Source organism: Amphiura filiformis, chromosome 10 (genome assembly GCF_039555335.1).
Source record: "Amphiura filiformis chromosome 10, Afil_fr2py, whole genome shotgun sequence".
Taxonomy (NCBI): Eukaryota; Metazoa; Echinodermata; class Ophiuroidea; order Amphilepidida; family Amphiuridae; genus Amphiura; species Amphiura filiformis.
Window position 1 is genome coordinate 27,505,361 of NC_092637.1, and position 144,179 is coordinate 27,649,539.

General features: G+C 38.4%; 4 protein-coding genes across 4 annotated transcripts in view; 2 read left to right on the forward strand and 2 right to left on the reverse strand.

Moving 5' to 3' along the window:
- Window positions 1–260, reverse strand: part of LOC140161777 (integrin beta-6-like) — an 11,158-nt gene extending 10,898 nt beyond the window's left edge. Inside the window, exon 1 of the mRNA XM_072185075.1 lies at window positions 1–260. This exon is cut by the window's left edge and continues 534 nt beyond it. The gene's annotated coding sequence lies outside the window, so the exon portion shown is untranslated.
- A 38,363-nt stretch (window positions 261–38,623) lies between these two features.
- LOC140162701 (V(D)J recombination-activating protein 1-like) lies at window positions 38,624–49,080 on the reverse strand. The gene is made up of 2 exons (XM_072185973.1): window positions 48,904–49,080; window positions 38,624–43,254 (listed from the first exon to the last, which is right to left on the reverse strand). Exon 2 carries the CDS (start codon window positions 42,521–42,523, stop codon window positions 40,244–40,246), a length of 2,280 nt encoding a protein of 759 aa, XP_072042074.1. The 5' UTR covers window positions 42,524–43,254; window positions 48,904–49,080; the 3' UTR covers window positions 38,624–40,243.
- A 15,699-nt stretch (window positions 49,081–64,779) lies between these two features.
- On the forward strand, window positions 64,780–104,631 carry LOC140162170 (polyubiquitin-like). Its single transcript, XM_072185441.1, has 3 exons — window positions 64,780–64,968; window positions 102,926–103,255; window positions 104,469–104,631. Exons 1-2 carry the CDS (start codon window positions 64,849–64,851, stop codon window positions 103,238–103,240), a joined length of 435 nt encoding a protein of 144 aa, XP_072041542.1. The 5' UTR covers window positions 64,780–64,848; the 3' UTR covers window positions 103,241–103,255; window positions 104,469–104,631.
- Window positions 104,632–133,016: 28,385 nt separating this feature from the next.
- The window catches only part of LOC140161778 (integrin beta-1-B-like), a 30,768-nt gene continuing 19,605 nt past the window's right edge, over window positions 133,017–144,179 (forward strand). The window contains exons 1-4 of the mRNA XM_072185077.1: window positions 133,017–133,920; window positions 137,325–137,404; window positions 141,314–141,406; window positions 143,414–143,501. Coding sequence (XP_072041178.1) covers window positions 133,851–133,920; window positions 137,325–137,404; window positions 141,314–141,406; window positions 143,414–143,501 — 331 coding nt within the window. The 5' untranslated portion in view covers window positions 133,017–133,850. The remainder of the gene's footprint in view (window positions 133,921–137,324; window positions 137,405–141,313; window positions 141,407–143,413; window positions 143,502–144,179) is intronic.

The window sequence follows — 144,179 nt, forward strand, 5'->3', positions numbered from 1 at the left end:
TTGATGAGCAGAAGTACAATAATTCACTGTCATAAACATAATCCAGAAGAAAAAATTTAATTTGATGCCTCCGTATTGCGTATACCCCTTTCCACTTGTAATAATAACAATGCATTTAACTATATGCCACCATACCACGTATACGCCCGTATTTAGAAGATAACTCCTAGTATTTCAAGCCTTAGGGCAACAAACGTCATGGTGATACCAATAATATATGTCTTTCAAAAAATTCCGATGTAAGAGGTGGTATACCTACAGTCGCGTGGGTGACTGCAATATATTTATAAACTTAACCCCAACGAGATCGTGCAATGAACACAGCAACACATCGGTTGGTGGTGTATTAAATTTCATTTTTGTTTATAAATCTGCCGTTAAATTATGAATATTGGGTTAAAGGTTAGAAAAGCTAACTATGCACATGCCGTCGCACAGTGTATTGTAAATCAAATGCCTAAACATTTTTGAAGCTAGAACATGAACAGCGCCACTTTAGATTAGAGAGGAATCGTTATGTTAATTTTATAGACTCAACCAAAACTCAATTAGCAGTGTTGGTTTATATAAAAATGAAGTGTAGGGCACATGTAAATCTGTAGGACAAGCAAATAATCAAAGTTCAAACAAACCTATACATACTCTGTTGAATTTGTTCAAGTCTACACAACAACAATGTCACGTGTCGACGCTATTCATCCAATCATGTTCACATGCTAATCGCCGCCATAATTGATACTATCCTGATTATTGGAGTAACGACTCTCTGAACTCTAGTCTCCCTGATTATTGTTTATACTAAAGGGACCTTTGACCAGTTAGGATCGGCTCAGACATTGATATCAGTACTTATAATTGATAGAAACACAGAAATGTTGAGATAAGTGTTGAGTGTGAGTAAATATTATTAGTGTGATATGGCATGGCTGGAATTTGAAATTATTACTAAATGTTATGAATATGAAACCCGGGTATGAAACAAAAAATTTATGACCGAATTTATGCTTCCGCGAACAAGTTGTAATTACCCAAAGTTAGTTTTACAAGATAAGTAGGATATGAATTGTGAAAACAAATATTACACAGTTTACTTTTGAAACAATGCTTGTGTGCGTGTAATATTGTAGGGAGAGCCAATTCAAATATTCAATTAATAATAATCTATGCAATAAGTACAGCCTGTCTAAAAAAAATTGTGCAAGTGAAAAGCGCCCTCTATGGCAATTATAAAATACAGTTGTGACATGATGCTTACATCAACGTAAAGGGCGTAGTCTTAGCTTTCAAATGCCGTTTGTTCTGTTCAATTTGCTTGTTTTAATCTAGAGATATGTTTAGTTAACAACGAAAGGGTACAATCACAACCATGCCACTTTAATATTTGAGAAAAATATCAAATAATGCACTAATATACTATATTTCAAAGCATCCGCCCTCAAATTGCACACTTTTTTTGCTATTTAACTTGATACTTTTTAATGATTTTAAAGCATATTTTTATATGGACTACAGTAAAGTCCTCGTTTCTATACATCGCATAGACCTATATTAGCACGATATATAACATCATAGTTGTTTGGCATTTGCGGAGTAAATACAAAACCCAATAAAACAAAAACAAGCCAAAAATTAATAAAATAAATAAAAACAACAAAACTAAATTGCATTTCACCTCATAAAAATAGCGCACTAATATACTTTGATAATTTCGTACTCCAGTAAACTTCAGTATTAAATTAATTACACGAAACATAATTATCTCGTTAAAAATACCTATTAGTGCATTTTAATATATAATTCATATACGGTTATTAAATTTTGATATTGAACCCGCATTACTTTATATATGGGTATATATATTGGTATATTAAGGGATCTGGAATGAGCGTTTTGAGCGTTTCGACAGAATTTTTTGTGGGACATGAGAGCACATCAGGCATATCGATTTGCATTCTGAATACGAAGAATGTCTTTCTGATATCAAATATTTTTCACTTTTTGAAATTCACGATAAAATACAAATTTTATGACAAATTATTAAAATTTGACATTTTTGACATTGTTGATATATAAAGGACTCGAAGTAAATTTTTATAAATCTGGTATGTAGCTGGGAGGAAAAGCCGACGATCAATTGAAAATGTTGACCTTTCATATTGAAGATATGGATTTTTTTCCCAAAAAGACCTAATTTCTTTTGGTGTTTTGGGAAAAAATCTTCAATACGAAAGGTCAACATTTTCAATTGATCCTCGGCTTTTCATCCCACCTACATACACCTTAAGTATAAATCATTAGATTTATAAAGTTTACTTCGAGTACTGTTAAATATCAAAAATATCAATTTTTAATGATTTGCCATAAAATGTGTATTACATTGCGAATTTCAAACAATCAAAATTATTTGATATCAGAAGGACATTCTTCGTATTCAGAATGCAATTCGATATGTCTGATGTGCTCTAATGTCCCACAATAAATACTGTCCAAACGTTCATACCCCACCCCTTAATATAAGCACATAGTATTTGGAAACCACGTTTGTCTTTTGCTCAACATCATTACTTGAAACGAGCTGGGTGTGATCCGTTCTTGTACTCAAAGGATATCGGTACTACAGCATACTATATACTTATCATGAAGATGATCTGTTTCCTGAGTGGTACGTAGTAGAGTCAAGAAATAGTAGCATTTTTCGTAGAGTATTTCATGACCCTAGCATCCTTTTTCTTATGACATTTTCAGTAGATATCTACGATAAAGGCTTATTCCAAAAATTTCAGTTGATTCCGAGTTTCCATTTGCGAGTTACGTATGATTATGTGTATTAAACTGCCCCATAGGCCTCACTGCATAGCACTTGGCTTTTTTTACCAAATGTGTCTGAGACAGACTTTTTTGGAAATACTGACATTTACAGTCTCTTCAATGAAACATCGTGTGTTCATTAATTAATTTAACCAATGGACCAAAAGTTCAATCTCTAATGCTGGAGCCAAATACTATTTATTTCATTGGTAATGTCTTAAATGGTTCAAAAACATCTCTGTGGATGGCCGTTATCAAGACTCAACTTATTATATACAAGCGGCAAGGGAAGGACAACACCACATTCAAGGACTTTGCAACAAATCTTGCAGCATGTGTGGAACAGGCCAGCTTGATCAACAGCAGACATGGTAGAGAAGAACTCTTGTCAACAGTATGAGAAAGAGATGATTGAAAGCTATCGCACATAAAGGAGGGCCTAACCATTATTCTCTCGCTGGGTCAGATGGCGCAGGATTGGTCTTCACACGAGTACGCCGTCTACTTCTATCAAAAGCCAAACGTGTTGCACCATACATTCCGTGTGATGAAACGTTCTTCACATCATTAGTCCAAGATGTTGATGGACGTCCCCTTCCACGATGGCCTTCCACGGCTCCATGGATAATCTGCTTCTCAACTCCACCATCCTTTCTTACAATGCATGTGGCCAACGGTTTCAAGACATCAAAGTTTGAATTTTATTGACACAATCTTCAATTTCGGAAAAGGCTTGTTTTACTCCATGTTAAGTTGCTGGACAAATAAAAATGTACACTCGTGTCCCATCAACGTTTTATATCCATGTTTTATATGCAGCTTCAGATTAAACTGGCAAACAAACTCCTAAAGCGGCAAAATAATAGACAAATAATAAGGAGATACCAAGCACCGACCCTTGTGGAACGCTATTATATTAACTTTCAGATTTACTTAAACTTTATTGCTTTGAATGTTAATATAAACTTTTGTACAAACTTACTATACATTGAAGTGATGATAACTTTGCTTTTGAGAATTCAAAATTTTGATTTGAAGCGGCTCGGGTGTGATTCTGTGTATTATTGCATTCAAAAGTTGTTGGTCACACTGCTCTAACACTTTTCAAGAAGGTATAGGTCACGTTTTTGGCTCTTTGTGGTATTAGCAGGTAGAAATAGCAAAATAGCACCATGATAATAATAATTAAAGATACAATCATGCCAGGTGCAGACCTTTCTAGTAAATACAGTATTCTCCTCTGAAGCACCTTAATTCAAACCTTGCACTTATTTGTTGAACTATTAAACTTGATGATCATTTTCTTTCGCAGCGATCATACAAGCATATGCTGACATGTGTGTAATGCAAAGAAAACTGGACTCTGGCATCTTAAAATGGGCTCTTGGTTTCAAGCAACGTTGTTACTGCACATCGGTTATTGCTCCAATTATACGTTCAGTAAATTTGGATAAAAGTATGTATTGCACTGACAAGCCCGAACCTCAATGGTGGTTTGTAGAGAGTGTCGACGCTTTAACAAAGAAAGAAAATTAGACACCGGCACAACTAGACATACTTTTGGATAGGGCAGCATTTTGTGGTAAGCCAAAAAGCGTTTTGTTAAAAATCATCATCAGATCATCTTCATTATCATCAAGATCATGGTCATCATAGTCGCCATCATCGTCATCGTCATCATCATCATCATCATCATCATCATCATCATCATCATCATCATCATCATTTATTTATTTATTTATCTATGTATATCATTTGCCCGAAGCCCGACAAAGCCAATAGTGCACAGGTGCTACTAAATTCAAGGGATGCCGGGGATATGGATCATCATCATCATCATCATCATCATCATCATCATCATCATCATCATCATCATCATCATCATCATCATCATCATCATCATCATCATCATCATCATCATCATCATCATCATCATCATCATCATCATCATCATCATCATCGTTCGTCATCATCATCATCGTTATCATCATCACTACCACCGTCATTTTCAATATCATCATCACAATCAGTCCTAATTCGCAGGTTTGGACGAATGTGCATCTCTACCTTGTTTGAATGGAGGAACCTGTCATGACAGATTTGGTGGCTACGTCTGTCGTTGCGCTCCAGGATTTAATGGCGATCTGTGTCAGAATGGTATGTGTGAACATAAATTATTGAAGTTTCGTCAGACCGATAATCTGCAATGGATACATTCATAAACACGCTGTTATCAAACAAGTATCGCGTATATCTTTATTAAGAAATATATTAATGATCCTTAGATTTATCTCACTCTGCAATGTTGATCCGGTTAATGTCTAATATCTTGAAGTTAATTTTAATCCAAAGTAACGAAGCTTTAATATATCGAGGCTTCGATTAAAAGACGTACTGGTGTTATTTGATAATCGCTTTATGAAACATACACATACGACTATATTGATAATGTGACGTTTGATACAACGCTTATGAAAGTGAGTAATGCATTGAATGTGTAAGCGCGTGTACTTTCTTCATAAAATGTGCAACCACACATCTGCCGTCAGGATATCTGACTTGGCCCAATATTGATTTTGTGATGTACTGCTTAATACGTACATAATCATTTATATAGGACGATTTAAACATTTTCCTTACCTTAAATCACATATTTCAGACATCGACGAGTGTGTTTCAAACCCTTGCTTAACCAATCAAGTGTGCTGTAATAATATTAATAATTATAATTGTATCTGCATACTCGGATTTGATGGACCCACGTGTGAAGAAATTGGTAAGTATTTTATTTTGTAAAGGATACCATGAATCTTATTTTTAATTGGAAGACATATTTTAAACTTATACTCGCACGTCGTTTAATAAAAAGAAAAAAATCGGTCGCAATCCGGGGCGTAGTCAGCGGGTCGGGGGACACCAGCACCCGTCAGTACACGACATACAATATTTTGACTGAGAAAAACAGTTTGTTTATGCAGGTGCCCAATTTCGTTTAATATTAACAACATAGAGCAATAAATATATGAGAATATCTTGCCAAGTTACACGTCACTGATGATATCAAAGGGGCCCTTGTGTTCGTGATACCCTCGGGTCTATCGGCGGCTATAATGGCATATGACTCACTCAAATTTTGTTGTTTGCTTGTTTTTCAAAATAGATATAGAATATTATACTCAGGCAAATGGTGCCGACTATCGGGGCCACATAGCTACCACCGAGGGTGGATATACATGCCAGAAATGGACATCACAGTCCCCTCATGGGCATGACTATACAGTCAACAAATATCCCAATCACGGACTTGGAGACCACAATTACTGCCGAAACCCGGATGGGAACTCGGAACCACGGCCATGGTGTTTTACCACGGACAGTAATGTGCGCTGGAAGTATTGTAATATTGTTCAGCGGCAGCTATCATGTACATGATGTATTGGTATGTGCGTTTATGCCAATAGTTGTACAGTTGACAGAAACGTCTAGTTCATGAGTTGAGACTACTTCTACTTAATATCGAACACAGAGAGAAAGGGTCATAAAAACACAGAAAAAGGACGCAATAAAGAAATTATTGACCGATTAACAGTGGCGTGTGCAAATAGAAATCTTCTGAAAAACACACTTAGACAAGGGAATTGAGAAAAGTAGTAGGGTAGAATTCCAGAACCACTTCCTGGTCACGAGGTCAAAAATAACTCGAAGTCAAAGTTCACGGGGTCACTTCTGGTTTACGTATTCATGAGGAGGGCGTGACTAACTATATAGTAATCTAAATATTAATCAGGAGGGCGTGGTTTATAAACATTATGTATATTAATGAGGTGGACGTGACTCATTTTAAAAACACCTTGAATAATACGAAATTTTATCTTCTTTTCAGCATGGATTCCGATCAAATTACTCGTGCGATTTACAACTTCTCATAACAGTGGAAGATCTCCAGAAATCTTGAACATATGTCTTACAGACAGACGTTCTCAATTTAGATTTCTAGAAAGCCTTCGATAAGGTGCTTCATCAACAATTAATATAAAAATTGCATTTCAATGGTGTCCATGGTAAGATCTGGGACTGGATAACGCAGTGGTTAACATCAGTGACACATCGTGTTGTTGTAAAATCAGGCGTGCAGTTAAAATCGGGCGCGGGCGTGCCTCAAAGAACAGTCCTATGAGCTATTTTATATCACTGACATCTCTGATAATGTTAGCACCACACACAGACTATTTGATGACTGTGTACTGTGTACTGTGTATTGAGTCATAAAGTCAAACATCGAGACAGAACATCTGCAAAAAGATCTAAAGTCTTTCACTTACTGGGCTGCCACTTATGTCCTTAAACACGGCTAAATGCAACATTCTCTGCGTGACTACTACGTGAAAAATAACTTTCTGGACAGCATCAGACATCATCCATACCTTGGTATCGAATTAAGCCACAAATTATCCTTAGTATCGAATTAACCCAACATATTACTCTAAAAGCTAACAGCGCCCTCTGGCTGTCGAAATTTATTTAGATACCCACCTTCAATCAAACATCAATGCAGTTTGCAGCAAGACCAATTCTCGAGTACGCGAGTGTAGTTCGGGATCCTCACACTGCAGCGGATATTAATCAAATAAAGGTGGTGCAAAGAAGGGCAGCACGGGGGCACAATTACCAACTTGTTAAACTGGACATCACTCCAATATTTTTGTATACGGTGATGTTCGTTGACCCAGTCCGTCGTAGTGTGAGAGAGCACAACAACGGATTAACTAAAATACAATCCGTTTCTTGTACGTAGGGGCGTTCTGTGACAGGCGCAAAACTTGCCGACGGACTTCACGAACATGACCTTACACGAAACGAATTTGGCGGATGATAGCAGGACATAAAAAGAACATAAACTGAACATTGGCGAACAACCACGGATTTACTAAAATACCATACGGCTGATCCGGGAAGTATGACAGGCGCATTATCTGTTATATTGTATTGACGTATATGGCTGTTCCGTGTCTCACGAACAAAGCTCACTAGATAAGGCATCTGACTTTGGTACACGAGAGAGTGAGTGTGAATCGTTTCTTTTCCATTTGAACCTTTCCCCCATGTTCTTTTTTCTCAACTTTTAATGTACTTTTAATGTAACTTTTAATGTACTTCATATGATTTCATTTAATTTTTTTTTTCTCCAATCCTTTTTACGAACTAAATAATACATCTTCTATCACGGGAGTAATATACAACGGAATTATCAAAATGTCTTATTGCAATTAGCATGTTTTTATTTACTACAATAATTGCAGTCTCATCAATAAATAAATAGATGAGTAATACTTATTCTATGATTGAATCCCATTCCCAATTTAGTACACATGTTTGTATGGACCCAAAATTTATACAAATAAGTGGCTCAAAAAATACAGACCTTATTTTGGCCATTTTGGGGCTAAAAATACAAACAAAATGTTTGGTAAAAATACGTTTTGATGTTAATGTATTTACTTTAATAACCCTTTCATTTGAAACAGGCTTAAAGTTGATATTTTCCTAGTGGAACATGGCCGTTTTAAGGAGTGAAAATAAAATAAAATAAAAGAGACTTTTTCAGATTTTGAAACAATGGTTCCGTATTCGTGACTAACGATGAATACACATCATAAGCTAAGATGTTTGTGCAGTATGAGATGAATTTTACATATCTATGAAGTGTTAGCCATCATAGGCTTAATCACCTTGAAACTCACTTGCTCTGTCAAAGTACAAACAGTTTGAAATGGACAATCGGTCGTTCAAGTTATGAGCATTAGGATTGGTTTTTGGTTATCCTGCCTAAGCTCTTGACTGACGTCATTACCGATATATTTGTCTGTACTCTTTGTTAGAAACTTAAAACTTATAAAAAACTGTTTCGGTTTTTATTTACCTAGCTGGGGGGGGTTTACACCCCCCCAGCTAGGTACTGTAATGCTCTCCGATTCTTCTTTCTCTTCTTCTGGCAACAAACTTCGAAATGCTTCTCCTCCTACATGTTACACCCTACAATTACGTAACTTGCACATATGTACCGCCTATATCCAGTGCCCATATGGTGCAAACAGAATTGGGATCAAAGGTCATTAAAGGGGCATTTTCGGTATAAACCAAATATCTTCAAAATGCTTCTTCTGCCACATATTACATAGCACAATGACGTCACTTACACATGTGCATCGGCTTTACCCAGTGCCCATACCTTGCACACAGAATTGGGGTCAAAGGTCATTAAGGGGTAAAATCTTACAATTGCATTATCTGGACATCTGTAAGGAGTATGGGGCTCAAACTCGATACAATAAATCTCATGACCAGGGAACATTTTGCAGGGGTCAGGTCAAAGGTCATGCACAGGACAAATTTTAGAGACGCATTTCCCGGACATCTGTAAGGGGTACGGGGCTCAAACTTGGTGACAACAAACTTAATGATCAGGGGAACATGTTGGAACGCTTTGCAGGGATCAGGTCAAAGGTTATCTGGGGTCAAATCTTTATAACTTCATTTTCTGGATATCTGCAAGGGGTATGGGGCTCAAACTCAGTGACAACAAATCTCATGACCAGGGGAACATTTTGCAGGGGTCAGGTCAAAGGTCATGTAGAGGTCAAATTTTCTAAATGCATTTTCTGGACATCTGTTAGGGGTACGGGGCTCAAACTCCACAACAACAAACTTACTGACCTGGGGAACATTTTGGAACACTGTGCAAGGGTCATGTCAAAGGACATCAAATCGTAGAATTTCATTTTCTGGATATCTGTAAGAGGTACGGGGCTCAAACATGGTGACAACACACTTCAAGACCAGGGGAACATTATGGAACATCATGCATAGGTCAGGTCAAAGGTCATCTGGGGTCAAATCTTAGAATTGAATTTTTTGGACATCTGTTAGGAGTACGGGACTCAAACTCGGTGAAAACAAACCCCATGACCAGGGGAGCATTTTTGGAACATTTTGTAGGGGTCAGATACCTCCACAACACCAACATGCCACAGCTAGGTTTGTGGTCTATGACCACCATTTGCCACTAGTTCTTCTTCTTCTTCTTCTGGCAACAAACTTCAAAATGCTTCTCCTCCAACATATTACACCTACAATTACGTAACTTGCACATATGTACCGCCTATATCCAGTGCCCATATGGTGCAAACAGAATTGGGATCAAAGGTCATTAAAGGGGCATTTTCGGTATATAACCAAATATCTTCAAAATGCTTCTTCTGCCACATATTACATAGCACAATGACGTCACTTACACATGTGCATCGGCTTTACCCAGTGCCCATACCTTGCACACAGAATTGGGGTCAAAGGTCATTAAGGGGTAAAATCTTACAATTGCATTATCTGGACATCTGTAAGGAGTATGGGGCTCAAACTCGATACAATAAATCTCATGACCAGGGGAACATTTTGCGGGGGTCAGGTCAAAGGTCATGCAGAGGTCAAATTTTAGAAACGCATTTCCTGGACATCTGTAAGGGGTACGGGGCTCAAACTTGGTGACAACAAACTTAATGATCAGGGGAACATGTTGGAACACTTTGCAGGGGTCAGGTCAAAGGTTATCTGGGGTCAAATCTTTATAACTTCATTTTCTGGATATCTGCAAGGGGTATGGGGCTCAAACTCAGTGACAACAAATCTCATGACCAGGGGAACATTTTGCAGGGGTCAGGTCAAAGGTCATGTAGAGGTCAAATTTTCTAAATGCATTTTCTGGACATTCTGTTAGGGGTACGGGGCTCAAACTCCACAACAACAAACTTACTGACCTGGGGAACATTTTGGAACACTGTGCAAGGGTCATGTCAAAGGTCATCTGGGGTCAAATCGTAGAATTTCATTTTCTGGATATCTGTAAGAGGTACGGGGCTCAAACATGGTGACAACAAACCTCAAGACCAGGTGAACATTATGGAATATCATGCATAGGTCAGGTCAAAGGTCATCTGGGGTCAAATCTTAGAATTGAATTTTTTGGACATCTGTTAGGAGTACGGGACTCAAACTCTGTGAAAACAAACCCCATGACCAGGGGAGCATTTTTGGAACATTTTGTAGGGGTCAGATACCTCCACAACACCAACATGCCCCAGCTAAGTTTGTGGTCTATGACCACCATTTGCCACTAGTTCTGTTTGTTACATAATTGGTTTGAAGTTACCTTAGTCAAAGTATACGTAGGAAATGTTTAAATCTCGCAGTGCAATATTCACGAGGAGAGAAATCGAACAAGTCACTCTACATTTGAAAGCGTGGTGTAGATGTTCAAATAATCCTTGGATATGTTCCTATCATCCAAATACAGCTACATTTATGAGGTTAACATGGTTAAGGGCGAACATACCTGTCGTATGTATATTCTGTTTGCATGTTTAGGCGCCTCCAAGAGTTCTTTGTTCTCAAGATTTCTGCCCATAACATTCACCAGGCTTAATTGTTATATAATCAAGGTTAGGCGACAACACCATTACTTTGACAATCCTTGTTGCGTTAATACCAGGAAATAATATGATAATATTTCTGGGGGAATTGTTTACCATTTTGTGTGAACCCTTCACTAATATCTCCACGCAGTATACGCTGGCGAAGTTACGTAATAATCGGATTAACTACCATAGCAATAGGTGAAAACAACTTTTGATTATATCGCGCTCCACTACTTCGTCCACACGGTACCTCTGCATTGAACCGTATCATGCTGATCTCTCGCACCTGTAAGATTAGTATCTTTGAAAGGAGCGGCATTGTATTAAATCTATGATTGCAGACATACACAGGTGATGAGTACAACCTGCTTGTAGTGAAGCGCGATATAATCAAAATTGTTTTCACCTATTGCTATGGTAGTTAATCCGATTAGTTACGTAACTTCGCCAGCGTATTGAATGGCATGATCATCAGTTCTGTTCTGCCTGGATATGTATTGTACATGCAAACCCAAGCGTTAACTAGTACCTATTGATCATATTTTAATTAAAATTATGAACGGAAACTAATAACTTCATTAAGATGATTTAATTTGTTTATTCTCCTTGGGTAGACATCAGTGAACTAAAGGCATCAGATTTGAGTTGGGTGTACTTTTTTAATGAAGCGTATTATTTTGAGGTTAACATCACTTAAGGGGTACCATAGCGACATTTTAGGTTAGCCCCTTTCGAAAAGTAAACCTGACCTACACCAACTATCACGTGTGAGAAATGCAATGTTATATTATATATATATGATATTTGTTATCTATGCCCGTGCAACGGGGCATAGATATTTATCTATGCCCGTGCAACGGAGCATAGATATTCTATTTGTTGTGTTTAGTCTTCTCCTTCGTCTTCGCCTTCTTCTCCCTAAGATCACTTCTTTGCACTCCTCTAGCTCAAGAACGAAAATAGCCTCGGGGCCCATACTTGGTATAATGATGGCCCATGACCCCTAAAAATTTCCTAGGGTACCCCGACCCCAGAGGTCAAAGGTCATGGGCTACAGGGGGCAATATGTGTAAAATTTCAAACAGCTCTAGCTCAAGAATTATAGCGCCCTCAGGGTTCATACCTAGTATAATGATGACCCATGACCCCTAAATGTAACCTATGGTAGCTACGACCCCAGAGGTCAAAGGTCATATGCTACAGGGAACAATATGTGTAAACTTTTAAAACAGCTTTAGCTCAAGAACTATAGCGCTCTCGGGGTTCATACTTGGTACAACGATGGCCCATGACCCTTAGATATTTTCTGCAGTAACATAGACCCCAGAGGTCAAAGGTCATGGGCTACAGGGGGCAATATGTGTAAAATTTCAAACAGCTCTAGCTCAGGAACTACAGCGCCCTCAGGGTTCATACTTGGTACAATGATGACCCATGACCTTAGATGTATTCTATGTTAGCCGCATCCCCAGAGGTCAAAGTCTAAAGGCTTTATCTCCTTCTTCTTCTCACGCTTCTTTGCACTCCTCTAGCTCAAGAACCAAAGTAGCCTCGGGGCCCATACTTGGTACAATGATGACCCAGGACCCCTAGAAATTTCCTATGGTACCCTAAACCCCAGAGGTCAAAGGTCATGGGCTAAAGGAGGCAAAATGTGTAAAATTTTAAACATCTCTAGCTCAAGAACTATAGCGCCCTCAGGGTTCATACTTAGTATAGTGATGGCCCATGACCCCTAGAAGTAACTTATGGTAGCCTCGACTCCAGAGGTCAAAGGTCACAGGCTACAGGGGGCAATATGTGTAAATGTTTAAAACCACTTTAGCTCAAGAACTATAGCGCCCTCAGGGTTCTTGCTTGGTACAATGATGACCCATGACCCTTAGATATTTCCTGCAGTAACATCGACCCCAGAGGTCAAAGGTCATGGGCTACAGTGAGCAATATGTGTAAAATTGCAAACAGCTCTAGCTCAAGAACTACAGCGCCCTCAGGGTTCATAATTGGTACAATGATGACCCATGACCCTTGATGTATTCTATATTAGCAGCATCCCCAGAAGTCAAAGTCTAAAGGCTTTAAAAAGCAAAATAGGTACGACCTATTAACACAGTGTAGCGCAATAGGTAGTATTTTGTTAGCTCCCCGTGTTTGCAATGATAAAGGTCTGAATCGTACGTCAAGGAAACTAATCACTTGACAAAAACTCCCTTAAAAGGGAATGTGTAGGCATTTTGAATTTTGATTTTGGACCACCTCAAAGGTTGTCATGATGGGACAAGGGATGTGGTTGGTTAAGGGGTGGGGTATTAGAGAGAGAGTGTGGTCCAGTCTGGTGGTATTTTAGAGAGAGTGAGGGTCTGATGGGGGTATAAGAGAGAGTGAAGGCTTGGTAGGGTATTAGAGAGAGTCTGGGCCAGTTTGCTGGCGTTTTAGAGAGAGTGAGTGTATAGTGGAGTATAAGAGAGAGTGAAGGCTTGGTGGGGTATTATAGAGAGTATGGGTCAGCCTAGTGGTGTTTTAGAGCGAGTGATTGTCTGGTGGAGTATAAGAGAGAGTGAGGGTCTGGAGGGGTATTAGAGAAAGTGTGGGCCAGTCTGGTGGTGTTTTAGAGAGAGTGGTGGTCTGGTGGAGTATAAGAGAGTGTGAGGCTTTGATAGGGTATTAGAGAGAGTGTGATCCAGTCTGGTGGTCTTTTAGAGAGAGAGAGTGATAGTCTGATGTGGGATAAAAGAGAGTGAAGGCTTGGTAGGGTATTAGAGAGAGTGTGAGCCAGTCTGGTGTTATGAGCATTACATGTATATCAAATGAAAGCTTAAAACAAGGGCATTCACATGGTGCTCACCAAGTTTTCGTTTGTGAATAGGGGAAGGGGGTTAGGTGTGGTCACGGGCATAGATATTCGTGTTTGCTCAAACACAACTGTGGTTTCTAGTTCTCCTCCTTCTTCTTCTCACGCTTCCTTTGCACTCCTCTAGCTCAAGAACTAAAGTAGCCTCGGGGCCCATACTTGGCATAATGATGGCCCATGACCCCTAGAAATTTCCTAGAGTAGCCCCGACCCCAGAGGTCAAAGGTCATGAGCTACAGGGGGCAATATGTGTAATTTGTCTCCCATCCACTCAGGAGGCCATGACCAACGAATTGTTCAATGTGTATGAGGGCAGCAGTTGTCTCCCATCCACTCAGCAGGCCATGACCAACGAAATGTTCAATGTGTGTGAGGGCAGCAGTGGTCTCCCATCCACTCAGGAGGCCACGATCGACCAACGAAATGTTCAATGTTCATGCAATGCAAATTGGGTATTAGAGAGAGTGTGGGCCAGTCTAGTGTTATGAGCATTACATGTATATCAAATGAAAGTTTAAAACAAGGGGTTTCACATGGTGCTCACCAAGTTTTCGTTTGTGAATAGGGGAAGGGGGTTAGGTGTGGTCATCACGGGCATAGATATTCGTGTTTGGTCAAACACAACTGTGGTTTCTAGTTCTCCTCCTTCTTCTTAAGACCACTTATTTGCACTCCTCTAGCTCAAGAACTAAAGTAGCCTCGGGGCCCATACTTGGTATAATGATGGCCCATGACCCCTAAAAATTTCCTAGGGTATCCCCGATCCCAGAGGTCAAGGTCATGGGCTACAGGGGGCAATATGTGTAAAATTTCAAACAGTTCTAACTCAAGAACTATAGCGCCCTCAGGGTTCATACTTGGTATAATGATGATCCATGACCCCTGAATGTAACCTATGGTAGCAACGACCCCAGAGGTCAAAGGTCATAGGCTACAGGGAGCAATATGTGTAAACTTTTAAAACAGCCTTAGCTCAAGAACTATAGCGCCCTCAGGGTTCATACTTGGTACAACGATGACCCATGACCCTTAGATATTTTCTGCAGTAACATCGACCCCAGAAGTCAAAGGTCATGGGCTACAGGGGCAATATGTGGGCCAGTCCAGTGTTATGAACATTACATGTATATCAGATGAAAGCTTAAAACAGTGTTTTCACATGGTGCTCACCAAGTTTTCGTTTGTGAATAGGGAAAGGGGGTGAGGTGTGGTCACGGGCATAGATATTCGTGTTTGGTAAAACACATTACTGTGGCATCTAGTTCTCCTTCTCCTTAAGACCACTTTTTGCACTCCTCTAACTCAAGAACTAAAGTAGCCTCGGGGCCCATACTTGGTATAATGATGGCTCATGACCCCTAAAAATGTCCTGGGGTAATCTCGACCCCAGAGGTCAAAGGTCATGGGCTACAAAGGGCAATATGTGTAAAATTTGAAGCATCTCTAGCTCAAGAACTATAGCGCCCTCAGGGTTCATACTTAGTATAATGATGGCCCATGACCCCTAGAAGTAACGTATGGTAGCCACGACCCTAGAGGTCAAAGGTCACAGGCTACAGGGAGCAATATGTGTAAATTTTTAAAACCACTTTAGCTCAAGAACTATAGCGCCCTCAGGGTTCTTGCTTGGTACAATGATGACCCATGACCCTTAAATATGTACTGCAGTAACATCGACCCCAGAGGTCAAAGGTCATGGGCTACAGTGAGCAATATGTGTAAAATTTCAAACAGCTCTAGCTCAAAAACTACAGCGCCCTCAGGGTTCATAATTGGTACAATGATGACCAATGACCCTTGATGTATTCTATATTAGCAGCATCCCCAGAGGTCAAAGTCTAAAGGCTTTAAAAAGCAAAATAGGTACGACCTATTAACACAGTGTAGCGCAATAGGTAGTATTTTGTTAGCTCCCTGTGTTTGCAATGATAAAGGTCTGAATCGTACGTCAAGGAAACTAATCACTTGACAAAAACTCCCTTAAAAGGGAATGTGTAGTCATTTTGATTTTTGATTTTGGACCACCTCAAAAGGTTGTCATGATGGGACAAGGGGTGTGGTTGGTTAAGGGGTGGAATATTAGAGAGAGTGTGGTCCAGTCTGGTGGTGATTTAGAGAGAGTGAGGGTCTGATGGGGTATAAGAGAGAGAGTGAAGGCTTGGTAGGGTATTAGAGAGAGTGCGTGCCAGTCTGGTGTTGTTTTAGAGCGAGTGAATGTCTGGTGGAGTATAAGAGAGAGTGAGGGTCTGGTGGGGTATTAGAGAGAGTATGATCCAGTCTGGTGGTGTTTTAGAGAGAGTGTGTGTATAGTTGAGTATAAGAGAGAGTGAAGGCTTGGTGGGGTATTAGAGAGAGTATGGGTCAGTCTGGTGATGTTTTAGAGAGAGTGATGGTCTGATGGGGGTATAAAAGAGAGTGAAGGCTCGGTAGGGTATTAGAGAGCGTGTGGGCCAGTCCAGTGTTATGAGCATTACATGTATATCAAATGAAAGCTTAAAACAAGTGCTTTCACATGGTGCTCACCAAGTTTTCGTTTGTGAATAGGAGAAGGGGGTTATGTGTGGTCACAGGCATAGATATTCGTGTTTGGTAAAACACATTGCTGTGGCATCTAGTTTGCTTTTTACTCTTGTGTTGTTGTTGGGTGGGGTTTTTTTTTTTTTTTTTGGGGGGCTCTTTGTTTGTTTGTTTTTTTGTTTTTTATATATATATTATTTTCCGTATGGTGTTAGTACCAGCGAGTTTTTACGATTTACTGTTACACTTTGATTTGGTTCTCAATTTTACTGTTTTCTATCGGTGTACTCACCATAAGAGTCATTTTTGACAGTGGCATGACCAAATTTATCTCTCATAAGTCTTTCTAAGTCACATCTATGACCCCATCATCACTGCAAGTACTGCGCCCTGCGAAATTCGTCGGGGAAGGTGTTGGGACATAGTTCGACACTCTGAAGAAGAATGTCGACCATGACGTTCGAAACTGTCAGGTTAGTGAATAAATTTACTTGAAAGATGAACTTTATATACTAATAAATGGGTCCTACACTGTAAACAAACCAAAATATCATTTCCATATTCTGTAATGTGTCACTTGTGTGATGGCAAACATAGGTTTATGGGCTCTTACCAGATCTAAAAGTTCGTAAACAAAATCACATGCACTGACCCATGGCATTTCTCACACATTATATATAGTTGGTGTAGGTCATGTTTAATTTTAAACAGGGGCTAACATGTAGAAGGCCACTATGCGACCCCTTAAGGTTATTGCATTGATGATTAATACATATTTAACGCACACTTATTTCAAAAGCCATATTTGATTTTGTGAATCCAGGATGATAGTAGAGAGATTGCGAAGAGGCGTTCACTGCAAACGCCATACGGGTTACGGATTTCCGCATTTTGCGGTAGAACGTCATAGTCCCGTTCACATCCAAACTAGCCTCCTACACAGCCAGTTTGTGTCGGCCCTAACGCTCGTCGTTCCTAGTATGTTCGTGATAGCCGCATAGAGTCTGAACCAAGACTACGTGTAAACGCAATTGCAATCATGATGGCGCTATGCTGAGACAAATAATCTAAAGGTAATAGGAAGCACCCATTGATTCACCTTGGGTGCATCCAACCAGAGAAGATTATCTTCTTTCATCGAACTACTTTCCGCGGTATTGGTATGCAAATACGACTGGCTGTATCTATAATGCTCTAAGCATTCAGTCCAGATTAGCGATATTTGAGTTTTGCGGGCTATTGGAAAATGAGTATAGGCCTATGTTCACACGTGTATGCTATTTGTCTAAATAATCAAAACAGAGTTTGGTGTTGGATGCCTAGGAAGTCTTGGTGTATATTATTCGAATAACAAGAAACAAACTCCATTATCATATAAATAATACCCTGTTTACTTTCTAAAGCAAAATGAAAATAGATAATCTAATATGCCTACAACCTTGGCGAAAAAGGTTGCCACACCTGAGCGTTAATTGGCCAACATCCTTCCCCGCTCCCCTATTGCAATGTTGATTTGGACAAAATCGTCATCATTTCTACATTACAGTCTCCCAACATTGGAAAATGGGGGTGGGGAAGGGCAAGTGTAATCTGAATGTGCATTTGCAACTAATATACAAAATAATACGGAACTATCACATATTTAGCTTCGATTGCGTGCTTTTAACACCAGAACGTGCTGGTGTGGCAACGAATTTCCGCCAGAGTTGTCTCTAATAACATGTAAAAAAATCATCTGAAATTACGTTTTCGTTCATATCTTTAGAACGGAATGCCGGATTCATGTGCAATTTTCACAAAGTCTTAGCCTTCATTTGAATTTGGATTTGGAAGATACCTTCTCTTAAATAACAGTATTGCAAACCACCAGCATACATAACTCGATGTAGAGAGTCTTTCCTATTCAGAGGAAATATTACAATTACACACCTTATTGCCTTTTAACAATAACCAATGAAACTAGCACATATCAGAGAAGATGTAAGAAAAGGAGGGAGGACAGAATTATATCCTTGAGATAATCCCGTAGTAATCCTGTTGTACCTATTCATAGTCCTTTATTCTCAAGTGGTGGGTTAACCAACAATTAACAATGAGAGGACATTCCTGAACCTCGTTCAGTTGGGGACAGTGTCATCGCCCCGATATCTTCATGGCAGAAAATGCCACGGTAGGTTGAATCCACAGCCACGCATGGCCATTGTGTTCCCACCTGTTTAATAGTTTATAAACGCATTTTAGGCTGAAGGACATCCGACTAAGGCTAATGACATTAGCCTGTGACTGACCTCTGTACGGTCAGCGAGCATACATACGCCATTGTCATCTGCTTAGACTGCCTCTACGATAGTCTCCTACACAGCCAGTTTGTGTCAGTCGGTCTGACACTCGTCGATCCTGTATGTTCGTGATAGCCACATACAGTCTGGCCCGAGACTACCTCCACGAGGGGCTACGCTGCGCTATTTAAAATCTGAATTTTGGTCACTTTTTCAGCTCAAGACGCACGCTAGTTTCTCACGACGATAATATCTGTTGAACATATATGTTCAAGTGCAAGGAACCAGATCTGTTTTCTTTATACGAAATCATTTACGGGAGATATTCATCATTTTCTACACCGGTATCCAAAGATTTATCGTCTGAATATCAATCGTGCATAGCACATTTACGTGTATCGATCCCGTGTATTCATTTCAGTGTCTCTGGTTGTATAATGTAATTATTAACCGGGCGATGTCGGTGTGTTGGGGATGATTTGAAGTGACCGCCAATTATGACCATTTGATATTTAATACCAGCAATGTGGAAAAAAAGAAATAATGTAGTGACAAAATAATATACCCTTTTACGGAAGGAGCAAAGTTTAACAAGTTATAACTCCGCTTCTGCAGTACGAATGTCAGCGGCGAATGTCAGGTTATTATTTCCCAGTCTTTAAAAAAATGCAGGCAGAGGTGGGAATCGATCTCGGTACCTCCCGGTTAAAAAGCACTGTGCAAGACCACTAAGCCAACTAAATATCTGTTGTGAGATGCTTGACATTAATCTTTGATTAAATTAGTAATAAAAGAAGTATATAGATTCTTATTTAGCGGTCAAATTGGATAAAAAGGGAAATATTTGTCCCTGCTCTAAAGAAAATATAGGTTAGAACATTATCAAATAAATTTAAATTAAAAATTGAGATTTTATATTTCTTTCTTTCGCGAGTCGGCATTGTGACAGACAAACACTGTATAAGCTAAAAACTCGACCCTCATCAATAGATGCTGGTATAGCTCAATGGTAGAGCATCAGACTGTTAATGTCAATATCGTTGGTTCGAGTCCTCCTGCCAGCAATGGTTATATTTATTTATTTATTTATTTATTTATTTATTTATTTATTTATTTATTTATTTATTTATTTATTTATTTATTTATTTATTTAAACACTGTATAAGCTAAAAACTCGACCCTCATCAATAGATGCTGGTATAGCTGAATGGTAGAGCATCAGACTGCTAATGTCAATATCGTTGGTTCGAGTCCTCCTGCCAGCAATGGTTATATTTATGATTTTAATGCTACGCTACAATTTGTTCAATTTTTTTCATTTATTTATTTATTTATTTATCTATGTATTTATTTATGTATTTATGTATTTATTTATTTATTTATTTACTTATTTATTTATTTATTTTTGTTTATTTATGTAAATAATTTGATATATTTGAAAGAGGTATTTGAGCAATTGAAATTTTGATTTTATAACTATGGGGTCATTTTGAACCCCCACCCCTCCCAAATTGCCAAACGCACAACACCTATGAGTTTGCATCATACATGTCATCATCATTAAAAAAAACATTCTATGTATACCTGACGCCGGCAACTAGACTACTATACAAAAAAATAGTATCACATCTTTCCTGCTCAATCAATATAATACTTGCAAATAGATCATAGTAATCTAATCCTGTAATATAGACCTGTTATATCACCTGTAATGGTTTGTTATGGTAGGGATTAGTGTCCGATCTCTGTAATGTATTGTAAATGAAGCATATTGATATGCAGGAAGAATCGATCAGGGGAAAGATAAACACTATTCAAAATATCAATAGACAAGAAGAAAGGGATGTAGAGATTTGTAATTGAGTCATGCATGATTTAACAGAAGGTTCTTTCCAAATCCCAAACGTAATGTGTTTATGTACTCTGTACTAAATATAATTATTTTCATGTAATTTATACATGGCTTGGTCTATGTGTCCTATTATTTATAAAGATGCCAAAATAATGCAAAATATGTGAAAAACATCAATCGCCATTACATGCTGTCTACTGAAGATAGTACACGCAAAATTTTAAAACTATTTTAATGATGACGAAATAGCGTGAAGTCTAAGTATTAGACCTAATAATAATAATAGCAAGGATCAGAAGAGGAAAATTATAATCATAGAAAAGTCATCAGAGGGATTCGAAACTGTGTTTTAAAATACAACAATGTAGAACATGTATATTTAGTATGCCGTGTTGTTTGCATACAGTTTGCCGCCCAATTGTGCCACCATATTGCAACTTTGCCAATAACCGCTATATAGATTCTATGGTAATTAGCAAACAAAAGCCATCAGTTTAAGAGGCCTCGTTAATTGATCTTATCACTATGGACCACAAGAGTCTCATCCCAATGGCATTGTCCAATAACCTCAATTACATAATCATAGTGCAAAATTTGACCTCAAGTTGCAGAGTATGAGTTTGTGTACCCAAATTTTCAAAGGATGAATGTACAAATGTATTAGGGTTTAAGAACTGTTCCCATGATAGATGAGCATGTTGTGGATCCTAGTGTATGGTCAAATGTCACCGTCTATCGGGTTCTAAGGCACACGGTAAACTGGTTGAACGCATACAAAGGTCAGGATTTATTTGGTGTTTTTATAAGTCTTAATTTTGTATTTTAAACAAAGAATATACGCTCACCATTTTATCCCGTGCATATCAGAAAACAATAATAAAATAAAATCCAAGCAAATTGTGGTTTTATTTCTGAGCTGGGCATAATTTTAGCAAAACAATTGCGAAGTCAATCTAGCAAGAGTGAAATTAGAAACTTTTCACAAATTCATGCCTATATGGTGGCGCCTCCGTAGAGGGCGCCCCCAAAAGGCACACATTAGAAGTGGGTGTACAGTTCGTTATCACCCACTGACTTTAGGTGCTTCATTTAAATCGATTGCACATCAGAATTAAGGCTGCCATGTCCACATGTATTTAGTACTGTATAATTGTAATACTAGCTACGTTTTTAGGTACGTATACAGGTAACATATAATAAGTACTGGTGTAGGCCTATATAAAATTTGTTTCACAAATTGACATTTTATTTTATTTTAAGAAGGAGATTGGCATGTACAGGGTGTCTCAATAAAAATAGGCCCTGTGGATTACGGGACGTAACTTAGAATGTCGGCAATAAAATCAATTTCTTTTTGTAAATTCAAGAACCATGACGTTTTGTCTTTAATATGGTGCACAAATTATCCAAATCTGTTCATGCGTCACTGAGATAATTGGGATTGTACAAATAGATAGACCGTTCCAATGGGGCAATACACATAATGTGCTGCATTGTAGTTTAGAATGGACAAAAGAAATGAAGTGAACTCAGTCTTGCTGAGTACGAGTTGAAAACATCAACCAATCAATCAATCTCTCAAACACCTTTCTCTTTGGGTTAAAAATATGTGAAAATATACATTTCTCAAGCAACAAACGGGCCATGGGGTCAGTTAAGTTTCATAATGTACACATGCGTGACCAGGAAAAAAGTTCTTTTTTCAGAGAATGAATCGCGCGAATTGCGATTCGCTAGTTGATGCGTTTACACAGCTTTGCGTGGTTTAAGAGTCATTTATTGATTCCGCTAATTCGCAAAGCTGATTTGCACCAAGACCATCACTCAAAAACATTATAGATACAGGGTGTCCCAGAATGATTTGTACCGTGTTTGCAAAAATAACTAAAAATAGAAGACGGGCAGTGTATCTATTTTGATACCAGCATTATAATGTTGGACATGTCTCCTACTTATTCTGTTAATTTCAGCACGCTACCTTTATTTGTTTTGGCGTGGCATGCAATAATGTAAAATCGATGAAAAACGACTCGAATACCTTTGAAAAATGGCACGATACGATTAAATGAAGAACAGTAAGAACGTGGGGTGCATGTGGCACAGCATTTCGACGACAACTACTGTTGGGGTTGCGCCTTAAAGCTTGCCGGACAGCTGCAATGTTCACTCTAGTTCTTACAGCATTACGAGCCTCTGAAGCTTCACTCTGCCAATTCCTGACAGTTCCGTGCTCGTCAAACTTCTTTACGTTATACACTATCGTCTAATGAATCTTCTTTACGTCTCAACATAGCTGCCGGTTTGCCAGTAAGTTTTTTGAAAGAAATCCACGCTGCTGTACAGTAAATTGAGGAGCCGTCTTTTCTGTACCACAACCAGTTCGATCTCTGCAAGCATTTCAAATGACATGGACCTCACACCACAATAACTATAAAACTACCGCCAAAGAGAGAATGGGAGAATGATTGCTTCGTAACGTCATAAATAATAGATAGATATCGGCTATTTAGTGGAAATATGAACTGGGCACTACTAAAATACCTGCATAACCTTTTCCAAATAACTTTGTGCTGAACGGTTAGTAATGTTACAGATTTTCAAAATAGGTTGCGTTGTCAAAACTTAGAATTCACCATTTTTACGCAATCTTATATAACTTCTACTAGAAACTTCCAATTTTTAAAATCTAAAAAATCTGAGAAAGCTAAATATATGTAGAACTTAAAAAGCAAAACAATATGACCATTCAACATGCCCTTCATACCTAAAAAATTCCATCTTTCCCGGTACAGATCATTCTGGGACACCCTGTATTTGAAAATGATAAAGAAATCATTTAAAGGGTGTATTCGTTTGAAATCCTGTATTGGTGTTACCTTTCAGATAAAAAAAAACCCTGCTTATTTGTTGTTAAAATGTGCTCAATTCCTGTATGGATGTTTTTGCTCAAAAGGGTAAATCTTGTTTAGGTTATGTTTTGAAAATCACTAATCGCGCATCAACTAGCATTTTTTGGGCCACTAAACACCATTCGTGAGATTCATTCTTGGGAAAGTATCAAAACACAAAAAATACAAAACAAATCTTATGTTCCTAGTAACATAAGACTACATTCTTTCAGATGCAAAAGACTAGAAATTCATATCTGGTGACACCTAAAGTTATTAGGGGTCACAATTTGCCGACTTTAAGTGCCATTTGTGGCTGAACCACTTTAGGGGTGGCCTAAAATTCTGTAGGGTCTAGAAATTTCTCTTTTTTTAATTGCTCATAGACATTGGCATATGGTTAATCCATTCTGAACATAATTAGGACCTATAAGTGCACTGTGACATTATCATGGGTCCTTCAAAATCAAGATAATTTGATTGAACAGTACGAAGTGCTGATTTTGACCCCCTCTGAAATCCCAACGAAATTCCGAAATCAATCTTTTTTGGCATTAGGCATTTCAGACACAGCCAGTGAGTGACCACATTCAAAAAGAGGATCACAACTGATTCAATTAAGAAGAAAGTGCCCCTCAAAGAGAGCACTTTGTCATTTGGACCCTTAAATTCACAATTTTGGTCGAGGTCGCCAAACTTTGATTGCCCGCCATTCGCAAACGAAATGGAATTTGAATTTTTTCTTGTGACCTCACCTAGGGATCCATGAAAGGTACCCCTGAGCCAAAGGAGAGCAAAATCCAAGAGGGTGGGTGTACACTCAATCTGTTTCGACATGGACTGACCCTATAGGCAGCCATTCGATGATGTCAATGCCATTATGCGTTACGTAATTAAAACGCCCAGTCAGATGTACTTCATACCTACCAAGCACAAGTCACCCAATTTCGAAAATTGGACGTTGATTGTACACTCTCATGAATATTGATTGGCAACATTTTCCAATATATCAGCACTCAAATCGGACACAATAGAACAATAGACCTTGCAGCGCGTTGGGGGCGATCAAAGAGCTTTTAATAGAAATAGAGTCGCAATAGATTATATAATCTTTTGTTTGTTTGATGCCGATTAGAAGTTGCGACAGGCTATTCATAAAAGTGGTACCATTGTTTCGAAGAAAGGGGTTCCGCCATTAAATTGGTCACTAATCCGGCATCATATTAACGCTCTACACAACAGGCGAGTATCAATAAGTGACCACGCTACAGTCATGTGTAAGGGCAGTCATGTGTAAAGTGGTACCATTGTAGTCATGTATCCCAAATGTGTGCTTGTGTGGGTGTGAAGACTATAAGGAGGCTTTAGCTGTCGATGCCATCATCTTTATCACCCACCTGACGATAGGCGTTTCATTTAAATAAATTGAATGCTCTTGGTGATCGATAACACATTAGAATGTATGAAGGCTGCCATGTCCAGTCCATATATCTGTATTACACTATAATGGTAATCGCTATACGTATACATGTAAGTATAAGTATAGGCCTATGAAGGTTGTTTTAAGAAATTTCCATTTAATCTTATTTTAAGAAGGAGATTGGTATAGAAATAGTGGCGTACCCAAAGAGGGGAGGGGTTGGGGAGGGCAGATTCCCATCTGTGAGAAGTCTTGGGAGGGGAGGAGGGAGGAAGAGGGGAGGAGGGGATATGGAGAATGAGAGAGGGCTGGAGGAAGGGAGAATTAAAAAATATAATAAAGACAAGTAGATAAATAGAAATATAAGGAAAATGATGGGAATGAGAGAGGGAGGGTGAGAGGGACAATGAGAGCGAGGGAGTGATAAAGTGTAGGTCTAGGAAAGAATATGTACAGAGAAGGGAAAAGAAAGGAATGATGAATACATTTAATAATAATTATTAGGCCTATATAATAACTAAACACATAACAGCACTGGGCAGCCATTCGACGATGTCAATGCTTTTATTCGTTACGTAATTAAAACGCCCAGTCAGATGTATTTCACACCTACCAAACACAACTCACCCAATTTCGCAAACTGGACGTTGAATGTACACTCTCATGAATATTGATTGGCAACATTTTCCAATATGTCAGCGCTCTAATCGGAAACAATAGAACATTAGACCCTTCAGAGTCCGATTTGAGCGCTGACATATTGGAAAATGTTGCCAATCAATATTCATGAGAGTGTACATTCAACGTCCAATTTTCGAAATTGGGTGACTTGTGCTTGGCAGGTGTAAAATACATCTGACTGGGCGTTTTAAATACGTAACGCATAAAGGTATTGGCATCATCGAATGGCTGCCTATAGTGCTGTTAGTGTTAGGCCTATGTGTGTGTGTGTGGGGGGGTGTGGGCGGTGGGGAGTGGGGGCTGTGTTTAGTTTCTATAATAATTATTATAAGGCCTACATTTATTTGTCATTCATCACTCCCTCTTCTTCCCTTCCCTTCTCCATCCCCTCTTACGTTTTGTCCCCTCTCATTCCTATCATTTTCCTTACCTTTCTATTTATTTACGTCTATTTATTTATTTCTCTTTATTTCTTCCTCTTTCTCTCTTCCTCCAGTCCCCTCTCATTCTTCATATCCCCTCCTTCAACCTCATCCCCTCCCAAGACCTCTCACAGAAGAGCTGCCCCCCTTCAGTACGCCACTGATTATGACATTCTCCTTCTTAAAATAAAATAAAATCTCAATTTGTAAAACAACTTTTATATAGGCCTATACCGGTATAATTATTATATGTTACATGTATACGTAGCTCCCGGGACGTAGCTATTTAATACCATTCTAGACATGGCAGCCATGATGTGTAATCATTCAGCAGGCGCATTCAATTTATTTAAATGAAGCACCTAATGTCAGTGGGGTGACAACGAACTATGCATTAGCGGCTAATGGGTGCCTTTTGTGCTTACGGCTACTCAATCACACCCTTGGGTTTATGTATAACAATAGGTACTTTTCATTCCATTAAGCGCTTTACGCGACTTGCATTTGATCACTTATTGACAGTAGCCTCCTAGGTAAAGCGTTAATACACTGTCGGGTCAGCTTACCGATTTAATGGTGGAAGCCCTTTGTCCCAAACAAAAGGTACCTTTCGATGAATAGCTTGTCAGATTTCAAATCGGCACAAGGTTTCAATGCGTTACGTAATCTATTTCCTCTCCATCTTATAATAGCTCCATGGCGATGACACTGTGCAGGGGTAACCTAGTCCATACAGGACCAACGCAATATTTAGCACCATAATCAACGCCGTCAGGCGTTGGTCCTACAAATCCGTCCGCTACCCCAGCAGTGCACCTCATTATAATAAACAGTGACCAAAACCAAACCAGTCGATAAGTTACGTCATGAATCCAAATATGGAAAATAGCCCCGCCCATCATTCGGGCCATCATTCAACCGCATCTATTACATAACTGGGACTCTCAAGTCATCTCAAGTACTTGGTATCCCAATCGATTGATTTTGATAATGCAATCAAAGCAATACAAACTTTTGAGGTCGCTTACCAGTGCATGAAAATAGTAGATATCTACTATTTCCATGACCAGTGTAAATCGGGCTGGTATGAATTAAATGAAAGTTTTTTGTTGCTATATCAGTGCAGAGATAATGTAGGCCTAATCAGTGTTAACAAAAAGTCATTTGTATGATTCTAGGTTTGTTTTCTTTTTTATTTAATGTCACATTTGTCGATAGGCCTAACCGTGATACCATTAAAAAGCTAAAAGAACATCAATTCTACACACCGTTTATTTGGAACTGAACTTTGATTTATTAAAGTCATAATGTACGATCTTATAATATGAATTTGGTTAATTTTTTCAAACCTGATTTTATGGCATATTTGTAATGTATACACATGTCACAACTTGCATCTAAATGGAATCAGCCAAATTTGTTGTGTTTGTAGGTAAACAGAGCAAAGTTCGACATAAAGTCATAATTCAAGATTTATGACTTTATGTCCTCTTATGTTTACCTCGTTATTTCAGTTCAAAATGGACAGAAGCCATTCTCGATAATTAGGGCCTATTACTGGTATTATTTTAGCATTTTGAATATATAATGACAAATTTAAAATTGGAAGAAATCGTACATTAAGCCTTTTTAAAACACCTAACTGGAACAGAGTGAGTCAAATAAAATAAAAGGCGATGCAACTCGCAAGTAGGCCTACTGTTGAATGTGTTGATATTTCAAATGCATGTGAAAAAAAAAGGAACGGTCACAGTATATTTCTTTAATCCCAAAGGCATGAAAGGGCCTGTGATTACTATTTGAATTTAGGGTTTTGATTTAAACTATTTTAATATCAAATCTTTAAAAAACAACATGGTCTTCTCGTTTTAACCGAGGGCATGGGCAAGACAAAATTTTAAAAAGTGCACTGCTTTCATCGTTTTTCAATTTTTGGCAGCCGTCTGTTTGTATGAGGCGAGGTCCAAAAGAGGAACACTGCAAAATCTAAATGTTTATAGGCCTAATTTGCCATATTTGGTAGAGATACAGTACTTTAATACGGCCTCTGAGTAAACACTGCCCCCCCCCCTACATATGTTAAACTTTTAGATCCACTTTTTTTATAGACTCAAAACTTTTTGGATCCCTTTTTTTGTATACACCAAAATATTTTGTACCCACACACCAAAATCACTAAAAACACCCGTTTTAGACCTACTTATGAATTCCAAGGGGTCATAGGTCAAAAACCATAGGTCGCAGAAAAATGTTATGATTGACGTTTTTGATCCAAACATCCATCTTAGTAAACTGATACACTTTGCAAGATTATGTCAATTTTCAAAAAATTTCCCATATAAAAATTTGTTCTTTTGGTCAAAACTGAACAAAAATCACCAAAAAATGCCATTTTTATACCCATAAATTAAATGTATTGAATTAAGCGATGGTCTTTTTTGCTTTATTCCAGGGTCCTAAAATAATGGAGACAATTTGAACATCATTAAATGAAGAGTTTAGTTCCAAAGGACATTAAGTCCAACGACTGTTTTGTGGGATGTTTTATTTGAAAATATTGAGTAGCAGTAACCTTGCCACTCTAATAACATTGGCGTAGTAGAATATATAGTTATAACAATTTTGGCAAATAATTGCAAATCTCTTTAACTTCCCACGTGCGAAGAAGAAAAAGGCATCTAGTGCAATGGCAGCCATTTTAAAACCTTGGATTTGACAATTTTAGGGGACAAATCTATTATTGAAAGAGAATAAGCCATTATGTGCAAACATATCCATTCCAATCGTTAAATGTCACTTAAACTTTAGAATGTAAAAATATTCCAGCAAAATGTTACACAAGGCAGCTATTGAACTAATGCCTTTTGGAAACAAACTCTTGAAATATTGTGTTAGTAAAGAAAGTGAATAGGCCTACTTCACTTTAATAGGAATTGACTATACAAATCAAGTAAATGACTATGGCGATGTCGACATTTTAAAGAAAATTAACACAAATTGGCGCTGACTGGAAAATAAAGCTCTTCCCATATCCTGTCGGAAAACCATGTCCATGTAAAAACTTGTAACTCCATTCGTCTGTTGGCGGGTAACTTCTTGAATTCCTAGTTTATTCGAAGCATGCAAAATAGCGGCGTCATCCATTTTATATTATTGTAAAACAAATAATAATAACTGAGGCCTAATGATAAAATGAAACGATGGCACCCCTCCCTCCCAAAAAACACACCTGTATAATGTGCGCAACCTACAAAGTGAAGAACTTGAAAAAAGAACATTTCAGCCCGAATCACGGGTCAAATAATCGCCAAGTATCTTCTTAACCATTGATTTATATGGGACAGGAATAGAGGTTATCCATGTTCTATAAGCTGTATGTCCTATCAACGACTGCTATACATTGTTTAGGACATTCTAAAGAAGTACCTGCATGTGCAACCATGACTGTTTCAAAATAGCCCGCCAAAGTCATGCAGGTAACTCCGAGGTCGTGCATTGAATTAGTTTGAATGAGGAATACTACGGGAACCAGTGCCTTTTGTTAGAAGTCACACATGAGTGAAGTGGATAACCTCTATTATCAAAAGTCCGGGGAAAATCTTCAATAGTTGCCCAATTGCCTACCACCTCGCCGGTTTAGTAACCCTGTGAAGAGGTAAAATCAGATCAATGCTCATTCACGTGGATGATGAACATTGATCGCGATTGAAAAGGACATAGATAAATTGAATGAATGAATGAATGAATGAATGAATGAATGAATGAATGAATTATATTATTACGCAATAGTGGCGTTAGAGCGTGTTTATAGTGAGCCAGATTATGCGGTACTTAGCTGGACTGCCACGCAGTCTATATTTGTTTATTTTTTACTAACCATTGCAAATCTAGACTACGCGGTAGTTGAGCTAAATAACGGAAAGATTGTCTCACTATAAACACGCTCTTAGATCCAAAGCTGGAAGCTAGTAGTTGGCAGGTGGAAGGCAAGTCTAATCTGATTGGCTAAATATCGTCAGTAGCTGTCAGTAGGCGTGGTTAGTCAGTTTGACATTTCCCTTGACTTTCCAAGGGAGGATATGTCCTTTTCAATCGCGATCGATGTTCATCAAACAATTTTGGCAAATAATTGCAAATCTCTTTAACTTCCCACGTGCGAAGAAGAAAAAGGCATCTAGTGCAATGGCAGCCATTTTAAAACCTTGGATTTGACAATTTTAGGGGACAAATCTATTATTGAAAGAGAATAAGCCATTATGTGCAAACATATCCATTCCAATCGTTAAATGTCACTTAAACTTTAGAATGTAAAAATATTCCAGCAAAATGTTACACAAGGCAGCTATTGAACTAATGCCTTTTGGAAACAAACTCTTGAAATATTGTGTTAGTAAAGAAAGTGAATAGGCCTACTTCACTTTAATAGGAATTGGACTATACAAATCAAGTAAATGACTATGGCGATGTCGACATTTTAAAGAAAATTAACACAAATTGGCGCTGACTGGAAAATAAAGCTCTTCCCATATCCTGTCGGAAAACCATGTCCATGTAAAAAACTTGTAACTCCATTCGTCTGTTGGCGGGTAACTTCTTGAATTCCTAGTTTATTCGAAGCATGCAAAATAGCGGCGTCATCCATTTTTATATTATTGTAAAACAAATAATAATAACTGAGGCCTAATGATAAAATGAAACGATGGCACCCCTCCCTCCCAAAAAAACACACCTGTATAATGTGCGCAACCTACAAAGTGAAGAACTTGAAAAAAGAACATTTCAGCCCGAATCACGGGTCAAATAATCGCCAAGTATCTTCTTAACCATTGATTTATATGGGACAGGAATAGAGGTTATCCATGTTCTATAAGCTGTATGTCCTATCAACGACTGCTATACATTGTTTAGGACATTCTAAAGAAGTACCTGCATGTGCAACCATGACTGTTTCAAAATAGCCCGCCAAAGTCATGCAGGTAACTCCGAGGTCGTGCATTGAATTAGTTTGAATGAGGAATACTACGGGAACCAGTGCCTTTTGTTAGAAGTCACACATGAGTGAAGTGGATAACCTCTATTATCAAAAGTCCGGGGAAAATCTTCAATAGTTGCCCAATTGCCTACCACCTCGCCGGTTTAGTAACCCTGTGAAGAGGTAAAATCAGATCAATGCTCATTCACGTGGATGATGAACATTGATCGCGATTGAAAAGGACATAGATAAATTGAATGAATGAATGAATGAATGAATGAATGAATGAATGAATGAATTATATTATTACGCAATAGTGGCGTTAGAGCGTGTTTATAGTGAGCCAGATTATGCGGTACTTAGCTGGACTGCCACGCAGTCTATATTTGTTTATTTTTTACTAACCATTGCAAATCTAGACTACGCGGTAGTTGAGCTAAATAACGGAAAGATTGTCTCACTATAAACACGCTCTTAGATCCAAAGCTGGAAGCTAGTAGTTGGCAGGTGGAAGGCAAGTCTAATCTGATTGGCTAAATATCGTCAGTAGCTGTCAGTAGGCGTGGTTAGTCAGTTTGACATTTCCCTTGACTTTCCAAGGGAGGATATGTCGGATCTATTCGCTACTTGCACGGTTCCGCCATTATGCACTATGTGCGGGAGAGCCTCGAACTGGCAGCATACATGAATGGGAATTGAACTAGTCATAACGTTCTGTGTAAGGTTACATAATTCTTCCTTTCATGTATGCTGCCAGTTCGAGGCTCTCCCCACATAGTGCATAATGGCGGAACCGTGCAATCTATGAATATGACCAACGCCTGACGGCGTTGATTATATAGTACTAAATATTGCGTTGGTCCTGTATGGACTAGGGTAACCTTGTCAATCAAATACTTCTTTTATTGTATCCAATATTTAATCCCATATGTTGATCGATGTGTATCGAAAATAGGATGAAGATCGTGGAATTAAATAGTGATGATTATCCGCATTAAGCTAGCCATGGTGGTGTCAAATACTTTACGATTCAGCAGCATGGTGTCATGACTTCACCGATTCTTTACTTGGTTGATTACGATTAGCATTTAAAAAGAAATAATGATAATTATAAGACTATAAAAAATTAATGGGTAGGATTTTGTCTTCAATTAAGAAATTGTAATTATTTCTTTTATCATTATAGGCCTAATTAACTATATCAATTTGTACTGTGACAATTATAATTATCCTCATGAACCGTGAGCATGTGTTATGATTGTTAAGGGATCTGGAATGAGCGTTTTGAGCGTTTCGACAGTATTTTTTGTGGGACATGATAGCACATCAGACATATCGAATTGCATTCTGATTACGAAGAATGTCTTTCTGATATCAAATAATTTTCATTTTTTGAAATTCACGATAAAATACAAGTTTTATGACAAATTATTAAATTTTGATATTTTTCATATTTTTGATATATAACAGTCCTCGAAGTAAATTCTATAAATCTAATGATATATTCTTAAAGTGTATGTAGCTGGAAGGAGAAGCAGACGATCAATTGAAAATTTTGACCTTTCATATTGAAGATATGGATTTTTTTTCCCAAAAGACCTAATTTTTTTTTGTGTTTTGGGGAAAAGATCCATATCTTCAATACGGAAGGTCAAAATTATTAATTGATCGTCGGCTTTTCATCCCACCTACATACACTTTAAGTATAAATCATCAGATTTATAAAGTTTACTTCGAGTACTGTGAAATATCAAAAATATCAATTTTACAGTATTACATTGCGAATTTCAAAAAATCAAAATTATTTGATATCACAAGGACATTCTTCGTATTCAGAATGCAATTCGATTATGTCTGATGTGCTCTAATGTCCCACAATCAATACTGTCCAAACGTTCATACCCCATCCCTTAAGCAAAGAGATCATTATGATTTCTTATAATTTCAGTATGTTTTAAAACAATCGGGCACCGGTTAATTAATAGCCACTTGACCGAAAACATATTGAACATGTGTTTTATTAGGAATCAAACATATTTTATGCATGGTAATTTGAATTAAGTTAATGATTAGTTCATTTTTCTATTTCTTTTTCTCTTTTCCTTATGTGTTTTTCTTCTTATTATTATTGTTATATTATCTAGGCCAATTTGGTATTTATTTATTTATTTATTTATTTACTTCTTTCTTTCTTTCTTTCTTTCTTTCTTTCTTTCTTTCTTTCTTTCTTTCTTTCTTTCTTTCTTTCTTTCTTTTTCTTTCTTTCTTTCTTTCTTTCTTTCTTTCTTTCTTTCTTTCTTTCTTTCTTTCTTTCTTTCTTTCTTTCTTTCTTTCTTTCTTTCTTTCTTTCTTTATTATAATCACTATCACTATAATTATTATTAGGACTATTATTATTTATCATTATTATTATTATTATATCAATAAGCCTATACTAATAATAATTAGTAGTAGTAGTAGTAATAGTAATAGTAGTAGTAGTAGGCCTAGTAGTAGTAGTAGTAGTAGTAGTAGTAGTAGTAGTAGTAGTAGTAGTAGAAGAAGAAGTAGAAGAAGAAGAAGAAGAAGAAGAAGAAGAAGAAGAAGAAGAAGAAGAAGAAGAAGAAGAAGAAGAAGAAGAAGAAGAAGAAGAAGAAGAAGAAGAAGAAGAAGAAGAAGAAGAAGAAGAAGAAGAAGAAGAAGAAGAAGAAGAAGAAGAAGAAGAAGAAGAAGAAGAAGAAGAAGAAGAAGAAGAAGAAGAAGAAGAAGAAGAAGAAGAAGAAGAAGAAGAAGAAGAAGAAGAAGAAGAAGAAGAAGAAGAAGAAGAAGAAGAAGAAGAAGAAGAAGAAGAAGAAGAAGAAGAAGAAGAAGAATTATGTTGTGATGACATTATGAATGTTTCGTTACCTAGGTAACCCAGCAAAATAGGTCAAGGTCGATACTGGTAAGCCTCAATGGTACTTGACCTATTTTGCTGCGTTACCTAGATTACAAAAATCCTAGATGGTGCAATCTTATCCTTATTTTAATTGTGTATACAAACGATCAATTTGACACCTCTTTTGGCCAAAACGGAGCACTTTGATGTTTTTGGCTCCCATAAAGCCAAAAAGTTCGATGACCTTTTCCCGTTCAATTGCTATCATGCAGTTTTGTGTAGCCCATGATATCAACTATCTCTGGTAGCAGTGTAGCTTCCCCCACCCCATCTGAAGGGCCAGACTCATACACTAAATGAGTGTGTCACAGTGTAACTTGATCGTACGGTATCCGTAAAGAATTCGCCATCTTAATTGTCAATCCCACATTGCATTGCGCTATAGGCTCGTACAAAAGAGTGTCGCTCATAAATACAATAAAAGCCGGCTAAAATACTTCTTTCGCACCAAAATGTTAACAAAAATATAATACACGTAGTTAAATATTTTTTGGTCCGAGTAATATATAGTTTGTATTGTTTAAAAAGTGTTAGTTTATTCACATTTTCATGTCGATTAACGGCTGAAATCCACGCCAGACGGGATGCACCGGCCGGTCGATCGTCATGTAAACAAACCATCAGCTGATTTCTGTCAACACGCACGTACTTTAAAACATTGTGATGACGAACATTTTTGGTAACTCAGTTCTTTCAAAAATTTACACAGCTAGTCAGGACGAATATTTTCCTTCACCTCTCGGCGTATCGTGGATTAAAGGAGTTGATCAAATTTTGTTCTTTGGTGGTTCAAATTTCAAGGAAGACTTTCCATTGCTGTACAAAGCCAATGCTGCGAATGGTAAACGTTTCACATTTACAACATCGTGCCGATTGAAAACTAAAATTCCAAGGGAGAGCGTCGGTCAAGCTGCCTGTTTTCGAGAGGGACATTTGTATACGTTTGGTGGCAGACATTGGAAACGGCCAGATCAACCTGCAACGGACGATTTTTATATAGGGAAATTCACAGGGAATTACTTTTCCTGGGACTTTGCCAATCAAGTTGGATGTACACCATCACCTCGATTCGGCCACAGCTTTACTTCATGCCAGAACACTGCATTTGTGTATGGTGGGCTTGACGTGGAAGCTTACACGTTTCGCCATGTGAACACTAACATTTTTAAGTACAGCCATAATTCATGGACAACATTTCCAACCAATTTACCACCTCTGGCCTACCATTCGAGTACACACATCGGACAAAATACATCTATTATTATTGGTGGACTACATCTTCAAGGAAATCGTATGATACGACCGGGCCAAATATTTGAAATTCAATTTTGTGGGCAAGGTTTTCCTCGCATTAAAGCCTTCACCTCAGATCTCTATGTGTCAGGGCACACTACACTTGAACTAGGAGACCATTTGTATGTTTTTGGGGGGTATGAGGCCTCGACACCCGACGGTGAAGTTCAGGCATCGAACAAAATATTTCGTTTGCATATCCCATCACTTCGAGAAGGACGCATTCAAATTGAAAAGGAAACTGTACCCGTAACATTTCAATCGAGTCATGTTGTTAAAACTGGACTTCGCGAGACTCTGATATTTAATATGCATAACAGATCTGTATGGAGATTTAATGCGGTAGAACAATTTGAAGCGGACAATGACATGGAAGATACTGAAGAGGATGAGGAAGAAGAGGGGCAAGACATCGAGGTGGCTAATACCATTGGCATTTCGGTCGTTGATAGTACCAGTAACGCAAATGAAGACGTAAACTTTGACTCCGGGTTACAGCTGGAATTGACTGGAAATGATTCGGAATCATCATCAGAGTCTGAAAGCGAAGACGATGAAGAGGAGCCACTGTTTTGCAATGCAGATGATTGTACTTTGAACAATTTGACTATTATTGAACAAAACAAACTGAAATGGTTGCAGTGCAATTCATGTGCAGATTGGTTTCACAAACGGTGTATACAAAACAACATGTGCTCAATATGTATGTCATAGATAAACACTAAATTACTAATTAGTTCTTGATGTGAACTCGATTGCTGAAAACCATTTGTCATGTTGGCTTTATTAAATGATCACGTCGTTTTTTGAATTTTTTTATTGTATTCCAAATTTTCACTTTCGTAATAATTAAAAGGAATAAATTGATCGGTCGATGCAGGTCATTTGCCAAATGAAAGTTTTACAACTCCAAAAAAAGGCATGTTGTTTATACATTGTATGTAAGTGCTGAGCATTTTCATCTATTCCTTCAACATAAATTATGCTGCTAAAACCAATCAAGGAGAAATTTGTGAGGTGCAGATACAATGATAGTCAAAATAAAAATGACAAAAACTCTGTATTTATTTTTCTTGCTCCATTCAAATTTAATTTATTAATTCAATTTCACTGTGAAACATTGAAATGTGAAAAACAGTGGCATGATTGACTGCAATTATAAATAATAAACATAATTTTTCACCAGGTTCGCTGTCGCAAATAATAAAGGAGACAACAGACAAGTAGAAACAAACAGTGATCCCGTCTGCGAATCGAACCCAAGACATCAGATTTACGAGAAATGTGCTGAGGTTCTGTGTTTGATTCCCCGGCGGTATCACTTTGTCTACTTGTCTCCTTTATTATTTGCGACAGCGAACCTGGTAACATTGAACTCGTGCTACATTAATAATCTGATTTACATGAATAAAATAACAACTCATTAAAGATAAGAATTGTACATGTGAATCTGGCAATCATAACATTATGCCTTATAATTTCATGTTATAAAAATAATTATCAAGCAATATATCATATGCTTTTATTCAAAACAAACTCATATTGACCATAAAAACAAATGAAAACAGCCGGTTCTCAACGCGCGATATTCAAAATTACCGCACCGAAATCGTCTAGTGCAATCTCAATTGTCATCAGCCTTCATTGTATTACTGGGACATCATTGCACTAGACAATTTCAGCATCCAGGACTTTGGAGAATTACTTTTTGCATGTTGAGAGACATTATAAGATAATGTGAGTTGTGCTTGATAGTTATTTTTTATTTAAGTTTATCTCAAAGCTTGCGCGCAAATTTGACAAATCACACGGTTTGAAAAAAAAAAAGAAATGCGGAAATTTGTTTATTAAATTTTTTTTTTATTCTTTTCCGGAAAAATTCGGCGATAATCAAAATACCAAGTCGCGAATAAAAAAAAAACGCATTTGTTTTCAAACCACTCGTGAGCTTTGAGACAAACCTTTTTTGGCGTAAGATGCATGCATATTAAAACATCAGAATAATTCAATTTTGACACAGAACCAGCTGTGAAACACTAAGAAATGTCAAATTGCATGGAAGCGATGACACACAAGAATGCCACTGTTTGCCACACTTATATATACAAAAGGCAATCATTGTTTGATTAAAAAAAAGGTTTTCAGTTTTGTTTTAAAAACGTCAATTGATGAGGCAAGCCTGACATGCTGATGTAAGTTGTTCCGTTTATAGGCCGTTTCAATTCACATCGGCTCTCACTGAATTGTTTTGTATTAATCAAATCAGATTTTTCACTTACATTTGAATATTTTATCATGCACTAATTAAATTGGGCTATTCCAACTGAAATTCATGCACCCCCTATGGACGACTTACATGTAACCTTAATCTTCCACACAGGGAGTGTAGATTTTAAATGGAGTCAACTATTCAGGTAGCTCCATTTAAAATTCACACTCCATGTGCAAGAGATTAAGATCATGTCTTCCATAGGGGTGTATATGGATTTCAACTGGAATAGCACATGCCCATTATCTTATTCTTCTTTGTACAAATTAATAAACATAAATATAGCCTTGTACATTGTTCAGAAACTGTGAATCTGTAAATAAATTGTTGACATAACAAATGTACATGAATATTCAATGTCCTTCATTGTGCTCAATTCATTGTCTCTAACAAAAAGTTATTTATTTTTTCGCCTTTGGAGTGGCCATGGACCTAGAGCTAAATGCTAGGATCATTCATGGTTGATTAAAAAAAAATTGTAGGCGTATGTGTTTTGAATAAATTTGTACTCACGTCATACTCTGTCTCTATTAATGGTTTTAAAATGCATACAAATTCAATGCATTTATAAAAACACATAGGCCTACAATTTTTTTTTTAATCAACCATGAATGATCCTAGCATTTAGTCCAGGGACACTCCCAAGCCGAAAAAAAAAATAAAAAAAAAAAAAATAAATAAATAATAATAATTTTTTGAAATTCGAGTAAAGTCCCACTCCCAATTTTGAAAAATGTTCACCCAAAAACGGGGTGGGACTATACTTGAGTCAGTACGGTATTTGAAGAATTTCAAGGTTTTTTTTCTAAGGCGACGAAAAAAGAAAACCCTGCTCTACGGGCCCGACCGACCCAGATTTTGCACAAATTGGAAAAAAAAAATTTCCTGTGCAAGTGAATGCGCCACATTTTTTTTTTTTTTTGAAATTTTCCCAAAACGCATAAAATATTTATAGATTTTGGTAATTTTTTGGTCATTTCAAAAAGAAAAAAAAGCCCGACCAAACCCTTCTTTTAAAGGTCTGTCCGCCCATAGAACTGCTGGGTTTTTTTATTGCCTTTATATTCAAATGGCTTTTTTTTTACAACACTAAGACTTTGCTCAAGTCTATACACTCAACTGTCAACACCACAAGTAAAATGCATATCCACACAAAGTAGACTTTGCTCAAATCTCTTTGGCTTGTTTTTGGCAATTAGCATCAAACAGTCATAAAGTTAATAGACTTTTGATAAGTCCAAGCACTCAATGCTAAACAACATGCATTAGTAATGCACATACTAAAATTGGTCTTGGCACAAGTCTCTTAACATGCTTAAGACTCAATTTTTCTTGCAATTTGTAATGACAGCCATTAAATTAACAGATTTTGCTCAAGTCCATACACTGACTATGAATACAAAACACATATAATTTTATACATTGTAAATGTACAGTATAATGCTTCTGAGAATTTTTTTTTTTTTAAATTTTTTTTTTCAGCTTTGGAGTGTCCCTGGACCTAGAGCTAAATGCTATCATTCATGGTTGATTAAAAAAAAATTGTAGGCCTATGTGTTTTGAATAAATTTGTACTCATGTCATACTCTATTAATGATTTCAAAATGCATACTTAATTCAATGCATTTATTCAAAACACATAGGCCTACATTTTTTTTAATCAACCATGAATGATCCTAGCATTTAGTCCAGGGACACTCCCAAGCCGAAAAAATAAATAACTAAAAAAAAAATGATAATAATTTCTTGAAATTCGAGTATAGTCCCACCCCCAATTTTGAAAAATGTTCACCCAAAAACGGGGTGGGACTACATGTATACTCGAGTCAGTACGGTATTTGAAGAATTTTCAAGGTTTTTTCCCTAAGGCTACAAAAAAGAAAACCCTGCTCTACGGGCCTGACCGACCCAGATTTTGAACAACCCCTGTACAAGTGAATGCCGGCCAAAATTTCAAATTTTGTATTTTGTATTTTCCCAAAACGCAAGATATTTACAGATTTTGGTAATTTTTTGGTCTGTCCTGCCCATAGAACTGCATGGTTTTTTTTATTGCCTTTATATTCAAATGGCATTTTTTCTTACAACATTAAAACTTTGCTCAAGTCTATACACTCAACGCCACAAGTAAAATGCATATCCACACGAAGTAGACTTTGCTCACATCTCTTGGGCTTGTTTTGACAATTAGCATCATATCAAACAGTCATAAGTTAACAGACTTTGATAAGTCCAAGTACTCAATGCTAAACAACATGCATTACTAGTAATGCACATACTAAAATTGGTCTTGGCACAAGTCTCTTAACATGCTTAAGACTCAATTTTTCTTGCAATTTGTAATGACAGCCATTAAATTAACAGATTTTGCTCAAGTCCATATATATACACTGACTATGAATACAAAACACATATAATTTTATACATTGTACATGTATAATGCTTCTGAGACTTAGTCTCATCTCAAATCTTGTGAGATTAATTGTTTCAATAATAAAAACACCATGTATAATCGTACAGTACAAGTATGATAGTCCAACATGCAAGTATAAATATTATTGATACATGTAATTTTGCATAAAATGACCATGATGACCTTCAAACTATCATGGGAGTCGACTGGGACAAGTTGTACGTTTGTGACCAGTCTCAGCACAAAATGAACATTTCTGATGTATTGATGTCCTGTCCGCAAGTTCATGGATTGATTTCACTGTATATAACCAATGAAATTTTAATATATCTTTGAGTTCAAAGTCACTCTGTTGTCTTGCATTCATTTTACGGAAAAGTCTGAACAGTTTGTTTCCATGCTCATTTGGTTCGCTTGAAAAGGCACCCACTGAGCCATACTTTTCAATAAGTTCTGGCACATGAGCAAGTGTTTTGTGCAGATAGTTTGGCATGTTTTGCTTTGTGTATGAAAAGAACATCTTCAAAGTGACTATGAACTTGCTTGCATTTTCATCATACTTCTTGAGGAGGTCAGGACATGATTCAGTAGGTTTTGTTGCCTTCCAGACAGGCTTCAAAAGATTATAATCATCCACCAGTTGTTGAACATATTCACGGCGATTCTCCGGGATCAATGGCAAAATGATAGCCATAGCTTTGTCAGTTAAGAGAAGTCTTGAGTAGTTCCCTGGCTGCATTAGATATTTTTGAAGCCCCATTCCTGTTCGCAAGTTATCATTTAGAATTTCTTCTGCTTGTTTTAACGCTTCCTTTTCCCTTTTTTCATTACTTCCATATGTCCACTTCCTTTCGTTTACCTTTGCAATTTCTCTCACAAACAGTTTTTTAAACCATAGGGCATTGTTGATCTCACAATGCAGTGCATCTATGTGCGACGTCATATTAATAAAACTATCTGTTGTAACCCCCTTGGATTCTTCCAACAGTTTATTATAGGACAAGCCGCTGTCATTTGTTAATTTCCTGTCCAGATTTTCCTCATTGCGATAAGAGTTCCTTGATATTCTGTGACCAAAAGGTGTTTCATAAGCATCATGACGTCTTGTTTCGCACATAGTACACAAAAATGTAGATGATGGTCCGGCGAGTCCTGCTACTTTACGTTCTAGCTTTTCATCAAACATTGTGCTAAACATGTTGAATTTAAAGTCCCAACTAGACCCAAAAGTGTTGTGCAAGTGCAGAGTGCTGTGTTCTAGGTGATGTCTCTCCATGAATAAGGTGCCAGTTAAAGATGTAAACGTGTAGTAGTCATTTTCATCTGCTAAAGCTATCAGAAGTGGTCTGCAATTCAATTGCGAGTTTGGCCGTGTCTCCTCAAAAACTGTTTCCTGCTCTCCATTCTGATTGATGGTGTAAATCTTCAAAACACAAAAACTGTATCGCAAGGCTTTGTCGGGAAGTTTGTTTGCGGACATGTACATTTTTCGTGACACATCACCCATACCATCTCCTCCATCTTTCACCACTACCTGAAGAGTGCCTGTAAATGTTGCAGGGTCTTTTCCAAGAGCTCGTAGTCCATTTGCAATCTGGGGTTCAAGATCGGATAAAGATGTTGCCAATGCTTTGTCGTAGTGGTACCGCTCAGCTTTAACATGTGGAAGCCCTAACTCGGGGAAATTCTGTGGCATGTACTGGAATCCTCCAACAGATTCTCCATCCATGGATGGGCAATGATGTTGCAATGGCGGGGTGACTGTAAATCTGACATTCGGACATCCAGGAAGAAATGCTTTTTCTGCATTTTTCATACTGGCATAGGGTTCAAACACTCTCTTGTCAGCTGCTGCATTAGTGACCTGTTGAACTTTACGATAACGCTTTACCGACATAAATGCAGTAACCCTAATTGCAAGACACTTAGTGCTGTTGAGGGAACTTTCACCAGTGAGCAGCGATTTAATAGTGCTGTATTCTGTCCACTTTTTAGTGCTCCTTAGGTGATTTAGAATCAGCGCATAATAAACAGTTTTTAAGTCTTCACCATAGTGTTGAGCATGTTGCTTTATTCCATTTTTTAAGGTTCTCAGTCTAGCATTTTGTGCTGGCTGTTCTAAATTAAGCACTGGTTTTGGAGGTCTACCCCTTTTTGACGATGATGATGGTGATGATGATGGTGATGATGAGTCTGATGACACACTGTTGTCTAGGGAGCTTTCACCGTCATCTGTTATGTGGTCATTGAGGGACGTCCGTTTGCATGTTGAAATATGACTTTCAAAATTTCTGACAGTCACCATTTCCTCACAATTGTCATTAATACACCTCATAGGCAAGTCGAGTACCAGCTCACAAAATGCCGCATCACACTGTTTAATGTCCCGTGAGACACAGTATCGCTTCAAGCATGTGCCACAGCAGCTGAACCCATGAAACCCAGAGATGTATACACTTTTGGCAAAAAACATGCTTGCAGCTTGTTACATATGGTGTATCCAAAATCCCTTTACATATACCACATTGAAGGTTCTTGTGCAATGGGCTTTGCAAACATAGTTCAGTGCTAAACAGACTGCACAGGTCAAATTTGTCATTGTCATTAACTTCAAGAGATAGGATCCTTTTCTTGTTCATTGTAGGAAGATCATCTTCTCGCTTACGTTTCCTGGCATTGGCAAATAAAATGTGGGCAGGCGTGTGTGCATAACTATGATCATTGGTGTACTGATGATGGCAAGGTGTCTTGGCAGGTGGTGGACAATTAGTCGTATCCTGTAATATTGTTCTCTGCGACTTTTTAGGCAGACGCTTACCCGCCTTCTTCGCACCTGAAGCAAAGCGTGCACAGAATGTGCATGATTCAGGTCCATGCGGCTCCCACTCATATGATCGTGCTGCGGGCTTGTAGACTCTCTTTCTCTCCTGTGCTGTGCACCACTTCGAAATTATAAGATAACATCTATGACAGAACTGTTTTGGATGGATGTCAGGATCATCATGTTCTACAAATATGTTGAAGACATGCTGTAATAGTTCACAAAATGGAGCCTCTGATTTTTTGTCCTTTCCAGTACAACTGTAGCTTTTTCCTGCCTTTTTTATTTTGCTGTACACGATACCACATACACGGCAACACTTGCCAAGGTGACTTCGGTGGTCGTCAAATGCTTGCATGGTGTAGGTGGGTGGAGTAGTCAGCCTATAAAAATGTAAGAATATCAAAATAAATAATTAGAAAACTATTGAATTGCAAAATGAGGTATAAGGCGATGAAAAAACAACCCGCCCAGTTTTGAGAGGCCGACCGACCTAGATTCTGTGTTTCGGGAGAATTTTTTTTTATTTGTTAAAAAATCATGGAAATTCAGACATTTTTGGCTGAAATTTATTGATTTTGACTGGAAAGTTTTTGGAAAAAAAAATTTCAAAATAATTTTTGCAAATTTTTTGAAAATGTTTTGAAAAATCAAAAATTTTGCCTGATTTTTCCAAGATAATTTTACATACATAGTCGATTCAATCATTTAAGGGGGTATTACACCCGTGGCCAATTTTGTGCCTATTATTGCATTTTTCTCAAAAATTATAGCGCATTGTGACAAGTAAGATAAACTTTGTATATTATACTGGCAAGGACATCGAATATTGATCAAATATTGGTTTTCCCTCAACTCCAAAACTGTTGTCTGTGCTGAAATAAAATTTCCAGTGCAGTAGTTGGTAGTCTTTGCCCCTATAATATACATCTTACTTGCCACCAATGTGCTATAGGCCTAATTTTTGAGAAAAATGGAAAAATAGGCACAAAATTGGACAGGGGTGTTGTACCCCCTTAAGCTTTCGGGAAAAGTCATATCCCACCCCCTAGTTTTCAACAACAAAAAAACTGTATTAAAAAAAAAAAGATACAAATTCAATGCATTTTGAAATCGTTAATAGAGTATGCCATTCATGCATTAGGGGTCGGTTAGGCCAAAAAATAAAAAATTGTTTGTTTGTCCATAGAGGCTTATGAAACAGTTGGGTCGGTAGGTCAGATTTTTTTTTTTTTACAGATATTGCACTTGAAACTGACAATTTGAAGACTGGTAAATACGGTCGGTCGGACATGGACAAACAAATAATTTCTTTTTTGGCCTTATAGAGGGGTAAAAAAGGGTGATGTTTCAGATTCCTTAGGGCTCAAGCTTATTTGATGCAGGGTGATCTTCTGAGCATTTTGACACCTTTTTACTGAAATCGGCCAAAAAATGAGAAGGTGCCGTAAAAACTTATAGGACAGGGGGTCTGAGGGGGTCTGAGAAATGTCATTTTGCATCAAAAATGTTATTCTATGCCTTGTTCTATTGATATTGGTGTTGTTTTATATGTTATTGGTGCCAGAGAATCCATTTTTGAAAGTTGCATAAGATTCAGGGCATCCGTATTCTTGGAAACTACCGTTTTATGTCAAAATTAGGGTATGAGGGCGCCCTCATACCCTAATTTTGACATAAAACGGTAGTTTCCAAGAACATGGATGCTCCAAATCTTGTACAAATTTCAAAAATGGATTCTGTGGCACCAATAACATATAAAACAACATCAATATCAAGAGAATAAGGCATAGAATGACATTTTGATGCAAAATTACATTTTTCAGACCCCCTCAGACCCCCCCGTCCAATAAGTTTTTGGCCAGCACCTTCTCATTTTTTGGCCGATTTCAGCAAAAAAGTGTCAAAATGCTCAGGAGATCATCCTGCATCAAATAAGCCTGAGCCCTAAGGAATCTGACACATCATGGTTGTATAACCCAATACTACTTGCATATTAAAATCACAAACATTTTTTTGAAATAAATAACTTGAAAAAAAACAACTGTAATTTACTAATTTTTCTAAAACTTGGGGTGGGACTTAACTCGAGGGTGGGACTATACTCGCGTCCGGTACTGACCGACCAGCCGGCCATATTGAGTCCGTTCCCTAAAACAAAACAAAATGCATGTTACGTCTGCCGAATTCAGAAACTTCATACAGTTTTGAGTCAAAGTCCAAGAAATATGCCGAATTCAGCAGGCATGCCGTATGGTAATTTTTTGCCTGGGTACCCGCCCCAATTGTTGGGGCGGTAATCTGGTATCCCAAATTTTTTTTTTTTTTACAAAAGTCAACCATTGCCATATAATGAGTGATCCGATTTATTAATTTTTTTCTATTTCCTACCCCGGTAATGTAATCTCGGGCGGGTACCCACAAGTCTGCCCGAAATTCCCTACCTTAACCAGAACAATTGTTACCAATATTCATTTATTTCTTGGAAAAGAAAAATATGAAGAAAAAAATATTCAAATTACCACCCGATGCATTTTTCGTGTGGGTAATCGGGTACGATTGCAACAGAAATTTTGTTTGAACTTTTTTCTTGGTTTTGGAGTGTCCCACCAATGATTTTTGATGATTTCAAAATGCATTGAATTTGTATCCATCTTGTAATCATTGGTAGAGTATGACATGAACACTAATTATCACTTTGCATATTGACGCCAGTATAGTCCCACCCGCTTTTTGGTTGAACATTTTTCAAAATTGGGGGGATGGGACTATACTCGAATTTAGAAAAAAATGCATTGAATTTGTTTTGAAATCATTAATAGAGTATGACATGAGTACAAATTTATTCAAAACACATAGGCCTACAATATTTTTTTTTTTTTTTTTTTTTTTGATCAACCATGAATGATCCTAGTTAGGTCTAGGTCCAGGGACACTCCAAAGCCGAAAAAATAACTAAAAAAAAAATCTTGGTCGGGTACCCGAAAACGCGACTGAAAATGCCTGCCTTAACATAACATGTACCTTGTCGCAATGTCGCTCATTCGAAAATTTGTGCGTGAATATTTTTACAAATTGGTTTTGGTGCGTGTTTCACTGGCGACCCGTGTTTACGTTACACTTTTGTTTTTAAACTATTCGTGTACCAGTAACGTAAAACTACACAGGATAATCACGAAAATAGGGTCCCGTGAGCACTTATTCCCGAAACTCCCAGCTCTAATAAACACAAACACACATCACCTGACATTAAAAAAAAAATCCATTACATGTAGGTAACAAACAAAACACCCTGTTTCACATTTTTGGACTTATTAAGGAGGGTCGGTCTGTCAATTTTTTTTTTTGTCTAGAGGCTAAAATGACCTTTAAATATTGACCATGAAAACTTGAAAAATTGGCACAAATTTGGAGGATTTTTTGGTAAACATATTTTGAAAATGTTTTGGTTTTTTTTCCAAAAATGTTCAGTCAAAATCAATCAATTTTGGCCCGAAAACGGCTGATTTTTCCATGGCATTTATAATTGTTATTTTTTTTTAAATTTACACACCCAAACCTTTAAATCATGCCTAAAGGTGCACAGGTCAGAAAAAAAATGAAACAATCGGTGCTGAATCACGCTCAGTACACAATGTTGTTACCAAGCAGCCGGTCGCTACTCGCCAAGGTAGGAGCTTAACTGCAAAATACGCACGCTCATTTGACATGGCACTCTACACCAGTGTTTACTCTCTCTGGAAATTGGGTGCGCCAAATGAAACATTTTCTTCTCAAATTGGCCCAATTTTGGCCCAGGAATTCCTCAAATTCACTAATTGTAATACAACATTACAAATTTTTGTGAGACAAAAATAATTTTCACTGGGCCAAATTTGAGACATACGGCCTCTGAGTAAACACTGCTCTACACCACAAGCAAACACACTTTTGTCCGAGAATTAAAAAAATTACACGGGTATACATGCATCGAGAAGGGTCTGCATTATTGTCTGTATTTTTTTTTTAAAGAATGCGCAAATTTCTTCATTTTGGTCACTTTGTATGGAAAAAATATGGGGGAGGTACATTATGTATGTATTGCAGGCCTATTCAGTTACCGTAATGGTCCGAGTATAGTCCCACCCGTTTTTTAGGTGAAAATGTTTCACAGTTGGGGGGTGGGATTATACTTGAATTTCAAAAAAAAAAAAAAACTTAAAAAAAAAAAAAATTCAAGATGAAAATTGATAATTTGTATTCATGTCATACTTATTATTGATTTCAAAATGCATTGATTTGAATGCATTTTGAATTTTTTTTTTTTTTACAATTTCTGGAATTTTTCGAAAAATGGGGGTGGGACTATACTCGAACGTGGGACTATACTTGGACGAATTATTTATACCATTTTTACATAAATTATAATGGTTACAAAAAAATAGGCCTACCGAAATTACATTTTAAAATAATACATACACTTGGTACGCATGTACATGTATATAATACTCGTAGTAGTTCGATCCACGACAACAAGGGCATAATATATGAACTAAACGCATCATGTACAAAAAGCTGAAGTACACTACATTAATGTACCGGTACATGTAAACCGGGTCAGAATTTCGGCGAGAATCCGAGAATCCATTCTCGCAAAGATTCTCGTCAACAAAATTGCAAGAATCTAAATGGATTCTCATAAATATTTCAATTTATCATACAAAGTTATATGGCGAGAATCCATGGATTCTTGCAAAATTCCACTGGGAGAAAAAGGATTCTCGAACTTGGTTGCAAATTTCTGACCCTGTGTAAAGGACTGTTACGTTCCATGCCAGTGACAATATTACAGGTTCTTTGACTTGCGGTTTTTTTTTACTTGTTTTTTAATGCATTTAAAATTGGCAGTATTACTTTGACGGAAATTGCTGTACGCAGTAAAATCAGCCAACTTTATGATTAAAAAAAGTGCAATTTATTTAAATGCAGATTCGATGAGTTTTCAATTTCCTAATTAACAACTCCTGTCCCAGCGACCCCGTTCAGCGGACAGACTGTTTTTTTAGCAACGCTGCCCATGACATGTCAATGGCAAATTGGAACTTGGAAGCATTTTTATTGAAATTGAAAAGGCAATCAAATACTCATCATCTGACCATGAATGATATTTTGTTTCCAAGGTCCTAAGCCAAGGGGCTGTGCAATATAAATGACGAGGCCTCGGGGAGGATAAAATTCTCAAATCGTGTCAAAATTGCTTCCCTCCTCTCTCGGTTCCCAAAATTCTTTGCCCCCCCCCCCTTTGCACATGTGCCAATTTTTTGAGTTTCCAATTTGCAACTTTACTTTAAATGTTTCTGTCATCATGTCTGTTATGTTATGAGGGAGGCACTTATACGGAAGAAGAAGAAGTGTTAGTTTTCTACTTGTAAGCCGTTTTAGCATTTTAGAGCGTGTTTATTTTTTGGACCGTGAATGCCCCCGGCCTGCCAAAAATTGCTGCTAGCACCCCCCCTTTGGCATGCCAAAATTGCTACCCCTTGTTCCCCCCCCCCTGGTCCCCCCCAATTTGGACATCGACAGCCCCAACAGTCATGACAGTCTACATGTAAATAAAGAATTTAAGCTTCCCTGGATTAATTAAAATTGAAATAAAATCAATTTATAAGCTTAACTGTGAAAACTCATACAAATATGGTAGAATTTCAAATTAAATTCGAGATCGATTGTAATGTTTACAGCTGACCATGTCTACCACCGACTGATCGATGTGGCACAATCCAACCCCCACTGACCGCGATCGACTCTATTGTTCTCGTACACAAAATGCGTATTCCAATACTTCCTATTGAAACACACGGTCAGAAATGCAATATTTCGGACTCGCAACATGACCGGAAGTCAAATTTTAGAGGATCGTTCGTCAAAAATGAGAGACGGTCGGCATTACAGAGTACAATAATAGCGTTGTGTGCACTTTTAACTTTCAGAAAAGAATTACGGACTGATTGGAAAGAATAGCGAAAAAACTATATTTACGATTAAAAATTTACCTTCAAAACGGCACGTTTCCATGACGAAAATAAGGTCGATCACATCGGTGTAAAGATGCTGACAGAAAATTGGTCTAAATCGGTTAATTTTTGGTCAATTTCGACGCTTTAAAAAGTAGCTGGTAGCTAAATTCGTGGTCAGCAAGATGGCGTACAGAAATCAGACAACAGACGAGATGCAAGCTGGGTAATATCCTTGCTCCAGACAGCTGATTGAAACCTCGTTTTTTATCGCGAAATCACGTTCTCAATTTAGGGAATGATGTCATCGCCAATAGCGAACTGTGATTGGTCAAAGAGCGTTACACGGCCAGAGATATATTTATTGACAAGTTACACTGTGTGTGTATTGTCTCGTTCTTACTACTACCAGGAATTAACACAGCCCTTGAATATTATTTTCTTTATTTCCGAAAAGCGCCTGACCCAGATTTTAAATTTCTCTGTCCCGAGAACCGCGCTGTGTCTAAAGTCGGCATACTCTGAATGACTTCATGCCTTCCCACGGTGCGTTGGGGGGGGGGACAAAATTTATTATATTCTTTAGCTTTTTCATGTGACACCACTCGAGGGGCTTCTTGGCAGTTCAGGATAATTATGTCCATTTAAGACCAAAGGGTTGTTGAGTAAGTAAGGAAGGAAGTAAGTTGGACTAATATAGGCTAAGACCGTTTCATGGTTCAGCAAAGATCAGCAAGATCCGGATGTCTTATAGCTGTCTTTTTCGCTTGGTTGAGATTTGATAAATAAATTACTATGATTTGTATAATTTGGATATTGGCATAAGTCAATCGCAAAATCTTCCTGAACTGGGATCAATTCAAAAGTTCAGCGGAAAGTGTACTTTTTGCAGGTTTTCCCATTTTAACCCTTGTACTTTCATCAGTTTCATTGTTTTTTGATAAATAGAGTGTTTTTTGTACAATTGATATTCTGATTCTTGATGAATTGTACCAGTTGCGTAGCGTCATACGTTTTTTTTTTTTTTGTTTTTTTGGGGGGGGGGTCTGTGTTTTTGGCCACACTGGATTCAACAACTAAAGGTACTCCGATTTCATTGAAAATTGTCTAAAATTGTTCTTCACGTAAAATGAACTCAAATAAGAAATAGTTCTCACCTTATAGCAGGGCTACGAAATCACCGGTATCGTGGTACCGGCGTTCCCAGAAAAAATTCAGAGTCCCAGAAAAAAATCAAGACGGGAAAAATAATCTTTAATATCATTTTTTCTGAAGCTCTGAAAATATTCTGTGAACACGATCACTCGTGAAATATTTTCTGCGAACTTTCTGCGACGATAACTGATAAATAAAACTAAACGCCAGTGACAGGAATGAATATAGCATAAGTAGGATTCGTTCCCCAGAAAAGCAGGTTTTTCATTGATTTGTTAAGGGAAATAATTTTTTTTTTTTGCATATTGTTTTGGAAAAACTTCAACTGTTCACATCTTTGGAACTAAATTAATGTTCAATAACTAGGATTTTGGGTCCTAAAAAGGGGGGGATAAAAAAAAATTCAGTCCTTAATAGAGGGGGATCAAAAAAATTCGAGGGTAAAATTCCGGAGTAAAATGTACAAGAAGGCATGTACATTCCAAAAAATTTGCACGCTCCGCGCGCACGAATGTTAAGTATTCAATTTTGTAATCTCAAGCTACAAATCAACAAAATGTGCGCACTTTACAATTTGGGTTTAACACTATGACTCCAATGGGTAATAACTCCAAACAGTCATTTTTAGCTAATGACATAGGGGTAGATCCGGGGTGGGAGGGGGCATAACTCCCCCAATATATTGTTAGGGGATGGTCCATACAATCATCCCCACAAAATTGACGCCTATATATGGGTTTCTAACCAAAATTAACCCCATATTTGGTCATTTTAAAATAAAAAGTGCCAATTTTTGTGCGCTTCGCGCAAATTAATTCTAAGACTGCGCTGGGGCTTTGCCCCTGGACCCCACCTGTTTAATAATTGTGTTCATACTCGCGCTCCGGCTCCACGGTCGCAGAAAATATTTCAAACAACAGTTCACGTTCCCAGAAAGGAAATTATTTTTCGCTGCCCTGCTTTATAGGATCAAAAACAATGCAGCAAATATGAGATATTGATACTTTTTTGCCAGGAGAGAGTTTCAGCTTAAAAGTAGCTCCAGGTCTTGTTATACAAGCTTATAAACATCTCAAAAAAAGTAATTACCCCTTAAAAATGGTCATTATTCAAAAACGGGCTTTTGTATCACAAATTTTTAAAATGCGTTGGAAGCAGAATTTATTTTTGCGCATTTTGACACCTAATTTGTAGCAATTGTCTAATTATTGACATCGTAGCGTACATTTAAATCAATGTAACCCAAGATTTGAAAGTTGCAGTAAAATCTATTCAGTATAATTGAATGAAATCTGTGTAATGATAACCTTAAAATCTGGACCTCACTACATTAAATCGACCGGTGTTTTATTGTTTTCTGGCCTATCGTATCAAATGAGGTGGCAAAATGCGCAGAAATATATTCTACTTCCAGCGCATTTTACAGATTTGTAATACAATAGCCCGTTGTTGAATAATGGCCAATATTTAGGGGGGGGGGGTAAGTTTTTTTTTAGATGTTTACAAGAGCTAATAGATTGGTGGCCAGAGGCCCCGAAAGATTTTTAATATGGGGGAGGGGGCTTCAATAAAGAGGAATTCTCCAAGGTGCGAAAAGGTGATTGGCTGCGAGTGTCCCGCTCAAGGGTTAATGACCTTGACATTGTTTGTCTAGCTTTGGGGGTCGTTCCAACCAGATTTCAACAATCTATGGCGATTTTCCCCCATATGACCCTGAAATGACCTTGACATTTTTTTTGTCTCGCTTTGGGGGTCGTTCCCACAAAATTTCATGAACCTGCAACAATCCAGTCTAACCGGACGAAGTTTTGGTTTGCAGATAATATTTGGAGCGACACACTATACACACAGCATTTGACTTCATGGCATGCGCGTCAATCGTGGGGGGGGGGTGACATGTCCCTTCACATTTTGGGATGGGGGACACAATATCAAATGCCCCCCCCCCCCTGCACACACACACACGTTTAGGCATATGTTTCCCTGGTCTAAGTAGGCTTAATGTTAAGATTCCAACACGCCGCTAGTCCGAAATTGAAAACCACTGCGCTAGTCCGAAATTGAAAACCACTGCGCTAGTCCGAATCTGGAAAACACTCCTTCAGTCTGACACTGCGCTAGTCCGAATCTAAAAAAACACTGCGCTAGTCCGAAACTGAAAACCATTGCGCTAGTCTGAATTTGAAAAACACTGCGCTAGTCCGAATTTGAATGGGGGGGACACTGCGCTTGTCTGATTTTCTGACTAGCGCAGTGTCTTTCAGATTCGGACTAGCGCTGTAGTTTTCAGTTTCGGACTAGCGCCATGGTTTTCAGTTTCGGACTAGCGCAGTGTCGGACTGAAGAAGTGTTTTCCGAATTCGGACTAGCGCAATGTATTTCGGATTCGGACTAGCGGCGTGTCGGACTGAAAACTGGTTTTTTTTCAGATACGTACTAGCGGCGTGTCGGACTGTTGCAGTGGTTTTCATTTTCGGACTGATCATGATGATTCCAAAAAAGCATGAAAAGGTATGCTTCCACCTATCTGCGATTTATCAATGTAAATATGAGACAAGGCAAAGGTTAAAGCTCCCATTTGTGGCTCAAAGTAATAGTGAAAGTGCTTAGATTTTAATAAAAAAAATATAATATAATATAAAACTTGAATAAAGAATAGTTTGCATCGCCTCGTTACATAGGTAATAGGATGCAAGGGTACGACCTTTCACCACGACCTTTGATCTTTTGGTTTAGAACTAAAGGAAAACATTTTGTCTTAAATGTGGTTTGAACAAAATGCCTATTGAACCCTAATGATCTTAATCTTCCGATTTTGCTATGTTATAAAGCATTTTGAAAAGATTTATACCAGTTTAGTAAAATCGGAGCATTAGGTTTAGCCCAAAATGCAACGTTTGAGCTTTGAGCATGAGTCACAGATGGGCCCTATTTTCTGAATCGCTATTACCATCATATTGAGCTATTCCAGAAAATAAGTGCACACCCCCTATAGAGGAGTACATTTTCAATCAAAGATTTGTCTGGATTTCCAAGTCTGCTTTCTGAAAACGACTGGAATTCCAGTTGCAAATGTCACTTGAAAAAGCCTGTAAATCCAATTAAATGAAGGAAAAATCACGGAAATGTCCAAAATGAGCTCTCAAATTGAGGATTTCTGATTTCGAACTTTTATCCGCCTTTGAACACTTTAAATTAGATTTCCAACAGTCGAGGCTGGACAAAAAGTCCGGAAATCCGAACTCCTCTATAGGGGGTGTGCATCTATTTTCTGGAATAGCCCATTTTATATTTTGTTATGGTTTCGAACCAAATTCGAAACTTGTTTTGCTACTCTTCAGCCTAACTTATCATGCTTATAGGGCATAACATAGTTGCAAGTCTTAGGACTTAGTGAGCTGTTATTTTGTTTGGAAGGGGTCATGAATAACTGGGGTCATATTTTTCATCAAAAAATAGGGGGGTAACAATTTTAAACCAAAATATGGGGGTCATAAAATTATCAAAGATTTTGTGATTAAAGTGTCATTGAATAATGTTGCTCAAAATTGCAGTTACAATGATGAACATTAACAGGCTACCCGCATTATATTCTAATTAATTTTCGTACGTTACCTACCTAGTTTTTTTCAAAATAAACTAGCGGAAAAAATAATACAAAATAGCAGATTTCTCGATATTTTTTGAATAATTTGTTTGCGGTCTGTGTATGTGGGAAGGTGTAATGAAAATGCCAACCCACGATGAGGGGGGGGGGGCATGCCAACCCACGATGGGGAGGGGGGCATATAAAATTCACCTGCAGATAGGAGGTTCAGAAAATGACAATCCCCATAGTAACACGCTAATTGTGCTTAGGTCTGGACCGTGGATTTTCCCATGGACCTCAAGCGTGCGTCCCGTACGGACCAACCTAGGTAAACAAACAAACAGACAAAATGGTCGACATAATCATGGAAACTATATAACCATATCACGGGAGACAATACCTAAAATTCACCTAATTTACCAGAGCACCCAATTAAAGATTTGGGCTACCAAATCGCTGATTGAGTAATCCATGCTTTCAATGCAAAAGGGCACTGGATGACAACAATGGTAATATCGATTATTTCTGCTGGTTGCCTTCGAGAAAAAAGTACTGGGTTTGACATTTTAAGAGTATGAAGTAAAAAACGGTGAAATCAAAACGGACATTCTGTCAAAAATATATAGACACACACGATTTGCCTTACAGAGGTGGGAAATGTAGCGAAATATTTATTTATTTGTTTGTTTATTTATTTATTTATTTATTTATTTATTTATTTATTTATTTATTTATTTATTTATTTATTTATTTATTTATTTATTTATTTATTTATTTATTTATTTATTTATTTATTTTATTTATTTATTTATTTATTTATTTATTTATTTATTTATTTGTTTATTTATTTATTTATAACATTCGGATGAAACCAGGCTAAACCCAATAGTGCTCAGAGGCTACTAAAATATATTAGTTTGAAACGCTAAAAAATGAATTCCGTAAATAGCTTTGGGCGAAGTTACGGCCTATATAAATCTAAAATATTTCACTAAATGACACAATTTCATGCCTAATTTTAACACCAGGCTTTAAAAAAATGTATATCCAAGCACTATGTTTTTAACTGACATCGCTTAGGCTGCGATCACATAGAAGTATACGGTATACGGTATTCGTTATTCGCTATACGAAATACGCTCATTCGATCAGGCTGAGTTCACATAGTATACTCCTATGTGAACTCAGCCTGATCGAATGAGCGTATTTCGTATAGCGAATACAGGGCAGGGGCTATTTTAACGTGCCTCCTGGCACGTTCGTGCAGTGAGATTAAAATTCCGTGCAGTGAGAATTAAAATTCCGTGCTTAAAATATTTCTAGGCTATGCCAGTCAAGTTTCAACAGGTCAAGTGACTAGGAAATAAAGCTCTTCTGCGAAGTCAAGACAAATCCTGTGCAAAAATGGCATTTGGTAGTTTTCCTTTTTTATTCAACGGAAAATTCGTCCACCGCCTCTGGTTTAGTCAAAATTTCCCGGCTACGCTGAATCCGCTTCTCGCTGCATTTACTCTACGGAATGCCTCGGGACGAGAGCAGGGTACAAGTTGCACCCTGGCTCAAAATAACAGTGTCAAGTCACCAGTTCCTGGCACGGCCCCTTGCTATCTTGACCTACGGGCCCCTGTGCTTTTCTTTACATTAAAGTTGCCTGTAAACATGGTAAAGGATTACAATCTTTTCGCTTACATGTTTATAGCTCTCAACCACATTAAAAAAAACATGATAAAATAACATACGGTCCCACTCCCAGGGCCCAAGTTTAAATAGTAGGCCTATTTTGGGCCATTTTCTATGTTGGGCCCGACTCCGACATGTAATAACATTAATTTTACAAGGGCCTCGAGATTAATACTTTCTTGGCATTAGGGAACAAGACAAGAAGGTCTTTAGAGCTGACCCCAGAAATCAGGACCGTTCAATATATACAGAGTTTTAAGGGAGGAATCTGAAATTTCAGCCGTCTTCGGGAGGGGTGTATGATTTTTTTACTTGAATCTTGAGGGGGAATTGTTTTAACAATTTAAAAGTTTTAAATGTAGAAAAAGAAGAAAACAAGGGGGAATCCTAACATTTTGAATGGACGCGAGTGGGGTGGGGGTGGAGGAACGCAAAATTTATTGTCTATTTTTTTTGTCAAAACTCCCACTGCCCCTTCTGGCACAAATACAATCCATAATAATCATTAGTACATTCATTGGGATACATGGTCCCACGAATGTAGAAAAGTTCCTTCTTCCTTAGGAGTAATGTTTGTGAACTATATAAAATACTTGCACGAGCCCACCTCGATATTCGAATTTCCTTAGTGACAGGGGGGGGGCACACTTGCAGGCTCTGTAAGTTAAGCTTTGTGTAGCACGATATAGAACAATTGGTTTAAATGGGTATTGTTTTTCGAAATTACTCATTTTTAATTATCATATATTGGTTTTTTTCTTCGTCTGATCCTCATTTATTGCGAAGGTAATTTTTAGGATAGCCAACAGGTTGTCTCAATGAACCAAATGCACTATGATATTTTCCTTGCATTCGTCGCCTGTACCGTGTGAATAAGCTTTGGATTGTCAGTTCTGACATGTCTGACGTGCAGACTGACTTTTATTTAGAGAAAAGTTATATTATATGTTTATATTTGTACCTTTTTTTTTTGTTTAGTTTGTAATTTATTGGTATCTATATATTACCTGTTTCTGTGACATAAAAGACTGCCATGCAAATGGCTATTTTATAGCAGCATTATGATAATCATTCCGGAAATATCAAGTGAATAAGTTATGAAAGTAGGCCTGGATTGTAACTGTAATAGGCCCAACGTGACAATGGGAGCACCACTTGATCTACATTACAGTTTTCACCTTTCCTGATTACAGCAGTATAACAACGCGTTCTAAAGCGCTCCACAGACTCCGAGTATTGTACACTCACAGAAAAAAATACATAAATTATGTAAAATTTTACACAACTTCGATGTACGTATAGAACTCCAAAACAAATAGGTATTTTTTACATAACCATGAATTATGTAAAAAAAACATAGCAGATAAGTAAAAAAAATACTTACAAATTATGTAAAATATTTACATAAATTTTATGTAGATTTTTTATCTCAGCTATTAGGTATTTTACTGCATAATTGTTATGTAATATTTTAGACAAATTATGTAAAAAATACATAACATTTATGCAAAAAATACAGGTCAATAGAGTTGGGGCTTTCTTTCTTTCTTTCTTTCTTTCTTTCTTTCTTTGTTTTATTTTATGCTGAAACATAATTCATGATAGGTTTGAAGTCATCAAATCTAGGTCAACTGTCAGATTCATTCAACAATACAATTTCATGCATGAAGTATTTTATTTTGTTTTTCTTTTCTTTTCTATCAGTTCACCCGCTATCTAGTTAATGTTCAATGTATAGCATTTCTCTCTCAATGTGCATGTACGATATACAATGCTATAGTACACTAATGCATTGTCGCTTCAAGCCTAATTCGAGTCCCACACTTGGTACACTTAGCTAGGCTACATTATCGAAGTCATTTCAATGCATATCACGTCTATAGCACACTGTCCGTATTACCAAATGAGAAGATCTCCTGTGGTATTTGTGATCTATCTCAACACGTACACACATTGCTATACACGCAGTGCCGGTCCGTCGCAGTATACAGTACAGTACGTATTGATCGCGTCAATTCTAATGTTGATCAATCTAGCCAAATGAACCCCTAAATAGCCATTTATAAAGTCTCAAAGAAATCCATGCATAACTTATCGAACGAATCTCCAGTTTGGTTCAAGGTTAATGACTCCAAAACCTACCTATTTAAATGAAGTTTCAGCAGGTATGCGCCACCCGATCACACACACGTCGTGTCGCCATTGCTTTCGGTCTGCGCTATAATTTTTTAAATGAAATAGGTAAAAACTACACGTGTGTCGATTTACATAACACGTTAGGTAGATTTTCTCCAATCAGCGAAGTATTTTTGGCTGACATTTTACTTCATTTCATGCAATGATTACACAAACTAGGTAAACTAGCTTCGTTACAGTTCAAATATGTATTTGAAGCATTTACAAACTGGCATGGTAAAAGTTTTTGACAAACTTTTACATATATTGTGTATAATTTAATTTACATCGTGTTTTTTTTACATAACGTGTGAATATTTCTCTGAGTGTACGTACAATATTGTATGCAACATATCTACGTTATTTAATCTATTGCCATTCTATTTCCAGTAATGTTTAAGTTCTAACGAATGTTTGATGACAAAAAATCGATAATATGTTACATGTAATATTTAGTAGAAATATATTATCGATTTTACGTCATCAAACATTCGTTAGAACTTAAACATTACTGGAAATAGAATGGCAATAGATTAAACAACGTAGATATGTTGCATACAATATTGTACGTACAATAAAAAGTCTGAATACTGCTTAATATGACAAAGGCATGGCATATTCCGGAAATATCAAGTAAACATTGTTATAAAAGTGTAATGTCCAAACCCTATTTTCGGAATTGTTTGTTTATTTTGCGGAGTCGCTCCAAAATCGTCGATTGTCCCTTTAAAGTATTTGTGATGCATGGTGAGAAGGTAGGCTCAATATGGCGACTCGCATGGAACCCACATGGACAAATCGTCTTTTACCTAATTTTAACTTATATTAGCTTCATAAGAAAGAGAAGACATTTAAAGTGACTGATTACAACTCACAAGAAGATTGACAAAAGGAAGTGATAGGTAAACTGTACTATTAAAGAACAGAAAGAAGTTTTAAAAGGAATTTTCTGTAGCGTTTGCTTGGTTTGTTTACTTCGACTCAACGCAACGAGTGTCAGTTTTATATCGCTATAAAATCTCGAGTAATGATCATAAAACCTCCCGTCAGGAAGTTAAAGTTTGAGTAATAAGCTAATCCCGTGGATGCGAGTGAGCCCAAGGAAGTGTAGTTAAATGTGCAACACTACAAAAAGTATGGTAATGGGAGCATCACTTGTTCTAAATTTCAGCAGAAGACAAAGCGTTCTAAATTATGACAAATCGATTGCCTAGCAAATGGCTATTTTATAGCTGCAATTATTAGGTGAACATTGTTATAAACGTATGATAATGGGAGCATCAATTGATCTAAATTACAGAAGAGGAAAAATATAATGTTCTATATAATATGTCAAAATGGACTGCCTATAGGCAAATGGCTATATTATTGCTGCAATTATATTCTAGAAATATCAAGTAAACAAGTTATGAAGGTTTTACTCCCATGCTCTAACAGAATGGTTTAAGGTTATACAGGATTTTGAACTTTTGTGTAGGCAAATTGGCTGCACGTAGCCACCTAAAATATTTTGTTTTTCAAAAAATAAACATGGCAGGCCTAAAAATCATACTTCATCTTAAAGTTGACACTCTAATGATTATTATTGTAATACTTTAACGTCATAGCTCATACACAAATGTACTTTGTAAGTGTTTCAATTTGTGTTCAATTTCATGAGCATGAGGTTTTTTTGGGAAAGAGGCCAGGAAAATATGGGGAGAGGGTCCGATTTCATTGCGATTTCGCATATGTGTTACAAACAAACCAATGAAATAATGTACCTATTTATTCTTTCGATAGGTCCTCCTGATTTAAAACAGTAAGCTTACATGTTCACAGAATGTCAATGAAAATGATGGGGTAAATGTAGTCTTTTTTGCAACAACAATATTAATTTAGTGTGCCAATATATTGACACAATTATTCCCTACATTATTTCTTTGAAGTATCAGCTAACACATGCATATCAAAATTTTATGAATCAGCTGCGGGAAACATTAAAAATAATTTATTTCATCTCAGCATATCAGGCCAAATGGTCCAAAATGGAGTTCTGAGATATCCACACATTTAGTTTCAAGTACTCACATTTTCTGCTATTTCACAGTATCAATTCACAATCCCATAATATTCCAGGTGGAGTGCTCCTGTATTACTACTGATAATCCTTACTGCATGGGAATTATCAATTGATTTTCACAAAACTTGCAGAAATTGACAAATTTCTGCCAAAACTTCCACACTATCTATTATCATGTTCAAACCATGTGCTAACTTGTTTACAATGCTAGTTAGTGTTGCCAGGGCCAAGGTGATAGTACTTATTTTATTGATTTTGTCTAGTATAGTGCTGGTTGAATACTCATGCTCCACTGTGCATATGCTTCAGTGATTTTAGCAATCAAATGAAAATGATAGGGTTGCCAGTTCATGCACTGGAATAATAATCACTATAAGGGGCACATCACTATATAATGTCCCATTGAAATACATGTGAAAATACAATAAAGTAACTAGGTGCATAATAATTATGAGTCCTGGGGGAGGGTAGAATGGGGGAGGGGGGGCAGTTTTTGGCAAACATTTACAGTGCATCTTTATAAGGCTTAGGAAACACTACAGAAACATTCAAATCTGCATCATAATATCTAGGCCATTTAAAGTTTCCACATTGGCAAAGTTAGGCTGGCTGAGAGCAGGGCCAGGGAGGATGACAGGAAATGTTGGCATACCTTTTAAAATCTAACCCACAGGCCCCACATGTATATTTGGGATTCCCCCTTCCAAAGAAAATGATAGCCCCTCACACCTTCTCTTTCTTCCATGAGTTACACCAAATGCGGAAGGATTTAGTGTAGTGTCCCCTTAAAACAAGAACTGTCTTTAAAAAAGAATTAGTGCTGTGGGATATCTAGAGCAAATATTGATACACAAAAAATAATTTAAAAAATACTTTGTTGATACAATTTTTTCAATCTACATCTCTGAGATGTTTAATATATACATATACTTCATAAATAAAAATTAAAAAACAAAAGACAAGTTGAGTGGAATTTTCACCCTCCGTAACCTTAACCTTCAATTAGTGTTTGTAATTAATGTACTGGAACTAAAACCGGGAACTAAAATCGCTACTCTCCCTCATGCTTATCAAACATGACGATCTGTGCTTTATCCCATGTCTTTCGTTTTCCTCTCTCTGGGATAATTTCTTATTATCTTATGGGGAGGGGGGCTACTAAAGACCAATACGCAACGAACAAGTTAGGGACTGTGCAATAATTATGAGCCGGGAGGGGCTAAATTTCCAAACGGCCTGCCAAAAATCGCTTACACTTACACCCCGCCCTCTCGGCCCACCAAAAATCTCTTGCCCACCCCCGGCCTGCCAAAAACCTTTGCCCCCCCCCCCTGCACATGCCAAATTTTTGGGATCCCAATTTGCAAACCTAAACTGGTCCAGATATATAATTGCGAGCAGGAAAATTTTCCTAAGCCTTTTTAGAGCGTTTTACTTACAAGACGCCCATGAATGTATGCTATTATGTGTGTCACATGTCTGGGTGAACATAAATAATCAATTCTCTATTACAGACCCTGAAAGAAGTGTAAAAATTACACTAATGATACACCAAATGTGGCTGGACGCGGCGAATGAGCCGTAAACTCGGCAAACTTCATTTCGAGCTACAGGTGAAAATATGTGCAAATCTCGTATTTTGGCGAAGTTGAGATTTTTGCAGATTTGAAATGTTTAAGCTTTCTTCTAAACACATACAAAGTTTTATTTTAAAGAAATAAGTGGAAATATGAAATAATCCACATTTTCTGAGGCCCATCTGATGAATGGTCATTTTGCTTCAATAACTTTGAACGCGTTTTTCTCGGTTTCGCGTTTTGTTTCATGACAACCTATAACAAGCCATAACTTCGCTTCTGATTGTCATATGAAGTTCATTGAGGTGTCATTTTAATCCCTGAAACATGATCGTTGCAAATATGTAAAAAAGTAAAAATAACCAGAGAGGGACTTTACGGCTTATTCGAGGTGTCCAGGCACAAATGGCTTCAATTGGACCTTCTTTTCAGTGGCGTAAGTAGGGTTAGTAGCGCCCGGGGCAAGAAACAAAATTGGCGCCCCTACCCCCTCCCCCCCCGAGAATATCTTAGACGCACCCCCCCCCCAAATTCTTGAAACAATTGCGCGAGGAGTGCGCGTAATTTTGGACAAATAAGGCCTACCACTAATTAATTTTGGTTTCTAGAAGTTGAATATCGGTCTTAAAATGTTCTTTCAATTGATTTTGTGCTGAAATGCGCGCGAAGCGTGGGAAATTTTTGACTTTCATCGCTTGGAGGGGCGCAGAATCGATGCTGAATTGGTCAATTTGGCACCCCTAAGGGCGGCGCCGGGGCACGTTGTAGCCCCCCCCAGTTACGCCACTGCTTCTTTTTGCAAATTTTTCCAACCCTCCTGTGTATGGATAAATAAATCCACCTTTTCACTTCTGCTTTCGACACCCAACAATATGAAATACAACATGCCTACAAATGGCTTTAACTCGGCATTCATTTCACCAATTTTCGGCCAGTTTTACAACTAAAATTAATGTTTATAATTTTAGTACCAAAAGGGTCCTCCAAATGGCTTCAATCGGGCCTTCAATTTGCAAAAGTTACCCACTTCTAAGGGGTGCACATCCCCCTCAGACGCCCCTAGGTTGCGCAAGCAATACGCGATGGCTGCTACATCCGCCGTTGCCCCCCCCTGCTGACACCCCACACACTTTAATAATCGTTCCGCCGCCGAGGTGCCGCCGGTTACCCGCATCTAGTTCCACTTCCGAGACAGAAGTTATCTTCGTTCAACTTTTCTGTAGTCAACAAAAGACTAGAATTAAAGGATTGTTCACACGTACCATGCTAACATTTCAAAATAACAATGAGATCCGAAACCGAAAACTGAAACCGAAACAGAAACAATAAAACGACGGTTATGTATTTTGTTATTCTACAGGATACAAAAAAAAACTTTGATGTTTCTGCTTGATTACAGACAATGATAAAGCGTAATCGGATTTAGACAAGCGGCTAGGGGATGCATCGTCAATCAAATACTTCATCTATTGTGTTCAATACATAATCCGATAAGTGGTCGATGGTACATATCGATGAAAATAGGATGAAGATGGTAGAATAAGTAGTTTAATACTTCCGATCCAGCAACAAAATGTCATGACTTCCTTCTTTATGATTACAAATTACTGATGGTACGAATTCAAAGAAACGATAATAATAAAATGTGATGCAATCAAGCAAAATGAGTCTTGATGTCGTTCAAAATCAAAATTCAGTGTTCAATCTCATTATATCCCGCCCCCAACTCAACCCAAAATTGACCACCATGAGAGTTACCAAATAGCGCGGGAAAGGGGTACTGTTTTTACCAATAGCAAGGACCGTGAAATTGGCAAAATAGGGGGTATTTAATTTGGACTATCCGCAAAATTTGACCGTGAAATCAGCAAAATAGGGGGTATTTAATTTGCACTGTCCGCGAAATTTGTGGAAAAAAGGGGTACTTGAGAAAATCCGGTAATTTTATGCCAATATTTAGTGTGATTGAAAAAAGGTGTTTGAAATTCTAGTCATTGAAAAGGGTTTTTTGAAATTCTAGTCATTGAAAACCACAAAAAAGGGGTTGTTTTTGGCCAAATTTTATCCTCGATTTTCCATGAAAAAGGGATGGGAAAATTTGATGAAAAATCATTGCAAAGGGGGTCTTTGAAAGATTAGGTAACTCCGATGGTTGCCAACTTTTGTGTTGAGCTGGGGGGCCGGGCATTCTCAGAACTTTATTGATAACTGTAAGACTATAAGGTAAGATTCTTTTTTTAAATTAGAGAAATTATAATTATTTTTTATCATCATGATCATAGGCCTAATTAAATATATCGGTTGGTAACATCATAGACCTATCCTCACAAACAGCATGACTATAATAACTCTTTAACTTGAAAACGTTTGTCATTCTGTCTTTATTACAAGTTCAGCATTGCTTTCTTTTTCGTATCATTTGATCTTCGGTAATAATTAAAACAATATTAATAACATTGAGCAGAAAATGTTATATTAAAAATAACATTTAAAATTAAAATATAATAGTCCTATAACTGCACGGGTATAATGGTAGGCTAAGAGAAAAAAAAAGTATTTCTTTTAATTTTTTATTTGGCTAAAAAGGCACCATATGGCACCATTTTGCGCCATATGGTACAGGAGCATATTTGACTTATTAACATTTTCACGTACGTGCTCCAGGAGCATTTTCGACTTAGAAACATGCTCCAGGAGCATGTTTGACTTAGAATGCTCCAGGAGCATGTTTGACATATGATCCTGCACCATAATAATTGTTTTATTTGTAAATATTTTAAGTACATGCTCCATCCTGGAGCATGTTTCTAATCAAACATGCTCCTAGAGCATGTTTCTAAGTCGAAAATGCTCCTGGAGCACGTACGTATCAAGCAATTTATTGGCAGTTAAATTGAAAATATTTATAGGTCAAACATGCTCCTGTACCATATAGTGCAGGACCATATGTCAAACATGCTCCTTCAACATTATAAATCAAACCTGCCCTTAAATTGAAAATATTTATAAGTCAAACATGTTCCTGTACCATATGATGCAGGACCATATGGTCCAGGACCATATTATCGGGCCGAAATCGCACAAATTATTTTACATTTTTAATTTTTTTCTAAAATTGCCCCCCCCCCCGGACTGGTCTTGACCCGTCACTGGTCACACCCCTTTACTTTTTAACGGACCCCCGAGGTCCATTTTCTTTGCTTTTACGTTCCTTTTAAGAGCTATAAGTATAAGGTATGCTTTCGTTAGTCTTTTACGGGCCCCCTAGAAGACCCCGGGTCCGGGGATGACGCACCCCCTTAACTCCCTTAACGGCGGCAATGCACCTGGCATTATGATTATTTGTCATTATTATCATCGATTTTATCTAATTTCAATTATTGTAACATTTTATATTTTATGTAACTATTATTCCATGCAGATTATGCGCAGTGGTTGTCTCGTTCCAAGTCGGTTTGTGTTCAACAACCAATCTCAGCACCTGGTGGTGCATTTTATTCAGGCACGTGATCCGCGACAGGACGTATTTCTATTGGTTCGTTTACTGACTGTACTGCGCTGCCTGTACAAAATAACTATTTAACTGGTGTGGACGAGGGTGAAGTTTGCATTTAGACGTACATGCTGAACGAATTGTGTTCTCAACAAACATCACATTCTTCTAAGTTCAACAAAGTCGAGGCTACTTTGGCTCGGAAAAGAAAATCGTGCTGTTAATACATTATAGTGAGATCGTCAACGTCATCATGAAGTACTTTGCATTGGTGGTAGTTACTGTGGCTTTGGTGGCTGGAGTGAGTGCTGCCCCGCAGGTGAAAAAATCTCAAAATGGAGCTGGATTTGAGGACCAACTCTTGGAATTATTGGTGAGTATGTATGGTAAGCTGTACTGTATAGGCCTACTCTCTACACTCACAATTAAATGGAGGTAATTTGCTGCCTCAAGTTTATTGAGTAAAACTAATAGACTAGTCAATTTAGAAACAAGAAATGTCTTTAAAAAAGACAATGCCTCAAGAGATTCCAGCGGGCACCATTTGTTATTAGCTTATAAGAGATACTTGAAATGCTAGCTTTAAGCCATCTTCAATCTTGCAATGGTAATAATTCTGATGTATTTAATGCAGGAATACCTGCATGCCGGGTGGTAGTCCGAATAATCAGTCCCAAAACAAAATATTCATTTACTGACATGATCGATGGACCCTACATTTTTCAATACATTGATGCTGTAGCCTTTGTACAGAGTGACGAAGGCTACACACAAGGAAACTAGGCTATAATCACGTATCATGTGCCCCGGATGCGTATAGATAATAGAGGGCCTCCTTCAACTCCCAACTTGTGACAACAGAAATAGCTTAATAACTGTGTAGGAAATTCAAAACAATTGAAATTTGGACACCAGAAACTTCAGGTTGAAAGTCAAAAAGTGTCAATTGGTACACCTTGATACAGAAGTTATCATACAGTGATAGTAAGATTTTTTCAAATAAAATCTCTTTTCTGTAAAATTGATTGCTGTGCTGAAAAATGTTGCATAATGGGTACTTGCTATTTTGTACAGTAATTCATTGTAAGGTACCGTCATGATGGTCACAGAATTTGGAAAAAATACATTTGCCCATAGCTTTGCTAATTATTTTCCTACAGACAAGGTTGACCCCTCATTTTTTAAATTAAATAATCACCTTCCTAAACAAAACAATTTCAATGTGAAATATCCTACTTGCAGGGTTGTCACCAGGACCAAAAAAAGCACTAAAAAGGCTTCTTGGAAATTTGATGATCATACCTAGCATGGGGGACAGGCCTAGGCAAAAAACCCCTTTTTTCTAATAATTTATCCGCAAGCATCATTTATGTCGACAAATTGTTTGCAAATCCACAGTAGGGTTGCAAATATACCATATGTCATTTGGAGTGCGACAATTTGTACAGATAAATTTATCACAGGTATTTTTCTATTAATTTGGCCATTCGTCTGCATATTATCAAAAATAACGCATTTTGGACCACCGTTTCTCAGCGAACGTCATTTATGTCGACAAATTGTTCGCAAATCCACAGTAGGGTTGCAAATATACCATATGTCACTCGAAGTGCCACAATTTGTACAGATAAATTTATCACAGGTATTTTTCTATTAATTTGGCCATTCGTCTGCATATTACCAAAAATAACGCATTTTGGACCACCGTTTCTCAGCGAACGTCATTTATGTCGACAAATTGTTCGCAAATCCACAGTAGGGTTGCAAATATACCATATGTGACTCGGAGTGCGACAATTTGTACAGATAAATTTATCCCAGGTATTTTTCTATTAATTAGCAAGCACAATAAGGTGGGTATTAATTTTATATACTTTTGATGAAATTTTGAAGAAATTTTTCGAATATCATGGGACTGGTGAGCGAGTCTAGTAAATATGGCGGACTACTCAAATGCATTCAACAAAAGCATGCCTGCAATCTACCGCGACAGTTCGTCTCACATACATAGCAAATGCACTACGATCAAATAGGGTGACGACAACATTTGATTGAATGGACTGCACTGCACCATGATTACGTTGAAGGACAACGGCTTTTATGCTTTGTTTGGAGCCAATAGATAAAAGCATGCAGGGCCACTATAGAGGCCCTGCATGAAATTATCGATTGGCTCCAAACAATGGATTAGAGCCGGTGTCCTTCACCGTAGTTATGGCGGAGTGCAGTCCATTCAATCACATGTTGTCATCAACCTATTTGATCGTAGTGCAGGGTTATGTGTGTGAGACGAACTGTCACGGTAGATTGCAATCATGCTTTTGTTGAATGCATTTGAGTAGTCCGCCATATTTACGGGATGATACGTCACATGCAAGGCCTCTATAGCACGGCTCTGCAAGGTGATAACACTTCAAAGTGCTCATAGTTCTGATCGCTGGGGGTTCAACTCCTCGCACAGTCATGGAAGCCTACGTAATATCACATAGACTATGCCATAGTCGAATTTTGAGAAATTTAGAAATAGGCCTATGTTATCAATCTCGATAATATAATGTAATAAATAGTCTATAAGCAAATCTAGTTGCCCTAGATGTAGGCATTCTAAGTGATCATTTGTGTCCTGCCTTACTTTTGTTTTTTTAATATTTTTGAAAGAGGGCTCCCTTCATGCCTACCAGTGATTTTCTAGCAGTCTGTTTTATTTTCATGATTTTGGAGAATTGCTCACGTTACTCACGAAAAATACGACTATGGACAATCGATTGCGGTTAAGTCAGTGACGCTACGATGAGAATAAAATTGGCTCCACCCCTTGACCAATCAGAAACAGCGAATAGTTTCCGTCTCGTCCATAATTGTACAGGGGTTCTTGTATTTGGCAAAAGATAATACAATTTATTTAAAGAAAAATCAACGGTGGTACAAATCGATCAAGATTATATTTAGTATTTACTGTGATAAATATCGAATAATAACCCAATAAATAAGAAATACCTGTATGGAAAAGTCAAATTATACAACGCCAACTATTTGTCATCCCCGTGGGAAAGTGCAGCAATTTATTTGCCAAAATCGATCAGCAGGAGAAAATACCCCTAATTTGCATATAGCATCTATCTTGGCCTATTATTACGAACCTCACTTGTGTAGTGCACAGACCCACACCTGAGTGCAAAATATTGGCATGAGGCAGGACATTATTTTTAAAAATAGGCCGGCAAGATCACATCACAACACAATCTTGACTTTTCTGTTATTTTAGGGGGCTGGCATTTTTCTTTCGGAAGGGGGGGGGCATAGATTTGTGGAAAGAAAAATAGGGGGTCATAAAATATTTGATGAGATAGTTTGTTTATTTTAATTCAAAAGACTGATTTCAATACAATTTTAGTCTGTTTAAGGGCTAAGGTGTATTGGCGGGGGGGGGGGGGGACGCGAATGTTTTGTTAATTGGGAAGAAAATGCCGGCCCCCGTAATTACTAGTTACTTCAGGTGCTTTTGATATTTAATGGCATGCCGAAAGACGGAAAGAGCCTCGTTTTGTGTGCCGTTTTGTCCGGGCCTTCATGCAGCCAAACCTAGCTAGCTACGTAACGCTCAAAGAAGATGTATAGTCCCACTCACTGGCTACAAAGGCCATATCAAAATAATGTCTATCAGGTAAATAGTCATCCGAAATTCTAAAATAGCTACAAATATAGACGGATTAAGAGAGGCATGAACTAATTTTCCCATTATTATGAAATATTTATCTTTAAAAAAATGATTACCACAATAATTTAATAATCCGCACAATCGTTCTCCATGTGTCGCGAATAATTTCTTTCCTTGAAGACAATATTGTCCCTGGCTAGAACTATCGATGTAAATGCGTTCATATTTTCCTTGCCAAGGTAAACTTAAATTGTGTGCTTCTTCTAGTCTGGGATTTCCCACCCGACAAAAAGTCCTAGCAAACGGTGCTGCTTTGGTAGAAAATATATTTCCCATATTATATCTAGTTGGTAGCTTAGGAACCGTGGGGGGGGGCTAGAATACTCTTCATCCCCGGCCCCTCCTCCCCCCCAACAATTTCAGGTGAGTGAAAAAAATGTCATTAAAATCCAGAAAACTAGGTATTTTTGGCAAAATTTTCTGACCTAAAGGGGGAACCGCCTCCCAGAATGGGTCATCAACAAATTCCATTTTGTCAGCCCCCCCCCCCTGCTAAAAATCTGGGTAGAATGTCGAAAACGTCTTTACCAGCCATGGAATGATGAAGGACTTCTTCTGAGCCAGTTTACAATTTTCACATCCTAGTGAGAATGCATGATGAATCGCAGTTTTTTTGTATCGCACCCGGCCTCATCAGCAGAATTCCCTAGCTCGAGATACTCTAGCTAAAATACAGGTTTACATTTACTATCTTACATTATCTTGCTGTATTTCAGCTAGAGCTCCAAACGACAAGCTTCCGGGTCCCGCCTACACAAATGCTGCATCACAATTGGTTAATTTATATGAAAATGCATTACATCATGCTATTCTTAGTAGGCCAAAAATCCGACATTCTTGCCATAGGGGCCTGTGTTAACCGTCGTTTTATCTTTTCAGTTTCTGTTTCCGTAACCGTACTAGTTTCTGTAAGTCATTGTTATTCTGAAGTGGTAAACTCACAGGTGTGACCAATCTTTTATTCTAGCCTTTTGTTAGTTACTGAAAATTTGAAGCTCGTGAATTTCAGTTTTCGTTTTGGTAAGTTATATTGATTTTTTACATAAATCCTTGAGATGTGCGGTTGGGTGCTAATCTAGACAAAAGAAGAGTCTAAATTTTACGGTCCTAAATTCACGGGAAATTGTACGGCTTCAATAGAGTGTATGCAATAAACCCAAGCGGAACGAGAGTTGCTAAGTAACCGCTACCCGAACCATAAACACATGCATGATCAGACAACAAGTGTTCAATTTCCCCATAGCTTCCCACGTTGTACACATGTCAGTCGAATTTGGCGGTGTTGGTTTGTTTGTCCTCCAAGTTATAGCATTGTTCACTTTGTGTTGAACATTGTACGTGGGCCTCACTGTAATAATTCAAAGATAACTGTGATCATCATTTCAAGAGGTCACTCTCCCGATTAAGCTAAACAACCTATGTGGAGGAATTTTATGCATGAGCAATCACATCAATGACGTAGTAATGAATACCCTCTATTGACTTGTGTTTGGTGTATATGCACTTACGCCTAGACGTAAGTGGCTCTTAAAAATAGTCTTGCAGTGAAATATATACTAACCATGTTGCCAAGTTATAAGCAAATTGGCGATGAAACGAGCGTCTAAAATAGTCAAATATCTCCCAATGAGGCGCGTACAAGGGGTGATTTGGTAATCATGTTTGATATTGAAATGCAATACAAAAGAAATGCATTGGAGCAAAGATAATGTATTCTATTCATTCGTACCAATGGCAAGCTAATCTGATAATTGGTTGGGTCTATATGCAAGGCTCGGGTTTATTTTAAATGTTTATTTTTGCAGAGCTTATTTTCAGTCATGGATCATACTGATAAATTTCGCAAGGAAGGGGAGGGAGGGAGGAGGGATACTTGAGACTGAACAAGTGAGAGTAGGAGGGGTGAGGAAGAAAGAGAGGAGAGGGATAGACGGAAAGACAAGAAAGAGAAGAACTCGAGAGGAGAGAGACGGAACCGGGTAGAGAGTGGGGAGACTGATCATTCGGAGCGGGGGGGGGGATGAAGCAAAATAGGGAGATAGACATTGATACGAGGGCAGGGCGAAACTGCGGCCCTGCACAGGTGCATTGGGGTGCGACATGCTTATAAGCGGACCTTTTGTGATTTTCAACGTTTTTACAGAAAAAGGTGCACCTTTTCATTCGGATTGGCATTTTGTCCTAATCATGATAATAATGTGAATCAATTTTTAAATTGATAAACAGTGTCAAACACGAGAGGGCGCTAGACCATTAAAACACCGGTCAGACATCGGTTTCCCATACTCTTTTATCTCCACTCCAGCCTTTTAATATTGACACAGGCAATCATCTCTATTGAAATAAGCTGATTGGTACTTCAGAGTTAACAATGAAATCAGATCACAGTAAACTTACTGAATCCATTGCGTTTTCGTATCTGAACAATAGAGTTACGGAAACTGAAAAGATAAAAAGACCCTAAGCATTTTGACCGCAATCGAATGTCAGTAGTCCACTTGGGTATCAAGCTAACAGAGGGCGTACGGTGACTGAATAGATCAGGAAAATCTATCAATTGTGCACACAATCGGAGTTTTAAATGCAAAGGTAATTCTGAATATGCACAATGGCAAGTGGACTACGGAGAAGTCTAAATATCACAGAGAACCTATTCTTGAGAGGGCACTCTATTCACGTGGTTTCTTTTCCAACGCTAAAAGATCACGACTTTTGGTGGTTTGCAAATGAAAAGTGTCCGCACTATCGATTGATTACGTAACTGTTATGAATAATTTATTAGGTTTTTCAATGCAATCGCCTCGACCCATTAATACATATTATCTGTACTATCAAAGTACTTGGAATAGCAATCCGGTGAGTTCACTGAACTACGCCCATACTGATGGAGTTTTAATGGCGTTTCTTCTCTCCATACACAGTTGAACAAATACAATAGATGAAGGTCAACACGTATGACCTCCTATGTGACATGTTATATGTGATGTACAAAAACCTGAATATCATAAAGATCAGTATTCGTTTGTGCATATGAACTGCACATTTACGTTGCTAAATATTACTCATTATAAACACATCAAAAGAAATAAGTCCCCCTCTGAACATGTCGTCATAACATAGTCCGAATAATCAGACCCAGAACAAAATATTAATTTCTGACATGGTCGTGTACTGGGTCTGAACTGTTTCCATATGAAATCTTGATGGCAAATTGAACAATAGAAGCACATGGTTCTACGTGACAGCTTTTTAATCCCTATTCAGGTTACGTGAATCACGCTATTGTAGACCATCCTTCTGATACTTGAGTGTTTGGACAAGCGGAACGGTTTTTTGTCTACCTCTCTGTTTGTAAACAAACGAGGAGGTCGAAATCGTCCTCCTCGCCGAATACGAAAGTCAGCGTAATAGTACGGCACTAGTCATAACATTGTAAGGTTTCGTTTTGTACCAATAAAACTAACTTTGAAATAATTATATGACTGTTTACTAAGGGATGTGTGAAAATGAGAGATTTCCATGACTTCAGGGCTGAATGAGCCTAAATTGAAGGCAAAAACTGCCCTTTTCAAAAGTCACAAAGTAGGTCTATGCTTGTCACAAAAGTTGATTCATGGCTTGTTACTAATGGAAAACCCCATGTGTTTGAGTGCATATTTAATATCCTCACCAAGTGAACATTTACTGTAATGTGTATCGATTCTTGATCATTCAGCCATGCAAATCCCCTTGGTGCAGAGTTCAGCACAGTGAGTTGTAAGATGGCCAGTTCCATTCCTTGTCCCAATACGCCTTGCAGTTAACAAGCATAGGCCTACTTTGTGACTTTTGGAAAGGGCAGTTTTTGTCTTCAATTTGGGTTCATTCAGCCATGAAGTCATGGACATCTTTCATTTTCACAAAACACTTACCCTCGTTTCATCTTTTCTGTTTTGGGAGCTCTATTGTTCAGAAACGAAAACGCAAGGGATTTATGTCAATTGATCTGCTCCTTGAATTCATTGAAGTACCAATCAGCTGATTTCAATAGGTAGATACCTGCATGCCTGTTGTTAATAAAGGCTGGATAAGACAAGAATGGAACACCCACAGTGTGTGGATGACCGGTGTTTTTAGTGGTCTAGCGCCCCTTTCGCTCGCTTTAATGTCCTCTAATACCGATAGGCCTTTGATGTTGGTAAACTGATTCACATGTAATGTGACAAAATGCCAATCCGAATGAAAAGGTCGAATTTTCTGTAAAAACGTTGAAATATAGGCCCAATTGTCAGATTAACAATTGATTGTCATACCATGTCATATTTATTCAACATCATCATCATCATCGTCATTGTCATCAACATCAGCACCATCACTATCATCTCCTCTCATCTCATCTCATCTCATCTCATCTCATTTTATCTCTCCTCTCCTCTCCTCTCCTCTCCTCTCCTCTCCTCTCCTCTCCTCTCCTCTCCTCTCCTCTCCTCTCTCTTCTCTTCTCTTCTCTTCTCTCCTCTCCTCTCCTCTCCACTATTCTGCACTATTCTCCTCTGTTCGCTTCACTTCGCTTCTCTTCGCTTCCTCATCTCATCTCATCTCATCTCATTTTATCTCTCTCCTCTCCTCTCCTCTCCTCTCCTCTCCTCTCCTCTCCTCTCCTCTCCTCTCCTCTCCTCTCCTCTCTCTCCTCCTCTCCTCCCTCCCTCCCTCCCCTCCCTCCCTCCCTCCCCTCCCTCCCTCCCTCCCTCCCTCCTCTCCTCTCCCTCCCCTCGCAAGTCAATTGAAGCCGTACACTTTATCGCGAATTTACCACCGTAAAATTTAGACACTTCTTTTGTCTAGATTAGCATCAACCCTCTCATCTCACGTTTTTCATGTCAGAAATTAACATAACTCCCTAAACCGAAACAGAAGTTCTCTTCGTTCAACTTTTCTGTAGTCAACAAAAGACTAGAATAAAAGGATTGTTCACACGTACCATGCTAACACTTCAAAATAACAATGAGATCCGAAACCGAAACCGGAAACCGAAACCGAAACAGAAAAGATGAAAGGACCCCAAGTAAACAATCATATAATTTTTTCTAAGTAAGTTTTTTGATGTGTTTATATTATGACAAATATGTGATGCGATCAAGCAAAATCAGTCGGAACTCGGAAATATTAATTGTGAGATATAGCCAAACAAAGGAAATATTTCCTTTTGTTTCCTCATGTTTTGGAAACTCTTTAATTGCTCATATCTTTGGAACTGGTTGTTCAATTTCAATGGAGTTTTCTGCAAAATACAGCTTTGGATATTCAATATTTCCAAGTTCCGACTGATTTTGCTTGATCCCATCACATATTGGTATTATGACAATGCGGTATATACATTGTATATAAAACGACTAATATATCCTACTATCATGACGTCAGGTCAATGTTCATCATATCCCGTATGTTTCTTAAAATTCATTCATATTTGAGACAAATTGCTGTGCCCATTTATAGGTGCACTGTAGATCCGTGTTTCTTTTTTATTTTCATTTCTTTTTAATGAAAGAATTAAAGGGGCACTCAGAGATCGGTCAATCCCAAACTACACTATTCCCCACGCACGTTCTTTTTCTTGCAGTTTCAGAATGTTTACTAGTCTAGTAACTAAACTCTACCAGGAATAAGCAAAATGCTATGTTTTCTAATAAATATAGGCAAAATAAACATTTCTATGCCCGGGCATAAGCTCTGAGCTAGGTTTGCCGGTTTAACCAATTTCAGATTTCAGGGTTGCAAAGTCGCGATTTTGGCGATTTTTGAAGATTTCATCCACGATTTTTGACAAGTTCCCGTGCAAATTCCTGTCCCATAGAAACCAATAATTAAGAGCAAAAATTATCCACGTTTTCATGATTGGTTCTCGCAACTTTGGTACATACCTGTTTCATAAAAATGGTTAAGGAAAAATTGGGCGACTTTTGGATATTTAGCGATTCGGGCTGAAAATATTGCCAACCCTGGACTGTTTACTTCCTGGTTTTCAGCCAGCCACGATAGCCCTAGAACTCTGGCCATAGTATCCGTTTTTACTTCCACTAGGGCCAGAGGCACTTACATTGAAAAAATTGTTGGAGATGGTTGAACGCAACAGAACAAATAAATGATGAAAATTGACCTTTTCATTGTGTTCGTGGGTCACCGCAAGAGCTGTAAAATTTCATTTAAAAAAACATATTTTTCATATTTATGCACACTTTCCCTACCTATTTAAATGAACCTCAATATTGACCATCATATTGTACCCATTTGTGTTACCTTCAATTCGACGATCCCTGTTGATTTGCCGTGAAAACGCTTGCATTTACTTTGAGGGAATTGTTCGGTTCTTCCGTTATTTACATCATTGGCATCATTTGACCTCTTGACCTGATGCGAAATCTTCCCTATAATTGAAGACCGAATTGAAAAGACTAGTTTGCGTATGACGTCCTGTCAACCAGACCAAAAATGCCGTACTGCGCAGGTCAGTAACCAATCACGTCGCGCCTTTGCCCTGACGTCAGACGCAAACTAGTCTTTTTAATTCGGTCTTCAATATTATTATACCATCATGCAACTGCATCTGACCTCGCCACATCTCGGGGTCGTCATGTCCATTTTACTTGTGGGGTGGATAAATGACGGAGTAGTGGACTAGGAATAGTAAATTAACATGAAACGTAAAACACCTGTATAAAACGAGAATAACTCACGCATGTCCGACCGGCCGGCCGCCCGTTGGAATAAAAATACACGCTGGATTGTCTTGGAACTCCAAATGCTTTAGTTACAAACAGAGATTGCGCTAGTAAAAATGCATTTCAGCCCCTGCCAAAGTTCATTTTCGGACTCCCCCGTAAAGTAGAATAGTCCAGATTATCGTAACCTTTGACATTGCCAATATCACACAAATGTCGTCTATTTCATACCGTAAAGAAGTATGAGCAAGTTTGTGAAGAATATTGGTAAGTTTAAAGCCAGATATCAGGCTAACGAATATGATCTGCATATATAGAAAGATCCGATCGTTGTCCGAACGTCAAAATTTGATAAATGTCAATGGTACAATTCCAAGCACGTGAAAGTCGTGAGGTCATTTCTCAACACAATACCTGTCAGAGGATAATTTACATAGGCACAAAAGACCGTGTTCAACGTAGCGTTACTCAGCCAAACATGGCAGAGTAGGTCCCGGATGGTCGTACATGTTCCTATCTCCACAACGTTATACCAGAGAGTAGTTATTCTTGAGAGGGCACTCACCTCATTTGCATGGCAAAATTACCCGTCTCCTCTGCAGCCAATTTGGTTTCGCTCCATCGAAATCAAGCTGGTCACGGAGGAGACTACTTTCCTTTGTGTTTGTTCATTTGTGTATGGAGAGCCCTTCTTGGAGTCCGTTTGGACTCAGGCTACGCTCTCAGCTAGAGTCCGACGCTGCATTGTACTAGAAACACCTTCTCTGTGAACTCGCTAGAGCAAGGAAAATAAAAACTGGTTTCATTACTATCTGTTTTTGAGATTTTTTGCAGGTCTGCGACCATGGTGTTACCACAACTGTCTTTGCGTCATTAACATGTGCTGGAGTCTAGCACAGGTCAACCAAAGTCCCGGATTTTAATAAGACAATAATGATTGACACACACACCAGGAAGTTTCTCATCCAAAAGAATGAGAAAATTTAAATTCTCACCATTTTGGCCATTTCTCATCAAAATGTCCGTTTTCTCATCCAAAACTTCCTTTAGTGTATTAAGTTAGCTTAGGCCTATTGATCCTAAATTTGCTGGTAGGGTAAAACTCGTTTTAGGGGGTGTTTAAAAAAGTTGGCCACACATGCGTATAGGCCTACATTATCATACTTGAGTGCCCCTCCCCTCCCCGGTGAAATTTGAGACTCATTTGGTCACCGTCCTAAGCGTCCTTGCCCACACGAATCGCCCAGGAGTAGGCCCTACCCGGCATTATTAATTAGGCCTATTAGTGGTTAGCCCCTAAATACAGTCGCGTATCGTGTTGTCAATTATCGTTACTTATGTCCATGGATATGACCCCATGTATAAGTAGTCTTCATAGAATTCACAGTCTATGCCATGTCGTTTACGGATACAAAGAGGATAATAATGTTGAGGGCGCCCACAAAATCTTACACCGTCTTACACAATGTTCCAAGGCAAAGTTCAGTTTAATATTTACTCATCGTAAAAATACAGACGTTTTATTATGTGATGATGTTGTCTGGATGGGTGGACAGTTGTCACACTGTGGAAAAAAAACAACCGGGAATCCGCATTCATTTACAAATAGCATTAAATTAGTATCACATAGTGGCCTCCGTGCAGTGGATAACCTTAATTCTTTCATCAAAAAGAAATGAAAATGACAAAAAAACCGGATCCACCTGTACGCCTATAAAATGGGCACAGAAATTTGTCTCAAATATGAATGAATTTTAAGATATATACGGGATATGATGAACCAATGACCTGACGCCATGATAGTAGGATCTATTAGTCGTTTTATATACAATGTATATACCGTGTTGTCATAATACCAATATTAATTTTTGACATAATATATAACGAGTAATATTTAGTATTGTAAATATGCAGTTCATATGCACAAACGAACACTGATCTTTATGATATTCAGGTTGTTGTACATCTCATATAACATGTCATATAGGAGGTCATATGTGTTGACCTTCTCCTATTGTATTTGTTCATCTGTGTATGGAGAGGATTAGCGCCATTAAAACTCCATCAGTATTTGGGCGTAGTTCAGTGAACTCACCAGATTGCTATTCCAAGTACTTTGATAAATACAGATAATATGTATTAATGGGTCGAGGCGATTGCATTGAAAAACTAATAAATTATTCATAACAGTTACGTAATCAATCGATAGTGCGGACACTTTTCATTTACAAACCACCAAAATTCGTAATCTTTTAGCGTTGGAAAAGAAACCACGTGAATAGAGTGTCATAGCCCTGGTTATACCTTTCCAACAAGGAAAGAGATACAAAAGGCGAACGTCTAAGCCACGACGAGACTGATACTCTGCATGTACTGGATGTATCAGAAATACTTCCTGAATTTTTGAATTTTGAAGATGTAAAGGAGTTGTGGATGTAAAGTGGTATGATCAGCTAGCGGTATTTACCATTGTGCAGCTCAGCGAGGGAATTTTGGACCACAAAATAGCAGTAGAAAGAAGGTAAATTGCAAAGAATACGTCAATTACAATATGACGGACTTGCATGGGAGGATGGCATGGCTTCGAAATTTGGCACCCCGTGTGTATGTATAGCACAGAGTACTATGATGTACAGTAACATGAATAGACTAGAATTTCGAGAATGGCGCACTGCCAGGAACATTTGACAACTGGGAAGCCTATCAAGAACGATTAGAAATGATGTGCTGAGGTGATCATACCTGCTGGAGGATATAATCCCCATCATCGTGCCTGGCATTCATATGAAATGAGCTGTGTACAAGTAGACATGAACATGCATGTGACCATCCAGAGCTGAGATGCTACATTGGTAAGCTATCTGAAGTTAAATCGTCCACCAAAAATGAAAAGCTGATAGACAGATGCTGTACTCTTGATCAGTAATATAGTGACTGGTAGCAGCATCGCGGTTTAGATTCCTTTGCCGAACCCAGGTTGAAAATGTCAAATGAGTTTGTGTTTGATATTTTTACACTTGGGAGTGGGTCGTCTACTACAGCTTCATAAACTTACGTCATCGATCCTGAATGATTAGGAAATTTCGAAGAGCCCTTGCGAAATTGACTCCTTTTGAAAGCATCTGATGTAGTCCAAGCATTGTTATATTTTGATACAAATCAATACATCTTCAATAAAAAATCTACTTAGTGTCAAGTGACATAATAATAGGATTAACTACACGCGGTATCTATGCATTGATGTACTTGCGAACAAAAGGACTATGTATGAATAGATACGACGGGATTACCTGCGGAATTATCTCCATTATATATATTATTAGCTATTATTCTATTAACCTTCCTCGTCCTTGTATCTTCTCTATGTGGCTTTTATTTGCACAATTGGACGCTCAAAACACCAGGTTGGTGCTAGCGGCTACCCAAAGATGTCCGACCAAATCCTGACCATGACTTGGCTCGTTGGATTCGTCTATATTCAAAAATTGTTTTAACCTATTGCTATGGTAGTTAATCCGATTATTACATAACTTTACCAGCGTATATTACATGTACATGTACACCACAGATGTGTTGACTAACAAAATGTGAATGTAAAATAACAATATTCACTCAGTTGTCGGTGTGGTTCCTCTATACACTTACAGGTGGTGCAATTATTACGTGTACCCCATGGTGGTGAATTATGGGGGGGGCGAGATTTTTGCAGGCTAAAAGGGGGGGGGCAAACATTTTTGACAGGTCAAGCTCGAGGGGGGGGGGGGCAAGCGATTGTTTTGCACAGATATTTCTATATTACGCCCTAAAAAGGTGTAGGAAAGCATTAGGAACACGTTAAAATTAATTTGGGTTCCCCAAAATCTTACATGTGTGAGGGGCTATGCAATAATTATGAGCCAGGGGGGATTTCCAAACAGCTCGCCAAAATTGCACCCCCACCCCCTCGGCCCGCCAAAATTGCTTGCCTCCTCTCTCGGTCTACCCAAAAATCTTTGCCCCACCCCCTTTGCACATGCCAATTTTTGGAATCCCAATTTGCAAACCTTAAATGGTCTAGATACATGTTGCATGCACAGCGAGCAGGAAATTTGCATAAACGTTTCCGTACTGCTTTCCTAAGCCTTTTTAGAACGTTTTATTTAAAATGGGTGCCATAAATCGCTTGCCCCCACCTCCTTGGCTTGCCAAAAATTGCTAACCCACCCCATTTTTACCCTGCCACCAGGGCTCATTATTGCACAGCCCTAAAGGGGGGGGGGTAGTCCCTAAAATTTAAATTGTAGGCAAAAAAAACCTGTTCTACAGACCTGACCAACTCAATTGGAGGCTTTTTATTTGCTGTAAGCATGCAAAATCAGTGGCATATTTTTTTTTCTTAAAAAATTAGAGCGTAGTAGGCAAGATTTTGGTGCTTGAAAAGGCTCTGCCTTTGTGTTGCGGATAAAAACTTTGTGCGAGAGACAGACCTTCATTTTCAAATGGGTCCTAACAATCACAAAAATTTTAAAAATTTGCAATTCTTTTCACTTTATTCGCTCATTTTTGTTTGGGTCAAAATCAATCTGTTTTTTGCCTAAATATGGTTTATTTCACATATCATGCATACAGCAAAAAAAAAAAGTTTTTGTTCTTACTCCAGCACATTATTTTTTTCCATGTTAATAGGACAGCTCGATTTAAAATCCACACTCCCCCGTGGAAGATTTTGGATATATCTTGCATAGGGGGAGTATGAATTTTAAATCGAATGAGCACATAAGGTAGCTCCATTTGAATTTCATACACCCTCTGAGAAAGATTCAACATGAATCTTCCAAAGAGGGAGGGTGAGTTTCAAATGGAGCTGCTAATGTGTTCTTTCCATTTCATATTCGTACTCCCCTGTGGAAGATATTTCCAAAATCTTCCACAGGGGAAGTGTGGATTTTAAATGGAATGTGTGTTTTTGGAGTTGTCAGATAAAAAAGTCAAAAAACTGAAAATAAGGCAAAAATAGTGCCAATTTTGCACATTTACTGATAAAAGGAAAGTTCGGTCAACATTTTGAAGAAATTCCTTTTTGATTTTGATGAAAATTGATCTTCTAAAAATTTACGGTAATGTGCACATGGCATATCCCAGTTGTGTACACACACGTGTTCCATGTTGTGACTTCCTGTCATTTCCATCCACTTATGGTCTTGTTAGAAAACACATGGTTTTTCTCACATTTTCCTTGCGTTAATTGAATGTTTTTCATGCTTTGTAATACTATGGGTTGAATGGAATGGATGTCTTGTCTTGTCCTGTCTTGTCTTTTTGATGTTAATGTGTCTTGAGTGAGGGGTGTGAGAGGAGATGTTTGTGTCTGTCTGTGCTGTATTTTTGGATTGTCTTTGTTTTTTATCTGATGTTCAAAAAACATAACAAAAAACCCTATACTATAATAGCTCATATATTGGGGGTCCTCTCGCTACTCCGAAGGTCCGCCATTCCGAAGGTTCGCTATTCCGAAGGTCCGCTTTTCCGAACGTGTAATTTTACCATTCGCTATTCCGAATGTAATTAAAGGTTCGCTATTCCGAAATAAGGGTTCTCTACTACGAAGGTTCGCTATTCCGAAAATCCCCAAAACACAAACAGGTTCTCTATTCCGAAAATAGAAAGGTTCTCTATTCCGAATATAAAAGAAGGTTCTCTATTCCGAATATTCAAATATGGGTTCTCTATTCCGAAAACGAATAAAGGTTCTTTAATCCGAAACAAGTCACCGTGTTCTCTACTCCGAATATAAGAAAAGGTTCTCTATTCCGAATATGAAAAAAGGTTCTCCATTCCGAAAACTAAAAACGGTTCAGTATTCCGAAATGAGTCACCGTGATCTCTATTCCGAATTATGAAAAAGGTTCTCTATTCCGAATCTGTCGATGTTGAAACATGTTTGCGCCCTCTAACAATGTCCTTTGGAGTTGAGCAAATCACCGCTTTACCAATCAATGTGTCATGTGTTTTTGGGTGTTTTTTTATCTTGAGTTCCTATTACTTGTAAAGGTATCGAACAGTTTAAGGTTTGTCAACTGTGCAATGCTTTGTGAGGAACAATAGAAAATTAGCCAAAGGGGGGGTAAAGGTAAAGCAAAGATACCTTCTATAATAAGGCATATCAGATATTGCTTTATGGACCAACAAAGGCCAAGCAAGGTCTCTTTTCTTGTCCATAAGTCCAATCTGGGGGCAAAAGTCGACAATTCGAATTGTAAATTTGCGCGCGCTTCACACCCATTTGTCCATTCAACGGTTCATACTTACGCTCGTAGATCATTTTAGCTTAAAATTGGCATTTTTTTAACTTCGCGTGGAAGTTGTTAAGAGAAACTTAATCTGGGAGCAAAATGCCACTTTAAAATGACAAATTTGTGCGCGCTTCACGCCCATTCCTGTCCTTCAATGTTCATATTTGATTATTGGCAGCTAAACATACTACTTTCGCTCCGCTTTAACATAATGTTCAAGAATTTTACACCAACCTCCCTCCCCTATGTCACAAACAAATTTATGCCACTGCTGCTGCAGCTGCCCCCCCTACATACACACACACACTTATGGAGTCCTGCACCGTCATCTCTGATCAAAGGGGCCTGTGCGTTCACATCAATAGCTGCAGGGGGGGCGATCGCCCCCTGGCAAAAAATGGTCAATTTGGGCCCCCGCCCCCCTAGCGCAAGGAAAAAAGAGGAAAAAGGAGAGAGAGAGGGAGAGAGAGAGAGAGGCAGAGAGAGAGAGGAAGAGAGAGCTGGAGAGGAGGGGAAAAGAGATGGGAATCCATACGATATGCAATACCATACGATTATTATCAACAAGCCTAGCAAAAATTGTCTATTTGGGCCCCGTGCAGGGAAAAAAGAGAAAGGAGGGAGAGAGAGGGAAAAAGAGGGGGAGAGAAGGGAAAGAGAAAGAGGGAATCCATAGGCCTACGATATGTACCGGTAGTGCCATACAATTATTATCAATATACTCGATAATATACTTGACTTCTTGAAGACTTTTGAAATGCTAATTGCACAAAAGCACCTATATAGAAGCAGTATATTGAATAAAACAAATAAAACAATAAAAGGGCCAACCCAAAAAAGAAAAGTTGAAAAAGGTGGTCAAGAAGGCTGTGTCCGACATGTTTCTTGTATTGCATGCCCCAACCGAACATTTTCAGTATCGACACAAAATTGACCGATTTAGTAGGCCTAGCTATTTCAAACTTAGGGCCGGATTTACCATTAGACCAGATGGGTACGGGTCCAGGCCCCTAAAATAGTCTGAGGTATGTTCCCCAAAACACCATGTTGTGGACCAAAATATGGTAACATTGCAAAATTTTGCGCTCGCACTGGCTTTTACGTAAAATTTACCTTCATTTTGGGCTAAAATTGTCTGAAATTGGATATTTTTAGCAGGAAATTAGCAAGAATTATGGCCAAAATTCATTTCTATTAAGACCAAATTAGTAATAAAAAAGCTAATTTTTCTCGTGGAGCGCTCAATTTCTTTGAAAATGTAATAACCCAGTTTACCATTTTGCCTCTTGGGCCACTGTATTGCCAAATTTAAACTTATTTCCTTTGTTTTTTATTTTTCTTTGATATATTTGAAAGTGTACATGAAAGTACCTACCCCCATTTTTGTTTGGTGGATTTGGGCCCCAGCCCCATACAGGCTTGCCCCCCCGCCCCCGCACATGGAAAAAATCCCAGCTACGCCACTGGTTCACATTGCTCCCGGGCCCGTAATGGCTCTCGGCGGTACTGCCTACATCAGATAATGACAAAGGCCTACTTGGAAATGAAACAAATTTTAAACATTGCTGTTCCTAATAATCTACATAAATTTTTAACACATTCGTACGGAGCCTCATGGGTGACATGTAACAATTTTTTTTTTTGAAAATTATCCCGAGATAATCAGGTTATCTCGGGATAATTATCCCGAGATAATCATGTTATCCCAGGATAATCATGTTATCTCAGGATAATTATCCGAGATAATCAGGTTATCCTGGGATAATCAGGTTATCCCTGGATAACCTTTTATAACCTTTTGCGAATGATGTCGAAAACGTTTTGTGTTTGCTGGGTAAGTTCAGGCCAAAAAAATACCAAAAAGAAAGGTTTTGTGTGTTTCCTCCGCTTGAAAAAAATTAGATATTGGAAAGAAATGACACTCCTTGTATTAAATCAAGCCTTGGGGTCTCCTTTATTGAACCAACAACATATTCTCTATTGCGTGTCCTCTTTAGTTGTCTTAGTTTATGAATGCAAACACTGCCAGGTCATGTTTCCCACCAACCATAGTGTTGATTATGTCAGCAAGGATATTAAGGTCATGTTAATTTCTACTTTATTTTCTAGTACATCTATTTAACATTTGACTCGTAAAAAGAAAAAGAAAAAGTGCAATGTAAACCAACATGGTGTGCAGATGATGTGACACCAAGCTAAACCAAACAACAAATGTAGGCTCAAAAATAGGTAAAGTTCAATGGGCAAATATGACCAATTCCAGAGCCTACAGACAGCAGTGTCAGGTATACAATACAAAATTAATACACTATAGAACAAGTGAAGAAAATCACTACATGTGTGCACATAAACAGACAAACCAATCAGAAATGACTAATTCTGTGAATTTCGCTATCTTCAGTAGATAGCAGATGCCTATCCCAATGCTGCGAATGCTAGAGCTTAAACATTGTCCCGGATTTAGGTGATCGCTGATACATCATGCTCATGGAGCATTCTAATTTATATCATTGTACATACAACATAAACATGCTCCAGGAGCAGATTTGATATAATGTGTTAAACTATACTTATGTGAAAGTAAAGCAGTGACTGTATTTCAAATATCAGACATTGATATGATGCTTCTGGAGCATTCTCATTCACATCGTCGTACAGACAACATGGGCAAGTAAAGCAGTGATGTATTTAAAAAAATAAGACATTGGTATGATGCTCCTGGAGTTTTCTCATTCACATCATTGTACAGACAACATAAACATGCTCCCAGAAGCAGATTTGGTAAAATGAGTTAAACTATACTATACTTTTGGGCAAGTAAAGCAGTGACTGTATTTCAAAAATCAGACATTGGTATGATATCTCAAGCTCCTAGTGCATTCTCATTCATATCACTGTACAATAAGACAAACATGCTCCAAACATTTATTCAATTAAGGGACTGTGCTGATGTGCAATATATTTAGGCCCATGTTGAACGTAAGTGTCCTACAAAATTGTAAATTTATTGTGATTGTTCTGAGACTGCACTTCAAATTGCGCTGCATCAGGTGAAATTGCACCACAACTTTCAAAATGGGGTGCACCCCAAGGTAAAAAAATAAATCAAACATTGAAATTGCATCTGACCGTCTCAATTGTAATCTTAAATGACAATATCCCTCACCTCACTGATCACATTAGGGGATCTAAAATGAGCGTTTATTGCTTTTCGACAGTATTTTTTGTGGGACATGAGAGCACCTAAGACCTATCGAATTTTATTCTGAATGCGAAGCATGTCTTTCTGATATCAAATAATTTTCATTTTTTGAAAATCATAATAATTATAATACAAATTTTATGACAAAATATAAAAATTTGATATTTTTCAAATTTTTGATATATAACAGTCCTCGAAGTAAATTATATAAATCTAATGATATATTCTTAAAGTGTATGTAGCAGGGAGGAAAAGCCGACGGTCAATTGAAAATTTTTACCTTTCATATTGAAGATATGGATTTTTTTCCCAAAAATACCTAATTTTTTTTGGTGTTTTGGGACAAAAATCCATATCTTCTATACGAAAGGTCAAAATTTTCAATTGATCGTCGGCTTTTCATCCCACCTACATACACTTTAAGTATAAATCATCAGATTTATAAAGTTTACTTCAAGTACTGTTAAATAAAAAAAAAAAGAATGCAATTCGATATGTCTGATGTGCTCTAATGTCCCAAAATAAATACTGTCCAAACGTTCATACCCTAGCCCTTAAATAGAACATTAAAAAAATTATATAAAACATCAGTACCGCAAAAAACAGTGACCGCGAAAGACAATGACCGCGAAAGACGGGTGACTGCTAGTTTGATTAAATTCTTATCTGCAATTTGTTAAAAAGCAAGTTTTTTTTTGTTGGATTAATGCCGATTGTTTTGTCATTTAACATAATTGTACATAATTGTCAATATGTTTCCTTATGTCAGCTTTAATTTAAGCCACCTGATGACTAAATCATATTTTATCATGGTGAAGTCAAATTGGTCTATTTATGTGTTCTTTATATGGATATAGGTCCAGATTTTCTCCGTTTCCGCGGTCCTGATTCCTGGTTTCATTTATACTTCGCCTACAATTAACGGAAAAAGATATTAAAACACATTTTTCTCATTAGCTAGATAAAACCATTGGTTATGGAAAATACGAATGTGCTGTTACTTGCAGAAGCTGAGAGTGGAGGTAGAACTTTTTGAATGTCCCTCGTATTTATTGATTAACTGGGCTACAAAAATGGATCATCGTACGGTGTCTGATCTCCGCCAAACTCCCCCTTTTATAATTCATCTCCCCAAATTTTCAGTTTTCCCCCTTTTTGCGAAATGCTTTCCCCCTTTTTCAAATATTTCCCCCTTTTAACTTTCCCCTTTTCAAATAGTTCCCCTTTTCGACTTTCCCCTTTTCGACTTTCCCCTTTTCAAATAGTTCCCCTTTTCGACTTTCCCCTTTTCAAATAGTTCCCCTTTTCGAATTTCCCCCTTTTCATATAGTTTCCCCATTTTCGAATTTCCCCCTTTTCATATAGTTTCCCCTTTTCGAATTTCCCCTTTTCATATAGTTCCCCTTTTCGAATTTCCCCCTTTTCATATAGTTTCCCCTTTTCGAATTTCCCCCTTTTCATATAGTTCCCCTTTTCGAATTTCCCCTTTTCATATAGTTTCCCCCTTTTCGAATTTCCCCCTTTCATATATTTTCCCCCTTTTCATATAGTTCCCCCTTTTCGAATTTCCCCCTTTTCATATAGTTTCCCCCTTTTCGAATTTCCCCCTTTTCATATAGTTTCCCCCTTTTCATATAGTTTCCCCTTTTCGAATTTTCTTTTCACCTTTTACATAATACCATTTTACAGATTTTTCCCCCATTAAAACAGTTTCTCCCTTATTTTTTTATTCCCTTTTTTTTTACTCCCTTTTTTTTTATTCCCCTTTTCACGATGCGTAGGCTTTACCAGTAGGCACGGACCATCTACAGTACCGTGCATTCACGTCCCATGTACTTCGATATTGAAATAGGTCCGGCCTACACGTTGAAAGCACGTGATTGTCTGATACAAATTCTTGAGCTAAATAAAATGAATAAAATGATACTTATTATGTAATTTATGAATTCTATCGGATATAGATCTACATTTAAGAAAAATCATAATCTGAATTATATCATGCAACTAAATAAAGACCCAGGAAAAGGCCAGGAGATTGGAATTCGAATCAATTAGATTGGCTTATTAATCGTTATTATTTTGGACTTGTCTCGACTTTTAAAAAGACTAGGCTTAAGGGGTACTACACCCTGTCCAATTTTGCGCCTATTTTTGCAATTTTCTCAAAAATTATAGCACATTGGTGACAAGTAAGATATGTATATTATAGGGGCAAGGACTACAACTACTGTACTGAAAATACAGCAACACAAAGCAAGTAGTTATTGATTTATTTATCAAATATTGGTTTTCCCTCATTTTTGACTGTAACTCCACAACTGTTGGCTGTGCTGAAATAAAATTTCCAGTGCAGTAGTTGTAGTCCTTGCCCCTATAATATACATATCTTACTTGTCCCCAATGCGCCATAATTTTTGAGAAAAAATGCAAAAATAGGCACAAAATTGGGCAGGGGTGTAGTGCCCCCTTAATTGCTACTTAATTCTTCATCTAACATATAGGGCCTACTAATTCTTTTTGGATTTTTGAGGCGTGCACCACTGACCGAAGTCCCTGGTTCATTTGTCTGGTCAATTGAATATACGCCATAGAGCCTTTGATTAGAAAGCACATTTTTATTGTTAACGGGATTGTTGACAAACAAAGAATAGCGAAAATTACTTGGAACTGGCTTAAAAATAAAGTTGCATAAAATCACACAGCCACACTTGTCATAAATATGCAATGCCCATTTTGTCCAGGCCCGTTTTATAAATGTATGCTTTTATTGTCATTTCACTGTTAAGACCGCTTGTTTTAAACTTTGGTGCTAACTTTAAAAAAACACTTTTGAATAATTATATAGCACAAACAATTCTTATTATCTAGGCTTCTGTTACAATGGCAGCCAGTTGTTTGTTGTCTCTGACATATCCCTGTTTATAGACAAGTTCTTCACAGACTTTCAAACATCATTGCTATGAATTTGACCAGCATAAATATTTATGCATGCCATTTCACCCGTTTAACATTCTGAACATCATTTGGTTTATCAATCATATCGGATTTGCTCTTTGTACAGCCCCTCTATAAACGTGCATAAAAGTTGACGGATCCCTAACCCATTGAATTTAGCGGCGCTTGCACAACAGGCTATAAATCTACGTACGTTGGTATCCAAATTCATGTAGAACGCCTTTCCAATAATGGATGTAGCGAAATGAGCTCTAGTGAGTGCACGGTACTCTCCAGGGTCCAGGCTTACTGGTAAAGCCTACGCACGGAAAACGGGGAGTACCCAAACAAAAAGGGAGTATTAAAAACAAAAAGGGAGTATTATTTAAAAGGAGAAACTATTTAAAATGGGAACCTATTTGTGAAAAGCAGGAGGAAAGTTAAAAGGGATTATTTGTAAAAAGGGGAACTATTAATTTTACAAAATGGGTGAAAATAAAAAGGGTATTATTTGTAAAGGGGTAATTCGAAAACGGGGAAACTATTTGAAAAGGGAAATTAAAAAGGGGGAAACTATTTGAAAAGGGGGGGATTCGAAAAGGGGAAACTATTTGAAAAGGGGAAAGTCGAAAAGGAGAAACTATTTGAAAAGGGGGGCAAGTCGAAAAGGGGGAAACTATTTGAAAAGGGGAAAGTCGAAAAGGGGGACACTATTTGAAAAGGGGGAAATTCAAAAAGGGGGAAACTATCGAAAAGGGGGAAAGGGGGAAACTATTTGAAAACGGGGAAAGTTAAAAAGGGGGAAATATTTGAAAAAGGGGGAAAGCATTTCGCAAAAAGGGGGAAAACTAAAAATTTGGGGATATGAATTATAAAAGGGGGAGTTTGGCGGAGATCAGACACCGTATCATCGCCAAAATAGCTCAAAATCAGCCCTCAAGATGGCGTCGGACATTCATTTTGTGCGCTATTTATAAAAATTCTGGAGTGTGTAACCTACATCTTATTAAAACCATTATGCAGAAAACGAACGGTTTTGTTAAACTAAGCCCATGTTGTAAAATCTACGTGACACCTTATAAAATAGTGCTGAAGTTGGCCAAATTTCACACACAAATTGAATGGATATCGGTATCGTGTCGACCGTGGCTACAAGACCATGCAGCACTCAGTTTATAGAGGGTGGGCAAAGGGGGGGCATGCCAACTTTTAAGGGGGGAAATTTTGAAAAAAATACTACAAAAGGGCCTAAAATCTCAAATATCAGGGCGGCCAACATCCCGCGGGGGGGGCAGCTGATCCCTTTGCCCCTTTCTACGTGACTACGTCACTGTACGAGACCTAAAATTTACCCATGATCCTTTGCAGAAGCGTACCCCCAATTATAAGCTTCGTAAAGTGACCTAAAATTCAACATCAATCAAAATGATGGTTTGATTTTCATTGCTATAAATAAAAAAAAAAAATATCCACTGGAAATAATACTTAAAGTTTGCCAAAATAAACGGATATTCTATGGATTTATTGTTGCTGAAAAGTATGATTTTCACCCGGTAATAGTATAGTATAAATAGAGAGTTTTAGACCCAAGCTGGTAAGAAAAATGGTCCCTGGTTTAATGGGGCTTTTCCGTGCTCTTGCACCCCATTCCTTAAAAACATCTTATCCTTAAACATACACAATACATTATCGATTTGAACTCGCTGGGCTGCACGTGCTATAGGCCTACTCCTATATTATACTGAGTATATAGGCCTACATGTGGTTCAGTATGCCATTTTCGAGTTTTCGTGTATACACGGTCTGGATTTTTGCAAGTTATAGGAGAATTCCACGTAGGTCCTCAAAAGTTTCTTCCAGATATTGGAGATTAGATTCGCATAAAGACGAAACAGTAATCTTTAGTCTTTAAGGGCTGGGGTATGAACGTTTGGACAGTATTTATTTTGGGACATTAGAGCACATCAGACATATCGAATTGCATTCTGAATACGAAGAATGTCATTCTGATATCAAATAATTTTGATTTTTGAAATTCGCAATTTAATACACATTTTATGGCAAATCATTAAAAATTGATATTTAACAGTACTTGAAGTAAACTTTAGAAATCTGATTTTATACTTAAAGTGTATGTAGGTGGGATAAAAAGCCGACGATCAATTGAAAATTGTGACCTTTCGTATTGAAGATATGGATTTTTTTTCCCAAAACACCAAACAAAAATAAGGTCTTTTGGGGAAAAAATCCATATCTTCAATATAAAAGGTCAAAATTTTCAATTGACCGTCGGCTTTTCCTCCTGCTACATACACTTTAAGAATATATCATTAGATTTATGTAATTTACTTCGAGGACTGTTATATATCAAAAAATTTGAAAAATATCAAATTTTCATAATTTGTCATAAAATTTGAATTATTTTGTAATTTTCAAAAAATGAAAATTATTTGATATCAGAAAGACATGCTTCGTATTCAGAATGCAATTCGATAGTTCCGAGGTGTTCTCATGTCCAACAAAAAAAATACTGTCGAAACGCAATAAACGCTCATTTTAGATCCCTTAATCTTTACATAAATTTTTTACCATCAATTGAGCGTTAATTTTGACTAAATTCAGAAAATATTTTGGCGTATATAAAATTAAAATAAAATTCTCTGCCTCCTAAACCACATACATTTTCACGATTGGGTATCATGAATCGTTATATATGATGTGCAGTTAATATTCATATATTCTTTTATACATAGGATGCTTCAGTTTTAACACAAAAAATATTTCATTGAAAACCCTCCCACTCGGCGATTTCAAAAAGGTAACCACGCTTCCCTAGACACGCTTCCCTAGAATGTGCAATAAATTAGCATTAAAAATTTAATGCAGTGCCAAAGCACCCTTAATCATACCGCCCAGGCCTATATCATACCGCCAAACAAATAAGGACTTTGCTAGAGGGCGCAACATGATTCAACAACGACAGATTCGGAAAAAAGAACCTTTTTTATAATTCGGAATAGAGATCACGGTGACTCATTTCGGAATGAAGAACCTGTTTTAGATTTCGGAATGGAGAACCCTAAATTCATATTCGGAAAAGAGAACCTCTTTTCATATTCGGAGTAGAGAACACGGTGACTTATTTCGGAATAAAGACCCTTCTTTCGTTTTCGGAATAGAGAACCCATTTTTGCATATTCGGAATAGAGAACCTTTTTTCATATTCGGAATGGAGAACCTTTTCTGTTTTCGGAATAGAAAACCTTCGTAATAGAGAACCTTTTTAATTTTCGGAATAGTGAACCTTCGAAATAGCGAACCTTCGGAATACCGAACCTTCGGAGTAGCGAAGTTCGCCCCATTCACTATATTCACAATCTTTTTGATTCATTTATATGAAGCTATGTATTGATACTATTGAATACTAATTTTGCATTGAAGGGGTCTGGTGGATAGGCTATTATTTGTACACATGTTTTTCTCTCACCGTCAGACCCAAGTACAGGGCAATAAAATGGAAAAAAAGGACAAAAAGAAAGCGTGCCTTGCTGTTTTTACATTGTGTTACATGTGTATGAGAAAAACATTTTTTGCATATATTATGTCATAGAGAGTGTGTTCAACAAATTTAATGGGCCAAGTCATTTGATTTTGGATTTTGTGCACCAAATTAATTTTTTTATCCATATGCACTGTCCTCCTGCACTATCGATGCTGTGACGTTACAATGAAGTGCAGAAAGTGTTTAAATTTTACAAAATAAAGGTGAAATTTTGTATTTACTGGGCAGTGGCGTAGCTAGGGGTTGTGGCACCCGGGGCAGGATAAAGAATTGTGCCCTGCCAACTGGAATTGTTTACCCCAATTTTTTTGCCCAGTGCACTCGAGAGGGGGTGGGGTGGGAGGGGTTGTAGGGATTCAAACAATTTTTTAACCAGTGGCAATTCGGCATCCCTCCAATTTAGGCGGTGACCAGGGCGCACCTTGCCATCTCACTATGCTACTGTTACTTGGCCAATTTACAATTTTAGCCCAAAATTAAAATGTTGCGTTTATCGTGCCAATTTTGCACTAGGAGTTCAGTGGCGTAGCACCCACCTTATTGGAGAGCACAGGGGGGTGTCAGATTGATTGGGGCATGTGACACTATACCACTGGAGGGTTTAACATTTTCTTATGTGTGTGTTGGGTTTAAAGGGGTAGGGGTGAAATTTTCTTGGGGAAAGTTTGAACTCAATCATTTGGGGGGAGTCCAACCCCTAATCCCCACAAAGTATGCAATACACAGTTGATTTTTTTGTTCAATTCAATATTTTGAAACACACAGAGGGACCCAATTGCTCACATTCATTCCTGTTGCTGAAGGGGTGGTGCTGAAGAAAATACATCAAGGAAATGTAGTTCCCTCCACCCCTGCCCTCTTGTCAGATTTTGGCGTGGGGGAACAAAATTGGGGTCAACAATTTCACAAAGATGCCCCACAAATTTGAGTATACCCTTCTGAAGAAAATAACAGCCCAATAGATTTTGTCAAGTCCCCAAGCACCGAACACATACAATCATGAAGAAGTTGAACCAGTAGCGTCATAGGGGCAGGGGGGGGGCACATGCCCGATCGCAAAAATTCCATAGGAAAATTGCTGAAAAACGGCTGTGACCCCCCCCGCCCCCAAAATGGCTGGCTGTCACCAGAGAGTAGATATTCTTGAGAAGGCACTCTATTCACGTGGTTTATTTTCCAACGCTAAAAGATCACGAATTTTGGTGGTTTGCAAATGAAAAGTGTCCGCACTATCGATTGATTACGTAACTGTTATGAATAATTTATTAGGTTTTTCAATGCAATCGTCTCGACCCATTAATACATATTATCTGTATTATCAAAGTACTTGGAATAGCAATCCGGTGAGTTCACTGAACTACGCCCTAATACTGATGGAGTTTTAATGGCGTTTAATGGCGCTAATCCTCTCCATACACAGATGAACAAATACAATAGATGAAGGTCAACACGTATGACCTCCTATGTGACATGTTATATGTGATGTACAAAAACCTGAATATCATAAAGATCAGTATTCGTTTGTGCATATGAACTGCACATTTACGTTGCTAAATATTACTCATTATATATAATGACAAATATTGGTATTATGACAATACGGTATATACATTGTATATAAAACAACTAATAGATCCTACTATCATGGCGTCAGGTCAATGTTCATCATACCCCGTATGTTTCTTAAAATTCATTCATATTTGAGACAAATTGCTGTGCCAATTTTATTGGTGCACAGGTAGATCCGTGTTTTTTTAAATTTTCATTTCCTTTTAATGAAAGAATTAAGGTTTTCCACTGCACGGGGCCACAAGGGTGATACTAATTTTAATGCTATATTTTCAAAACGAATACGTGCTTCCGGTTGGCTCTATAGCGATTTCACAGAAAAGGTATTTCTAGTGCAATGCAGCGTCGGACTCTAGCTGAGAGCGTAGCCTAAGTCATTCCGGACTCCAAAAAAGGCTCTCCATACACAAATGAACAAACGCAAAGGAGGGTAGTCTCCTCCGTGACCAGCTTGATTTCGATGGAGCGGAACCAAATTGGCTGCGGAGGAGACGGGTCATTTGGATATGCAAATTAGGTAGTGTCGCTCTCCTGCTGTCACATCGGAACCAAAACATGAACCAGGAAGTGAGTGCCGCGCCGAGATAAACACCAGTGATGTAAACACTGGGTAATTGGCATGATAGCTATCCCACAATGCAGAGCTCATATAAAACAAATGCGATCTCCAAGATGACAGTTTTCTTCATATTTTGTCGTTTTTTTGTGAAAAAAATATGGTTTAAAGACATTTCCCCGTGTTATCAACCATTCTTAGGCGACTTATGAAAATTTTGTAGATTTTTTGGGTTCTTGACCAATCTCTGAGAGCCCCATTAAGGTTTTGCACTGCACGGAGGCCACAATGGTGATACTAATTTTAATGCTATATTTTCAAAACGAATACGTGTTCCCGGTTGGCTCTATAGCGATTTCACAAAAAAGGTATTTCTAGTACAATGCAGCATCGGACTCTAGCTGAGAGCGTAGCCTAAGTCATTATAGACTCCAAGAGTGGCTCTCCATACACAACTGAACAAACACAAAGGAGGGTAGTCTCCTCCGTGGCCAGCTTGATTTCGATGGAGCGAAACCAAATTGGCTGCGGAGGAGACGGGTAATTTTGCCATGCAAATGAGCCAGTGTCATAGCCCTGGTAATATGCACCCTGTTCACTTCCATCTAGCGATCAATAATCGGAATAGCCCACATGTAATCCGCTTCAATGCAGAAGCACATGTTGTTCTTTGATGTCAACTGCATAATTAGAAACCGTAATCAATAATGAACGTTGGTCAAAAGACGAGCTTACTGAAGTGAAAAATTGTGTACATGCAGAATCATCATTTATGCATATTGTCTTAAAAATCATAGAAAGAGAATGGTTGATCAAATCAAATGATTTTATTAGCTTTATATCTAAACCGAATTTCAAAACAACGAATTGTTTTACCTGACTTTTGACCCAGAAATTTAAGAATTGAATATATAAATACAAAACCCACCGAAGTCCATACTGTGGCCAAAATGAGTTAAGCATGGGGAATTGTTGCTATACATAGACCTGTCATATGTATGAAAAAACAACTCAAATTCATCCTGTGTCTATTGAGCATGTGAAAAATAGCATGTATGAAAGAACCACCCAAGTCCATGATTTGAGTCTTGTAACACATTGATTGAAATCCAGTATGTATAAAAGTCCGCGTGTAACACATTCATTGCTGGAGAGCCTGACTTTTGAAGAAAAAAATGGGTTTAATAAAGGAAAGTGTGGTTTATATTACATGGCAGAATGCTTATCAACATTATACATACACGTGTGCTTTATTTTGTATTATCTTACTAGTGGTAATCTCATTCCAACATTGTTGTCTTTGTATATGATTAAAAAAACCACCCAAGTCCAGAATTTAAAATGAACCCCACGAAGTCCCTGAAATGCTAATCGTCATACTTAATACAGTTTAACCCACTCATTTGCAAGTAAAACTTGCCATATTGACCAGGTAAATATAACTGAAGGAATTAAAATGATACACAGGTTTTTCTTTCAAAATCACTTCCCATGGACTTGGGTGGGTTTTTATTCATGTATGAAAAATAATATTTTACCAGTCGGATTCAGAAAGGGAGAATCTCATTACACACATTATTTACATCACAATCCAAACATAGATGATCAAGTTCATGGAGAACGTTACAAACTGTTGTATGTTTTGTTATTTCGTTTTTCTGTAGGGAATATGTATATCGTTATCAAATCGGATACGAAAAACTGTCTAAAATACAGCAAAAACGTGCATCGCTATTTATATGCATAATACAATTATGAGAATTATACAGAAGTGATACATAGCACTTATAAAGGCTGTATCTCAAAAAGGCGATTGGTCTGATGCTAGAATCTTGGCAAGGAAACTCAGGTGAAATAAAGAAAAATATTTCTGATTGATTTTGTGTGACTTTTGAGCGTTAAATGTTTTAAAATTTAAAAATGAACAAAATGCGAGTAACTATGATGTCATCAACATGAGTAATATTCCTGATGAATAATTATTGTAGCTGTCAGCTCTTTAATCTGGTTCTTCAAATTCTCTGCATTCAGTTATACAATAGAGATGATATCAAGGGTATTCAATTGGGTCCAAACATGCAGGTGAAACTTTCTTGTTATGCTGATGATATGTGTTTATTTTTAAATGGTGTAAATGATGTTATACAAGTGAATATAGCCAATTATGTAACCTAGTCTAAAGGCCGGCTTACACGATGCAATTTTCCATGCAATTGCCTGTTGCACAGACCTTGGAAAAAGATTGCTCCGTGTAATTTGGATTTGCAAGGAATTAATCCCCCGTGCATCAGGCAAATTAATCCCCCAAGCAACAGGCAAAAAGGTAGAGACATGCTCTACTTAAGGTTGTTGCATGCAATCTAACCTCCTTCAGCCAATCAGCTGAATGAACACCGGCTGGTCACTGCATTCATTTGGGAATGTGTAGGGACCAGCTTGATTCACCATCCACAACATGGTAAATGTGTGCACATGCTACATTATAATACACTTGTCGGTCTATGTTGTTGGTGGTGGTGGTGTTTAGCCCTTTTGATCTTAGTTTTCCTTAGCCTTTTCTTTATGGAAAATTGTATAGATATACAGCAGAGGATGGCAATCTTTTGCTTTCAGGACAACACATGAGCCATTTGGATATGATTACGAAAATCATTAGCCACTACTTATGTTTTGAGTATATCCCCAAACCTATGAGCACGCTCAAGGAATTGCAAGGCCACCCATTGCTCCGTGTATTTTGTTCAATTGCTTAGCTTCATGGTCAGTGAGCACATAATCTCACCCACTAAGTAATGGGCCTTGCAATGGAAATTTCATCGTGTAAGCCCAACTTAAGGGAACAAACCAACAAATCGATGACGTCCTATAGACGAATCCAATTTCACGCATTCCTACACCTTAATGGCTGCCAAAGTTGGGTCCCCGTCGGCTTCATCTCGCCTAAAATGTGAAATGATTCGGCCTTGGAGGGTATTTTAAACTGCATTCTATCATCTGTGCTACACGTAGACAAAAGAATAATGACAGTGTACAACACAAAAGAATCTAACATCGAATTTTAAGCGGCTTTAATCCACCCAATTGGGCAGTCACTACACCAGTGTGGTGCATGCGGGGACCCGTCATGGCCGACCAAATCCTGACCATGACTTGGCTCGTTGGATTCGTCTATACGCTGGCGAAGTTACGTAATTAATCGGATTAACTACCATAGCAATAGGTACAAACAATTTTGAATATACCACGCTGCACTACAAGCAGGTTGCACGCATCACCTGTCTTCAATCATATAATAGATTGAATACAATACCGCTCTTTTCAAAGAGACTAATCTTACAGGTGCAAGTGATTAGCATTTCTTTGACATCTATGGTTCAATGCAGAGGTACCGCATGAACGTAGTAGTGCAGCGCGATATAATCAAAAATTGTTTGTACCTATTGCTATGGTAGTTAATCCGATTATTACGTAACTTCGCCAGCGTATAAACGTAACTGGTTTCGTTTCTCGGCCGACCACCTCACTCCCTGCCACAAACGTAATCTTGAAATGTTAAAAAATTTGGGTCGTGTATTTAAAGGTATGCAGTCGCAACGCAGGACAACCGATTCTTTTGTTCTGCAAGGCTCACTCAGTCATTCTCGGCCAAATGAAAAGCAATAATTTTCATTTTTCAGTAAATGTCAGGAAAAACTGTAATGCTTGATACTGTATTTTTTTTTTTTTCCTACTGTTAAACTTAGGCGTGAAATTCAGTCATTTAGTGTACGATTTTCGATTTTGATAGGCTTCAACTCTGCCCGCGAGATTTTTTTGGATCAACCTTTTAGCTTTTCAAAGTAATATAGTTGGCTAACAAAGGATTTTTCCCAACTTTCTAACGCACATCACCGTGAGCGATATATCATAGTTTTGTCAGAATTTCCGTTTTGATTTCACCATTTTTACTGCCGGCTGAAAATTTTTCAAAATCAACGCGTGAAATCTGAGGCATTGTAAATCGATATCCCTGGGTGCCATATGAAGACCGGCCTGGCTACAGTTTTGCCAGAACTTCAATATAGCAAAGAAATTCCCAGGCCTAGCGCTCCTATGACACTGTGAGTGATTAAATATTTGATTTCATCATCACCATGATCATCGGACCAATGTGTTGAAATTTGCTTCTCCTCAAAACAACTTTGCCCAACATTTGGTAAAAAAATCAACAATCTTACATGCAATTGGGCCATATTTTAAACAAAACTTTCATTTACAAAACATAAATATTACGCTGTATGTTTTATCAAGCAAACTGTTTGGAACACGCTTCCAAATAACCTTCGTAACATCCCCAGACTTTCGTTACCGTATTTAAACGCCAGCTCAAAACCAATTTTTGTAAATTGATTGTTTTTATGTTTGTTTGTCAATTTCGTGCTTTACGCGCTTTGAGTTCCTCATCGAAAGAGATTGTGCCTTATAAGAACCATTCATTAACATTGTTAACTTAAACCTGTTCAAGCAATTAATTAAAATTGCTTGCCTAAAAACAGAATAATTTGGATGTTAATACTTGACCTAGTGTTTCAATTGTCATGAAGGTGACTGGGTATGGTGCCTTTTTGTGTGTTTGTTTGAAACTGCTTTTGGAAAATCAGCGAAAGTCATAAGAAAGCAGCCAAAACAATACAAGGTTAAACATGGAAGTTTATAAAAACCTATTAAAAAAAAAAAAAACACATTTGTGGCAACAATGAGCCTTGCATTGACATATTTAAAATGTGTTGAGTACCACCCCAAAGTTTCCCTACATGCACCCCCTACTACCCACCTCACACACCTCTGCACCCACCCCACCCCCATAGGCATATACATAGTATTACATACCGGTGTAATAATATTTATATAGCACGTTATAGCTATACATTTAAAAAGTATAGCGCTATTATGACAAATAGGCCTACATGTCAAATTAAATAAAAAAACCCGAACACAAGTCTGAAGGGTGTAATGAAAATGCCAACCCGCGATGGGGGGGGGCTCTTAATACGGACTAACATATTTAAACAAACAATTAAACAAATGGTCGACATAATCATGGAAACCATAATTTACCATTGCAGGTTTTCACCATGATCACGGAAGCAAATATCCAAAATTCACTTTAATTTACCAAAGCACCCGAATGGGAGATTTGGGCTACAAAATCGCCCGTCGAGTAATCCTTGCTTTCAATGCAGAAGAGACCTGGATTAGAGCAATGGAATTATCGACTATTTATGCTGCTTGCTTTCGAGATAGAGTTTGAGATTTTAGGAGCATGACGTGAAAAAAGGTGCAATCAAAACGGAAATTCTGACAAAACAATAATAGATAGACCCACACGATGTGGGAAATATCTTTCCTTAGCGAATTATATTAGTTTGAAAAGCTAAAAAATGAATTCCGAAAAAAGCTCGTGGACGGATGTAAGGCCTATAAAATTCAAAAATCTTACACTAAACGATACAATTTCATACCTAATTTTAACACCAGGATTTTTTTAAAATGTATATCCAAGCACTATGTTTTTAACTGACATTACTGAAGAAAAAAAATATTGCTTTATATTTGACCGAGAAAATTAATTTCATAGCAAAAAGGTGTATATCTGAATTGTGCTGATTTTAACATGTTTCGATCGACTTTTAGCGCGACTTTGCAATTCTAAAGAATCGGTTGTCCAGCGTTCTAACTGTATGGTACTTAATGGGGTATAATCATAGGGTTACCCCTTCTCGCTTTGGATGGGTTCGAAAAAGTACGCCTACTAATTTCCTACAACTTCCTCAAACTTGATCAAGTGAAGTTAGATCAATCGATAACGCGTCCTACTATGGTGCGAGAGGTTGCGGGTTCGAATCCCGGGGTGCATGGTTAGAACTCTCGCATTTAAAAAAATTGAGTTGGCTTGAAATTCCCCTGGACAAGGAGCTTACTGCTAAATTATTGTCTCGTTGTAACCGTACGAAGCTTGGGGAGCCTGCGAAGGTCTATTATGGAATGTCTAGGGTATGCGCTTCTTAGCTGCAAGTCCATATATTGTTGTTTAATGGTTTATGGAATGATGTGGGGCCGTAGTGGTCAGCGACAACCTGTAAGTGTGCTGAGGCCTGTGGATCTAGGCGTTGTACCTGTGCCTGTTTATTTATCATCATTGAACATGGAACGGAAACATTGAAATATAAAAAGAAAAGACTTGTTTGTTAATTTTAAAAAATCAACATTTTGATGCGGAAAAACAAATAAATATATATTGACATATTCTTCATCAGACCGATGTTTTTTTTACAAACGTAATCGAGTATTTTTACCCCCTCCTCTAAACCCTCTAAACGAAACTAGTTTCGTTTATAGGACGTCGTTGATCTTTTGGTTTGTTCCCTAAAACCGCTTGGGCCACTTTTGTCTGAGTATGACTAGACGGTATAGAGTTGAACCATGGACCAAATGGTTGGTGCTCTTCTAGGGTCTGTGTTTAAATAATGGGGTATTCGAAATGGTAGAAATGGTAGAAATTATTACAATATCTCCTAGAGATTTGAAAGTCACAACTAAACACGGACATAACAACTTCATTTACTAGGAATCCTAGCTGCCCGGCCCCCAGCTCAACACAAAAGTTGGCAACCATCAGAGTTACCAAATCTTTCAAAGACCCCCTTTGCAATGATTTTTCATCAAATTTACCCCTCCCCCTTTTGCATGCAAAATCGAGGACAAAATTTGGCCAAAAAACAAACCCTTTTTTGTGGTTTTCAATGACTAGAATTTCAAAAACCCCTTTTCAATGACTAGAATTTCAAACACCCCTTTTCAATCACACTAAATATTGGCATAAAATTACCGGATTTTCTCAAGTACCCTTTTTTTCAAATTTCGCGGAAAGTGCAAATTAAATACCCCATATTTTGCTGATTTAAGGTCAAATTTTGCGGATAGTCCAAATTAAATACCCCCTATTTTGCCAATTTCACGGTCCTTGCTATTGGTAAAAACATTACCCCTTTCCCGCGCTATTTGGTAACTCTCATGGTTGTCAATTTTGGGTTGAGTTGGGGGGCGGGCCTGGCTGCAGCTCAACAACTTCAACTGAGTACATTTTTATGGTTGTGACATTTAGTAGCACATGGAGTCAAGCAGAAACCATAAGATTGCTTATTGCATCAAGGCATACAATTACGTATAACTATGATAAATCTGTAGAATTTGTTAAGGGCTGGGGTATGAACGTTTGGACAGTATTTATTGTGGGACATTAGAGCACATCAGACATATCGAATTGCATTCTGAATACGAAGAATGTCATTCTGATATCAAATAATTTTGATTTTTGAAATTCGCAATTTAATACACATTTTATGGCAAATCATTAAAATTGATATTTTTGATATTTTACAGTACTTGAAGTAAACTTTATAAATCTGATGATTTATACTTAAAGTGTATGTAGGTGGGATGAAAAGCCGACGAACAATTGAAAATTTTGACCTTTCATATTGAAGATATGGATTTTTTAAAAAAAAACCCAAAAAAATAGGTCTTTTTGGGAAAAAAATCTATATCTTCAATATGAAAGGTCAAAATTGTCAATTGACCGTCGGCTTTTCCTCCCTGCTACATACACTTTAAGAATATATCATTAGATTTATATAATTTACTTCGTGGACTGTTATATAGCAAAAATTTGAAAAATATCAAATTTTTATAATTTGTCATAAAATTTGTATTATATTGTGATTTTCAAAAATGAAAATTATTTGATATCAGAAAGACATGCTTCGTATTCAGAATGCAATTCGATAGGTCTGAGGTGCTCTCATGTCCCACAAAAAATACTGTCGAAACGCAATAAACGCTCATTTTAGATCCCTTAAGAGTATAACAGAAATGCTGGCAATAGTGGTAGCCTCAGAATAGCTAGAAGCCCAGCTGAACGTAATTTTTTGTTTTGTACTTATGGATGCCAAAACTGTTCTCAGCTTTACCAATGATATCTCAGGGATATGAGAAATTACTTTATTTATAAGATAATTTGAAAGAAATTGCACGACTTCATTTATAGATCTAAAAAAATATATTATTATTAAGTTCATGTCAATTATATGAAGAAACACCACTTATAATTCTTTTGTGTCATTTCTTTGATGTTTAATTCACGATTTAGCATATATCTACGCAGTTCAAACCTGATATGCGCAAAACATGGCAAAAGTGGCACAACACGTTTTATGGACGATTTAATTAATCGGACATAACTTTTGAACCCAAGCTAGTAAAGAAACCAACTAAACGTCTTTTAGCCAAGATATTACTGACTGTATTGCATATAACATTAATTGTGCCATAGCTCTCTTAGTTTTTTCCTGAAAGTCAAAATGCAAGTGTATACATTATATTGTTACACCCTAGCTGTAGTTGGTTTTCTATCACGTGTGCATGAAGTGAGTGGAATCACACTGACGGCGCGATGGAGGAGAATACCAGCTGGTCATAATCATGAAGCTAGTCATGCGCGTATTTTTGGGTGGCTTTGGGGGGCGCAAGCCCCCCGGGGTCAAAGCAGGGGGGCGGCAAAATCGAAGGGGCGGCGGGAAGAAGGGGCGGAAAAAGAGGGGCGGCGGAAGATGAAGGGGCGGCCAAAAGAATTAGTAATGAAAAAAGGGCGGAAAATGATAAAAAATTGGACTAAACATCAAAATGTGTTGCTTTATCCTTGTTTTTTTTTTTTTTGCTCTTCACTTTTTCAAACGACCGTAAAAGAAATTGGGGCAACCTTTTCGGACTGTTGAGGAAGGGGCGGCAAAATTGGCTTTTCTTCAGCCCCCCGGGGAAGGGGCGGCCACGGTACGCTACTGCTAGTGGTCAATTCTATCAAGCATATCAGAACTTGACTTATAAATTTTAAAGGCGAGTGGTAAATCACTCGCTAGCATGATGCTAGGCGAGTGGTCGAATCACTCTCTAGTATGAATGGCGAGCGGGGTATTTTATCAAGCGACACCAGAAGCATTACCATTTAGGGGGGGGGGGGGTGTTGCCGATTTAACTGAGCATGTATCACGCGGGAGTGCGCGTAAAATGTCAAGTTTTGGCCCAAAACATGGTATTTTTCTGTGCATTGCAACTTGTCGCTATCAGGAATGCAAAGGTAAATTACGTGTTAATCTTAGCCTATAGGCCTATAAAGGCTCAAATGTAGATAATATTAACATGGGCCCAATTGTAAAATACTTTGTTTTTCAGCTCACTCGAAGATATGAGGAATTCCCCCATATAACAGCTCAACTACCTATCGAAAATTTTACGAACTTTCTTTTGTAACCCCCATGAAATGATGTCTCATGCAATCACAACATTATGCCTTATATGTTAGAATATTAATTACCAAGCACGAATCACGTGGTTTTATTTCAAACAAACTCATATTGACCATATAAACACGAATTATTACAGCCATCTCTCAACACGTGATATTCAAAATTCCCGAGCACCGAAAATTGTCAAGTGCAATGACGTAATACAATGAAGGCTAACAACAATTGAGCACAGATAACCATGACATCGCGTGTTTAGAGCCGGTTGTTTTTGTTCTTTTTGATGATCAATATGAGTTTGTTTTAAATAAAACCGTGTAATTCGTGCTGCTTGATAATTATTTTTCTTACATATAAGGCATAATGTTGTGCTTGCCGGGGACATCCTTAAGTTTGTTATCGCAATATACCAATATTATCGTTTCATGTGAAATTGAAAATATAACATGTATACATGAACTACTTATATCACATATCACAGCTGGAAGATGGTCGTACTCTCTCAGACTACAACATGCAGAAGGAATCTACTCTTAATCTTGTCCTTCGTCTGCTTGGTGGTATGCATATTTCCGTCAAAACACTGACAGGAACCATCATTCTGGAAGTGGAATCAAGTAACACAATTGAGAATGTGAAAGCCAGGATCCAAAACAAAGAAAGCATTCCACCAATTCAACAGCATCTTATCTTTGCTGGAAAACAGCTTGAAGATCACCACACTCTCTCAGACTACAACATTCAGGATGGATCAACTCTTCATCTTGTCCATCTTCTGCGGGGAGGCAGATCTTGAACAAGACCCCGACAGGTAAGGACTAATTTCTACCTAGAAAAAGAAACACTGGACACATAGTGCTCGTATAAAATTATGTGTAACGAAAAGCGAGGACTATGTATAACACGTTGTAGGCACGTCTCATTTCAATCGTGCAAATTTTATCGTGCAAAAAAAAAGAAAGGATTTGTTATCGTTGAAGCCGCTACATTGATGACAGTAATGTTACACCCTAACAATATTGAGGTTGCCTTTTATTATTGCGCGTACCATGGGTCTATCAGACGCGTGCCACTTGAGCTCAATACCTCAGTTGTTGACAAGTGTTCCATCCGATCTTGCGTCACATCACGCGGCATAGCTTTGTGCTACCATATTTGAATTTAAACTGGGGCTGGGCTTTCGTAATTGACATCGGAATCACCGTGCTTCGTTGAACGATTATTTGGAAGTGAGATCTCTAACAGATTGGACCAGTCGAGGAATCAGCGCTCAGTGGACTTTCGCGTTCACTTATAATACGAGTATATTTCTATATTGCTGCATGGTTGACTGTGGTGGGTGTAATTAGTGGCGTCGATTTGTGGATGAAGAGGAATGGGTTTTTGGCATTGAAGAAAATAAGGGGGGGGCTTACAGGACTTTGGCATTTTTTATCATAGGGCATTATGTAATTATTTATTGTGACATTATCCAGAGATGGAATCAAACCGAGACTGGGGGCCAGTCTAGGTGAATGGCTAATTTGTGCGTGCCTTTTATTTAAAACAAAAGGAACAAAGGAACTGAAATAAACGAGCTGACAAATAAAATCAAAGTTATGAAAAGTACAGAGAAGTATAAACTATAATAAAAACTGATTTAAATAAAGAATTGAAGAAACTGTTGTCTCTTCGTTGCGCTTGTTGGAATCTTTTCGCGCCTTGTATAAGGTCAATTTGCCACTTTAAAAACTAGACTTTTGTTTATTCAATTGCTCATAACTTTATTTCTTGAGGTCACATTGGATTCAATGTGGTGTCATAATGTGCAAGATTAGATAGTGCACCTATTAAAAAAACATAAAAATGCAAAGTCTAAGTCGGTTGGGCCTGTACAACAGTTTTTTCGTCACCTAAAGCACAAAATATTTGCGGCACAAAATTTGTGAATTGTAGATCCATCATTTCAGATATGTGTAACATTTTGATACATTTTCTTATTTTGTGATCACTAACCTAGCTCATTCTCTTTTCCCCCTTTACAGGCCACCGCCTAGCCTGATGCAGGTGACCAGCCCACCCGGCCAACTGGTTTGATATTTGGGGATTCACTAATAACCACATATATTTCTTAAGAGATACTTGAACAATTATTAACAAATTAACATCATGGTTTATTCTCGAGGTGTATTCATGATAAATCGAAAATGAGGCAACAATATTTTCCCTGTTTAATTTTATCCAGAGGAAAGAATTTGACTTGTGTTGAGTAGTTTTCTTTTTTTTTTCCTTTTTTATTTTTTGCTTGTTTTGGGTTTTTGATGTTTTTGGTTTTTTTTTGCATGTTTTGGTTTTTTTTAAACAAAAATTATAAGTAAAACAAAAACATGTTTGCAAAGTGATATTGGGAGAATATTGTGGATTGAACTTGAACTTAATTAGGCGCTTTTCCGACCTAATCAAAAAGGGGAAAATGTAAGAGTCGCGTTTAAGCACTAAAAACTATAAAGGCAGGACGCTGAGACAAACTTTCTTGTATGGCCAGAGGCGGATTTAAGGAAAAGGGCCCTATCTTGGGGCCCAATGGTAAAGAGTTGAAATCAGGAACGTACCTGAATTTTTGTTGTCGGGAGGAGAGTAAGAACAAAATTTGATAGTGATCATTAGTTCGGCCCAATGTTATGAGATACGTCACGTGCGCGTAGTGCGCAAACATTCATTCCATTTCATACTATTTGAAGTAAAAGTTGATGTAGGCCTACATTAATCCGGTAAATTTTGCGCGAAGCGCGCGAAAATGTGCAATTTCACACTATTCTATTCCCAATTCTTTATCAGATTTGTGAGTGTTTAAACGGTACTAAAGAACAAAGAATATTTCCTTTCCTGTTTTTGCTTGATAGTCAAGAAGCAAGCAAAATCCCAGAATCTGATTTCAAGGATTACGAAGCCAATACGTTGGTACGCGTGAATTTTGACATTAGGGGGATGGGGTTGGAAAAAAATCTTAAATCCAGGACTTTTTGGCGACAAATTAAGTTTATGACACAAATGCGCGCAAAGCGCGCGAAAAATGTTGCCATTTTGAAACTAAACTGTTAAAATATGGTGCAAAAGGGGGGATTTATCCCCATCCCCACACCCCCGGATCTACGCCTATGCACCTTAGGGCCGGATTTGCCTTTTGGGGGGCCCTGGCCCGGCCAAATTTGGAGGGCCCCAAACTCACTCTAAGGAAGGCATATGTGATGCAATCAAGCAAAATCAGTCGGAACTCAGAATTATTAAATTTTCAGTTTTTTTATAGGATAGTGAAAAGCATTTACAAAGCTGCATTTTGCAGAAAACCCCATTGACATTGAACAACCAGTTCCAACGATATAAGCAATTAAAGAGTTTCCAAAACAATAGGAAACAAAAGGAAATATTTCCTTTGTATGCCTATATCTCAAAATCAATATTTCCGAGTTCCGACTGATTTTGCTTGATCGCATCACATATTAGTAGACTTGCTAAGGGGTGAAAATAGGGTAAACGCTGCATTTTTTAGTACAAAGGTCCCACTTGGTATGGATGTTCCTTGGGGCAAGAGGAAAAGATTTATCCAAAGAGACACTCTGTCTCTATGCATAAAACCCCCTAATTAGCATAACTTATGCTAATTAGTATCCAAAATATGGTATTCTCTATCTTTTGGACCATTTCTCCTACAAACATGTGTAAATATTTGAAATTGGCTTAATTTAGGGTAAGAAATTCATTTTTGGCATTGTTTTGGGAATCCGTGGCCATTTTGACCCTCAAATCCAAGATGGCCGCTAGCCGCCATCTTTAAAATTGGCGTTTTTACAACTTATGAACCGTTTGCCCTACAAACCTAAGTGACATATCAATTTGTACTAATTTTGGCTGGGAAACTCTGGCACTGTTTATGTGATAGGAGGTAATTTAAAAAGGGTATAAGGGTTTTAAATATGAATTCCTTAGTACCTGTCATTGGCTATATTGTAGAAGGATGAACATCAAACTTATATTTTAATATAGGCCTATCTAAGTTTTTAGCACCATTGGAGACACACTTTATAATGCATGTTTGGTTTTTTTTAATTACTATTTTCAGTCCACTCTATTGGTAGCAGCAAGCATTGTTTGATTTAAAATGACCAGTATGGACACACATGATTGGAATTTGTTTTAATTTTCAGTCGGCCTGTGATGAATCAATTACGAGTCTAGCATCATGGGCGACCTATAAAAATAGAAGCTTCTTACACAGAACTGTTGAAAAATATCTCGGACATCTGTGAGTATGACGATTTGCCCAGCTTTGTACTAGTAGAAGATATTCTAGGTTGTGGTAGTGGTGCAAGAAGTGCAGTAGTAGATAGCGCCAAGGATAACTAACCATGTCGTATGACATAAAAGTAGAAGCGCTGTCAACCAACAGAAGATGAATCGGGCAAGCTAGGAGAAAGGTTGAGAGGACTACATACCAAAATAGCCCAGTGAAAACAAGGTGAATGAGCTCCCTTCATTATAATGAGCCCTAACCCGAGTAACAGAAAGGACATCAAAGGTCGAGAGCAGGACATTAATCCATTACTCGTTGACTGCCGATAAAACGCCCAATAAAGACCGCGCCGGCCAGTTAAAGTACATGCCCTATCACACCACTCCACGCCATACATAAATTCTCCCAGTCACATTTCCCAAATATGAAATTAAAAAGAAGTAAAATTTTAATTTACTTCTTTTAAAGATTGGCAGAGGCGGGGTTCGAACTCACGGCGCACCGCTTAGTACTCTATGAGCCTAGCGCCTTAGACCACTCGGCCACTTGTCTTGCTGTCATTCATTTGAAACTTATATTTAAAGAATATAATCGCAACTTCAACATAGGCCTACCACGTGACAAGCAAAGGCAGAAAACGTATTATATTTTGGAATTTTATCTGCTTAAAACATTAATGTGTATTATAGAGCTACCATTATTTATATTGTTGAATTCTTAAGCGCATAGAAACAATTAATACGAGCGTCCTATGATACATACACAATACATAAAATCGATTTATATCTTCGGCCACCTGCTCTTGGCGGAAGTTGTATTACGAACTGCATCCGAAGTCCAAACTCCTTTTGTCAAAATTGATTAATCCTATTGTTGAAGAGGATAATCAGCTTATACTTATGTATAGCGTTAGTAAAAAGCTTAAGTCTTTGTTTGCTTTGGCTAAATCGTGTTCAAGTGGTGGGTTAACCAACAATTAACAATGAGAGGACATTCCTGAACCTCGTTCAGTTGGGGATGATTTGAAGTGACCGACAATTATGACCATTTGATATTTAATACCAGCAATGTGGAAAAAAAGAAATAATGTAGTGCCAAAATAATGTCCCCTTTTACGGAATGAGCAAAGTTTAACAAGTTATAACTCCGCTTCTGCAGTACGAATGTCAGCGGCGAATGTCAGGTTATTATTTCCCAGTCTTGAAAAAAAATTGCAGGCAGAGGTGGGAATCGATCTCGGTACCTCCCGGTTAAAAAGCACTGTGCAAAACCACAAAGCCAACTAAATATCTGTTGTGAGATGCTTGACATTAATCTTTGATATTGCTTAATGGAACAAATCGCGGAATTAAATCAGTAATAAAAGAAGTAGATTCTTATTTAGCGGCCAAATTGGATAAAAGGGAAATATTTGTCCCTGCTCTAAAGAAAATATAGGTTAGAAAATTATCAAATAAATTTAAATTAAAAATTGAGATTTTATATTTATTTATTTTACGAGGCGGCATTATCACAGACAAACACTGTATACGCTAAAAACTCGACCCTCATTACAAGATGATGGCATAGCTCAGTGTTAGAGCATCAGACTGGTAATGTCAATATCGTTGGTTCGAATCCGCCCGTCAGCAATGGTTATTATGATTTTAATGCTACGCTACAATTTGTTCAATATTTTTCGTTTATTTATGTATTTATTTATTTATTTATTTATTTATTTATTTAAATAATTTGATATGTTTGAAAGGGGTATTTGAGCAATTTGAAATTTTTACCCCCGTACAATCCTATGGGGACAGTTTGAACCCACCCCCTCCCAAATTGCCAAACTTAACGCACAACACCTATATACACTTGTAGGCCTATGTTGTTGTTGGTGTAAATGGGCCTTGCAATTGAAATGCCTCAAGCTTTTAATCCGATATGCAGATTATCTATTTGTTTTCATGAATTGGAAGACATTCTTTGATGTATTACTGAGCTCAATGATCTGAAATTACTGGAGTGTGAGGTCAGCATAGTATTTTATTAACAGAAAGTATACGCTGGCGAAGTTACGTAATTAATCGGATTAATTACCATAGCAATAGGTGAAAACAATTCTGAACATATCGCGCTGCACTACAAGCAGGTTACACTCATCACCTATGTATATCTGCAATCATAGATTGAATACAATACTGGTCTTTTCAAAAATACTAATCTTACAGATGCAAGTGATCAGGATGATATGGTTCAATGCATAGGTACTGCGTGAACGTATCAGTGCATGCAAGGCCTCTATCCTCCAAATTCATTTCCTAATGTATGTGAGAATGATACAATAATGACATGATGAACATAGTCATTGATGCATCAGTTTTAAAATAGACTAGGCGGTTACCATATTTGGCGGTTCTCGGCTGGGCGCGATTACCAGGCTGATGGTGACATGCCCATATGACAGTTTTTACTAATTTGACCTCAGATGACCCCTGGCGACCCCAAAATGACCTTCCAAAAATTTGGCTCTAAATGTTGACTGTACACACCAAGTTTCATGCCCATACGACAGTTTTTAGTAATTTGATCTCAGATGACCCCTGGGTGACCTTGGATGACCCCAAAATGACCTAAACTTATAACTCTAAATGTTGACTACCCACCAAGTTTCATGCCCATATATGAGTTTTACTAATTTGACCTCAGATGACCCGTGGTGACCTTGAATGACCCCAAAATGACCTTCAAAAAATGTTGCTTTAAATGTTGACTGTACCTACCAAGTTTCATGCCCATACGACACTTTTTAGTAATTTGACCTCAGATGACCCCTCGGAGGGGACCCCGGTGTCAGATGACTTTAAAAGGAACTTAAAACGAACATCTTCTTGCCAGGACAGAACTACACCCACCCACCGAGTTTGAGCCCCGTACGACCTAGTTTCATGCCCATATGACAGTTTTTAGTCATTTGACCTCAAATGACCCCTTGGAGGGGGCCCCGGGGTCGGATGACTTAACGAACATAAACTTCTTCTTGCCAGGACAGAACTACACCCACCCACCGAGTTTGAGCCCCGTATGACCTACGACGGCTTCACATCAGCAGTCACAGACAAAACCTAAATCTACAGAATATATCCATTACTCGTCGATACTCGAAAGAGCTCAAAATAAATAACTTAGAAAATTTTCTTGATGTCCTTTAACATGTTTTCATAGTTAACCATCGTTAGCCATGGAGATCTATCATGAGAACTGACCGGTGACTAAGTCCGATTTATTGGGACGTTTATCGACCATCGACCAGTAATGATCGGATCCCTCCTGATGAAGATGTGTTGTACACATCGAAATATCGTGGTAAATATCTGGATATATTTGTGTTGAATGTCAGTTTAAATCTACTCTTCTTGTTTATCTACCAACCAAATGGCATACACAGTGATAGCAGGCGAATGAGCTCTGGCATGGTTTGTGAATCCCAATGGACAACAACTGCAAATAAAGACTCTTTTGAAACAAAGTGCTTCTTTTGTTTGTAGTCATGGTAGTCTGGAGACAAAGAAGGACAGCGTCACTTTAGAAAAACTTCTTTTTTGGCACAAGCAGTCAAGATTTTGTGAAGGGATATTCTGGATAAAAAAAACCAGATGTTTTCAGACTCTTTCTCAAATTGCTCAGAAGCAGGCGTTGTTGTTCTAACATTGAAATCATGTTTACATTATGCTGTTAGATGGAACTTGCATCGATGTCGCTATACGTCCTGCTTCTTTGCAGAAGATTGTGTTATCGCTAGCACAAAGCAATATGTACACCGCTGTATGCAAAACATTCAGCGAATCCCAGAGTGTGCCACGTCATCTGCGTCAACGACAGGCTCCATATATCTCTTATATATAGTGGCTATGAAGGTGCATATGAAAACGGGTAAGGAGAATCTTGTTAAATGCTGGCAGAAGCCCAGGGGGCAGAAGTCTGCTTCGGGACGGAAAAGGCTTGATCCCACTCTTTCAAGGGTTGACGAGTGGCAGCAACTGGCAAGTCAGGAGCAAGGCCAGAAGCAGTAGTTTGCCTCAACTCAATATATTGGGTATATGTTTTCTTCATCAGAATAAAAAGCTCTGCCTGATACTTGGTACACATATCTAGTCCTGAAAATGTGAGATGCACTAATGAAGGACTGTGTTCTCCCACTGTTTATTCATAGCTGTGGTCCACCCACTGCGCTCCAATCTGTCACGTAAAGGTGACCACAACATCTTTTAAGTGTGAATGGCCTCAAGCAAGACAAGGTACAAGGTACCAAGCAAGGCAAGTATGTACAGTAGCTGATCAGCTACCACAACGGGTGTCTGTCTTGGATTGAGGTACTCCATGGCGCGTTTGATGGTCATCAATCATCATACAGTGAAGCATATTGTAGTGGGACTATTTGCTGACTCTGTCAGCAGTGGGAGCATATAATAGGGCTTTGAAATGAATGAGGGAGGACCTGGATGAACGCACTGCGTGGTAGGCAGCCCAAGAAATCCAGTTGTCACTAGTCAGTTGCGGTTCCAAGTGATCATCTACATAATTAAACCACTGATAGCCATCTTGGAGGACCTGCTGCAGTGATCTGGATGCAGGTATTGGATGGCTGTTAATGTCATGCAGTGATGGAACATGAACAATTTCAACCTTAGGCAAAGATACATCGACTGGAAGTGGTCACACACTCTTTTGAAGTACTCCATGGCGCTTTTGGCACATGCTGATGCCAGTCCAATGCAAAACAGATCGAGGTGACGCAGTTGTTGATGAGGGATTATAATCAATGCTGTCACTTCCGCCATTTGGTGGCTTCAAGAACTACAATACCTTCTCATTCCCAATGAGTAATGAGTTGCAATATTAATGCTCAGCCTCATTCTACCGGCATGCCAACAAGACTCTAAGTTTTAGGCCACCCTTTAATTTAGTGCATAGGCACTATTGGGTTCTCGCCTGGTCTTTGACCGAATTGTTATAAATAAATTATACCAGTTATACCTGTCATCATAATGTACCTTTATTGCCATCATAAGAGATAATGAGGCCTCTATTTCACGCAGATAATGTGGCACACTCTGGGGATTTGATGATATTTTGTAAACAAAGTGGAACATGGTGGTTTGAGCCAGTAAATAACACAAGGATATCTGAAGAAGCAGGATGTATATTGACATCGATGCAAGGGCCATCTAACAGCATAATAGAAAAGATCTCAATGTTGGAACAAGAAAGTCTTCTTCTGAGGTATTTGGGAAAGAGCCTGAAAAAGTCTGCTTTTTATCCAGCATATCCCTTTTCAGAATCTTAACTGCTTCTGCCAAAATTCTCATGTCAGGTAGATGATATCCTTCATCTCCTGACCACTGGACTGAGATCTTCATTAAACACCAGATCCCGTGGTCAAAGCTTGCTCAATGGTCTTCCTTGAAACCTTGGGCTTTTCTAATTTTGGCAGTGTGGCTTTCACGAACTATATCTGTCTTGCTACAAAGACTGCTAAAGGCATGCAATGTGGGATTCTTAAATCATGCCACAGCTCATTCACCATTCATTCCTAATGAACTTGTTCAAAGATTTAAGAAAAGAGCTCATTCACCATGTTTTCAATGGGCTGTTTCGGTGTGTACTCCTCTCAGCCTTTATCAGCCTTGCCTGTTCCACCTTCTGTTGGGTGACAGCGCTTCTGCAATAGCTCTACTACTGCACTGCTCGCACCAGCACCACCGCCACAACCAGAGATACCACCTACTACCACAAAGCTTGGCAAATTGTCATACTCAATAAGATCTGAGATATTTTTCAGCCGTTTTGTATAACAAGCTTCTATTTTTTTTTAGGTTAGCCATATAATTTTACCGATGCGGGATCTGTAACTGGTTCATCTCTGACCAACTGACAAATAAAACACAAATTTCAGTCATAATTATTATTTTATCCATCCATACTGGTCATTTCAAATCAAATAACGCTTATTGCTATCTTAAGAATCACCTGAAAATGATAGTAAAACTGTGTAAAAACATGCATTATAAAGTGTGTCCCCAATAGTGCTTAAAATTAAGGTTTACATTATTCATAAGTAAGTTTGATGTTCATCCTTTTGCCATATAGCCAATGACAGGTATCTCCGAATTCACATTTAAAAACCCTGGTACCCTTTGCAAATTACCTTATATCACATAAACAGTGCCAGAAATGAGTTTCCCCAGCCAAAATCAGTACCAATTGATATGTCACTTAAGTTTGTAGCTCAAACGGTTCAAAAGTTGTAAAAACACCAATTTTAAAGATGGCGGCCAGCGGCCATCTTGGATTTGAGGGTCAAAATGGCCACGGATTCCCAAAACTATCCCAAAAATGAAATTCTTACCCTAAATTAAGCCAAATTAAGCTATTTATATATTTCTTTAGGTGAAATGGTCAAAAAGTTAGAAAATACCATAATTAGCATAATTTATGCTAAAAAAATGCAGCGTTCAACCCCTTAGCAAGTCTACTATATGCACTCAAGTGGCTTAGTTTAATTTGATTTACGTATCAGATTGCGGCAGATGCATAACAATTTAGAGAGAGTCGGACATATTTTGTGCAATGTTACCCTATTTTGGCCCAAAACATGGTGTTTTAGGTCTAAAAAGGAAGGTGCACAGGGCAATTCGTCGGCTGTATTCCATAGTGGCGTATAGTGATTTTTGGTCATTTTTTTAAAAATTGGCACAAATGTTTTTAATGATGTTCTCTTTCATTTTTTCTAAGTCTCATCAGTCATAATTAGCTAATTAATTATTAATTAATTAATTAAATGTGGCGTATAGTTACAAAGTGACATTTTGTGTATTCCATAGTGGCGTATCGACCATACGCCACTTTGTATACACATTATATAATTAAGAAATATCGGCAAAAATGAAAAACATTGTATGTCATAGTGGCGTACACGTATCGGACCTATACGCAACTATGGAATACAAACGACGAAAAGTAACGCCATAGGGATTACACGGCGACCGAGGTGGCGTAAGGTTAACGTTAGGTTAGGGTATTGCGTTTTATTTGTTTTCCATAGTGACGTATAGTTGTGTGCTTTTTATTTTCTGTTTGCCAGCAATAGTATGTATTTATTTCTTTTGAAAAATATATAACAATAAAATCTATTTAGTTTACAGAAATTTTACATCATTTACAAAATATAATGAATGTCTGATTTACACAACTCGATTTTAAATTGGCATTTCTTCAAACCCGATTTTCTCGAAAAGTTGTTGTTTATTCGCGGCGCCACACTATACGCCACTATGGAATACAGACGACGAATTGGGAGCGTGGCACATTTTGGGGCCCTGGGTCTGGGCCCATTTGGGCTCTGTACCCAGTAATATTTGACATTATGAGGCTCATATACCCATGTAAAGTGCTGAACCATGAACTGTTATTGATTTAAATTACTTTTTAAAAACATTTTAGGCCCCGGGGACCTGTAATATTTGACCTTTGGAACTCATGAATAGTTATTGAGAAACAACAGGCCCTTTGTATTGACATTTGATCTTGATATTGGGTATCCGGGCCAAAATTGGCAAAATTCATATCTAAGGGGAAAGACCTTCAGGCTTAAGTGCATCGGGGTCCTTTGTAGTTTGGGAGCCAGTTTTGATCATACGCTTATATAGAACATGGGGGCCCTGGACTCATACTAGATGACCTACTTGTATTTTGAGAATGTGTAATGCACCAATTCGTTGTCCTGATTCTATAGAAGTTGTATTCCCAAATATTAAATTTGGGCAGCTAGGGCCCTTGACCTTTGATCTCTTGCTGTGGTCAAAACGGGTAAAATTTAATTAAACTTTTCAAGAATCGTAAATGCAGGCATAAATAGAATGTCCTCTTGCATGCACAGGCATATATAACCTTTTCAGTACTATTCTACCCAGCGGACCTTTGAACCTTGCAGAAAACAATTAAAGCAAAAAAAAAAAAAAAAAAAAAAAAGCAAGGGGGGGGGCTTTGGCCAAAATAACAGGGGGGCCTTGACAGCACTTGCTGACAGCTTAAATCCGCCACTATGTATGGCCTTAATGTGATATAATTGTACACATAATATAATGATATAGATATTTGTCACATGTTTGTCAGTTCTCAAAATTTCAAAATAAAATAGTAATAATAGGAAACTGAAAGTTATGTGTCAGTGTATATAAAAATTGTCTTGTTTTCTTTCTGAAAAGGTTTTACATAAGAGACATAATATTTATGCGGCTGTAAGTTGCAGTCCCTGCCCCCCTCTGGATAGCGGGGACGTAATTTTGGAAACTGTTACAAACATGTAACAGTCCCGGCGGGGCGGGGAAATATTTTCTTGTACATCCCGGGCAAGTCCCTGCCCCATAACCCCGGGGCAACCGGCAGAAAAATCACAAAACATGAATTCTAAGATTCAAATTATTATATAAAAGAACCTGGATTCACCTGGTAAATGGATAGAACAGATCGGTGCTTTACGACCCTTTCGGACCCTGTATAGTTGAGAGTACTAGTATTCTTTTGTAATGTCCTGGGTAGATCACAGGCCCTTTAGTACAGGAACAGCCTGTAGACTCCGTGACCAAATCATAGAACAAAAGTTTGGGTCATTTTGGGATCTTTGATTGATTCTGAATAAGTTTAGCTTGGGCTCACCTCCTGAAACTTCCGGGCATTCTGGGGAAGGGTCAATCAAGGTCACATGGGGGTCACATTTTCAGAATGCTCCAATTATGTCAAGTAATATATCAAATTACTCGTATGGTCATGATGATTCCAAAAATATATAGTTTGTTATGCGTCAGACCTTTTCAAGAGGGCGCTATGACGAAAAATGTTCATAGGTCAACAAGTTGACAGGAGTTATAGGAGTTAATGCTTTTTGCTGTTTCAGTGTGCATATTCTCACCATTGATGGTTTGGTGAACTGTCATGTAACGTGGATGTAAGCGTGATCCTAAAAAATGCCTTTCACGGTGACCCAAACTATTTACAAGACCTCTTCTGCATTGAGGCTGGCCTTCCCTTTTAAAGGGAATTTTTATTGAAATCTGACCATAGTTAACGTCAATTTTTTTTTGGCGGTTTATCGTGTTAATCGTTGAGTCGCATTGTATTTGAATACATTGATTTATCGTGTGGTTTACCGAGCTCCCTGCACACATACTTTATCTTTACCTAGAACTGGCTCAGTTCCTCGGACAAATACTCACTACTCGGACAACGATTCCACTAGAGGAGGTTTTGGATGAGAAAATGGACATTTTGATGAGAAACGGCCAAAATGGTGAGAATTTAAATTTTCTCATTCTTTTGGATGAGAAACTTCATGGTGTGTGTGTCAATCATTATTGTCTTATTAAAACTGGTGAGAATTGCTAATCCCCGCTGAGCTCAAAATAAACATTATTTTCTCACCTTGAAGTTGAAAAAGATTTTTAAACAATTTTGTAAGGGTGCCCTAGGGGTTAAAAATAGCCTGACCAAAGTTACCCCGCATTTGGGGCAACTTTGGTCAGAGTATTACATCCCATGAAGAAAAAAAAATCAAAAAAATTGATCGTTGCTGTATATGCGCATGCTGTTATTTTTTGTGACATTTGACCCCTTGAAAAATTAATCAAGCACACATACATGCTCATAAATATCGATTTTTATTTTTTCTGAAAAAAATGTAAAAAAATGCTCATTTTTGTTGTCAGTCTCTCTTACTCACAGCATGGAAGAAAGAGATGAGAAGGAACCACAACGACTTCGATCGGCCAAGTTTTAATCCGCTTATCTATTGACGCATGAAAAGAAAAGCTATCAATGGTACTTACTTTCATGTATGATCCATTTACCGCTATCGATGCTTGGCGAAATCATTACTGGAAAAAAACTATAACAAACCCATCCAAGAACAAACAAACGCTACCCAGAAGTAAGATTATGGAATTTCACTGATGCTCTGAACATGTATAGTAGCTTTGTTTTGGGATCTACAGTCAAACTGTTTTCTTGATCGTGTTGGGTAGAAAATGTCCTTTAAAAAAATCGAAAAGGTCATCAAAATCGGCCGTTTTTTTGCCGAGTTTCATTTTAGCAAATAAGGTAAGATTTTGGTGACTTTTTCGATGAAAAATAGATGCAAAATGTTCTTAAATAATGTACAATGTTCCGGTTGAGTCCGGTACATGAAACCTGTTTAATTTTATAGTTTATATGTGTATAATCGTAACTAGCTAACTCGTTTCAGTGCCAAAGACTGCCAAATCTGAGAAAAAAGTCATCAAAGTTCGGGAAAATTGGGCGAAATGGAAGAAAAGATGTAGGCCATCAATGACCGATGATCACGTCACCAGAGAAAATCCTATAGAGTGCTTGCACGGAAGGTCATTAGTTCAAATCATCCTTCAGACACGCTCCAGAAGACATGCAAATACATGGAGTACAATACCAATCACCTATTTAACGCGGGGTATTGATCAAAGTAAATCCTCATGAATAACAATGTCAATTAAATGTCGGTAAAGGGAGTGGACAAAGTGAATGCGTTCGTTGTGGTTCCTTCTTATCTCTTTCTTCCATGCTCACAGTGAGGCTATGCAATATGATTAGGGGGAAACTATTCCAGAATGAGTATGTAAATTAATGGAACAGCCATTTCAGAGGGAGTATGTAAATTAAACGGAACAGCCTTTTTGGGGCCATTTCAGAGGGAGTATGTAAATTAAATGGAACAGCCAATGGGTATGTAATTTAACTGGAACAGCCTTAACGCTTCACGCTGGTATTTCCAATTATTATATTATAATACGGATATGTCTGTTTAGTCCTACGTGTGTGGGGTGGGTGGGTAATGTGGGTGTTAGTAACAATATAACTCTCAGGTGCTACTGTGTACAAATTCTGAGCCCAGAAGCTGCTTTATTTGATGAAAAACAGTCGGCCCTTTGTTTTAACACTTGGGGCCCTGGGGCCCATAATATTTGACCTGAGGCCCATGGACATATGTTGAAGTTTAATTCTCTAGTGCTATCAGTAGACTCAAGCTGGGCACTGTAGCTGCTTTATTTACTGAGTAACGGCCGGCCCTATGTTTTAGCGTTTGGGGCCCTGGGGCCCATATAATGTAATATATGGGGCTCATATGTACATATAACAATGTAATTTTCAGGTGCAATCTGTGTACTAACTCTGAGCCCTAAAGCTGCTTTATTTGATGAGAAATGGCCGGCCTTTTGTTTTAACATTTGGGGCCCTGGGGCCCATAATATTTGACTTATGAGGCTCATGTACATATGTTGAAGTATAATTCTCTAGTTCTATCAGTAGACTCAAGCTGGGCATTGTAGCTGCTTAATTTACAGAGTTACGGCCGGCCCTATGTTTTAGAGTTTGGGGCCCTGAGGCCCATATTATATGACATATGGGGGTCATATATACACAGGACAATATAATACTAAAAGACCTATCTGTGTACTAAATCTGAGCCCTGTAGCTTCCTTATTTGCTGAGAAACGGCCGGCCCTTTGTTTTAGCGTTTGGGGCCCTGGGGCCCATATAATGTAATATATGGGGCTCATATGTACATATAACAATGTAATTTTCAGGTGCAATCTGTGTACTAACTCTGAGCCCTAAAGCTGCTTTATTTGATGAGAAATGGCCGGCCTTTTGTTTTAACATTTAGGGCCCTGGGGCTCATAATATTTGACTTATGAGGCTCATGTACATATGTTGAAGTATAATTCTCTAGTTCTATCAGTAGACTCAAGCTGGGCATTGTAGCTGCTTAATTGACAGAGTAACGGCCGGCCCTATGTTTTAGCGTTTGGGGCCCTGAGGCCCATATTATATGACATATGGGGTCATATATACACAGGACAATATAATACTAAAAGACCTATCTGTGTACTAAATCTGAGCCCTGTAGCTTCCTTATTTGCTGAGAAACGGCCGGCCTTTTTGTTTTAGCGTTTGGGGCCCTGGGGCCCATATAATGTAATATATGGGGCTCATATGTACATATAACAATGTAATTTTCAGGTGCAATCTGTGTACTAACTCTGAGCCCTAAAGCTGCTTTATTTGATGAGAAATGGCCGGCCTTTTGTTTTAACATTTGGGGCCCTGGGGCCCATAATATTTGACTTATGAGGCTCATGTACATATGTTGAAGTATAATTCTCTAGTTCTATCAGTAGACTCAAGCTGGGCATTGTAGCTGCTTAATTTACAGAGTAACGGCCGGCCCTATGTTTTAGCGTTTGGGGCCCTGAGGCCCATATTATATGACATATGGGGGTCATATATACACAGGACAATATAATACTAAAAGACCAAACTGTGTACCAAATCTGAGCCCTGTAGCTTCCTTATTTCCTGAGAAACGGCCGGCCCTTTGTTTTAACATTTGGGCCCCTGGGGCCCATAGCTTTGTACAGCTGGGGCCAAAATGGGCAAAAGGCACATCTACAACTTAGGGCCCATACATATGCCACATATGAGCCCTAGTGATCTTGTACTTTTAGAGCTAGGCTTGTCAATCTGTAATCTGTTGCACCATATTTTAACATTTGGGCCCCTGGGGCCCATAATATATAACATATGGGGCTCTTGTATATTTGTAAACATAGAGTGCCCCTAAGGCTATCAGTGTACCAACTCAGGGCCCTGAGGCTTCTTCATTTGATGAGAAACGGCGTGCTTTGTATTTTCACATTTGGGCCCCTGGGGCCCGTGACCTTGACCTCTGGGGCCAAGATGGGCAAAAGGCACTTCTACAGGGTAGGGCCCATAAGTGTACCACATATGGGCCCCAGGACCTTTGTAGTTTTAGCGCTAGCCTTGACAGAATGATGTGTTTGATGGAGAAGGAGGAGAAGGAGGAGAAGGAGAAACCACAGGATAACAATATACCAGATTGACTCAACTTACTCTGATTATTACAAATAACATGATCAAGCCCTGTTGCGGAATTAGGACCAAATCTGGTAGGTTGAAATATATGTTGGCTAAAACCATGTAGTTTTAACATATTTTCATATTTAATATAAAGACTTTCCTTGTTTACACTATCAAGGTTCATGTCACCCATTATATAGATCTCAGAGTCAATTGGGAGCTTTGAAATAACCTCCTCAAGCCTATCAATAAATATGGTTTTTTTCTCACCATAACAACAACTAACTAAAATAGGCTTGGTTCTGGGAAGCAAAATTTCGGCCCAAATTGCTTCAAGGTTTTTCAGATCTAAATCGGGCCTAGGATTGAACGCCAAACTTGAGTGAAAGTAAATAAGCACCACCACCGTTTCTGTTGCGATCTTTTCTGAAAACAGAGAACTCAGGAATACTGATCTCATTATCACTAACAGTGTGGTCTAGCCAAGTTTCTGTGATCATAATTACTTTGGCTCTACTTTTACTTGCAAATATTTTAATTTCACTCATTTTGGGCAAGAGAGACCGTGTATTTAAATGCAAAAAGTGGATACCCTTATTGTAAAAAGGTTCATATATATCATCAGCTTCATTGGTATCATAATCTGTATGACGACGATTTCTGGCCGTTGGACGGTTGCCTGAATTAGCAGACGGGTTTTGCATAGGACCAGGATTTTCCTGTACATCGTTACTTAATATTATAACCCTATGCAATTGGTACGAACTTGTAGAATTTGTGTAATATGAGACGGGCTTATGTAAATAACCCTTAGCTATAATACCGTTCTTGAAAGTTCTTGAACCTAAAGTCGCCCCGAGTGGTTTAAATTGTTCGTCGAAAATCCGAGTGCCACGCTGCCGGCCGGATTCCATGTTAACCTGCTGTACAGTAAATAGTTGAGAGAAGCGCCGAATCTTTCGTCGAAGCTTTTGCCGACCGTTACGTTCGTAGCGCCGGTCGAGGGGAAGTGAAGAACGGTCCGTCCTCTGTTTCTCGGCGTCCGAAACTCGACCATGTCGTCGCGAAGTTTCGATCCACGCATGTGTATCGAAAACGCGGACGACGGTAAAGGGGTGGGGCCTCCGTAGTGGGCGACGTTTTGAGAAGAGACGATGTTGACCACCCAAAATATCATTTTAGCCCGTCCGTCGCTAGATTCCACCCCGACCCACCGGTCGCGGCTCATTCTCGCGTCGTATGTTCCAGTCGCGAATTTTCAGGTGGTTTTTATCCGTCGGGACTGCGCGTCCAGGGAAGGACGACGCGATCAAGCCTCGTTCCGAAGAATTGGCTACGAATATCAGCAGGTCGACGGGCTCGTCAGGGTCGAGCGACGGTTCGAACAGTTGGTACGCCCTGCGCAGGGCTCGATTCAACAGGCGAGCGGCGAGCGTCTCGCCATACCTCGGTTTGACGTACAACCGTTCGACGTAGATTCGTTTTGGCAGGTCCAGTTTACGACGGAAAGAGACGGATCCCAAGCGGCAGTGGACGCTTTCCGAGGGACGGTCCGGCACTTCGTCGGCGTCGTCCGTGGGCAAGCGACACGAGACGTGCACCACGATCGTACCTCGCATGGTTTCGTCGCCATCGTCGTCCCCGAATACAGTCGGCACCTGCACTTCGACGCCGAGGAAACGTTCGCGGTCGTCTACTCGATCGGCGTTCCGTTCTTGCATCGAGTAACCGTCGCCGTTTCGAAATTGCGGCAATGGGTGGATCATCGACGCCACAGTGTCGATCACTTCGGATCCGAACGAGGAAACTGCCCAGTCCAGATCGCCCTGTTCGTCCTCGTTGACGACGGCCAGAGACTGCACTACGCAGGGTTCGTCGTTGACGAAGAACTCCCAATAATCGAGTTCGTCGTAGAGCAGACCCCCTCGAAGACGATTCACGTATCGACACAATTCCACCGCCGTCCGTTTGCAGCTCCGTCGAGCCTCTTCATTCTCACCCGCCCGAAGCATGTCTTCGGCAAAGCCAAATTCGAAGACGTCGGGAAGAGGGAGCGGAAAACCCGGGGCGTGTACGATCACCATACCCAGTGAGTAGACGTCGTACCAACTCGCGGTCGCCCAGGTACACGAATCCGCCGCGTGGCCGGGGGCCACGGATCGAGGCGATGCACGACGTCGTTTTTTTTCGCGCATTCTGACGACAGAAACGCGTCGGGTGGACCTCGCAGGGTACCGACTGCCGCGGCACGTCTTGTAATGGATTCAAGGGTTGATGATCCGGTAGAAATACGGGTAAGGAGAACGTCGGGTGGACTTCGCAGGGTACCGACTGCCGCGGCACGTCTTCTAATGGATTCAAGGGTTGATGATCCGGTAGAAATACGAGGAAGGAGAACGTCGACTGTCCGAAGTCGACCAGGCGAAACCGGTCTGACGGACGATCGTACGTAACGTTCGCCGATGAGACGTCGCAGTGGTAAACGCCGTTGTAGTGGAGGAATTCCAACGCTCGCAGACCCTGTTCGAGCAGTGTCTTGACGGGTAGACTTTCCTCGTGACGAAGCCACTGGTAGACGGAATGACCCGTGTGCGTCATGACCAATTCTCGGACTAACGCAACGCGTCGCTTCGTACCGTCGCCGTAGGTGTCGAAGGTGGCTCTCGTAAGGAGCGGAACGAATTTTCCGGAAACGTCCGAAACGTTCAATCTTCTCAGCAGTAAAACATCTTTGCACCCGTCCGTGTGAGCCTCGTCCAAGTCATCCGGGCACGGTTGTTTGATGTATATAGAATTGGTTTCATTATTAACTAAATGCAAACTATAGATGGCGCTATTTATCCTAAATCATATTTCTTTCTTTGCAAGGGGTAGATGATTAATACTGCCATTAAAATAGCTGGAATAGGTGAAACAAGCAACAAGGGAATTTTATAAACATGTTTTATCAAACAATTAAAGGAATTATTTGTATTAAAAGCTTGAAAGCGTAATAGCGGCACCAATTTTGAAAAATAGTGAAAATTAAAGTTGAGAACGACTCAAAAGCATCTGTATACATTAACATGATATGGCTTTTAGCTATTTAAGCCTAAAATTTGGTTGTACATGATGATTTGTTTGAAAAACTAATAAATGATTCAATCAAACAACCGTGCGGGCCACACAGCTTACTTTCGAGTTGGTTAGGCGTGGCTCTTCGGAGGGTCTTTTTCACGCGGCGACCGTCTTTCAATCATTCCACTTTACCGAAAGAACCCGAGGCGACAAAGTATTGATGCAGAGCGTTCATCTTTACGCTTGACAGTCTTTTCGATTTCCCTCCGTCGTCCGCGAACGCGTACTTTCGCTCTCGGCAGTGCACCCACGGCGGATTCGAGGTCCGCCGTTTCTTCTTCGGCGAGAATTCCGCGGGCGTAGTCGGCATATTCGTCGCCCGTGGTCGCTCCTTCTCTGCGTCGTTCACCTCCGTTATTTTTCGAGGGTCGACGTCCACGCGTTCGACGGAACGACGATGTCCGATTTTGGAACGTCCAGTATTTCGCTGAGAAAATTCACCCGCCTCCCCGGAACGACTAACGACTAAGGACGGGTAGTATGTCGCTTATATCCTCTTTGCGCTTCCGCGTGTGTGGTTTCAACGGAATTAACGTCGCCCGTATCCATTTTTTCAGAACGACGTCTACTAGAAAATGCTGCCAGTAGCAAGCGCAGGCGTCGATGACTTTTTGCAACGACTCTCGCGAAGCCGCCGCGGGAAAGCCCTATCGTTTCGAGACAACGACGTCAACGGCGTCAGGACACCGTACCCAGTAGGACGTTTTTTGCGTGATGATTGAACTCCTCTTTAACGCTGTCGATATCGATGGGCTTCACGTCCAGTCGGTGTCCTTCGACGCTGTAAATATCGTCCGTTCCTTCTCCGATCTTATATACCAGCTGTTCGGTCAAAATTCGTCCAGCACCGCGTCGACGCCATTCAACCTCCCGTCTTTCGTTCCTTTCAGATCAGTAAGCATCTCACGTTGCCACTGCCGCCTCGCCTCGAACGCGGTTTAGTTCCTCGATCAGCCTTTCGTTGCTGTTAGCGGCCGCGACGAATTCGCCCCCGAAATTCAAATCGGACTTCGGCACGGCGGTTCTCTGCGTCGGTACGTTTAACGCACCGTCCGACGTCCACGCGGACGTCCTGGCGGGCAGTAAGGCTTCTACGGCGTAGCCGGTAACCTTGTTTTTCCTACTTTCAAAACTCGACCGCATCTTTCTCTCTTCGAGATCGGCGTCGGGACGCTTGCAGGCAATCAGGACGGAAGGCGCGGCGTTCCTGGCGCTAATTATTTGGCAGCGCCGCAGTATTTCTAAATAGCGAGCGTTGGAGTATAGGTGAGCCACGGCGCTACGAACCATCCCGTTCACGTCCGGACGATCGATAAAATATATGTCGTACTCTTCCGCTCCCAAGCCCCTCGCGTAGAATCGCCCCGCCTCGTCTCGAAACACGATGTACTCATCCTCGTCCACCGCGCGAGGAAAAGTGCATTTCGGCGGTCGGATCTTCCTCTCCGCGGCTCCTCGACGCCGGCGCGTACTTAACGACTACGAACCCGTAGATCCAGAGCGATCTGACCGCATCGCGGATAAAAAGTTGCAACCTCCCTTCGAGCGCCTCGCCGAAATAGCGGATTATGTCCGTCACGGACCGATGCCTGGAGACCGAAGCCCCGATCGTCGATATCTCCTCTTCCAGACCGTTTTCAAACATTCTTTTCGGCGACGACACTTCGCCGATAACCCGCGTAAGAACGCTTCGACAGACCGGATAATTTTCAAATATTTCGCGCAATTCCGACATGAAATCTTCCCGTAAGGTGAACACGCGCTGAACGCCTTTTTTTTTCATTTCCTTCGAGATTGTTTCTCGCGCCGCCTTCTTTCCCACCTCCACGAAATGCGAAATACGCTCATAATTTTGAGGGATCCCTTGGGTGTTTTTTATTTGTTTGTTTTTTCGTTTCGTTGCGATTTGAGTTTGTTAGTGGGGATGCGTTCGTGTTTAGCGCGGTAGTTTCACGTTTTACTCGTTAATATTAGCGGGTGTAACGATACGCTCGCGAAATAACATGCGCCCCTCTCCGGTCATATTCGTTCTAATTCTAACGACGCTGCTCCATATTCGGAATGTTAGCTCGCAGAAAACACGAGGTAAAGTTACTGCCGTGTATCTGACGTCTCGCGACGCGGCCACGGCTTCTTCGAAACTCGACATCGAGCCCTTGAGCGCGAGTTACCGCGTGGAACTACCGTCTCGAAGATGTTACGCTTGCGAACAACGATGGCGAGAATGACGGCGGCAAAAAGAGCCGCGTTCGAAGAAGGCATAGCCGACGTGGAAAAATCGCTGAAGAACAGCTTTCCCGCCGCGTAAAAAACGATCCTCGACGAGTCTTCGGTGTGTTTTAGAATAAGAATTCCTTCGGAGCGAATCGACCTAAGTCGTATCTGGCAACTATGTAAAAACGCGGATGAAAGTCATGGGTGCCGAAGCTTTTGACGCTCACTCGTCACGAAGCGGACGCGGCTCCGGAAATGCAAGTCAATGTGGTGTTTGATTTTGACCGGACGGCGGCGGATACGAACGACGAGGCGAGGAATGACGCGCGTCGCGTCATTCCGGATAGAGCCCCAACCGGTTTGGAGCGGATTTTGGAGAGCGAGTCCGATTACTCCGTATTTCGTCTACCCGGATGCGACATGCTAAAATGTTTTTGTCGGCTGGACGAGGACGGCGTGCTGGACGTCGGTGAGTTGCTAAACGAAACCGATAAGCTGTGGGTTTCTCGTTGCAGAAACGTTTCTCTTTTCGGAAACGCCGAGGTTTCGCCAAAAATGCAGACAATATATGTCATACTGGAATCGGAGTTGGGTGCGGACGATGGTTCTGACGATGATCGCATCGACGACGACGATGTCGAGAACGCCGCCCAAGCGTCGTTGACGACGATGATCGAAGCCGATGACGCGACCGAAAGCGATACGTCGGACGTAAAGCGGACGAGGACCGTCGTAGACGAGCCCGCGGGGCCCACCTACAAAGCCGCCGAGGCCGACCGCTCGTTCCTAAGGAAATACGGCAATATATCGCTGGCGATGGCGTTGGCGGGCCTAACAACCCGGGTTCTTCACTACGCAACGGTGGTAACGCAGCGTGTTTCTTAGAGCGAGGGTTACACGTTGGACGCCATTTCTTTGGCGATCTTGCGCACTTCGTCGCACACCGTTTTTAAATTGTTTAGGCACCGCGAAGATACGTCCGAATCCCAGTCGATTTCGCCGCGTTCGTTCCATATTTTTCGCACAAACGTAGCCTGCAAACAGAGAAACATGAATAGTTGTTGCTCGCATATCTCTTTGTAAGAAGGCGTCCGGTGAAGGTGAAAGTGCCTCAGAACCTCTTCTCTGGTGAGGTTCTCGAACGTCGGCCCTCCGCACTCCGTGTCCGGAAGCGACTACTCGATCGATCGCAGGATGCGGATAACGTCGATAGCGGAATTTTCCGCGGGTCTAAACGGGCAATGGGAAAATATATTTTCGGTGTGAACTAGGACGTTGTATTTCGGAGAGTCGGGATCGATCAAAGCCGTTTTTTTCTGCTCGTCGTCGATAGAATAGTTGCACAAAAGGCACTCTTTCTCGATATTCCGGACGCGACCACCGCTTTCGGCAACCTCCGAGGCGGACATGCTTTTTTTGTTTTTTCTCAAAACGTTACGACTCGACGGGACTACGACATCTCCTCGACGATCGTCGTAAATAGAGCCGGTCTACGCGATAGTTTCGCTATCCGTTAAGCGATATAAAATCGGAGAGCGGAGTCGCCATTAGTCACACGTCGTTACGTCGCGTTCCTTGATGGCCGCGTCGGAGCCGTCTCCGCTGGGGCGGGCCTTCCTGAATGATCTTCAGATAGAATACCGAAATGAGAACAATTCAATCAACTACCTTCGAATTTATTTGTGACCCATGGGCACGACATACCAAAACCAGCAAGCGTGACCAAATCCTCATGCCATTGAAAGGATAGAAACTCTGTAGATAAATATCATCAAATTTAAGTATTAATTGAAAAGCAAAATTATTACACATGGGAGGATTCCCAAATTGTAATAATTATGTTATAAAAACAACATTTTGAAAGTATTTTTCGATGGAAAGAAATATTTATCGACGGAAACGTTTACAATATAATCACAAAGTTGAACAAAATAGACAATTTTGCTGAACAGTCTCCTGTTGTTTACCGCCTTTACATTCAAATGTACAGAAAGACCACCCGCTATGTAGAAGGTCACTTCGACACTTACTGTCTACAAGCTGGTATGGTAGCGTGGAGGTGGTCACGTGCGTTTGTTTTTTGTTTTTGTTTGTTTTATTTCTTCTTTAACCTGGGACACTCAATCAGTTGAAAACACAATTAATCATCTGTTCTTCCTTGAGGCCCAGGGATAAATACAACATTTACATAACATAATTATCAAGGTTTAAAAAATATTACAAACATTCAAATACACAATAAAATTAATAAATACGTATTTATTAATTCGTATTCATTAATATAATCCGTCGGTCGCAACACATAGTGGCGTACTGTGATTTTGGTCAATTTTATAAAATTTGGCCCAACGGTTTTATATATCAAGTTATTCAAGTATACCAAGTTAGAAAGCTCAACTATACTTAATTAATAAATAACGTTAATTAAGTAATTGACTTATGTAAACAATCCCGTAAGAATCCAATATCTTCCGTTTCACAAACTGACGTACGATCATCATACGCCATTATGTAAAACGGCGAAAATCGGATTTGATGACATTTAGGCACATCATCCGTCAATAATGTGGCGTACGCTTCAGAAACCAGCCGAAACCCCCCAAATCTTCCGTTTCACATAGTGGCGTACGTGCGACTTACGCTTCAAAAACCTGCTGAAACCTCCAAATCTTCCGTTTCACATAGTGGTGTATAAGTTTAAAGCTAGATATATCATGTAAAAGTTATTCCTTTTTAACTATTTAAGTAACAGTATAATAGTTTAATCCTTTAACTTCAATTTTAAATGTAATCGGTCCACTAAGAGATAATATTGGAGGAGTACTGACTATTTTATTAGTAGCATATCCTTCAAACGCGTTTTTCTCGGAAATATATTTTGCGTTTGTCCTGCACGTACGCCACTATGTGTTGCGACCGACGAATCGATACATACTGTCAATATAAACAAGAAACACTTAGCACATGGTGGTTTTACTGCGCTGTTAAAGTCATAAACTTGAGCACTTATCCAGAATGTGTGTGAAAGTTGTGATATAGCGACTGTTGGGGTGCAATTCAAACTGATGATACCTAGCTGTGACCCGCTCTGACGCATTTTGGACATTTATGATTTGAATAAAAATGTAAGCACTGGACAATAAGCTTTAAAATGATACCAAAATTATATAAATAGCATCAATACCTTTCAAGGTATGGATAATTTAGTAAATAATACCTTGATATTTTGCCAAATTGCTATTCTAAGTAATGGGTCTATTAGTATCCTGCCTTACACAGGATTGAATAGAGATTATCATAGTTCAACTGTTATTCATTGATTAAATAAACCTCTTTTTAATAAGTACTTTCAAAGATTTGAAAGTCCACTTAGTCCCACAGTCAAATACCATGAAATAAAGAATTCCAAAGTTTGATTTTTTTTATGGGAATGTCATCTTTAAAGGCCTATAATATAAGATCTAGTGTGGAGAATACAGTTACAACGTTCAAGTACAATATCACTTCATCAATTATTGTGGGTATTATTTATTTATTTATTTATTTATTTATTATTTTTTAATTATTAAGGTATAAAATAATCCAGACAGCAATTTTCAGCGTTTCTCGGGCACTGGCCCATCAAATAGAAGAACACACGTTCATTTGGGGGTAAAATAGTCTGAAATTGAAAGTTTTCAGGAACAAGATATGCTTGTCCCCGACCACATATTTTAATGCTTCCGCCGCGGGGCCGTCACTACCTGTTTAGAGGGCTAATCGTTTAGGCTATAATACTAAGCTGCTATAGTACTACCACTGGAGGCGCGTCGTATTGCCAATATTGAGAATTCCTCTACCTGCTTGTGTATTCTTAGAAAAACTTCCCCTTATACCTTATTTTGAAGGGGTAAAATAGGGGGATGAGGATGTCAATTGTGTCACACGGATTTATTTATTCATAACTTAGGGTCGGTTATATTAGAACGTTGTCGCTGAAAATTAGATCAGTTTGTATATAGTGAATTCCACATCGTCAGCAGTAATCTCCAAACTTCACTGTCAAAATAACAAGGTGGTGCACTTTCTATTAGCGTCTGTCACTTTGGCAAGCGTGGTCAGGACTATAGACACTACAGGGCTCTGACTGAACGTGGTTGATTATCGTTTGTATTCTACGTAAAATTATATTACTCAAACCCAATACTGATCTGAATATTTCTCTGTTTCTATCGCAAAAATAAGTGCTGATGTCTATGTCTGAGCAGATCTTTAAACAGTATACTTCAACTATATTTATAAATACGCACGTGACCACCTCCGCGCTGCCATAACAGCTTGTAGACAGTAAGGCTCGAAGTGACCGTCTATACATAGCGGGTGGTCTTCCTGTACATATGAATGCATAGGCGGTAAACAACGCGAGACTGTGCTGCTAGATTATTTAGTTTGTTCAACTTTGTAATTCGTCGGTCGCAATACATAGTGGCGTACGTGCAGGACAAACACGAAATACATTTCCGAGAAAAACGCGTTTGAAGGATATGCTACTAATACAATAGTCAGTACTTCTCCAATATTACCTCTCAGTGGACCGATTACATTTGAAATTGCAGTTAAAGGATTAAGCTATTAAACTGTAACTTAAATAGTTAAACAGGAATACATTTTACATGATATATCTAGCTCTAAAGTTATACGCCACTATGTGAAACGGAAGATTTGGGGGTTTCGGCGGAGTTTTGAAGCGTAAGTCGCACGTACGCCACTATGTGAAACGGAAGATTTGGGGGTTTCGGCTGGTTTCTGAAGCGTACGCCACATTATTGAGGATGATGTGCCTAAATGTCATCAAATCCGATTTTCGCCGTTTCACATAATGGCGTATGTTGATCGTACGTCAGTTTGTGAAACGGAAGATATTGGATTCTTAAGGGATTGTTAACATAAGTCAATTAATTAATTAACGTTATTTATTAATTAAGTATAGTTGAGCTTTCATACTTGGTATGCTTGAAGAACTTGATATATAAAACCGTTGGGCCAAATTTCATAAAATTGACCAAAATCACCGTACGCCACTATGTGTTGCGACCGACGAATTATATTGTAAACGTTTCCGTCGATAAATATTTTTTCCGTCGGCAAATACTTTCAAAATGTTGTTTTTGATAACATTACAAATTCGGAATCCCCGGTGTGTAATATTTTTGCTATTCAATTAATGCTTGAATTTGATGATATATATGCAAAGAGTTCATATCCTTTCCAATGGCATGAGGGTTTGGTCCGGCTTGCTGGTCTTGGTATGTCGTGCCCATAGGTCACGTGCGTATTTATAAACACGTATTTATAAATATAGTCGAAACTAGCTGTTAAGGGGATTGATCAAATCGAGAGCCTCATCCGTCACATAAATGTCATCAAAATTCAAAAGAAAGCTTATTATGTTGCTTATAATTTCAGTGAACTTTTAGGCCTGAAAGTTATGAACGAAATAGTGATATCCTCGTACCCACATGGTGGTTACTACTCGTATTTTTCTGTGAGTCGTTGAGATATATAGCCTACAGTTCAAAAGGATTTAGTGTTTGCATTTACTGTTCACATATCTGCCAACTTATTCTTTACCAGAATAACGCAACACTTCCAATTGCCACTTGACCGAGTCTATAATTAGTATAGCGATCCCCCAATCCAAAGTGGCGCTGTTCATGCTTTAGCTTCAAGAAGAAAGTTATACTATTTGATTACGACGCGATTGTATAATTTAGCTTCTCTAACCTTTAAGGGAGGTGTAATGAGCGTGAACCTGGTTTGGATGTAACAGACACAGCCACCAGAAAAGGACCAGCTCAGATCGCGCGCCAAATAAGTTTGCAGTCCAGAAATTTCATTTTTTTCTCAGCCTTGCAAAAAATAGGCAGAGGTGGGAATCGAACCCGGGACCTCGGTGTTGTAAAACCTACTGCGTTACCACTGAGCCAACTGACAATCAGCTATGAGAAGTTTGATAGTAGTCCTTGATATTGCTGAATAGAATAAATCAATACTGATAGGTCTATTTATCTAATGTACGATGTTATTCAAATTGGCCTATAAACTAGGAATATAATGTGAAATGACTATCAATCGATCAATCAATCAAGTTGTCAAGTTATCAACAATCAATAATAAACCGACGTAGGCCTATCATGGAATATTACTAACTAGGCCTACTAACTAATATACCAAATAAATAAAATAAATAAATAAGTCAGTAAATAAATAAATAGGCATAGGCCTAAATAAATAAATAAATACATAATGCAGAATGCAGTTAGTATTTTAGTTGCAAAATTCCAAACATTATATTCACACATTCTATTATAATTTTCTGCTATACACGCAAAGGACCTGTGCCTTTAATATGTCCGCGCCGAATCAATAATGAGTCTTTCACCATGCTCACACACCATGTTAAACTATTGTATCCCTGCAAGTATTATCTACTGACCAAGTCCTAACACCTCAATGAAATGGATGCTATAACGTACCCAATCAAGCGAACATATCAAGGTCATATCAGGGCGTTATACAAAGAATGGTCAAAGGTCAACGTTTCCAAAGAAGTATAGTAATAGATGTAGACACAAGCTTTCGTGCGGGAAACATAAACACATAGTCGTCAGTCGTGTGGTTTTTATGAGATTTGATACGGCGCTGAAGTCTATTGGCTGTCCCAAAATCAGTACCAGACCCGGTTTCCAGACGGCAATGTGTGTGTTGTTACAAGGAATGCAAACTCATTTTATCAATGAGTGAACCACATAGAGGAATACGACATCTATCGTGAGCCAATCTGCATTCTGTTGCCTGCAAATGTCGACGATCAGGTAAAAATTCTAAAAGCAGCGTGACTAGATATTTGCGTTAATTTCATGATAAGTGTAAAACGCATTGAAAACGCCAAATTGCAGTCATAAAATATATAATATTAGTAAATCACCCAATCGAATGTTAACGTAGGTATGTGGAAAAGAACTGCAATAACAATAACAAACTATGTGCCCAAAGAGTTGTCTTTGGCATGTCGTTTTTTTTGAAATATGACCAAAAATCGTCGGCTGTATTCCATAGTGGCGTATAGTGATTTTTGGTCATTTTTTTGAAAATTGGCACATATGTCTTTAATGATGTGCTCTTTCATTTTGTCTAGGTCGCATCAGTCATAATGAGCTAATTAATTAGTAATTGATTAATTAAATGTGGCGTATAGTTACAAAGTGACATTTTTCGTATTCCATAGTGGCGTATCGACCATACGCCACTTTTTTTTTTTTTTTTATAATTATGAAATATCGGCAAAAATTAAAAACATCGTATGTCATAGTGGCGTACGCGTATCGGACCTATACGCCACTATGGAATACGATGTTTTTCATTTTTGCCGATATTTCATAATTATAAAATGTGTATAAAAAGTGGCGTATGGTAGATACGCCACTATGGAATACGAAAAAGGTTAGGGTATTGCGTTTTGTTCGTTTTCCATAGTGACGTATAGTTTTATTGTCAGTTTGCCAGCAAAAGTATGTATTTATTTCTTTTGAAAAATATATAACAATAAAATCTATTTCGTTTACTACAGAAATTTCATATCATTTACAAAATATAATGAATGTCTGATTTACACAACTCGATTTTAAATTGGCATTTCTTCAAACCCGATTTTCTCGAAAAGTTGTTTATTCGCGGCGCCCCACTATACGCCACTATGGAATACGGACGACGAAATATCCAATTTTGGAAAAACGCCCCAAAATTTAAAACAAACACGAACCTTCCAAAATAAATATATATTAGCACTCGGCGGCCCAGTCACTACCTGCCGCTGTGATTTGAGGTAACTCATTGCTTCCCCTCTCCAGATACCGGAACTTCAAGGTCGCTCATACCCCAGCCCTTAACTCCACTCTTTACAATTTATTGGTAGCTTTACTATACACAACTGAAATTGAATACACCACCGATTGATGTGTTGCTGCGTTCATTCCAAGAACATCATTTCGGTGAATAAGTTGATGAATATATTGCAGTCACCCACGCAACATGTACACCACTCTATTGCAGAATTTTTGGAAGAAATAATAACTTGGTATTGCATGTACCAGAGATATGAGTATCATTATGACGTTTGCCCTATATTTCTAAATAGTAGAACTTATCTTGTATATACAGGCGTAAGTGGTATGGTAGCAAATAAATAATCATGGGTTATCGTCGCGAGTATAGAATAGTGAACACAGGAGTAGACACATTTTTGGAATGAAATTGACGAATCCGAACCAGATGTATCTTCTTGGTTATATTTATGAGAGTGAAATATTGCATATCTGCTCATCAGAATCTCTGTAATTATGTTGAGCCGTCAAGTTCCCCTGAAGTGAAAATAAACATTGATGGGGACATCGCTACGTATCAATGGTTGTTCATATTATTGCCCGGTGTTACTGTTAACATGGTGAATGGAATAAGGCGTATAAAACATCGACAAACATCGACACCTGGCATCGACAAGTCTTCATATCGTCACCAACATCAGGTAGACACCAGTACCCAACCATGACAACGCGGAAATAAAACTCTTACAGAGTCCCGTCATGTGCACACTGAGTGGTAAATGACACACAGTGGAGTCGTATGGTACTTTGCAGCCAATCAGCAATTAGCACGCTTTTGTAACAGAGAGGAGGGGAATATCCGGGAAGAATATTGACTACTATATAGGCATATTATACTTAATATGAATGCGGTTTTACTGTGTTGACAACTCCGGAGTTCTGTTTATCAAAGACTATTTTGAAAAGTTCAACTGTGGAATATTATCTCCGGAATTTTATCTTCTTACCTAAACATGAATCGGGATCATCTTGTGTTGTTTTTATTAGTCTTTATTCTTCACGTGGCTCTGTCATCCTGCCAAAGTAAGTTATAATTTAACTACATGCCTGTTTAGAGGGCTTAGTGTTTAAATAGTGTTAGGCTAACACTTAAAGCTGTTAGTACCTCTTAAAGGTACGACCGTAGGTTAGTGCCCGTGTGTACAAACACGGTAAGATAGCTTAAGATTGACTGACTTAAAAAACCTATTGAAGTGGTAGCGTGCTAACACTATGCGATCAGCCGATCACTCAGTGTTAGTTGTCGTGTAGACATACGGCAAATATTCGGCAATATGCCCTAACAATAAACTTCACCATAACCTACAATCTAAGTACTATTATTCTAACCCTAAACTTAACCCTAACCCTATATCAAAACATAATCCTGGCTCTCTGGCACTATCTCTATCCCACACACAAACCCCAATGTTAACATTAAGCGTAACCTTAACACTAACCATAATCTTAACCCTAATTCTAACCTAAAATACCATAAACACTGACTTAATCATTTTCTGACTAATATAATGACCCTTGGGCAAATGGACAAATTCTAAAACTTCTGTTCGGGTTGTCCAGCACACAATATTACCATTCATATTGGGCGCAGTGCTTACGCTAGTTGTGCGTTGCGTGATGCGTAACTGGCGCACGCTTTAGTGGATTTACCCGACCGTGAGTTGGGACAGGTGGTGTATGACGTGCATTCCCTAAATTCAGTAAATTTTCATCGTCAACCGTGTAATTGAATGGGATTATTTTGAAATTTTAAAACGCTTGAAATATCACAAACAAATAGGCCTATGTTGATAAATAATATAAATACAAGTTAAAACCGTTGGGGTTCGATAATGAACCCCACAAAACTAATCGAGTATATGGAAAATGCCATACGGCCGAGCGGTTTCACGAGTTGCCGGCTCGATCATGTCATCCGCCGCCTGAGTTGGGACTTAATTGACGCGCGCAGTAACAAAAGCTAAATAATTTTCGCCTATTATAAGCGGAGCAAACTTTAATTAGCTGTATGAAGCTGTACGGGGATTCCGTATAAAACGTGTACTTTATTCGAAGAAAGGTGCGCTTGCGCAGATTGTTTTGTATAAAGTGGACCTAAACCCCTTAAAAATTGCAATATTTGGAATTTTGTTCTTCCATTAAAATTTGAATATTTTTATTGAAAATAATACCAAACTAGCTGGGTACGGGTCTGACACGTATGATATGATGGCACGATGCCCCGATGCCCATGGAAAGACATATTAATACCTGTCATGTTATGATGTATTTCTTATTTAGTTTTTTATTTTATTTAAAGTCATTCATGAAAAGAGAGATAACAGTATTAAACATGTATTCAAAGTACACCCTCCTGATCTATGTTTCTTTATAAAACTCCGCCTTTGACAAAAATTGTAATAGTGTAGGCGATTGGTGCATAATTCAGCAACAATATTGCTCATTAAGTGATAAAAGCACGAGATTTGGCACAGTTAGCATTCAATCCATACTGATTATTTTCAAGGGTGGTGCCATTGAATACAACTTGTTCCTTAGCAACGGTTGCTAGGTAACAAAAATGAAAACAATAGAATAAATACAGGAGCATGCATTCACTGTTTAGATGCTCAGATGGTGATACAAACAGAAATATGTTGCCTAGCAAATATTTATGAAGCCCTCTACAGTGGATAATTGTTCCAGAGTGATGTTAGCATACGGAGTAAATTTCTAGAATTATGATTGTTTTGAAGTAGTATGCACACATCATATATACTGGTTGCTAAGCATAATATGTTGCCTAGCAACCATTTCAAGCCTTTTGCAGTTGAAAGTTGCTCCAGAGTGATGTTAATATGATGGGTGAAGTTAGAGATAATAAAATATGTGATACTTGATAAGTAAAATAGGTCTGCAGGTATATTTTGTGCTGGTTGCTGAGGAAAAGGTGTTGCCTAGCAACCGTTGCATTGGCACCACCCCTGAAAACGGTAAGAATGTTGTGTTGAACATCTATACAAAGTTTCATGCTTTTATCACAATGTGAGCAATTTTTTCACCCCTCGCCTACACTATATCCAACTCCGCTGGAACTGTGCCAGACTGCCAATAGCAAATGAAATACAACATTACAAGCCGCAATTTGTTGGAAATTATGTTGCAATGCGATACAAGGGTTTTAATTTATAGATATGTCAAACCTTTATATATCCAAATATATTGAATGTGCACACCCACGACTGTTAACATGTATATAAATGTCAACATGATGTTCGTCAAATACGTGTATGTATGTGTAACCACCAACTGATTACAAAACAAGAAATGTCTTTAAAAAGGATATCGCTACATAATAAGGTCGTTTTAGGTTTAAACTCATAAAACCTAGCTTATTCCAGAGCACCCAGTTTGTGCTTAGAACATTTTTATTTATGTATATGCTTAGAATGATGTTATTTATTATTTATTTGTTACACACAATAAAAGTCAATAAAAGGGAAGTGATGGGTCTTCATGGAAGTAATGGAAGTATAAGAGTTTCTAAGAGCAATACGCTTGGTGGCATTTAGAGATGGTTGAACTCGGGACCTCCGATTGTAGTTTCTAATGTTTGTATGGACCGCCTTAAAGAGTGTGATTATTTGTAGTCTGCATATTTTGTCGCCAAAAGGTGATGAAATCACTATGCTTCAAGAAAACATTTTCCAACCCCACCCCTTCATATCAAAAAGAAATCTACATGGAATTTGCATTTATTTATCCCTCCCCTATCATCTCAACTTGACATGGCAAATACATGTAGTAAACACTATTCTTTTCCTGAATCCCTTGAACGCGAGGAACAGTTTGCATCCATTTTTACGAAAATCGGAGCAACTTGACCTTTTCACCCCCTGTATAACATGCAAATTGACCCAAACGAATAATTTGACATGATTTTAGTGAAATTAGAGCATGTTATTTTTTGGGTCCCTGTATAAGCATGTGGGTGTTTAGGGTCTTTTTTTAAGGTTCGCGGGGTTCCAATATAGATTGGCAGACAAATTTGCAGCATACCGGAATTAACCAAAATAAAATTGGTTGCCAGCTTTTAATTGGTTGCCGCTTGATGTACATATTTCCAAAATAGAACCAGTCTAAATAGAACCTTCACGCTGTTGGTTCGGCGTTAATTTGCAACGCTCAAATGACAATAGGGCTAGCTAGTTTCATCATGTTCATTTGTCATGCAATTCGGCGGCTTTACGCACAGTTAGCATGGTTAGAGCGGATTTTCTTTTACATTGAACACAATGAGGAGCTGTTTATGTTGCAAAAGCAATCTTCATTCTCGCGTCACTAGAAAAAATGTTGAATTATATTTTCATATTATCTATAATAAACTGTTATTATTACATGTGATAATGTAAATACACTCGTAACCAGCCTACTTGTTTCTTTACCAGATCAAACCTCCTGTAATGTTGCCAGAAACTGCAAGGAGTGTTTAACACGTGACCCTGTATGCGCATGGTGTACAGACGACGTAAGTATGCTCAGAATAAAAAAAATCGTGATAAATCTCATATTTGTATAAAAATATAAGTTAATGTTTTCCCCTTCCTTCCATTCCCACAGACGTAGTCTAGAGGAAGCGATAGTGCCGAGTAATTAATAGTCATATGCTGGTACATGGTTTGCTTTACAGAATTGTGGATCCCCCGGTAGTTTTAAAAGCACGTGGTGTAGCTACGGTTTCTAGCGCCCGGGAAAGGATAGGGAATTACGTCCCTTCTCAAAGAGGGATTCCTGGGGACTCCTATAATCATTATAATGACTCAGTGACTCTTTCTCCCCTCAAGCTGCACCCCTGTTTAACCGAAGCTGGCATTTGGTATAGCGCGCAGTTTGTGCCAGTCCAACTTTTTCTAAATATAAATCATGAATATATTGGTGTTACCTGATGCACCTACGTGTTGCATGATATGTTACTCTCGTATTTGAGACCACTCGTATCACCACATTCCATAAATCAGTAACAAAACGCGCTCGTAGATGCCCTTGTGAAAAACAAAAGATAATTTATTACATTTTACACACTTGTTTGTCCCATAATGTTTTCGTAATTACGTGTTTAACATATTGAAGTCAATAGTGCCGAAGCCAAAGTCGGGTCGTAAGTCATATTTAAAGTTTAACTATCTTATCTAACTACAAAATAAGCAATAAGGCTAATTTGATCACAATAGTATCTCACAAGTATTGTAAATTGCTATGGAGCATATTGCACAGTTTTCTAGTTCAATGCTTAAAGGTCATAATATATATTGCTCGGAAAACATCATATCATTGGCAAGCTATATTATGAGGACAATGAAAATGACTCCTTTTTTGAGAAAATAAGACGTTTAAAATTGATATTCCGCAAAAACCAACTTAAGCGGTGACATTAGGTCTACATATCCTTAAAAGTTTTCAATGCATGCTTTTTCCAGCTATTTTTAGCTCTGACAGCTAGTTGCCATGGCAATTGCCATGGGCATAGTGGTCCACCTGTCATCATAACCAACTGGACTTGGGTCGCCATACTATATGCCCTCCGGCAATTCAGTGCTTGGGTTACTTTCAACCACTATCCCAGGCTATTTTTATAATGGGGTTTGCACCAAGCTATGTTCACTACAAGTTTTACTTTGTTCTAGACTCTGTTTATCATTGTTATATGTTTCTGTTGGTATTTCAAATTGATTCTTTGCACTAAAACAACAGCTTAAATTATTTTATCTTAAAAAGAAAATATTAAAAGAAAGAATAACTATCTAAATAAGAAATTGACCTCTGAATATTGAATAACAATGTTGAACTTTACCACATAGGCCTACTGAGTGTATACCACTGACCACTGAGTTGCACAGAGGTCCAGGGAAGAAGGGAAAGGGTTATTTCTCATGGTTTGGTTGGAGCTGGGAGCCCTCCTGCTGACAGTGGTATGTGAAAATAAGACCAGGGAAAGAAGATTTATTGCCCTCGCTTTTCTCTAATCGAGGGTAATTTTCCTCAAGTTCTTTAAGGACCCGTCCAGCTGATGAGTTCCTTCAAACGAGACAGATTTGACTTAGAAAAAAGTTCACGTCATGAAATGAGATGTGCCGCTTTAGAGAAGGGACTGTAAACATTCTCAATGCACAGAACGTATACTGTTATTGTTCTCAGAAAAAAGCTCTGAATTAAGTATTACTAATTTTATGGTTTTTACACATAAATCAGCCGCTTCTTTTTTATATATTAGTAAATTGTTACATTACAATTCATATGTATATCAATATCATGAGAAATATTTGGACTAAAAAATAAAAAATATATTTTCAGCTTATAATTTCAGCGTGATCAATCTGAGACTAGTATATTCAGGCATATACTAGTCTCAGTGATCAATATTAGACTTTCATGATCCAAAATACGATATCACGATCCCGGAATTGCGATACGGAGAATGCGAAATGTGAAATAATTTATTCCAAACATTCCTATAATGCGGTTCCTTTGTTCCCTCGTATGCTTTACGTTTATTTATTCACAAAATCTAATACCTATATGAATGTATTCTCCTGGTGTTTTCGTCTGGGATCAAATCAAAACTCGACCGCCGGTTGCCCGCCGGTTCCGGGCGGTTCCGTCCGGTTGGCAGAGGTCATTTGTATATGAATATTCAAGAATGCATGAGTAGCAACCGCCGGTTGGTTTAAGCACATAACCGGAGAGATTAACAAAATGTCGATATGTTTATTTCGCGATCACAATAGCGCATACTTGAAATTTCACGGTCACAATAGCCCATACTTGAAAGTATTACACGATGATCGATTTTCTTAGTCTTGTGTCTATTGGCTTGTCATCAAAGCAAATTAATTTTGGAAATGATTTCTTGTTTATGGTTAAAATTACTTGAATATATCACCATTGTTTAGATCAGTTAATTTCAGTGCAGAACAGTGTTTCAATGACTTCTATAGGTTAAGTAATTTAGAAGTTGTGAATTTATTATTTTATGAATCACATAGGCCTGTATTGGTGATGGACATATTTATATACGTCATTAGTTTAAATCTGCCTCCAGAAGGCTCTCATTTTTGAGATTCGTGTTCAAGTTCGAGATTTAAAAAAGGAATTTTCAAGGGGACTTCTCGCAGATCTACTCACAGAATGGCATTACCGAGAGTCTCAGCCGAGATAGAAGCGTCGGCGTCAATAAAATTACGATTCCGTCTATTTCGGCAACAACAATTTTATGATCCCACCACCGACACACCCCTAAACAGGCTAAAAATGTATTGAATCTATTAAGAAAACAAACACACTACCTGTGGTCATATGACACCCTACAGTTTGGACATCAAAGTTTTATGACCCCCCCCCTTTGTCTTTGCAAACATTTATGACCCCTCTCCTTCCGGTATACTTGGGACACCTACCCTCCCCCCCTCCGAAAAATGATAGCCCAAAATGGGGTTGATCTTCGGTCTAAAATAGACCGAAAGAAAGATTTTGTCACTACATTTCTGACGACTGAGTATGGGAGGGGAATGACTTGCCACCCTGCCTCCTGGCTAATCTCCATTGGTGTTGATGAAGGGCTCGGTGGTGAGGGGTGATGGGATTCGTATATATTTGGTCGATCTTGTAAAATCATTAGTTCTTCTGGCACATCACCTCAACGAGCCTGGCCAACATCATTGTAGGCCAAATATACCGGCCTAATATGACCTATATTACGAAGCTAGTGTAGTTTTTATCCCCCTCTCTCTCATGTGATGTGACACATGTGACACATCACATGTGTCATGTGATGTGACAAATCTCATACCCTTTTCCACCTCTCCACATCCTCCCTCTCCGTCTTCCTCTCACCCTCTCGCTTCCCCTTCTTTGGTCATCTTATGACCCTACTCTTTCTTTCTTTCTTTCTTTGATTCTTTTTTGCTTTCTTTATTTCGATTATAAACACAGTTTATGAAAAATGTATTACCCTTGCGTTTTAAAACATGCAGAATTGCGTGATCGCGATTATCCCTCGGAAATGAAACTTTAAAATAGGTTTTGTCTAACTTGTCACGATGTAAAATAATTAGAAATAAATAGACCAAGTCTCTGCTTATATTTTATCAAAACAAAATGCTTAAAGTAGCTACATTGATTGAGAAGAACTCCGAGAAGGAAAATCGATTATTCATATTCCCGTTCCTATTGTACACAATTTGAAAAGAAACCACTTGAAATCACTCCACCTATTCACTCGATGATACCAACCGGCCATATGAACCAGGGTGTGTCGACTGACCTCATTACTGTGTATAATTTAGAACCGGACGGAACCGCCCGGAACCGGCGGGCAACCGGCGGTCGAGTTTTGATTTGACCCCTAACTGCGCATTGCCCCTCTTTATCATTGCTATAGGTCTTTAACATAAGATGTGATTTAGAAGACAAACTAATCACCAGTGGATGTTTAAACATATCCAATCCACGAAGTTCATCCGAAGTTATCAAGGTAACACAATTCGTGATTATAATAATTTACCTTTTAATCACCCCGTCTCGTCGTACAAAATGGAGACTGTGTCGAAAAATAAACATATTGGCACCGATCGTAAGATTGTGGAGTTCATAATATAAACATTATGACTGGGAAAACATACCGGTTGGAATGTCATTTCAGCATACAATTAATACTTTTCCCTAAAGCTTATAGAATGATATATACAGTATACTCTAAGAAAATAGGTTTCGACTTAGAACCTATTGTGTCCAGAACCCTTCCGAAATGGTTATAGAAAGAACTATTATCCCAAGCATGTCTTTAAAAGGAAACAAAATGGTTCTATCAGCTTTGTTGGATCTACAAAGAATCATTTTATGAGTTTAAGAACTTTTTTGGTTCTATTCAATACATGTAAAAGTGGCTCTTTGTCAAGGAACCATTAAAGGGTTCACTACAGAACCTAAAAAGGTTCTCAGCCCATGAAAATGGTTCTTTTAAGAACTAAAAACTGATAGATGATTTTTGGTTCCGAAATAGAAAAAGTGTAATGAGTTGTTTACGAAAACAATCGATGTGTGAGAATCATGAACATCAATTTTTCAAAAGGTTAATTCTGAGTGTCATCTTCTGTCAAGTGTTTATATAAAATATCAAGGAAATATCAAGTTGGCATTTGAGCCTAGATAGTGTTTAAAATCAATGTGGAAGAAGTAAGAATTCATAAAATGACAATTTTTAATTTCAGCCTTTGTTGCTCTGTAGGCCTATGGTCGACCCACTTTCACTTTTTTTAATAATTTTAGGGAATAATTCTGGTATACCCTGCGCACAAGTATAACCCTAATGCTAATCCCACCCTAATTATAACCAAAACCCTAATCCTAACCCACCCTTATTATAACCCTAACCCTAATTATAACCCTAACCGTAAAACACAGGGTACACCGACCAGCAAAAACAAAACGTTTTGCAGAAAACGTTTATATAAATGTCGGGTTATATAAAGGGTATGAACGTTTTAATAAAATTTAGAAAACATTTTTGAAACTTTTCACAAAACATTCTAACATAATATGCCTAACTGTTGACAAAATATTTGGCAAAAATGTTTGCCAAAACACATTTAGCAATAACATTTTGATAACATTTCTGAAATGTTGTTGTAGGGTTGTTTGTTTTCATACAAAACGTTTTAAAAATGTTGTCATGACCTTTATATAATCCGACATTTAAATGTTATTAAAATATTTTTGCCAAAACGAAAACGTATTTACCTGTTTATAACGTTTTAAAAACAATTTGTATTTCATGTTAATATTATATGAAATCATAATAGAGTTTTTTCACCAATTAAGCTTCATACATTTCGAACAGTTATTTCTCTTTGGAATATGGCAAATTATATATGTAATTAAGATATCCACCAAATAAATCCCTATAGAGATATGTACTAAATTTGCCTCAAGAATTTTTTCTTCGCAAGAGCGACGCAGTTCTTAGTGACAGCTATGATGGTTGAAATTAGCCCTAGCCTGATCCCTCTGACTTGGAAAAATATAGGTTGACCGTCATTATTTTTTACGACTGGCCCTCGAAGTCTATGATGTCTGGGAATTACCTAATTTACCTGCAAAATCATGGCAGTGTTTCTGTACAGAAAAGACTGCTTAAAATCATTAAAAAATACTCGATCTCTCCCATCTGTGGTACACTTGCAGGATTTGATATTACTAATCATGACCAATCCAAATTTAGCCAAAGTTATGCAAATTTCTGCTCATTTTAATGCTTACTTTAGGCCATCCATGGGTTTTTCTGAGAAATGCATTCAGGGCACACGACCGTATAATACTATTTGGTGGTGTGAAATCTAAAGCAATTTGTCTGATTTGAATGATTCCGCTCGGGATGCCGGAATACCATGCTGTTTACCATATTCACCGTAGGAAATATGCTGGAGACATACTTTTTTCATGCTATTTAACATGACTGATTATATCACATTTATGTTTGTAGGACGAACCTCTTGGAGATGCTAATACTTCGCCTGTTAATAAAACAATTCAAGTTCAGCCTCAAATTATCAAGCTCAGATTAAGGAAAGGTGAGGACAGCACGTGTTTGTATAACGTGTTGTTAATTGTGTAGCCTACAGGGTGATTAAAAATGAATTGTACCCAACTTAACCCATTTTTTATATATTTTTGCGGAGATTGTACATATCAAAAAACTATCATAGAAAGCAGTGATAAGTGTTCTGTAGTATATCGCATTTTCACTTTATCATCGCATTTTTAGACCAACACATATAACTAAGTTTATCCGTGTTCTCTACCGCAGTAACAAAATAGGTGTGTTTTATAAAAATGTACTTTTCTTCAAAACCATTTGAGTTAAAGACATGATCTTTCATCAATAATAGGAAACATATCCTGTTACAGCTTGCAAACACACATTATTTAAATGTCGGTAAGTATTTAATTTTAATTTTTGAATTTAGGTATAGTTCATTTTAAATCACCCTGTATATTCATAACAATGGTTATAACAATATGCCATATTAAACCATAACAATATACCACATGTTCATATTTACCCCTTTCAGTTCAGGTACAGAAGGAATACACCTAGGAGTAGGCATATACAGAGGCAGGTGGCCCAAATAAGCCCATTTAATTACACGGCTGACAAAGGAAATTTACTGAATTAGCCATGGGATGTGAATTTTGGTCCAGAAAGGTGTTCCATGTCAGTGCATTTTGCTGTTGTGTCAGTTGGACAA

Coding starts and splice junctions, on each gene's coding strand:
- LOC140162170 (XM_072185441.1), top strand. CDS start 64,849: ATGAAGTACTTTGCATTGGTGGTAGTTACTGTGGCTTTGGTGGCTGGA. Junction 64,969..102,925: donor ACCAACTCTTGGAATTATTG/GTGAGTATGTAT, acceptor CACATATCACAG/CTGGAAGATGGTCGTACTCT.
- LOC140162701 (XM_072185973.1), bottom strand. CDS start 42,523: ATGTTTTTTGCCAAAAGTGTATACATCTCTGGGTTTCATGGGTTCAGC.